General features: G+C 40.0%; 1 protein-coding gene across 6 annotated transcripts; it reads left to right on the top strand.

The window, feature by feature from the left end:
- Positions 1 to 6,513: 6,513 nt before the first annotated feature.
- LOC131229884 (uncharacterized) lies at positions 6,514 to 70,403 on the top strand. Of its 6 annotated transcripts, none has more exons than XM_058225941.1 (9): positions 6,515 to 6,853; positions 28,089 to 28,169; positions 31,445 to 31,516; positions 39,678 to 39,780; positions 40,016 to 40,637; positions 61,997 to 62,132; positions 62,444 to 62,611; positions 62,759 to 62,831; positions 69,929 to 70,068. In XM_058225941.1, the coding sequence occupies exons 2-8, from the start codon at positions 28,089 to 28,091 to the stop codon at positions 62,786 to 62,788; spliced, it is 1,212 nt and encodes a 403-aa protein (XP_058081924.1). In that variant the 5' UTR covers positions 6,515 to 6,853; the 3' UTR covers positions 62,789 to 62,831; positions 69,929 to 70,068. The 6 variants fall into 6 exon arrangements, with proteins under 6 accessions (XP_058081921.1, XP_058081920.1, XP_058081924.1 ...); XM_058225936.1 differs by having other exon boundaries at positions 6,516 to 6,837; positions 62,721 to 62,831; positions 69,929 to 70,403; XM_058225935.1 differs by having other exon boundaries at positions 6,516 to 6,853; positions 62,721 to 62,831; positions 69,929 to 70,403.
- The last annotated feature ends 51,493 nt before the right edge of the window (positions 70,404 to 121,896 follow it).

Below are 121,896 nucleotides of genomic sequence, written 5' to 3'. Positions count from 1 at the left end.
TAGGTCACATCCTCAACATTGCGCTCCCCAAGGGGCACTTTCAGCCCCAACCTCAGCAAATCCAAATAGGTCAGATTTTGAACCCCTCACTTTCCTAATAGGCCTCCCTGATCTAGTTTCGTTAACCTTGCAAGGGGCACCCTCGGTTCAAATACCAAGTTTCCTAATGCCTCACCAATTGGCACATGCCCAGAGGACCCCTCCCACACCTCAAAAGGGGGAAGAAAATTTCATTGCCAAAACCAATCAAGAGGTGGTAGCAGCTCAAGAGAAATCATCAAGCCCATCACAAATAGTTCTAGCCATAATCTCTCAGCCTCAAGAACCACTAATATACCTGGAAGGAAGAACGGTTCCAGCTTACAACTCAAGAGCAGTCCCATGACATTATCCTGAATGCGCAGAAGTAGGCAATAATGGGAGGTATTTCAAGAGAGATAACCAAAACCCAAAAGAAACCAGGGGAACTTTGTCGGGAACCACTCATAAAATCGATGCTGCTTATGACATAACAGCCCAACTCAAATCCATTCCCGCACAAATATCCATCTAGGAACTCTTATGTACGTCAATATCACATCGAGAAATCTTTGCGAAAATATTGAATGATGCACATATCTCCCCTGACGTACCTCCTAAAATGGTGGCAAGTATGATCGGACAACTCCTCGCACTATGGGCCGTCACTTTCTCCGATAAGGAGTTGCCACCCGAAGGTCGTAAACATGAGCGCTCATTCAAGCTGAACATGAAGAGGGTGATGATGCATATGAGACGGAAGCCTCAGTCAAGGGAGGTGAAGAGGTGCTGCTTACACCTCCGGGCATAGTGGAGTGTTTAGGGGCGCTCGAGGCTAGTATGGCCGAGATTAAGAAGGATCAACACTACTTGAAGCGCAAGATGTGAAATATGCACCACACGCTAAAGGTGGTGTTGTGCTGTGTGCAAAAGGAGGGAGCGCCCCCTCCCTCACCGGACTCGATCAAACAGTAGGGAGTTGTGATGGACATGGACTCGGGGCCGTCTATTTGATTGATAGTCACTCATATGTTTGCTTGAAGTAGTTAGACTTATTTCCTTTTTTTCTATCATGTAATAGTTAATGTATATATTAGTTAGGACATAGTATTCTCTTTTGTAAGCAACTTACAATTTCCCTGTTTGTTTACAAGTGATATGGTGACTCATGTATTGAATGTCTTATTGGCCATAATAAAAATGTTTTAGGGTTGCCTAAATTGCATGAGTGCCTTTTGTTCTTATGATGATGAATCGAGTTATACCGAGGAAGATAGTTGAACTTGTTACATGTTTCGAATGTATTTAACACAATATGGATTGAGTTTTGGTGAAAGTTCTTTTGGGATAAGGCTTCATATGGGTGCACCATATTGCCTATGCACAATATGAGTGCACAATATAGTGAAGTGAGTGAAATTGACTGCGAAATGATTACAATTCACCGCGAAGTGAGTGAAGTTGACCGTGAAGTGAGTGAAATTAATTGAGAAGTGATTGAAATTGACTGCGAAGTGAGTGAAGTTCGCTGCGAACTAAGTGAAAGTGACCGCGAACCGAGTGAAATTCACGCCGAAGTGACTGAAATTCACTGCGAAGTGAGTGAAATTGACTGTGAAGTGACTAAAATTCACTATGAAGTGAGTGAAAAATGATCGTGGAGTGATTAAAATTGACTGCGAAGTGATTGAAATTGATCGCAAAATGAGTGAAATTGACCGCGAAGTGACTGAAATTGATTGTAAAGTGAGTGAAATTGACCGCGAAGTGAGTGAAGTTGACAACGAAGTGAGCGAAGTTCACTGATAACTTGGTGAAATTCATCGCAAAGTGACTAAAATTCACCGTGAAGTGAGTGAAATTGACTATGAAGTGATTGAAATTCACCACGAAGTGAGTGAAAATGACCGCGAAGTGATTGAAATTGACTGTGAAGTGATTGAAATTGACTGCGAAATGACTGAAATTCACCGCGAAGTGATAGAAATTCACCACGAAGTAACTGAAATTGACCACAAACTGATTAAAATTAACCGCGAAGTGAGTGAAATTGATTGCGAAATGATTGCAATTCACCACGAAGTGAGTGAAGTTGACCATGAAGTGAGTGAAGTTCACCGATAACTTAGTGAAATTCATCGTGAACTGAGTGAAATTGACCGATAACTGTATAATAGACTCTTTTGTTGATGTTAACGAATCACTTTAGGTAAATGAATTGAGACTACTCAAAGAGAGGTTTGGACTTTATCGATAACTCATGCTAATTAACTGTGAACTCGTGCCAATTAAATATTAAGCCAATTGGGAATTGTGATGGATATGGAAGAGGCGTATAAACTATATGTGAGATGACCGATATCTGAGTGAACTGACCATATTCATTTCGATCATAATCAGGGTCAATATCCATTTTCATGATTATTCCTATTCTTTCAAAGTCCGAATTGTAGTAATAAATTTGTAATTTGCTATAATGTAACAAACGTCTTCGATTTATATTATTCACTATCACATTACAAAAAATGCCTTACAAATTACATTATTCCAGAGGTATTGGAAATTGTAACTCTTGCAATTATGCCCTGTTTGTTTACATCTTCAGCATTCTACCTTTTTTCGTTCCTCTCCACGGAAAAGAATTTATGCCTTTTTCAGTCTTCGACCTGACCTCCTCTATTGTGGGGGCTTAATTCTCACACAATACTCCTTGAATTCAAATGATGTTTCTCATTGGCTCTTGTTACGTATTAGGTGCATGGAATTGTCATACTTGATCTGGTAATTTCTCGTCGTGTACAACAGAGAGCAATAGGAATAATGAGGAAGATTATAATTTATACAGGCTGAAAGAACATGAAAACAATGGTGCCCTTTTACGTCAAACTCGCGACATGTACAGGAAAGCTCACTGAGCTTGACGGTATCATTGTAGTCTCCCACAACATAGTATTCATCGTTAGAAATTGCATGACAACGGACATCTCGCGCCTTTGGTATGAGATCCTTTAATTGTTTCTTGGCCCACAGTGTCAGTGGTCCTATAAATGATGATGCAGATTCTCGTCGCTTATAGAACATTTCTTAAATTTTAAGTTTGACCGTCTCTATCAACATAGTCATAGGGTATTCTCGTGCTTCCTTAAATAGAGCATTAACGCATTCAGCTATGTTTGTAGTGAACTTTAATCTTTTTCCTGTAAAGTGCGAAGATGCCCGCCTTTCGTACCCTATTTTTCTCAGCCATGCATGTAACAGGGGGTTGACAAGTTTAATATCATGCATTAAATTTTTTAATTTAGCCTTCCGACAAGTCTTTACAACTCGCAAATAGTAGATTTCTAACAACTTGTCTTTAAATATGTTTACCAAGTTTCAGTATATATGGTAGGCGCGGTAGTCATGGATTGCATTTTGGAAGACCTGGGAAACTTCTTTCATTAGACCTTTATGTCGGTTTGATATAATCACAAGACCAGGTAGATCCCCTAACGTACAGTTAAGGTGGGTAAGGAACCAGTTCCAACTGTTGCTGTTCTCTGATTCTCTGATACCAAAAATGACTATGAAAATATGATTGTCGACATCCAAGGCTGTAGCAACGAACAGAAAACCTCTGTACTCACTTTTTAGATGCATGCTGTTAATGGCCAAGACCCTTTGAAGAGATATTTGAAAACTTCTAACACACTATTTGAGCGCAACAAAACATCTCTCGAACCTGCTCATGTGTGGATTAACAAGCACGACAGTCATTGTCCCCGAGTTTGCCCTCCTCAGCTCATGCAAGTACATCTGGAGTTTATTATAAGAGTCTTCATAAGACCCCATTACGCGATCAATTGTAATCTCCTTAGCGCACCACGCCTTCTTATAACTAATAAGAATATTATACTTCTCTTGCATTGCAAAGATAATGTCCCTCGGCCTTAATTCTAGGTGTTGCTCGATGCGACTAACAACTAGTTCATTGGCTAGCTTACTGCTTGCTTGCCGATGATCACTCTTCATCCATGACATGCCACGTGTATGTATGGACGTGTAAGTCCTTATCCTGAATATCCTCATATCATTCACCATAGATGCGTGTACCCTCCATTCACACTTATCTTTGAAACACGCCACGGTGAATTTCTTGGGTGACAAGTACAAGACCCTCTATTGGAAGTTATTGCGAATTGCAAATTGACTCAAAACATACTGACATCGGCTCTTGTTCTTAAACATTTGGCCAATGGCTATATCAATCGCCTCATCCAATGGATATTAATACAGTGATAGGTCCGCATTGGTGAATGCAACATCCTTAAAAGGCACAATGGCCTAGCCAATGATGAAGTCTGATGTTCGAGCTTGCTCGGATAGTGGAATGTTGCTTCTCCGTACATATTTGGCGTTGGATGATGAAGGCAAATCTACTCTTGTATATGAAGGTGATGCTGTATATTCACTTAAGCTTGAAGTCACCTGCCTAGCTCACTTAATTGGTCATGAAGTTTAATGTCTGAGCCGGCTCGAGTTGTGGAGTGTTGCTTAGAGGAGCTTGTGAAGGTGATGCCATATTCCTTACCCAAACTTTCAATTGTTAGGGCATCATGTTCGACACCACTGTAAGCCATAGGGTCTTCGAGTATTGCCTTATTAACGTGTTGCATTGTCTCGATGATTAAAGGGATGTATTTATCTGGATGCTCCGACCGTGGTGCTAAGAACACTCTCACATCTTCGTCGTCTTCAATTTTAGTCAAAGGGATTGATTGGTTTGAGCAAGGGTACAATGCTTTCAACCTAATATCATAATCCTTTGGCGTACTCTTCACAATCCTGTAAATTTTGAATAGAAGCTCCTCATACATAGTCTCGATGCCCACAACAATAGTTTTCGACTTTCCACCCTTATAGGTGTATCAATTGTTTTCGCTTAGTAACTCCTCACCATATGAGCATAGGATGATTCTCGAAGCCATTTTTTGAAAACAAACACAATAACACATAAGATATTACTCATTTAATATTCATATGTATAAGGTGGAATTGACCGATTAGTTGGAAATTCACCAGTATACTAGGTCAAATATGACCGACTTATCGGTCAAAATTTCCAAGTTCTCAATCAATCAATTGCAGGGAGTTCATGAAGTTCACGGTCAATATGGCCGACTTATCAATGCATTTCGGTGACCACTAAATTGACCGATAACTTATTAAAAATGACCAATAACTGAGTGAAATTGACCGATAACATAATGAAAATGACTAAGAACTGAGTGAAATTGAGTTCTAAGCCATTGAATTTGACTGAGAACTTGATGAAATTAACCGGGAAATGCACTAGATTGACCGAGAACTTTATGGAAATTGACTGTGAACTTCTTGAAGTTAATGGATAATTGTGTGAAATTGACTGAGAAGTGCATGAAATTGACCGGGAACTTCGTGAAATTGACCGCGAAACTTCGTGAAATTGAAAGATAATTGCATGTAATTGACTGAGAAGTGCATGAAATTGATCGACAAATTCATTAAATTGACCAGGAACTTCGTGAAAATGACTGCGAAACTTCATGAAATTGATTGTGAACTTCTTGAAGTTGACGAATAACTACGTGAAATTGACTGAGAAGTGTATGAAATTGACCAACAAATTCATTAAATTGACTGTGAACTTCGTTAAATTGACTGGGAACTTCATGAAATTGACTGCGAAACTTCGTGCATTTGACTAAGAACTTCACGAATATGACCGAAAACTTCATGTAATTGACCAAGAACTTATCAAAATTGAACGAGAAATTCACGAAATTGACCACGAACGGAGTGAAATTGACCGAGAACTTCACGAAAATGAATGAGAAATTCATTAAATTGACCGAGAACATGGACAATTTGACTGAGAAATTCATGAGTTGCTTGAGTTCCGGTGAATTTGACCAAGTATTTCGCTGACTTCTCGGTTGGAATTGCCCGAGATCTAGGTAAACTCTTCAGATTTTAAACATCCTTACCTCCCATAGATGTCGTATTAGTGAAATTCGTGTGTTGAAGATGAAGAAGAAGAGTGCATTGCAGTGAAACACTATTTATGAAGAAAAGCCTTCAAGATTCCACGTTTACGGATGCATTAAGCTTGAGGAAATAAACGTAACCCTAAGTAGGATGGAAGATGGCAAATGTACAATGATAGTTTATGGAGATTCAATGAAGATTTATTGAAAAAAATGGGTGAAAAGAAGGAATATTTTGATACGGATGAGTTCTAGCATTTTTTTTGATGCGAGTGAAAGGAATGCATATTATAAAGCAGGGGCATTTTGGTCCGATAAAAATGCACCCGAACCTAACTGTAATAATTTGTTAAAGTACATTTGGATGGACAGATAAACGTCGGTGGCTTAAAAGTGAGGCATTAGGTCGGAAAAACCTCTTTTTGGTTTGTTGCGAGAAAGAAAAACGGATGGACGGCGTGGATATGCAACACATACATACATCAAGGTAGGCACAATTGTCAGGGCCGAACCGTGTTTGGGTGAGGCTGGGGCCGCACCCGCACCTAATCCGCTCCCGCACACAACGGCATAAAGTCGGACGGAGTAAATAAAACTCCAAGGAAAGCTTCTCCTTCGTTTTTACTCCCGATTTCTGTTCTCTATGTTAGGAGCAATTTCTCTACAGATTTTCTTGGAACTTTTGAATTGGGTCAACTCAGAAACCTTACATTCTTCACTATCTAATGGTTTTAGAAGCGTGGTTTTTTTAATGTTGGAGGCGATTTTATGGAGAAATGAAGGGTTGGAGAGGTTTTCCAGGTGATTGAGGCAGGTGTCTTCTTAGTCGTGTATGATTTTGTCTTTTGTTTTGTATTTGAATCTCGCTTTCCGTCTGTTAGTCGATGGTTAGAGCATTCGTAATAGAAGAAACTGATATTTTGGTGGCTTGCCTTTTTTTTTTTTTTTTGTTGTTGTTGTTGATCTATGTTTCTGGGTCTGGGTCTGTTATTGCACCGAGATTTGGGATGATGAGTATTCTCATGAACATGTTTACTGTCCTCTCTTTTTATTGAATTGCATGTTTTCATCGATGAATTTAGGACCCCCCTTCCCCCTTTTGGGTAAAATGTTTTCCTGTGCACAGTTCCTAGAATTGTTTATGGGCACAAAATGTGGACACATGAGAAAGCATTTTGATCAGAACCATTAATCTGTCGGAACATGCTTGACAGTATGGATCTTAACCATCCAACCAATATACTGGACAGTTGTAAAAAATATTGGTAATGGTTGGTTTATTTTCAGACAGCAACCCATCAGCAGGACCCACCCAATTGACAGTATGGATCAATCTTTCTTTTTTTTTTATTCGGACCTGCACTGCTCATGGCTGTAGATCAAAGAGCCCCTAACTGATTTCATCAATGAAATTTTGGAAAGAGGATATCTGGGAGGAACAACTATACCATACATGAGGCATGTGCATTTGATGATCCAAACAATTCATTCATTATGTCGTTTCTGCAATGGGCCAAATACAGAAAATCACAACTATTGGACAATCCCAGAAAAATACTGTAGTTAATGAAATTTGCACACAATCTAAACAGTTAGGATTGTCTGGTCACTGTAATTTTTGACGTATGACCCATTTATGGTAATCCTTTCCACGATGGACGAACTATTTGGATGATCATGCATATCGCAATGATATATAGGAAGTGGGAGGATGCAAATCCTAGGTGGACTGGATCTCCTCCCTTTTTAAAGCACCCCTATTTACAAAAGGAAGAACATTGGGTATTTGACATGTAGGAGTATGTGATTCTAAACCCATGCACAAAATACTCCATCTTTGATGCATCCAAGACCATAGACGATCACTCAAAGGATGCATCTAAGCTACACAAGCTGGCGAATCACAGATATGGACCATCCAACCATCTAGATTGGCTTGATTGAGCATTTGGATTAAACAGTCTGATAGCATATCTGGACACAAATCAATGATCTGATTGGACTTTGTGGTTCCAGAAGTTCATATGTTTTATGATTTAGTAGCTAAAATTAGAGTGGTGATGGCTTGCGGAATAAGTTCCCCTTCATATTTTCGTCACATATTCGGTGGCCGCTTTTCGTATAAAATGGTGTTAGAATGACAGGAAGTTGGTCCTAGTTGAAAGCCTATTGAGTTAGCTTTCAAACAAAATCAAGATCATGAAGTGTGATATCATTTGAGTGAGTTAGGACCAATTTACATGAAGCTTGTATGATTGTGATGGGATTCAAGGCTATTTTGATCAATTTAATGTTTTATTAAAATAGATTGTTAGGATTAGAAGTAACGGATGGTTGGGATTACGTAAGGGTTTCCCTTGCTTTAAGGAGTATGTGAATATGCGAAGACTCCTTTCAGAATATTTATAATGGTTATTTGAATAAAGGGCATGGGTGTTGAGATGGACGAAGGTAGCTGAAAATGAAGATGTTGTGATGAATGAGTGGCAATACAAGGACAGAATTAGAAATGAATGCATTCGAGGGAACTTGGGAATAATAAGATGAGGGAAAGTAGACTACGATGGTTTGGCATGTGCAATAGAGACCTATAAGCGTGAGTAGGTACAAATGAAGGCTCTAAAGGGGGCAAGGGGAAGGCCGAAAAGGACATGGGTGGAGTTAGTAAGAAAAGATTTGAGGACCCATGGTTTAGTTAAGGATATGGTCTGTGATAGAGTGGAATGATGGAACATGATTCGTGTAGATGGCCCCGGTTAGCTAGGTAAGGCTTAGATGATGAAGATGGTGACGGTGATGACATTTTAATGAAAGTTATTTTCCTTGGTTTTAAAGCACGAGTTGCATCCCTTTTGGCATGTATAGCCTACACACAAGAAGAGTGGGGGGGATCTTGTGATTACTACATAACAGCTAGTAGGCTGTTGGATATGAATCTAGAACTCTTTACTTCTAGATTTCGTTGCATTTGTGAATAAATTTTACAAGTTGATCTTCAAGAAAAAGTTGAGTATCCAAATTGAGATTCCTTCTTCAATTTGGTTCCATCAAATGAGTGGGACTCATTGCTCAATAATCCATATCATTGATCTGATGGCTCCAACCATGGGTGGACCTTGCCCCAAAAGTCATCGGGATTTGAAGAATTCTACCATCGAATGTTTGGTATTTGTCAAGTGTGAAGTCTATATCTTTGTCGTTAATTGCCTCCTTGCTGGCCACTAATGGAAGGGTGTTAGGATTGGCCTGTCAAGGATCTGTTGGGGCCCTATCTACAATGTGGCCACTAGATCAGCAGTCTGGATCACCAAATTGTTGGTCCACTTGCACAAATTCATGACCAGAGGATACTATGCGTAATCTTGGTGGAGGGATCATATCATTCCTCTTTGAGAGTTCATTAGTTACGCTGTTTTGACAAACAGAAGTATGGCATAATTGTAAAATGTAGCCACTTTGCATGTCAATCACTACAGATACAATTTCCCATATATCCACAATTCTATTTACATTTACATGAAACAGGATGAAGTTGATTAAATGCTTACAAAAATTGCAACCGACAATCATTTCTGCCCAATTCTACTGTTTGATCAATTTAACATCAGTACTCTAAATCTTGGAATCTTTAAGAAGGCAAGTTAAATCTTGAATGTTAGGGCTGGGGATATGTGAACAAAAGATGGGTGACTGTATAGAAAGAGTGGCAAGTGAAGTTCACAGGGAATATAAGTGCGAGAACAACGCATAAAAAAGCATTATAGTGGAGGAATGAGGCACATAAGGCAGTTAGCAAAAAGTGGTCAAGTTAGAGTGTGGATGAGTAGAATGTAAGAAAACCTCACCAAAAAAGAAAAAGAAAAAAGGGATAACAAAGAAGCAAAGGTAGTAATAAGACCAGGTATAGCATATATTGAGTTATATGATAGGTTACATACTAGAGAGGGAGAAAATGGTTCCCATAAACTAAGGGGAAAGTTACTAATGGAAAACCACATTATATGCATTAAGGGTGAGGGTTAGAGGGTCTTGGTGAAAGATGGTGAGATTAAGGAGAGATGGTGATTACCTTTAGTTTTTATATGAAGATGCATGCATGGGGTAGAACTAAGAGTAGCCATATTATAGATAATATAAACCTAATTTCTTGAGCATGCGATTATAGTACTTGTGGGCCATGGGCTTGTCGCCATCGGTGGGGATAGGGAGGGTATCAAGGTATTCCGTAACAGTATGGCCACCACCGTTACCTTTAAGATATGGGGTATAACTGCCGTTACGGCCCTGATCTTCTTCTTCTTTTTTTTTTTTTTCAATTGAAAAAAACAGGGAAAACTTGTAACAGGTCGTTACAGGGGCTGTAATGGTCTTTACAGGACAATTTTTTCTGTAACGACTGTTACGGCCTTTGTGACCCCATAACCTTTATGTAATGGCCTTTGCGACACACCATGGAGGGTATGCGTGTTACAATATTATCATAAAATTCGAATAAGAGAGTAAAGGTAATTTTAGAAAGGATTAGAAAAAAAAGGTGTGAGAGAAAGATGATTTGCTGATAGAAATGTAGAAGATATTGGGCATCATCAGATTAGTTTGGTCTAGAGTGGAGAAGTACCATGATATCTTTTTATAATGAAAAATGAGTTGCATAAAGCTGCACCAACTAGTAGTGGATCAAAGGTATGAGTTACACTCAATGTTTTAAATATTGACGATATCAGCCGATATATCTCATGATCTATCTTATAGTATCCCACCCGTGCGACACAAAACGCATAAGTAGTACCGATATATCCCACTTGTTTGATTTGGTGAGCGTTTTCAATTTCCTATCTCTTTGTTTTTTTTTTTTTTTGTTAAAATTCTGTTAAATCAATATCAAATGGTTAAAAATCCATTGGTTCTTCATGTTTTGCATGAAAAATCATGGTTCTTCATGTTTTTCTTTTTTTTTTTCTTCAAAATTTTCCTTCAACTAGCTGTCAATTAAGACTAATTTCGAAGTATTTAGGAGTATTTGATGAAATGATCATCACATACACTGATCTCAAAATTTGAGTGTAGGTGGTCTGATTTGGGAAAAAATGGGGAAAATTCAAAATTTCCCCAATTTCTCCCAAATTGCTTGCAATGTTGCACTCTAAACATGAAATCAAGCATGTATGAGGGCTGATCTGCTGATTTGTTAGTCCTTGATAATTTTTGGAAAATAAAAATAATTTTTTAATTAAAATATTACTAAAATATTTTTTGTTCGAAATTTCCCTTCGACTAGCTGTCAATTGAGACTAGTTTCGAAGTATTTAGGAGTGTTGGATGAAATGATCATCACATACACTCTATATGTTATGCATTCAATATGAATATATTTGCATTAGTTCAATCAGACAGTGCATAACTTAAGACCCTATTCAAAGGAAACCTATCATGTGCACTTCTTTTTTGAGATGTTATGATTTAAAAGTGTGTATTAAGGTCTTTTTTAATAATCCCTTGAGTTTCATTGAAAAGTTCAACCATTTTCCCAATGTTTCCCCATCTTTCCCAAAAAGTGCGATAAATTACCCGATACAAGCGATATATTCTGTGCGATAACTGATACATATCTAGAATCCAAGGATGCGATATCGATATTTCAAACACTAGTTTCACTGCAAAGCATTAGGAGAGGGTGGTGGAACGAAGTCTAAGACAAGAAACAAGGATATATCTATACTATATACAAGTAAATGTAGTTTATTTTTTCAGGACTTTCTGATGCCCAAAATACCCCTATTAAGTAATAATATTAACTTTATATACATCCCAGCATATTCCTTCTCAACCATGTGCCACTTCCCTTGCCAGCCACCCCATTACCCAAGCTTGTGGGCCCTACCATGTTTGTTATCTGAAATCCACTCCATCTATCAGGTTCTATCCCCGATTACTGGACCAAAGTCAAAAAAATCAGTGAGATCTACAAATCGGGTGGGCCACACACGTACATAGAATGTGCACCTCTCAGCCAGGTGCCACAAGCTTGTGGGCCCAACCATGTTTTATATTTGAAATCCACCATGTCCATCAGGTTCTATCCTCGATTCAAGGGCCTGAGGCAAAAAATCAAGGAGATCCACAAATCAAGTGGGCCAAACATGTATAGAGAATATGAACCTCTCAATTGGGTGCCACAAGCTTGTGGAGCCCACCATGTTTTATATCTACAATCCAGTCCATCCATCAGGTTCTATCCTCCATTGTAAGACCCAAGGCAAAAAATCAGCAAGATCCTCAATTTAGGTGGGCCACACATACACAGAATTCACTTCTTTCAGGGTTAATTTGACCATCTTTCCCATGCACTTGTTAAGGCTTTCGGGTATGAACTGTTGGTCAATTAGCCCTAACTGTTCATTACTTTCTATACACCTATGGCCAACATGATGATCATATGGACTTTTAGATAAAGCATAATTTGTTGGTTTCTCGTGATGAGAAGATCTGAGATGCAACATGTGTGATTCATGTCCAAGTGTGACGTGAGTTGAAATACGTCCACATGTAGAATCAAATATGATTGTGTATCAATCATATATTCTCACAAAATGATAGAGAAGACCATGCTTGTGTCCTCACATATCTTATTGTAATATGTCAAAAACGGAAACCCACCATTGTCATTGAAAACATGGAAACTTGTACCGTGTTTTGTATGTTTATAATATTGGGCACACTGTTTTATTTGTAAACACTCCGTCCATTAGGTGTGCTACTCAACTAGGCTCTAGGGGAAAAATCAGCCAGATCTATAGCTTAGGTGCGCCACACCCATTGTTCGGAGTATCTCTAATATTATTGATAATATCCTTGATATTATCTGCATCTCCAGCTTGGCGATACCAATAACACTAGTAGCATAAGAAATTCTAGGTATCGGCGATATATCACTAAGTGTCGTCAATGTATCGATATTGCCAATATTTTCGAATATGTAAATTTTAGGTGTTGCTTGTATCGCCAATAATTTTGACTGGGTAAATTCCAGGTGTCACTTGTATGTATCAACCATATTTTGATAATATTGCTAAGTGTTGCCAATGTATATGCATGCATGGATGGGTGGATGGATCCACCATTTTCCCCATGTTTCCCCTATGTTTCCCTGAGTTAGCTTTACATGCTTTTGCCTTTTAGGCCCTATTAAAGGGGAATTTATATTTGATCCCTAAAATATGCAAATATGCATTTTTTTTTTTGCCATTATTTGATTATTAAATATGCAAATATGTGTATTTTAGAATCTCCTGAAGTATCATTGAAAAATTCCACAAATTTCCCCATGTTTCTCTTATTGTAACATGTCAAAAACGGAAACCCACCATTGTCATTGAAAACATGGAAACCTGTACTGTATTTTGTATGTTTATATTATTGGGCACACTGTTGTATTTGTAAACACTCCGTCCATGAGGTGTGCTGCTCAACTTGGCCCAAGGGCAAAAATCAGCCAGATCTATAGCTTTGGTGGGCCACACCCATTGTTCGGAGTATCTCTAATATTATTGATAATATCCCTGATATTATCTGCATCTCCAACTTGGTGATACCAATAACACTAGTAGCGTAAGGAATTGTAGGTATCAGCGATATATTGCTAAGTGTCGTCAATGTATCGATATTGCCAATATTTTCGACTATGTAAATTTCAGGTGTTGCTTGTATCGCCAATGTATCGATATCGCCAATATTTTTGACTGGGTAAATTCCAGGTGTCACTTGTATCACCAATGTATCAACAATATTTTGATAATAGTGCTAAGTGTTGCCAATGTATATGCATGCATGTATGCATGGATGGTTGGATGGGTGTATGGATCCACCATTTCCCCATGTTTCCCCTATGTTTCCCTGAGTCAGTATCACATGCTTTTGCCTTTTAGTCCCCATTAAAGGGGAATTTATTATTTAATCCCTAAAATGAAATATGCATTTTTTTTTCGCCATTATTTGATTATTAAATATGCAAATATGTGTATTTTAGAATCTCCAGAAGTATCATTGAAAAATTCCACAAATTTCCCTATGTTTCTCTAATGTATTCCTGGGTCAACGTCATATGCTTTTTCACCCCCATTAAAGAGAAACTTATTATGTATGCATCTTTTTTGCAATTATTTTATTCATAAATATGCAAATATGTGTATTTTATTATCTCCTGAAGTTTCATTGAGAAATTCCACAATTTCCTTGTGTTTTTTGAATGTTTCCCTCGAATGTTTCCCTCAGTCAACGATGCATTTTCGGGTATTAGTGATAATATTAGTGATATTGATATATTTTTCCGTCTCCCCAACCAACTATACATGCAATGATACCAATCAATGTGTATAAAAAACGGTTGCATTTTGGTAGTAACGGCCGATTCATACCGATAACGGACAAGGCTGTTACGCGTTACGGGTCTGAAGCAAGATGGGAGAGAAAAATGGAGTCGTAATGGCTGTTACGACCCCCGTATCGGCCGTTACAGGGTATAACGACGGTTACGACCTCATGACAAAGAAGAAAACAAAAAGAAAAAAAGAAAAAAAAAACTTACCTCTTTTAATCTTCTTCTGCTTTTGCTGCTGTTGTAGCTGTCACTATTGGCTTGGTCGGTAGCTCTTCTTCTACTACTGTTGCGGCTGCTGGCTTGGTCGGCTGCTCTCTCTCTCTCACTCTCTCTCCCTCTCTCATTCTCCCTTTAAATGAGAATGGCTTTGTGGCCATTCCATAGCCATGTTTTTTTTTTTTCCTCCGCTGGTGTATGACGCAACAAGTGCACAACATCGTGGGGCCCACCTTGATATATGTGTTGTATACCACATCGTCCATCCGTTTTTTCATATCATTTTAGGGCATGATCCCTAAAATGAAGCAGATACAAATCTCAAGTGGACCAGACAGTAGTATTGAATGCCCACCATTAAAAACTTCATAGGGCCCATTGTAATGTTTATTTGCCATCCAACTTGTTGATAAGGTCACACAAATCTAGATGAAGGGAGAACACAAATATTAGCTTCATCTAAAATTTTTGTGGCCCCCAAGAAGTAGTTAATGGTGGGTGTTCAATCACCATTGTTTCCTGTGGTGTGGTCCACCTGAGATTTGGATCTACCTCATTTTTGGGACCATGCCCTAAAATGAGTTAGCAAAACAGATGGATGGCATGGATATACAACACATACATTGAGGTGGGCTCTATGTTTAAGGCCTCACCCCATCAACCTCGGTGATGTGTTGATGTGGCAAAGGTTTGTGGGCCCCATTGTGATGTATGTGTTATATCCACACCGTCCATCCATTTTTCTAGATTATTTTAGGGCATGAACCCAAAAAGGAGGCAAATCCAAAGCTCTAGCGGACCACACCACAGAAAACAATGGGAATTAAACACATACCATTGAAAACTTCTTGGGGGCCACAGAAGTTTCGGCTTAAGCTGGTATTTGTGTTTTCCTTTCATCTAGGTATGTGTGACCTTATGAACAGGTTGGGTGGCAAATAGACATCATGGTGGGCTTTGGGAAGGTTTCAACGGAGGGCATCATTGTCCCAGGGCATCATTGTCCTGGGTGTGGCTTCATCCACCGAGGTGGGTGGGATCCCTTACTGTGGGGCCCACCGTGATGTATGTGCCTTACATCCACACCATCCATCCATTTTGAATACTCATTTTAGGGCATGATCCCAAAAATGAAGCAGATCCAACTCTTAGGTGGACCATAATATAGGAAACAGTGGTGATCAACCATTAAAAACTTCTTGTGGGCCACAAAAGTTTTGGATTAAGCTGATATTTGTGAGGTCTCTTCATCTAAGTCTTCGTGACCTTATCAATAGGTTGGATGGCAAATAAACATTCCGGTGGCCCCCATGAAGCTTTTAATGGTGGGGATTCAATCACGGCTGTTTCTTGTGGTATGGTCCACCTAAAGTTTGGATTTGCTTTATTTTTGGGATCATGCCTTAAAATGAACTTTCAAAATGGATGGATGGCGTGGATGTAAAGAACATACATCAAAGTGGGCCCCATAGTTAGGGATCGACCCAAACCGCACCCCATTGTCCCCCATTGCTTTCCATGGTGTGGTCCACTTGAGCTTGGGATTTGCCTCATTTTTGGCTCATGCCTTAAAATTATTTGACAAAATGGATGGATGGTGTGGATATAACAAATACATCATGGTGGGACCCACAAAACTTTGCCACATCAACACACTATCGAGGTTGGTGGTGTACCTTGGTGGTGTTCTACACTATGCAATTTGAGTCCCACCTAATTCGGGCCTTGAAAAAATTGTACATGAGGCATGTTGATGGGGACATCACGCGCACTCACGCCGCCCCCCCTACGCACGTACGTACGTAGGAGGACCCCACCATCGATCTGGCTCGATGACGACGTCCAGGGAGGGCCTCCTAGCTAGAAGTCAAGTTTTGGTTCAGAAAAGTGGCCCGATAGTCAAGAAAAGCCCACCATGGGATCTCATGATCGTGGCCCACTCGTCAGATTGGTTTTATATTTTAGGTTTTGCTTATTGTTATTATTTAGAATATCGTGAACGCTTTAGATTTCCTCGTTTGGTTTTTATTTTAGTTTACTTCATCGCCAAGTAATAGGTGTCGCACATGGTGCGAGTTTTTGGGTATAGGGTTCTCCCTATAAATAGGCACCCCTTGTAGTTCTTTTCATTGATTGAAGTTAATAAAAAAATTCCTGCTTTATTTTTCTGCTCTCTTCGTGAGTTGTGGAAGAATTCAAAAGTGGGTGCGAAGCCCTCCCTTTTCGAAGGGCTAACTACCGTGGTGCGAAGCCACATCGATCCCAATTCACCCCCATCTTCCATCATCTTTTTTTCCATCTTCCCCCACTATCCATACTTCGAATTTGTCCTTTTGTTGCATCAGATTTCTTCATTGAAGCAGGTTTCCAGATTTCGGCCCGCAGGCGAGCTGAAACTTCGGCGGAGCACCACGCACAAACCGTACATCGGATCGAGCTGAGATTTGGAGGTTTTGGAGTCCATCCCTGGCCGACCAGGGCCAAAGTGGGCTTTTTCTGAATAATGGGCCCCACACACGTGCGGCCGGGATCACACGCACGTCCGTCTGGGCCATTGTTGCTGTCCACACGGGGATCATCTTTTGGCTCAGGTTTTTATCCTCTTTTATCCTCTCATAGCCGTTTTTTTTATGAATCCTAACCCTATATTACATGATCCCTAATTAATTTGCCCCTTTTTATCACCTTAGGGTTCCTTGAATTGAAATTAGAGAATCCCTTGGATTAGGGACTGATTTTTATGCATGAGTAGTTGATTTTATTTCCCTTTGACATTGTTTGGCTTATAATTTTATTGGTCCAGTCCTAGCCTGTGTCGGCTTGGACCCACATAGATTCCCCTTTAATTGAATGTTTGGATTTTCATATGGGATGTGGAATTTGTGTGATTGTTTCTGAATTGGTGTGATCTAAGCCTGCAATCTTGCATATCATATTTAATTTTCCATGTCCTGCATCAAATTTGGTATCAGAGCCTAGGGTTCTTGTAGGGGAATTCACCATATATTTACGGTTTAGTTTGAGTCCTTCATGCATTCAGTCCATCATATATAGTTGAATTTTAGTAACAATGTGTAGTCTCCTTCATATAGAGTCTCGTAGGGTCATTTAGTTTTTAGACACATAGTTGTCATAGAAGGTCTTTAGGTTGAGCAAGTCAGTGTATGCCCACACGTACGGGTAGCGGTTTCGGTTTGCACCCTACACTAAACATGGAACAATTGCAAGAGTCACTAAACAAGATATCTCAGACGTTGGAGTCTATGATTAAGCGCTTGGAAATGGACCAATGCTATGAACAGCTTGATGTACGCATTACCCGACTAAAGACCATCGCTAGGACAAACCCCACCATTGTGGTAGATGTCCAATCTCAAGCAGGTGGCCTGGAGGATATACCAATGAATGGAGTTGGTCAAGGAATCAATTATGGGTGTGCACCCGGACACTCACCCCATGAGAGACATAAATACCACTATTTTGAGGGGTACAACATGTGTGGCCTTGTGGCTGGAGAGAGTGCACCAACGGCTAGTGTAGAGTTACCCACTGAGGCCATTCCGGTAATGGATGAGTTACGTGATATCTTTCCTGATGATCTACCGGATGAGTCCCCTAGGAAGGATATAGAGCACACCAGAATATGGGACATCGTAATACCTACAACTGAGTTCACGTTGAATAAGTTCGTCAATAGGTCCACAGGTCTAAGTCCTTATGAAGTCGTTACTGATTATAAACTTAGGAAACTTATTGATCTTGTCCCTATGTTACTGTCCCATAGGCCGTCAGAGTCTGCAGAGTCTTTTGCGCATCACATTCATTCATGACATCAAGAAATCAAGAAGAAGATCATGACTAATAATGAACATTACACATTTTATACAGACCAGTATAAATGTTTCAAAGGATTCAATATTGGGGACTCTGTGATGGTCTGCATCAGGCCCGAGCGGTATCCTTTGAGGGCCGTTCGTAAGTTACACGCGTGTAGCGCTGGACCCATCAAAATTATAAAACGAAACGGTCTCAATGTGTATGAGATAGATCTTCCACCTTCCATGGGAATTAGTTTCACATCCGATGTGGAGGATTTAGTTACTTTTCAAAGGACCACTGATACTTTGTCTGGCCCTTTGCCCACCCATCCTAATTCCTCATATTTATCCCTTGAACTATGGCCCCTTTCCAACCCATTTTTCCAACCTCTACCTCCCATATCTACTTTTCCTAACCTTTCTTCCCAGCCTCTACCTCCCATACCTACCCTTCTCGACCCATTTTTCCAGCCTCTACGTCTCATACCTACCCGTCCCAACCCATTTTCCTGACCTCTACCTCCCATATCTACCCTTCCCAACCCATTTTTTCAGCCTCTACATCCCATACCTATCCGTCCCAACCCATGTTCCCAGCCTCTACCTCCCATACCTACCCATCCCGACCCATCCTCTCAGCCTCTACCTCCCATACCTATCCTTCCCGACTCATTTTCCCAGCCTCTATCTCACATACCTAACCTTCACACACCCAAAAAGGAAATAGAGGATATCCAAGACCATCAGATAGTTTCAACGTCGGACGGCGGGTTTCAGAAGTACGTGGTTAAATGGAAGTCACGCCCAGCTTCAGGCAGCACGTGGCTCACTGAGGAGGAGCTTCAGAGACTTGATCCTGACATCCTGAAGCGGTTCAGGAGTTTTATTTCTCCAGTGGCGAAATCTTTGCAGCCGAGGAGAATTGATGGGGACATCACGCGCACTCACGCCGCCCCCCCTACGCACGTACGTACGTAGGAGGACCCCACCATCGATCTGGCTCGATGACGACGTCCAGGGAGGGCCTCCTAGCTAGAAGTCAAGTTTTGGTTCAGAAAAGTGGCCCGATAGTCAAGAAAAGCCCACCATGGGATCTCATGATCGTGGCCCACTCGTCAGATTGGTTTTATATTTTAGGTTTTGCTTATTGTTATTATTTAGAACATCGTGAACGCTTTAGATTTCCTCGTTTGGTTTTTATTTTAGTTTAGTTCTTCGCGATGTAATAGGTGTCGGACATGGTGCGAGTGTTTGGGTATAAGGTTCTCCTTATAAATAGGCACGTTGTAGTTCTTTTCATTCATTCAAGCTTAATAAATAAAAAATTCGTGCTTTATTTTTCTGCTCTCTTCGTGAGTTGTGGAAGAATTCAAAAGTGGGTGCGAAGCCCTCCCTTTTCGAAGGGCTAACTACCGTGGTGCGAAGCCACATCGATCCCAATTCACCCCCATCTTCCATCATCTTTTTTTCCATCTTCCCCCACTATCCATACTTCGAATTTGTCCTTTTGTTGCATCAGATTTCTTCATTGAAGCAGGTTTCCAGATTTCGGCCCGCAGGCGAGCTGAAACTTCGGCGGAGCACCACGCACAAACCGTACATCGGATCGAGCTGAGATTTGGAGGTTTTGGAGTCCATCCCTGGCCGACCAGGGCCAAGGTGGGCTTTTTCTGAATAGTGGGCCCTACACACATGCGGCCGGGATCACACGCACGTCCGTCTGGGCCATTGTTGTTGTCCACACGGGGATCATCTTTTGGCTCAGGTTTTTATCCTCTTTTATCCTCTCATAGCCGTTTTTTTTATGAATCCTAACCCTATATTACATGATCCCTAATTAATTTGCCCCTTTTTATCACCTTAGGGTTCCTTGAATTGAAATTAGAGAATCCCTTGGATTATGGACTGATTTTTATGCATGAGTAGTTGATTTTATTTCCCTTTGACATTGTTTGGCTTATAATTTTATTGGTCCAGTCCTAGCCTGTGTCGGCTTGGACCCACATAGATTCCCCTTTAATTGAATGTTTGGATTTTCATATGGGATGTGGAATTTGTGTGATTGTTTCTGAATTGGTGTGATCTAAGCCTGCAATCTTGCATATCATATTTAATTTTCCATGTCCTGCATCACATGTATAATTCAAAATTAACCAATTAGATTATGGACCGTTGTTGCTAAATCACGATCCCAAAATCAAATTGTTTGAACAATTTTAACTGTTAATTTGTGGACACTTATTTTTTGAAACAAGGCCATTTGATATTTTCATTCTTCACCGTCCTATAAATGTCCACTGCTCCATTAGTGGGATAAGTGCTAATAGATTGGATGAATTTGAGGGTGATTTGGGGCATTGAGTGGTCTACAAATTGGCACCAAATCGGTGACGCTATACATCCAAATTTAATTTTAATTTTTTTCTTAAGATTTATTGGGAGAAGTGATATTAAATTGTTAGATATAGAAATTACATGATAGGAATAGGATACAAAACTACAAGTCTCTAGAGTCTATACATTAAAATGAAATGTATGTGAGTTGCAAGGTATGTAATACACAAATACTATAAATAATAATAAACCTGCAAATGTGATGTGTTTTGGTAGTAAATTCATTCTAATCATGGTAGTACATTCATTGTACATTAAAAAATGAATGCATATTTGGGACATTTACATGATTTTGGAGTTTATAGATATTTTCTATAATTTTTCAAGCAAAGGAAAAAAGTTCAAATGATAGGGGCCGTATCGGCCATTACACCCCCCTTGTATCAGCTGTTATGCCAATTCTTCGTATTAGTAACGGTGGCAACTGTTACGGTCACTGTTATTGATATGGAACACCTTGATTCCGATACTACGAACACTGGCCACACCACAGGTAATAATAGGGATGTGACACCGACCAAAGGTTTGTATGTGGGGTCTATATAAAAGCAAATATAGCTTATTTTTTCAGGATTTTTGCATGCCCAAAATATCCTTGTTATTTCCATCAAATGACAAAATTCCCTCATCCATACACACCACAAAGCACAAGGCCATTTCCTCTGGGAGTCCTTGTAGCTTTTTTTTTGGGACTTTTGCATGCACAACTACCCATGGTATTTCAATTAAATGGTGAAAATACCCTCCTCTATATGCACTCAACACAATGCATGAAGCCTTTTATATGCCAACCAAGAGGTGCATTATGTGCTCTTCACCATGATGATAGGATGCCCCAAAAATCAGGCCTATAAAATCATTAGGTGGGTCTAACTTTGAAAACAATGGAAAACCAGCCCAAAACATCCAAATTTGTGTGTTGGTCGACATGAAGGTTGGATCGGCCTGATTTTTAGGGCATTAAACTCTCATGGTGGGGCAACTATGAAGGATGGGCTGGATGATATAAACACACCTATGTGGGCCCAAAACCTCTTTAGACTTTCCTTTAGAATAAGCTTATTTTACAAGACTTGTAGAGGAACCAGCCTCAAAACCTCTTTAGACTTTCCTTTGAGGAAACCTTTGGTACTGCTGCAGAGTCTAATGAATCATATGCAGGCACTTATAAATTGCATACGTGGCTGTGTGGCGCACAAATAAGTCAAGACTCAAAAGTATCCAAATTACATTCTTATGCAAACTACTGGATTGGTGGGCATTTATTAGAAGGTTACAAATGAAAGATATCCAACAGCTCTATTTTCACAAATAATTTTCCACTAATGAAAGCTTAGGATTGTTCAAATAATCTAAATTTTGGAATTTAACTTAGTGACAGTGGGTTCCCAGTGTCAGTCGATTTAACTTTAATGCATGCTATGTGTTCAATTTTTGAGTGTGTGTATATCAGGTGTCTAGCAGTGCCTCATATATATTTTGTCTAATGTAAACTGAATCCGGCTTATAAAACACCCCTAACTTCGGTACAATTCCAAAATAAGATTTGATATAATACATTCCAATATATTGTGGAGGATGCATCACGACTACATCCCGTTCAATTGGGTCATGTTTGAATGATCCTAACTGTCCTAACCATAGATTGAACATATAAAAAGGAAACTCCAAAATAGAATATTTCAAGCCTTTGCTATTTTTTCTTAAACTTAACTTGAAGTGAACAGTTTGATTTTTTTGTGCTAGTTAGTCTTAATATGTTCAAAATAGATGCGATGCCAGCACCATGCCACATGTAAAGTTAGGTGTCTAAATGATGTGTAGTCAGCACTTGCATGCAAATCTCACAATTAGGAAATTCATTAAGAGGCCGGTTGCTCTACAAGTCTGTGTGGAATAAGCTTATTGGGTTGGGCGTTGAGCCATCGTGGTGTGTATGGCATCCAACTTGTCCACAAGGTTCATCCATCATCAAAGTTGGATGCCCCAAAAGCCAAGCAATCCAACCATCATGTGGGCCATGACATGAATTTGGAGATTTTTTGGTGTTTAATTGTTTTTTATACTCTCAAAAAAAGTTGTTGCTGTTGCTGGTTTTTTTTTTTTAAATGTTGCCCACCCACCTAATATTGGATAGGCCTGATTTTTAGAGCATCCCTCCATTGTGGCGGAGCTCACTTTGTGCATGGGTTGGATGAAATACACATGACATGGTGGGTTTGCACGAGGATAAAAGCCGGTGAATAGGCAAGTGAATAATAAGGTCAATAACTTTTATGCCCATGTGAATGACTTTTCAAATGGGAGTAAATAGGTTTTGGAGTAAGCTGATTCTATGAGGACTTGTAGAGGAACAGGCTTCAATGACTTCGATTGAGTAGAAGTGCAATTGTACACAATACCTTGTAATTTTGTACACCTTGAGGCTCTCACATTCCATACACTTGGTCATTTACCTATATCATGAAGATTGAGCCATGTCTTGAAGAGATTCAGATGAAGCTGCGAAAATCATAGCTAGTGACAAGTATTACAAATCTCTCATCATCGTTTATTTTGATGCGTTTTTTCTTGTGAATATGTTGATAGGTATTTAATTTTATAAGGTACTGATGTATCAAAAAGTGAATATCACTGTTGAATGTAGATGTTTGTTGTATTTTCTCCATAATGTGGTCCACCAGTGGACAACTAAGGTGTACTATGTGATTTTTTTTGTTAGTTATGGGTTGTGCCATGTGTATGGTATTTGGATCATGCACAGTGCACCCAATCAATGGTCTAGATCTTGCCATGTACCCTGTTAGTTTATCTGTATGACAAAACTATCCTTGAATGTCCATAATTCCTAAATACATGATGTAAATCGTCCATCTAAATAGCCCTACTATGCCCATTTAGTTTAAGATCATCTGATAGCTGCAATTTGTCTGATAACCTACCGGCATCTGGTCTATACTACTATACAAGAGATGATGTGTAATATGAAAAGGAGTAAAATTGTGTACATCAATAGTGGTAACAACAGTAGGCAAACTGACATCATATACAGGCATTTCATGCCAAGAAATGTCTCCATGTGTATGGTTGAGATCTCCATGAGGGCTGCCATTCAAGCATGCGATTGAGTTTTGCATCCAAAAATAGGCTTCACAAGTGCAAAATGTTGGTTCATCAATCATGCTTAATGTATAATTAAAGAGATAAGAGCAAGAGAATGGAGAGAGTGTGAATTAGGGTCACATGCCCCTACTCTCTCTCTTTCATATTAAATCAAAAAAGCAAATATTCCAAAACTACCCCTCACTTTATTACAATATGCTCTTTTAATATAAAGTGTACCTAATTAACTGAGTAAAGAGAAAGGGGGACTAAACTCAAGGCTAGGTAGGCCGTACCAGTGTAGGACCCCCTATTTCATTCTTCCAGGTAAGCCCCCACATCCATAGTCATTAACACTTAATATGCCCACATATCATTTTATATTATCTACAACTTTGATCTGTTCCCATGTGTAGGCATGTGCATTTTACTAGTATGTGTGTGTATGTGTGTCTACATATAAACTGATCTAGATCTGGCTTCATGTTAAAGAGATAAACAATAAAAGGTATTTTTCTACTTGGACAAATGATGGGAAAGTTTATAGAGAAGAGGAGGAAGTATCACTTGATTTTTTCTCACTTGGAGAAAGATATCATGGAATATATAGGTGGTTATGTGGTGGGTGATCAGTAAGAAAGAGCTGTTAAGAAGAAATATTGACATTATTGAAGATATATGGGGGTGCTGCTTCAAGAGTAAGAACGTAACGTGCAACAGGTCACATAGTGTTGATCAATGAGACTAGAGAGGGGGTTATTGCTAAACTAGACATTTTGGTGTAAGGCTTCAGAATCTAGATTCTAGAGGTTTACAAATTAGCAAAACCAAGACTAAATATATGAATGCAACTTTAGTAATAACAGTAATATGTTTGGGTGTTTTGTTAAAATTGAGCCCTAGAAGATTCCTTGTGTAATTTATTCGCGTTATCTAGGTTCTATCATTCTGAAATGATGGATCGAGGATGTTTCCAGTAGAAGTAGAGGTGGGTGGGTAAAGAGATTTAACTTGGGAGCACTCAGCAACACGAACAGAGGATGAACATTGAAGAGGACGATGTTGGGATGAATGTGTGGGTAGAGCTGGGCATATTTGACCCGATCTGATGGATCCGACCCGATCAGACCCAATCCGACCCATTCCGAACCGAACCGATGGCCTGGATTGGTGCGGATCGAGTAGGGTTATTCAGATCCGATAGTTTTTCGGATTGAGATCGGGTCGTGGTCAATCCGGACCAATCCAATCCGAAAACTCGATCCGAATGGATCCGGACTGAGAATTCCTACCGTTGAAACCTCCCAGGGTTCGACAGTGATGTTTATATTCCATCCATACCGTTAATAACGTTATTCCTACTGGGATGAATTGAAATCACAAATATTAGGACGATTGAAAACTTCCGTGGCCCCACGAATATTTTAACTGTAAACGTTCAATTATCACGTTTTCAGTCCACTTGAGCATTGGATACGGTTCATTTTTGGCATGATGTCCTAAAATGAACTCACAAAACTGATGGACGGGGAGGATTTCTCACAAACATCACAGTGGGTCCCGCTTGGCTTCCCAGTGCAGGCTTTCGCAGGAAATCCGTGTCCTACTCAAGCAATATGCCATTTCTTGCACGGCAAGTCATACACAGCTGGTGCGTAGATACGTGTCGACCATAGCCTAACCCTTTCTTAAAAAGGACACGCCCAAGAAGCTCGTTCGGTGGAGATTTCAATTCGAAGAATTATACCGTGCTCTGCAAGAGCATGGAAATTCATAAGCCTTCATACCCCAACACTCCATATGTACACGTATCACGACCATACCATAAGAGAAATACATACGTTGTGTCCTCGCCGTTGATGGCCTTACCCAAAAAACTAGTGCACGTACTTTCACAGCATCCGTTCTTGGTCACTAAATATACAGTTACGACTCAGCAAAGAAATGTCCTACAATAACATAATCCAATCAACACGTGTCATCTCCCGAAATACAGTGGGACAAATGCATTGGATGGTCATGATAGAAGTATATGCACGACAGGTGGTATGGGCGTGCATGCATGCACACGATATCGTCAGATTTTTGATATGGAATACAATGCTTCACAAGTACTTTAGCATTTAATATACCTACTCCAAGGAATGGGAGAGTATGGACACACCGGAATGTCAAATGCTGTACTGACGCAACCATTTCTTGGAGTGGGACCCATGGGTAGCTGATCCAGACCGTCGATATTACTAGTCAAACCAAGTATTTTTGGATAAATAGAAATCTTCAGGGCCGAAGGAATCTAGCCATGAAATGCTTGAGACGTTTTGTATTAAAGAATAGGAAAAACGAATGAATGGTTGGAAGCATCTGATATGGGAGAAAACAAAGTGGTCCCCAATCCACAGTACACTCGACAATACGGACGGTCTGGATGGAGAAAAGATGGGCCCCATTGCATCGGGATTCAGGAGGCTGTAGAGGGTTCTGTTGATGTCCTCATGGGAAAAGAAAAGGGATTCTCTGCATATTCTGCACTCGTTACTAGAGGCTCGTGCCAAGATGAGTGAAGACGGCACTTCGAGCTCCGAGTTGTACGAACGGCTCAAATGTGATCAAAATTACATGGGCCCCACAATGATGTATTTATTATATCCATACTGTTTATCCATTTTTCGTGATTATTTTAAAGCATTTGAAAAAAAAAATGAATTATATCTAAAGCTCAAATGGACCACACCGAAAATAGCAGCGAGGATAATAGTTTTCACCATTGATTTGAATCGTACCCAACCCAATCCGACTTGGTTTCCCTGACCGAGTCAGACTCGGTTTGGGTCAAGCCAATTGTGGATTGGATCGGTTCGAGTCAGGTGTCCCGGACTTGGTCCCGGATCGGATCGAGTTCGGGTCAGCCCGTGTAAATTTCGAATCGAATCGAGTTGGACTGAATCCAATCCGACTCGGTCTGATGCCCAGCTCTATGTGTGGGAAGTCTAGGAAGGATGGGAATAGAGAGTGAAGTTATTCAAAACAACCTCAGAGTTGCCTCAATTGGAGTTAAAATGATGGAGAGCTGATTGAGGATGGGTTAAGAGTGAGGTCATTCAAAGCAACCTAGGAAGGATGTGTCATGTTGTATTCACATGCTTAAAAGAAGTTCACCATGTCAGGCATGTAACTCCCATTTGTGTTACTGTGTGCTTCTGGTCTCTCATATACAATTGTGTACATGAACTTTCACACTACTTATTTCCTGCCGATGTGTCATTTAAGTATAAAATCCGAGCCAAAAACTAGGATGGTACATCAATCAAGCAGGCTACACCATTGAAATCAATGGTAGTTGATGGTTTGACACAATATATGTGTGGACTGCTAGATGATTGGATTTTTATTTTTATTTTTATTTTTATTTTTTTATTTTTTTTGTTCCAGATGATCCTAATGCTATTTTCATGGCTTGGATGTTCCACTACATAGGATTGTTGATGTGAGCCTAGGTTCTAGGGTTATGACAAGTGGCCCCTGGTTTTCTAATCCAAACCACTGGTCTGTTGCTTCCTTTTGTGGATAGGTCATGCCCCAAAAATCTCCTAAATAGGATGACCCTCGCCTCTCAGTTTGTGCGCTACAAAATAGATAGTTAACAAGACGGCATTCATCAGGTGAAAAAAGTTCCAAAACTACTGGCAAGGATCTTTAAGTCCCGGATTATTTGGCATGTGTGCCCATCCATGGTGGGTTGCAACTAACCACAAATATGGATACTTGTCGAAACTGGTGACCCACAAGCCTATTGAGTGTGTTTTAATTCCCCCCTTCACTCTCCTTTTTGCAGGAGACAGGCAATTTAGGCTACATTTCTTTGTTAAAAGATGACGAGGATGGAGGAAGTAACTATTTGGAAGAGGGAGGTGCTAGTACTTCTATTTTTATTAGGGATGTGGGTGGAATTTAGAAGTTTTAGATGGAGGTTAGAGTAAAAACCAAATAAGAAAAAAAAAAAAAGAAAGAAGAAAAATAAGTTCAAAAATTTGGTACATATCCCTTCGCATGACCTCCGTCAAAACTAGAAAATCTGGGTTTTGAACTTATTGAAAGCATCTCTGTTTTATTTTTCTCCCTTTACTTTGTTGAGTAGTCATGCTTACTTCTCTGCAGATGTCTAGTAGTTTTGGGTGTGGCATTGACTATTCTGTTGACATTGAAGAACTTTTGCATATGGCAACGACATGTTGGGAGGTATAACTTCATATCATCCTCATACTTACTTTCCTGTATCTAAATACATAGGGTCTTTTTGGACTAAGTTGCGAGTTTTCTGAAATTGTGTATTAACCGGGATATTTTCATAAGATGTTTGTTCCTTAAATGATACACACACACACACACACACACACACTCTCTTGGTAAGGTACATGGGAAGAGAAGGAGAGACTCAGGGGGGGGGGGGGGGGTGTTGAGTTGCCAAGCGACTGTCAAAATTTGCCTTGCAACCATCCATATCATGGATTCCATTGTGGATGGCTTATAACCAAGAAATGTTTGGGCTGAGAAACATGTGGCATGAGTCAATGTTCAAGTATCGGTATTGTTACATGCAACAATGGCCGGGGATATGAAAACATGTATCCCTAGCGCTGATACTCGGAAATATCATTGTTTGAGGGAAACATTGGAGAAACGTTGGGAAAAAAGGAAAAAAATTTCAATAAAATTTAAAAGAGATGTTAAAAGACACATGCTCACACATGTAGGAATCAAAATATTGTAAAAAAACAACTATACATAATAAGTTTCCATTTTATAGGGGCCTAACCATGTGTTGTCGATAAAAATAGTATAAATTACATATATAAAATTTATAGCCAATCAATAAATTGTCCAACACATAAATATAAAAAATTTCCACATTAATTAACAGTGAAGAACACATTTTCCAATATAAAAATGGAAAAATTAGGATTTTCCCAATTACTCCCATTTTTCACTTAAATGTTATTTTTTTCGACATAAATCCATGCCAATGTATGAGAATAATGCATAGACATGGATTTCCATGGTAATTCATGTTAAAAAAAAAAAAGCTTTTATGGATTTTTCGTCACCTTTAACTTCCTGCTCGTTTTTTTTTTGGTTTCGAGTAGAGATTTCTCTTTAAATCCAAACTTTTATTCAATAAAAACTAAGAGCGATCAAAATCACCTGAGAAACAAAAGTTAAAGAAATTTAAAAAAATGTTTTTTTTTTTTTTTTTTGGGTCAATTTGCACATTTACAGATGTTTCCCTGGTGTCGGGGATATTATTGCTAGTATCGGGGATATTATCGATTGTATCACCAATACCAGGGAGCTTTTATAGTACATTCTTCTCAATGAGTTGGTGATATTGATAATATCGCCAATTATCAATGATTTAATTAAAAATATTGGTGATATTTGGATTTTTTTTTAATACTTTAGCAGTTTCAATATCGATGGCCTAGCGATACTGATAACATTGATGATATTATTGATAATATCGTTGATATTTGGAACACTGCCATGAGTATAGAAAGTCATTAACAATGTTTAGAGTGTCGGTATTGTTACATGTATCGATGACCCGGGATACGAAAACATGTATCAATAGCCCCAGTATTATTACCGACACTTAGAAAAATATCGTTATCTGAGGGAAACATTGGCGGAAAGGTAGATTTTTTGACTGAAACTTCAGGAGATATTAAAAGACACATGTTTGAATATGCAAGAATCAAAATATTGTAAAAAAAAAAAAAAAAAAAAAAAAAAAAACTATTCATAATAAGTTTTGATTTTATGGGGGCCTAACCTTGTGTTATCGAAAAATTCAATACAAAATTGTAGCCAATCAATAGATTGACCAAGAGTCATCATTGGTCCACTATATAAAACTTTCAATTAATTAACAGTGAAGAACACATTTTTTTTTTTTGAAAGGTACTCTAATATAAAAATGGAGAAATTAGGATTTTCCCCAATTTCTCCAATTTTCACTTAAATTTTAATTTTATTGCCACAAATCTGTGTAAATGTATGAGAATCATGAATAGACATCGATTTCCATGCAATCCATGCTAATATTTGAAGAAACAAAATGAAGTTTTTATGGATTTTTCGTCACCTTTGAGTTCTGGCCTGTCTTCATTTCAAGTTGAGATTTCTTCCTAAATTCAAACTTTTATTCAATACAAACCAAGAGTAACCGAAATCACTTAAGGAACAAAATTCCAAAAAAAGAAAGAAAAATGGATATATTTTTTTTTTCGGTTTCTGGAGAATTACCCATTTTCTGTCATTTTAAACTCATTTACGGATGTTTCTTTGGTAATGGGGGTATTATCGCTGGTGTTGGAGATATTATTGTTGGCATCGCCGATACCAAGGAACTTTTATAAGAGATTTTTTCCCAAAGTTTTGTTGATATCGATAATATCATCACGTATCGCCAATAGTATCGAAAATATTGGCGATATTTTGAAATTTTTATATTCCCAACAATCTCGATGTTGCTGACATGGGGATACTGACAATACCGGTGATCTTGTCAATAATATCGTTGATATTTGGAATGCTCATACTTATCAGTGTACCAAATAACCCGCAATGACAAGGACAAAAGGTAGACAAAAAAAGACTGTGAAGATTCTTATTTCATTTTCTCTTCTTTTCTAAATGAAATTGCCTGTCCAGCAACATCCCCCCCCCCCCCTTGTTTTTTCCAGATTTCTTATCGAAAAGGATTTGAGTCTGGAAAAGTTGGACATTTGGTATCATAAAATTTGTTTCCCTTTTGCTTGGAACAAAATGAAAACAGCTATACTATCCTTTTTGTTTCTTTGTACCCAGCATGCTTATGTGCCCTTGGCTATCCAAGTAATTAGCTGCCTATAATTCTTTATGTCAAATTCTATCGACATTGAGGCATACTCCCATCTGGCACTTTTTACCTATAGGAACAGTGAACTTGCTAAGTTTGGCATACAATAAGTCAATAATGTAGATACCTGGATAGAGCTTTGCTAAGCCCACACACATGCAACAAAACTCATGTACATGTCACATCTATGCCAGAATGGCATGGTAGGTCTGAGATCCAATCCATCCATCAGTGCGGCACCAATATATTGATGCCCTAGCCCGAGAATTGGGTTGATCTACTGGTCAGGTTGGCCACAGTTCGAAAACAAATGCATGGCTCTGAAAAACAGCCAAGTTTAACCCATCCTCCTGTTTCCAATATTGACACCCACATGCTGATTGGACCAGATTTTATTTTTGGGAAAACATGTAGAAGGTCAGACCAACCTGATGGATGGAGTAGATCTTGCATATATGTACCATGCTGGCCCATATGTGGCTTGTGCATGAGCTTCATTGCACACGTGTGTGCTTAGCAAAGCTCCACTTGGATATGTGTAATTAATTAGTGATACGATACTGATATGGTTCTTTTGACATTTCTGCCTCTTTGCTCTCTCCATTTGTGACTCAAGCTGAGAAAAGAAAAGGACGTGCTGAGAGAATCAATGTCGCATGAGCAGTCCAAAAGTGCTGAACTGATCAGGGTATTGTTTTTTCTTCAGAATCTTTCTGTCTCTGGATTGTGGCTGCTAACAATAATTTTATAGCTTATTTCACGCATGTGGCTGTTGGAAATTCTCGAACTGTTTTGTCAGTTGTCCTAATATTCAGTTGTACATGGATACTACCTATCTGATTTGTTGTGCGCAACTCTCCTGCAGTGGTGTCCAATAAAGGGTGAAGTTGTTCTGTAATGGGTGGGGAGTTTTTGGAGCAGACGGTAGATGTGAAGCTGCAAATTTGTGTGTGTAACTGTGGGGATTTTGGAAACATATGGTATAAATAATGAAATTAAATCAAATTGCATTTTAAAGCTTGAAAATACTTATGGAGTGTAAATAAGATTAGTTTTGAAATCTTGTTAGAGTGGAGGTTAGACCGTAATTTGGAAACAAATGACATTTTTAAATTATTATCTGTTATTGGGAGTCAAGACCTGTAAGAGTTGTGATCATGAAATTTTCCTTAAATTGGAGTTCAGATTTTAACTTCAATTTAACCATATAGGAAACTGGTAAACACTCATCTCTTCTCTTAATAATAACATTGATAACCTGTGATAGCATGCTCAATAGGTGATCCAGAAATTGCAAGAATCAAGTGAATAGCATCTTTATACCAGTGATCTTCTATGAATGGAATACCTTCAGCTGGTCTGAAGAAATAGTGTTTGAAGGAAATTAGGCAAGAAGCAAAATTTAAGGATGCCATCCGCTACTCATCTGGTGAAACACTAGCAAACAGTGTCCCAAAAGGATTATTGATTCCTCTAGTAGGGAAGATATGTAAAGGGAGTTGACTATCTAAGGATCAATGGCCTCTGGCAAGCAACTCACCCTTTGTAGATTGTTGTTTCATGTGGCTAGAAAACATTTGAACTTAGCGGATTAGTTTTAAATTGTCATCATCATCTAAGCCTTATGCCAATTAATTGGGGCTGACTACATGAATCCTGTTCCACAATTCCACTCTACTCTGGGAATGACATATTGTTTGAATTCATGATGGAAGAAGTCATGGCCTGAGTTTGATGCCGGCTGCCAACCTGATGCAACCCTCCTTTATTCGGGCTGGGGACTGGCAATGAGATCACAAAACTTCCACAGGTGCAATGTAACAGACAATTACATAGGTTGATTACAATTAATCTCTATCTTATAGTCTAGTACATAGGTTGATTACAATCAACAAGTTAGTTATATAGTATGAATATACTTAATTTCCTCATTGAGCATTTCAAGTGGTCCATAGCTGAACTACATTATGAGCAACAATTGTTTTGGGTTCTTCAAGAACCTATTTGTCGCTTTGGGTGCTAAGGCTTTCTGTAGAGATTTTTCTTTTCTTTTCTTTCCCTTTCTTTCTTTTTAACTAGTGTTTTAGAGTTTCGACACCCAAGTTAGAAGTTGGTCTTTTGATCTTTAAGTTGGACTCAACTGAGTCAATGAGGAGCTTGCCTATTGTTAAAAATCTAATGTGTTTTAGAGTTTCGACACCCAAGTTAGAAGTTGGTCTTTTGATCTTTAAGTTGGACTCAACTGAGTTAATGAGGAGCTCGCCTATTGTTAAAAATCTAATGTGTTGGTTGTTGACTAGGCTGATTTTATAAAATTGGAGTACGGAGTTGGTATTTGGAGCTTGCCAAACTAAGTTGCCTCAGACAAGTTTTGGGCTCATAACAACCTACAAGGATATTATCAAACTTATAACTGCTCACTAATAATATATGTAGACATACTCTTAACCAAGGCTTTTATTTTTTACCTCCATTTTTACTCTTTATGCTAAAGGCACTTTATGTAATTTAGTAATCATCTTAATATTCAAGGGAATGGGTTGGTTGACCAATCCTAAGTAAGTTTTACTTTTCCCTAAGTTCTTTATTCTCCCTAACATGGTATTAGAGTGTAAGAGAGAAAAAAGCCTTAGAGAGAAAAAAATCAAACTAGGGCTGGACGTCCAACGCTCTTCTTATTTATGTTGAGTGATGTTTCAAATTGCATAAAATACCCTTGGAACCAAGGGCAAAATAGAAAAATAAAGAAACAAAAATAATAAGAGAAATAAGAGGAGTACAAAAGACTGCCCATGGTCTAGAGAGCGAAGGTCCACGTTTTAGTGAGAGAGAGTCTATGGTGCAGAAATATGCATGTCCACTCTTTCCCCTCAAGTAAGGCATAAATAGCAATCATGCCTAGCTTGCCAAGAATATGTCATCTAATTTCAACGATAAGAGCTTTAGTGAAGATACCCGTAAGTTGAGTAGTGAAGATACCTGTAAGTTGAAGAGATTTGAGTTTCTTAAGCTCCTCCTTATGTTTCTTAGTTGCCAAGTGTTAAGAGTATAGGATATGTATGTAGCTATACATGTACAATGGTACATACTATAGATAGCTATATGGATGGATACATGTATATCTATTAAGATCTCTACAAATCTCCCCTCTTTTGATATTCTTGTCATTTTCATCAGTGGAAGATGGAACAATATTTTCCACAACGTAGTTCCTTGTGATTAAATGGTATCAAGGTGGTGCCGATCCTACATGATTTCGCTACCATTGTTATGCCGTTGTTGATACCTTCCTCCGTTCGTCATTCTATTTGCATCTTCGTCATTGTGTTGTTAGCCCACTGCCATTGTTTTCAATTTTGTCATCCATCCCTATGCCCATTACAATATAACCATTCCATCTTCATGACCTACTCCAACCTGCAACCAATGTTCAAAATATCAGTATCACGTTACGTATCGCATCCTTGGGATACATATGCATATCGGTTATCGCATTGGATATCATTTGTATCAGGTAATTTATCACACTTTTTGGGGAACATGGGGAAACATTGGGAAAATGGTTGAATTTTTCAATGAAACTTTAAGGATTGTTAGAAAAGACCTTAATACACACTTTTAAATCATAACATCTCAAAAAAGAAGTACACATATTAGGTTTCCTTTGTATAGAGTCCTAAGCTATGCACTGTCTGATTGAACTAATGCAACTATATTCAAATTGAATGCATAGAATTTAGAGTGTATGTGATGATCATTTCATCAAGCACTCCAAAATACTTAGAAATTAGTCTCAATTGAAACCGGGTTGAATCGAAATTTTGAAAAAAATTTAATACTTTAATAAATTTTAATTAAAATATGATTTTTATTTTTTGAAAATTGACAAGGACTTAAAAAATCAGTAGATCAGCCCTCATCATGTTTGGAGTGCAACATTGCAAGCAATTTGGGGGAAATTAGTGAAATTTTGAATTTCCCCCCAAATTGGACCACCTACACTCAAAATTTGAAATTAGAATGTATGTGATGATCATTTCATCAAGTACTCCTAAATACTTTGAAGTTGGTCTCAATTGACAGTTGGTTGAAGGAAAATTTCAAAAATAAAAGTAATTGGGGAACATGAAGAACCAATGGATATTGAAATGAAAGCTCCAACTTCATGATTTTTCTTGAAAAATATGAAGAACCAATGGATTTATAACCATTTGACACTAATATAACATAATTTCAACAAAAAAAAAAAGGTATTGGAAATTGAAAATGCTCACTAGATCGAACATGTGGGATATATCATTATTACCTGTGTGTTTTGTATCGCATAGGTGGGATACAAGATATATCGTGGGATATATCGGTCGATATCGTCGATATTTAAAACATTGCCTATAGCCTGTAATCCTGTCCATCTTTAAAAAAAGAGAAAAAACCCAACACTGCCGCTCATCTTTCCCATAACAATTGGATTTCTTAGCCCTTATATTTTCAACACACCGCACCACAATTACCATCACCAGCTTTGGATCCAGTAGAACCGACTGTGCTGAGTCTGGACCACCATCTCCAGTGATCACCATCTCCAAATATGACGATTGCACCACAGCTAGAACCCTCTTAGATCCGCCACTACGGATTCGTTGCTAGCTATCTATGCTTGTCAACATCTCCAGCACCAGTGATCCATGCCCATCTTCTACAACGGCGTCTGATTGTCTCTGCCATCTAGCATCATCGTCTACATACCTTTCAAACTCTCCACAGATCCAAACCCATCTCTGTCACTGTTGACTATGACCATTAACACATCAACTCAGCATCTATAGCTACTACAACACCTGAGTCAGGCACCTGCAGCTGCACAGACAACCATCTATAGATAGCTTTATGTACGTGTATGTATACATCATACATGTATATCTTTTAAGATCATATCTCCCACTTCTTCTTTATATTCTTGTCATCATCAGGAAGATAGGACATTATTTTCCACAATGTAATCCCTTGTGATTATCACCAGGTAATTAGGGATCTTTTGGACTTTTAATTTTCAATACATGGATAGTTTAATCCTTTCTTCAAAAGGATGATTGAGGTCATGATTAAGATTGGTTACAATTTAGGTTACTTATGCTCCAAGTTATGTTTTATTTATTTATAAATAGTTGCTAAGAACTGTTGCAAGGAGTATTTTGATTATTGAATTTTTTACGTTTGGTTGGTTACAAGCTATATTCTCTCCCTCTCTTCTTAATATGAATATCTTTTTCTTTCTTTTAGTTCATCTAGATAGCTTAACATCTTCCAAGTGCTTCAAATTGGTAGAATAGTAGGTATTCTTCGCACCATATATTACAAGTTGTGATTTGTAGTAGTTTAGTTATAGATCATGATACTCATGACAACTTATATAACTTGATGTTGAAACTTCATGAGAAAGAGTTTGGTGCAGTATGGAATGTATTGGTAAAGGCCAAGATGACTTTGATGCTGGTGAGGGAGCTGACTTGGTGAAACTTTAAGTCTCCAATCCTCATTTATGATTTGTCAACAGGAGGTAGATTGGAGTTTCACAGAACCATTGATGACTTCGTTGATGAGGAAGAAATATTTACTCTTTTCCAATCCTGGAAGTTCTTTTAGAAAAAGAAACATGATTGCAAAATAGTTGATTCCATGACTAGACATCTTGCATAAGGGGAGGCATTTTGTGCAAGGATTGTGAAAGAAGCTTGGAAGGATCCTTGCCTAGTGTCATCAATGATCCACAAACATAAACTTGGTCTAACAGCTTATTTACACTGATTTTCTCAATAACTACAAAGGCCAAGTAGGCTCTGCAAGGTTTTCCAATGATGTAAAAATCAAAATGTAGTCATAGAGTATTTAACTTTGATCATTGATTTTGGTTGTGTTACTTCACTATAATTTTATAGCGTCTTCTTAATTTCCTTTGGGTTGAACTCACATTCCTATGGTCGTTCATTTACTCATAATCTGTGTTCCGAACCATAGGTGAGATTTTCATCTCATATGACTTCTTGATTTTGTGAATGTGATGCATGAAGGATGATTTAACCCAGTGTTTTAAATATTGACGATATCAGCCGGTATATCCACGATATATCTTGTATCCTACTTGTGCGATACGAAACGCATAGGTAAAGCCAATATATCCCACCTATTCAATCTGGTGAACATTTTCAATTTTCGATCCAGTTTTTTGTTGTAAATCATGTTAAATCAGTGTCAAATGGTTACAAATCTATGATTCTTCATGTTTTCCATGAAAAATAATGAATTTGGAGCTTCGATTTCGAGATTTAGGGAGATGGGCCAAGGTGCATAAAATTGCGAAAATAAAAAATTTTCAATTTCTCGCAAATTAGTTGCAATCTTTGTATCCAAACACAAAATCAAACATGTATGTAACTTGATCTAGTGATTCTTCTTTTGCTTTTGAATGTATTGCTTGTGTTTCCATATATGTCTTCTTATTATATGAAAAAACGTTAAATATACTTGCATATATTCTGTTGGACAAGGCATACATTAGGACTTCATACAAAGGAAACTCCCCCATTATGTGCACTTTTTTTTGTAATGTTTTGATTTCTAACTGTGTATTGATGTCTTTTTCAACAATCCCTGAAGTTTCATTGAAAAATTCCACCAAGTTCCCAATGTTCTCATGTTTCGCAACAACAACGATACATTATGCGATACAACCGATATCCCATGCGATAACTGATATGTATTTGTATCCCAAGGGTGCAATACATTACGCGGTAATGATATTTAAAACATTGATTTAACCTAAGATGATGTAAAAAAAAATTAAATAACAGATTAATTGAAGCAATGGAAACACAAAGTAAAGTGAATCTATCACAAAATTTTAAAAATTCAGTTATGTAACATTTTCAAGTAATACGGCAGTCTAGCAAATGTAGATCCAATAAAATATCAATTAATCAGGATCTATGGAAGGTAGAACTTCCGTCTAAGCATAGGTATTAATCATCATGCAAGGGAAGTACTTGACTTTTTTAGGATTGGTAGGCTTGGGTTGATTTCGAGGTCTAAGAGATTGGGGAAATAGTTTCAGGTTTTCAGAATTGGGGAAAATAATGTTTGGGGATCTGGGGGTTTTGGATATGAGAATTAGAGTTTAAGGATTTAGGGATTTAGGGTTAGAGTTTTGGGAAACTAGGGTTGGAATTTGGGGTTTGGGAATTAGGGTTTTAATAGGGAAAAAAAGGGTAAGAGGGAAGGGAAGGCTGTCCGTATGGACAGCCATACAAGTCTGTCTGTACAATTGTATAGACTGGCTGTACGGTTGTACGGTCAGGGGGAGTGGGTTAAGTGGAAGTTTAGGTCGGGTTAGGTTAAGGGTATAAATGAAGTTTAGGCCGCCTCAAAAATTTCTCCAAATTCACAATTAGGGCTGGACATCCCCTCTTGCTTTATTTTATAGCAAAATTTGGTTGAAATGACAATTTTATCCTTTAAGTAACAAAAGCAAAAATACCCATTATGTCCTAAAAAGTAAAAAGTCTAACCTACCCTCCCAAAAGTCCAATCACAAACTAAAATGTCCACATCATCAAGTAACATAAAAGAACTAATTGACAAAATGGTCCAACATAATCCAACCATTGGATGGCCCCATGATGGGACACAAGAAGATCCAATGAATGGACAATTATGTAGACCATGATCAACGGTGAGATAATCTCCAAATATGATTCATGCCATCCATGCTGTTCTAATGCTCACCGATGACCACTAGTGATCATCATTAGTCGCCTAGCCAAAGTGAAAGTGCCGATGTAGCCCGTCGAGGCCCATGTCTCTGATATGTACGAAGTGGTGGTGTGATGTCCGCATCATCCGTGCCCCATATAATGATTATCCAACCTTAGAGATGCTGGAACTAGGGCCAAAGCTCTCCTCCTCTTCTGGTATACTCTGACTAGTGCTCGGATGTCCTCATCAGGATGGTTATATGAGTCTCTATCTGAACAAATGGTCGGAGTTTTTCTATTACACAATATGAAAGGCTTACAAGTTTCCATATCTTCAAGAAACAAAACATGTTTCTTTTTGTCTCCTAAACACTCCTAGATGCTTGCCTTACCTATGTAGATTACTTCTGTTCTAATTGTAAAAGCTCTATCCTTGACATAGTTGTGTCGTACTTGTACTTGGGTAGCATCGGATATTTCAGTGATGTTGGATCATTGATTTCCAAATGGTTTATACAATTCATTCAGTAACTATCTGTAATTTACATATAATTGCAGACTTTTGACTCACCGTAAATGCTTCTACTACTCAATGTATTGATTTACGTGTAACAGTTACCCTTCTTCCTAGTTCACCATATGTTTGCTACCCCAAAGCAAGGTGCATGTTTCCCCAATGTGGATTGACTCTAATGTGGGGGAAGATTTTGCATTTTCTATTCTCTCCTTTCTAAACTCAACTGGATTTTTTAAAGCAGAGTTTAAAGACTCAGACTCAATTACAAAGTTGGCCTTTTAAGTTTCTAGTCTGAATTTGGAGCCAATGCAATCTTTTGTGATTTTACTAAAAATCAATGCAGTCAATAAACTACTTGTTACAAAATTGAAGTTTGGATTTGATACTTGGAGTGGGGCCAAACAAGTTCTCAGCCGAGCTGAGTGTTGATCAAGTTTTGAACTAGTGATAATTGGTTTTTGAGTGCTGAAATGTCTATTTATCAAATTATATTGTAAGTCTAACTGTTAATACTGGAAATATTTTAGTTTTCTTTTGTGCGGAATAGTCGAGGCATCTGACTTTCCAAGCTCTATTGTATGCAGAGATTAGACTCTGATGTGAAGGCACTAACAGATGCACGTTTGGAGGACAAGAAGTACATCAAGGAACTGGAAAGAGAGCTTAAAAATTGCTCTCAAGAAATAGGTAATGGCCCGACCTTTAATTTTAACCATTCATTTTTGCCATGTTTTGAAGAAACTTATCTATATGCATGTCACTTTTAATTTTCTATTTTCATTCCACAATTTTCCTTCTTCTTTTTCTTTTTCTTTTTCTTTTTCATTGCAACTCTCTTTGGCAAGTACTGTAACTGAACATTATCTTCTTGGGCTTAGTTCTATCTCTTTCCCAGTGCTTGGCTAAACAATCAATCTTGCAGAATACTTGCAGGATCAACTAAATCTTAGGAATGTAGAGGCAAATTGTTTGGGTGAGCATGTTCACAGCCTTGAGCTTAAGCTTGTGGAAGCTGGAAAGATACACGAGAATGTAAGTTGTTTGACAGAGGAACTAGGTAAATCAGACGCTCAATGTCTATTTCTTATGCGGTCACTAAAGCATAAAGAAGTTGAGTTGCAAAACTCAATTTCACGCATAGAGAAGCTTGAGGCAGAAGTTTCATCTATTGCATTGGAATCCCAATGTGAAATAGAAAGCATGAAGCTTGAGCAAATAGCGTTGGAGCAAAGGTACATCGAAGCTAAGAAATTCAGTGAGCAAGCTGCTCAAGAGAAAGCTAGCATGGGTGCATTGATTGATGAACTTCAAGCCCGGTTTAAGGATGCACAACATACGATTGATTGTTTGGAGAAGGAGAACAAAGAATTACATGAGAAGCTAGTGACATCTGACAGAAACAATAAAATTCTTCATAAATTCAAAGAGCATCTTGAGGAGTGGCAGAAGAACAGCAGCAAATCTGTATTCTACATCCCTGATATATCAGATCAGTCTTTCAATCTTGAGCTAGAGCACATGCTATCTCTATTGAAACAAATGTGGTAGGTTTCTATACGTTTGTCCTCTATGCAGTTTGAGTCCATTACCTCTTACATTCAATTATGTGTTTAATTATCTTCATACACTTTTCGTGCAACCTTGTCTTATTGATATCTTTGTACAATAGGACATGCCTTCATCATTTTCTTCATATATTAATTTGCTTGTCATGATGCTAAAATTTAGTTAGAAAATGAGCAACCTCTAGTAAAAAGATGGTTACTTGTAATTTGGTGTTAGTTGCATATGTAGGATTTGTTTGGGGAGCAGGAGCGGATGCAGGGATTAAAAAAAAAGTAAATAAATAAAATGTAGAAGTGGGAGTGGCTTAGAGTACACTGGAATATTATATAAAAAATAAAATAAAAATACATCTTTATATGTGAAAAATATAGAGAACTAGCCATTCAAGTCCTTTAAAAAAAGAAAGCCAATTATTTTGATAAAAATCTGTGGATGAGATTGTGGGAGGGGGGAGGAAGTCGTAAAAAAATTTTAGTGGCAAGGGGAGGAGTTCGAAGCAGCAGGACTTTGAACCAAGACTAATCGCTTGCATTGAAGATTCCTGTTGGTAAGTTCTAACCAAGTTATTCCTCACAGTAACAGTGGGCGTAACAGCCCAGCTGAAAACCGTAATCCAAAAAAATTTGGGAAGAATCCGAAATATTGATAGCATTCTAAATATGTATTCCTTTGTGGTTTTGAACATGTTTATGATGGTGTAGCAGTTCACTCTTTGGTAAGAATGTGGTCTTGGCTTGTTTGATGATGATTATATCAACTTGACAGGCCTAGATTGATTCCAAATTGGCTCAAAACTTATGCAAGCTATGAAACTTATACCACTAATGCACATCCTTATGTATTTAACATCATTCCCCCCTAGAAATTTTTAGAAAAAATTGGAACTAAATTCGGATGAATAGTGTCACGGATTTGGGGGTGCACTTGAATGCCTCCTAATCGGCTCGAAATTTATGCAATCTAATCTATGACATTCATCCCACTAATGCATATCCGTAGGCATTTGACATCATTTCCCCTAGGAAATTTGAAGAAAAAATTGAAAAAAAATTCGAACGAATGTCGTCGTCGATTTGGGGGACCATTCGATGCTTCAAAATCAGCCCCAAATTTATGCCATCCATGGAACTCATCCCACTAATGAAAATGGCCTGAGGCCCTGTTTGTTTTTTCAAAGCCAGTGTAAATACACTGTAAATAGGTAATTATTACGTTTTCACCGTGTTTGAAAATTCGTAGGAATTTGTGCCTTTGAAACCAGTTCAAAAGAGATGATTTTAATTTTTGAACTGTACAGTAATGTATCATATATCCATTCCGTACATCTGTTTTACTACAATATTTTGAAGGATGAGACAAGAATTGAAGCAAATCCAACACTCAAGTGGCCCACACCAAAAGAAACAGTGGCCCCACAAAGTTTTTAACGGTAAGTATTCGATTCCCTTTTTCGTATGGCGTGGTCCACTTGAGTTTTGGATATGCCTCAATTTTTTTTTTCTCATGCTATAAATTCAGCTAGCATAATGGATGAACGGTGTGGATAAGCGAAATGCATCACAGTGGGACCCACAGATATTTTGTAATGTTCTCGGTTTTCGTGTCAAAAAAGTAGGTAGTGAAATCAGGTACGGATGAAAATGCTGTAAATGCATGAGGAAATAATTATTACTCTTCTAAATGGCATTTACCAGTGCACTGGAAAATCAAACAAGCCCTGAAATTATGCTTCTTTTATCAGCCGACTATCAAATCGGTGGACATTTATTGGACTGAATAAAAAAATATCTAGTGGTCCTATTTCAACAAACAAGCGTCTCCAAATTAGAGGTTACGATCATTCAAGCAATTTGATTTTGGGATTGACTTAGCAACAGTGGTCCTACAATTTAACTGGTTTACTTCGAGTTAATATGCCATGTATGCAATTTTCTGGGTGCAAGTGTATCAAGCGCCATACGCCACCGGAGTATAAAAATCCCCCTTTTAAAACTAGGTTCACAAGGAGCCACATTGTTGGATTTTCTTTGAATAGAGATGTTGCAGCCTTGCAGGGGAGGAGGAGAAGAAAGAAGTGATCGGCTTCTCCCTTTGTGACAAAAATAGGTATCTAAATACTTTACTGGGAGGTAAATGGTCCTAGCGACACAAAGCCTAGCTCAAGTCATGTCGAAAGAAGAAATCCCAGTTTTTTTTTTTCCTTCCCCAGTTACTATGCGTAAAGGCCTAGTGCCATTATGCTAGGCCATAACAGACCATTGTAGTTCATTTTTTAAATGGGGCAGTTATGCCTCTGTAATGTGTAATGGGTCAAGCTATTACTGTTACGTAATGGATACAGGATACCTTGGTTCCAACTAAAACCTTTCATGCATAGATTCATAACCAAAAGTTCCTTTCCATTTTGAACTTTTGTTGCAAACTGTGATGTGCTATGATACTCGCTACTTGAAAATGGGTAATATATCTGTGATATATGTCTGTGATGTGTAGGGTGGCAAATGGGCTGGATTGGCACCTAGGTCCATCCTTCTTTGGATGGGGTTTAAGCCGAGCCTTGAGGTCCATGGATTTGATCCAAACCTGAGTTTTAGTCTAGATGAGTTTGCTGGACCTGGGTTTGTGTCTGCATAGCATGTAGCATATGCTATGTGGTGTAATATAGCCTCCATGCTAAATAGCATACAGAAATAGTGTATTTCCATGTTACGCATGCTCTGTGGGGGGTAGCATATGCTACACACTATATTGCATGTAACATATGTAGCGTACGCTACGGAATACTTTCGTTCTTGCCTTACAAAAAGGTATATTATGGATGAACTTTTATGTTAGTTCAGCACTAATTTTAGAATGGTGGTGACTCATCCTCCTCACATGTGGAAATGATGTAGCACTATCTAGACCATCCAAATTGTGGGACCTATTGTTGATGGAGAATACTCTACATGTACACCTATCAGATATTTTTAACCATCTATACAAGGGCCTCCACGTGTACGACTGAAGACTTGTGAGGCTATTGGAAAGTTTGGGCGTAGAGGGGAATGCTTTGCCGTTCAAATTGTGCAATAGCCCATACTTTTTGGCATTGTCTAAGCCTATTGGAAAGTTTGGGTAGTGTTTAAAGCCACCATCCATGCATGAGATGAGAATATGGATACTAAAGAGGAGGTTAGTAATATTAACAATTTAAATGAAAGCATACCTGGATTCTTGGAGAGTTTATGGGTGCTCAATTATGTCTGATGGATGAGCAGATGGAAAGAATAGAGGCATCATCAACTTCTTGATAAATATTCTGGCCGGAATGATATTTTAGAAGTCTATCGATACTTCAGATTTAATAAAAGATGGAAATTATTAAGTATCTTAATGATATTGTGGAAGAGATTAGGGAAGAAAATGTAGTTTAGGTTATCACAAATAACCATTCGAGCTATGTGAGTGCTGAGAGGAAGCTAATGGAGAAGAGAAGAATGATATATTGCACTCCATATGTTGCACGCTGCATAGACCTAATGTTGGAAGATATCGAAAAGATGAAGGTGTATTCTAATATGCTTGAAAAGGCAAGAACAATTACCAAGCTTATTTATGGGCATGGAATCGTCTTCGACATGATGAGAAGCTTCGCAAATAATAATGAGCTTTTAAGGCTAGCAGTGACATGCTTTTCAACTGCACATCTCATGAAGTATTTATAAGCTAAAGAAAGGTCTTCAAGCCATGTTTGCATTAGAACAATGGTGTTCATGTTCTTGGGTTAAAAGACCAAAAGGAGTTAAAAGTACCGGTCATCATAATGTTTGATCCAAAGTTTTGGCCGCAAGTTGCCTTATGCTTCAAGGGAACCATTCCTTTGGTAAGTGTTCTAAGAGAAGTAGATTCAGAGGAGAGGCCTGCAATGGGCTTCATTTATGAATTGATGGACCTGGCAATGGAGAAGATTTCATTGAATTACAACCCCTAAACCCTCAAATCCCTATCCCCAAAATCCTAAATCCTCAAATTGCTATATCGAAACCCTAAATTCCTAGTTTGCTAAATACTCTAAACTTATTCCCTACATTTCCTAACCCTTAAAACAACCCTAAACGTGCAAAACTCTTAGAACTCAACTGATTCCATGAATGTTCAGATTTAATACCTATGTTAAGGGAGAGTCCTATCTTCTACACGATCCTAATTATTTGATACTTTATAAGAATCATATTGTAGGACTGTTAGGTGTTTTGGACCTTCACATGTTACAAATATGAGTTTCTTTAATTTGTGGTAGTTTAGCGTTATCTTGTTTTTAGATTGCTCTAGTTAATCCACTATCTAGTTTCAACGCATCATATTAGGTTAGATCATCTTGTCCTGCATCAAATTTGGTATCAAAGCCGATAGGTTAGCATAGGTTGTCATATTCAGTAAATCTAGGGTTGTTAGCGCATCTAGTGCATATAGAGTCATATAGGGTCATCTAGGGTTGTCTAGGATCTTCTAGGGTTTGGTCGAGTCTTCACCTTAGGTTTTTCGTGCATGCCCACGCGATCTGGGTATGGTTTTGGTCTTCACCCTACTACCATGAACCTAGAACAGATTGTTGAGACACGCTATCAACAACTGTCTTACGGCCATTACGGCTCACAATAGGACCACTGCTACTCAATTGACCGCGACCAATGTGTGCGTCAATCAACTAGAAGCCTCCCTTCAAGTGAACCTCGACACTAGGGAAGATGTTCACTCTCAAGACGGGCGTCAAGTTGAAGGCGATGGACATGGGTGTGGCCAAGGTGTTGGCCGTGGTGGTGCGCACATGCAACCACATTGTGAGGAGTGTCATGACCGCCATGACCTAGATGCGCAGGCCATGAATAGCGTTAAAGTTGAGGCCCCTAGTTTTGATGGTCGCTTGGACCCCAAGGCATTCCTCGACTGAATGATAGATATGGACTACTACTTTGAGTGGTATGACATGTCTGATGCCCGCTGTGTGAGGTTTGCCAAGATGGAGCGGGGTGAGACTCTAAACTGTTTTGGACGAACGTGTAGCGATAGGTGGAAAGATCTGGAGAGGATCCAGTCTCTCTGTGTTGAGATGAAAGAGATATTAAGAGAGAAATATCTTCCCCTTTCCTATCAACAGAAGCTCCTGGATTAATGTCAATCCCTTAGGAGGACCCTCTAGTCACATTGTCCTGTTTTAGAATGGGCCTCCGCCCAGAGATCTAGCGTGACCTCATTCATCACAATGTCACAATGTGAGCACTCTAGAGCACGCCTATCAAGTGGTGCAAGAGTTGGAGCGGTATTTGAAACCGCCATTCGTGAGGTGGGTTGATCTAAGAGATTATAACATCGAGCCCACTCTGCTAGGAGCCAGACCAAACGTTGGAGCTCAACCTAATGGCCCTACTAGTTCAAGACCCACCTACAGAGACGAAAAGGGGAAAGGGTTGGCTGGTACTAGTGTGTGGGCTGATGAGTCCATGCAATGTTACAACTGCTGAGGATATGGGCATTTTACACATCAATGTCCTACAAAAGAGCAAAATAAGGCCCTCATCATTATTGAGTTGGATAAAGATGTGGTTGATCAAGGCGAGTACGAAGAAGAAGTTTATAAGCCCGATGTCACTAGTACTAGTAATGAAGAGGCTAAGCCTATTGAGACCGCACTCCTTGCATTTGTTAGGTGTCTTGGATCCTCTTTTTCCCATAGTCACCACAAAAAGGAGAAAAACACGAAGATGAGTGAGAATAGTGAAGAGTCACAAGACTCACAACCTAAGTCTCTCCATATTATCACTACGAAAGAATTTGATAGAGAGACTAAGGATGGAACAATAGAGTTGGTTCCTATGTCAGTATTCCATAGTCCATCAGAGTTCGCAAATGCATTTCCATGTCATATCCATGATTCGTTGGTTGAAATTAGAATCGGATTAGCATGGGCAATGAAACACACAAGATATTCGCTAACTCTCATCACAAATTTAGAGAGTTTCAGATAGGTGACTATGTGATGGTTCGTATGAGGCCTGAACGGTTTCCACAAGGGTCTGTTAAGAAACTACCAGCCCATAGTGCAAGACTTTATAAGATAATAAGTAAATTGGGACATAATGCGTATGTTGTGGATCTTCCACCTGACATGGGTTTTAGATCTATATTCAAAGTAGAAGATCTTTTATCTTTTGACGGTCCAATACCTTCACCTATTAGCCTTTATTCGGACCATCACCTTGATCCTGGTGATAGCTCTCTTGACTTGTCCCATGACCCTTGGCCTATACTTGTCTATTCTTCCCAACATCTAACATCTGTTGCCATACACACCTACCAAGAGAGACGATAGAGGATATCTGGTATGAGCGAGTGGTTTCCACATGACATGGAGGTTATCAGGAGTGCCTCGTCAAGTGGAAGGGCAGGCCATTTTCAGACAACATATGGATCACGGAGACAAAGCTTCAATGACGAGACCCGGATCTCCTCGAGCATCATCGACGCTTGATTTCACCAGAGGCGATATCTCCTTAGTCGAGGGGAATTGATGAGGACATCCGAGCACTTATTGCTAGATGATTATCTCATGGGGTCCATGAGGCCCAAGTCGCATTCTTAGCCATCGTTGAAGACCCCACACTGGGAAGATGCGTGTGAGTTTCTTGTATGGAGCGTTTGGACCATTGGATTGCATGGACACATCGATTGGCCCATTGGATCGCGCACGATGGACCTTTGGGCCACTCTTGATTGTGGACCACCCCATTAGCCACGAATAGAGCTATGCAGAAACCGGACGGATTCAACCCGAAGGCCAGGATCGGGTCGGATTGAGTTAGCCCAGTCAGATCCGACCGTAAATCGGATCGAGTTCGGATCAATGGTCAATCCGGACCGATCCAATCCGATTGGATCCGATCTGATCCGGACCGATCCGGATCGGTTCTCTCTCTCTCTCTATATATATATATATTTACTTTTTACTTTTTACCTACCTGCACCCAGCAACCCGAACCCTAAATCCCTAAATCCCTCTCTTTCTCTACCCGAACGAGCGCCGCACCCGCACCCATCTCGATCCGGCCATTCAGCAGCCCGGCCCACTCATCATCACCGTTCATCATCTCCATTGATCAGGTAGGTATCGTAGGTTTCATTTTTATTTATTATTATTGTTTTTTATTTTATCCTGTATTTTGGACTATTTTGAAGCAGTGGCCTACCCTGTCTCGCTGGTGGACTGCACTGGCTCGCTATGCGGTCGTGGCTCGTTAGCCAGCCATGGCTCGCTGGTGGTCCGCCCGCCCTATCTCGCTGTGCAATCCACTGGCTCGCTGGTGGTCCTGTCCGCCCACCCCTGCTCGCTGTGCGGTCCACTAGATTTTGGATCAATTTGATCTTTCTATTTTCCCTTCATCCAGTTCTTTTAGACATTATTAATAGGTTGGATTTCAAATATGAAAACCTCATGATGGGCCTATGGAATTTTTAATGGTGAGACTTGGATGAAGGGAAAATGAAGCAGATTCAGAGCTATAGCATGAGCCTGAAAATGAGGTAGATGCAGAGCTCAAGTGTACCACATCACAGAAAGCAATGAGGATTGAACGCCTAACGTTAAAACCTCGTTAGTGCCCACCATTACATTTAATTTCCATCCAACCTGTTCATATAGTCACACACATTTAGATGGTATGGAATTGTAGATTTACACTACTATGGTAGGCCAAATCAAACTCAGGACTGTTGTATATGTTTCATTTTTAACTGTTCAATGAATGTCTATCAATCTGATGGGATTACATGGTATGGAATTGTATTAGATGGTATGAAATTGTATTAGATGGGATTAAATGGTATGAAATTGTATTAGATGAGATTAAATGGCAAGATGTCGGTCACTTGTACATGTATATAACTAGACCAAGACACTAGACTTCATAGGACCAATTTAATCTGCATGTTAGGGATAAAATTGTTGCTTATTGCTTATTCCTTATTGGCTATTGTTTACTACTTAATATGTTTGTATAATTTGCAATTAGTAGTTAATTTGTTGGAATTACCATTTACATTGCTTTTTGGTATTACCATTTACATTGCTAATTGCAATTAGCAAATTATTGTGACTTGTGATTGTGATTTGTGGGTTAGATAATTAGTTGCCCATTTGAGGATTTCTATGTTGCCATACATAGATATAGTGTGTTTTTGGTGGCATAGAAATCGCTCAAATTGTCCCATTTTGGACAGTTTAAGGTTAGATGGATAGTATGTTTTTATATAACCTATTTAAATGTTCATACCTGATCTGCAGTCCATCTCCTTATTTCTCTCTGAATATGTTTCTTCCGTTTCATTTCTAATGCCAAATATCTTCACATTGCCTAGATATTTGGCATCGGAATGTAACGGAAGATCAAGTTATCTGGAGGGGCATGGGGAGATGCTGCCGGATTTTCGGTGTGGACGTTTAAATGGGAATCTGAAAGTATTACAATCTATCCAACCTTGGATGGGTAACTAATTTAAGATTTAATTGTGACTTGTGATTGTGAGTTAGATAATTAATTGTCCATTTGAGGATTCTATGTGGCCATACATAGATATATTGTGTTTTTGGTGGCATAGAAATCGCGCAAATTGCCCCATTTTGGACGGTTCAATGTTAGATGGATAGTATGCTTTCATATAATCTATTTAAATGTTCATACCTGATCTGTGGTCCATCTCCTCATTTCTTTCTAGATATGTTTCTTCCATTTCGTTTCCAATGACAAATATCTTCACATTACTTAGATATTTGGCATCAGAATGTAACAAAAGATCAACTTATCTGGAGAGGCATAGGGAGATGCTGTCGGATTTTCGGCGTGGACGTTTAAATGAGAATATGAAAGTATTACAATCTATCCAACCTTGGATGAGTAACTAATGTAGGATTTAGTATAACTCTTTTAGCATTAGATTGCTAATGCTAATATGATTTAGTATCTTTCAACTATTAGATGGAAAGTGAGGGTCTTTCCAATACCCTGGGTGGTCTGTCAATTACGTCGCCGGTGATCCTTGAAGATGAAGGATTAAGTTTAGTGCCTGAGGAGGTGCCCATTGATACTAGTACCTCACAGTCACATATTGGAGGAAAAACGAAAAAGACATCGGTAGTGTGGGGCGATTTTAAAGAAGTAACTCTGAAGAATGGCACTGTGAAGATACAATGCAAGTACTGCAAGACTCAGTATGCTAAGCAAGCAGATGGTTGGACTACAACTCTGTAGAAACATATTTCAAAGTATTATAAAAAAGTGAGAACTCTGGCATCAGGGCAACATACACTTGCATTTACCCGATCTGCAGTGGGTCCGTCGGAGGGTACATTGTCCATTTATAAGTATAACAAAGAGTTGGTGAATGAGTTGACGGCCAAATTAATTATTACCGATGAAAGACCATTTCAGATGGTAGAGAGTCCTGCTTTTGTCGAATTAGCTAGATGCTTTAACCCCAGATACGAGAAGGTTTCCCGTACAATAATAAAGAGAGTTTGCATGAAGATGTATGAAAATGAGAAGCTCAAGTTAAAAGGAGAGTTGGAATCGATTTCCCGAATTAGCTTGACATCAGATTTGTGGATGACATCCAATCAACGAAAGGGGTATATGTCACTAACTGCTCACTACGTTGATGTCGAATGGAGGCTCTGCAAGAGAATTATAAACTTTCGATTTCTTGCGCCTCCTCATAGTGGACTGATGATTTCAGACCGCATGTACAGATATCTTATGGAGTGGAGAATTGAGAAGAAAATCTCCTTAATAACTCTAGACAATGCCTCTGCAAATGATAGCATGATAACGAATTTGCGCAACCAGTTTAGGGTGTTGTGCCCACATCCTAAACTTGATTGTACAAGATGACCTTAAAACAATTGATCCAACGATCGAGAACATAAGAGTGTGAAGTACATACGGGGGTCACCTTCACGATTACATACATGGAATGAGATCGTGAAGTGGTTGAATTTGTCAACTCAGAGAATAATGAAGCTGGACGTCATGACACGTTGGAATTCAACTTTTGAAATGTTGGATTCAACGATAGCTTTCAGACATGCATGCTTTCACTATGCTGTGCGTGATGGTGCGTATATTTGGTTGCCTTCTGAAGATGATTGGTCGAGAGCTGAATTAGTTCGCAAGTTCCTTTTAGTTTTTTACAACTGTACGAAGAAATTTTCAGGAAGCAAATATCCAACAACAAATATGTTTTTGCCAGAACTTTGGAAGGTAAAAGATGTCTTGCACAAAAGCAGTAGTGGACTGAACTCTTTACAATTAATGACTATGGGTATGCAGGTAAAGTTTGATAAGTATTGGTCTGAGTGTAGTCTGGTAATGGATGTTATAGTTGTTCTTGATTCTCAATACAAGATGATGATAGTCGATTTCATATGTAGTAAACTGTATGGTGTGATGGGTGTCCCTGAGGCCGATAAGATTCGTGATACAGTCTATGATCTGTAAAACTTCAATGTGTGCGCCGCAAAAGACAGATCTCCTCACGTGGGTTCTAGTTCTGCTGTTAATGAACTGCAAGAAGAAACGATAGATGATTTCATGTCTTACGTGGCACAACAGAATGAGACTCAAATATAGACGCTTGTATCAGAACATGAAAACTATCTCAAGGAGCCACTTCTAGTTGTAAAATCCAAAGGCGATGAATTTGATATTTTGGACTGGTGGAAGACGAAATCTCGTGATTCACAATACCCTGTGCTCTTGTTAATGGCACGAAACATATTATCAATTCCAATTTCAACTGTGGCTTCAGAATCTGTTTTTAGTATGGAGAGTAGGGTCGTGAACAAGTATATAAGCTCACTTACACCTGAATCGGTTGACACGCTCATTTGTACACAGGATTGGTTGTGTCCGATATGGGGAAAAGGGAACTCTATTGATGAGGAGTTCGACGAAGAGGAGAGTGACAAGCAAGATGAGACAGTACATGTAGCTGCAGGATAAGACACTGCCTTCTATTTTTCTTGCATTTGCTTACGAGTTATATCAGGATATTTGTCATTATTTTTTGATGGCTTAAATTGTAATATTATGGGTGGATGGATATTTCTCTCTTTTCATTTGTACTATTTAATCAGTTAATGTTGCTTAAATCTCTTATTATATTGTTGGGTAATTGCGTTCATTCATCACTATAACCAGTGTTCGAAATATCGGTGTCGCGCAATGTATTGCACCCTTGGGATACAGATACATATCGGTTATCGCATGGGATATATCGTTTGTCTCGTGTAATTTATCGCACTTTTTGGGAAGCATGGGGAAACATTGGAAAATTGGTTGAATTTTTCAATGAAACTTCAGGAATTATTAAAAAAATACCTCAATACACACTTTTAAATTATAAAATCTCAAAATAGAAGTGCACATAATAGGTTTCCTTTGTATAGGGTCTTAAGCTATGCGTTGTCTGATTGAACTAAGACAACTAACTATATTCAGATATGATGCATAATGGACAACTAATATGCCATGAAAGAAAAGGATGAACACAGTGGATTTCTCACAAATATCATGGTGGGCCACACCACGAGCCTGATAGGACCATGAGGCAGATTCAAATCTCATGTGGAACACACCACAGGAAACAGTGATTCTTGAACGGGCACCATTAAAAACTTCTCAGGGCCGCACTGAGCGTGAACCTTAACTATGGGCCCACCATGAAGTATGGATTCTATCCATACCATCCATCCATTTTAAGAGATCATTTTAGAGCATGAACCAGAGAACGATGTGCGTGGAACCCTAATTGTGGCCCCACCCATTATGTATGTGTGTATCCACACCATCCATCCATTTGGAAAGACCATTTTAGGGCCCGAGCCAAAGAATGAGGCCGATCCAATACTCAAGTGGACCCTACCACAGAAAAAAGTGGGGACAATGACACCCACCATTGAGGCCGATCCAATACTCAAGTGGACCCTGCCACAGAAAACAGTGCTATTGTAGGGCCCACCATGATGATATGTTGTATATCCACTCCGTCTATTCAATTTTTCAACTCATTTTTGGATGTTGTCCCAAACATTAAGTACATCCAAATTTTAGGTGGACCACACCACATGAAACACTGATGATTAAACGTTCACCATTAAAAACATATGAAGGCCCACTTTAAGTAGATCCATCATGTTTATTTGTCATCCAACCTGTCAATAAGGTCAACCAGAAGTGAATGAAGGGAATATACAAAGATGACCTTAACCCAAAACTTTCTTGGCCTATAAAATGCTTTTAATGATTATTCACCACTTTTTATGCTGTGGTTCACCTGAGATTAGGATTTGCTGAAGTTTTGGCCTAACGTCCTTAAATGATATGAAAAATCGGATGGATGGCATGGATAAAACATATACATCAAGGTGGACCCCACAGCTTGTTTGTAAAGTAAGCCAACTAGTTGTTGTACCGCACATCAGCAGCCTCACTGGTGTATGTCTACGTGCGTATTAACTATGAAAAGAGGATTAAAGCTATGTGGGCCCCATCATGATGTATTTATTATATCTATACTGACCATCCATTTGACGAGATCATTTCGGGACATTTAACAAAAAATGAGTCATATCCAAAGGTCAAATGGACCACATCATAAATAGCAGCGGGACAGTGATTCCCACTGTTAAAACATTCGTAGGGCCCACCATAATGTTTCTTCTCCATCTAATCTATTCATAAGGCCACACAAACATGGATGCAGAGAAAAAACAAATATCAGATTGATCGAAAACTTCTGCGATCCCAGAAAGGTTTCAATGGTAGACGTTTAATCTCCCACTACTTTCCGCAGTGTGGTCCACTTGATCTTTGGTTCTATCTTATTTTTGGGCTCAGCCCTTGGAACGATCTCATGAAATGGACAAATGGTTTGGATATCACATTTACTTCATGGTAGGGCCCACAGAACTTGTCGACTCACTAGCCAGGTCACTGGTGTGCAGTACACCACCCGATCTGCTTCCATAAATGGCATCAGAAGCCATTTTCACGGCAAGAAAGGGTTCCGGTCCTTCCTGAACGCTAAATCTCAAATCCAAAATCCCTACGATTTTGGCAAAATTTTGGTCGAAATCTCCATTTCGCAGAAAATCTCTCCCCTGTTCGATGAAAAAATAGGAAAATCGGGGTTTTTTTTTTTCACACTTATGGCGCACCACTACCTCTCGATCGAGTGGCCCACCAGATTTAGCTTCCATTCACACTCACATCTTCTGCAGGTACCGAAATCCCCTCTCTTACATGGATTTCCCTCTTTTTGTTTGGATTTTTTTTTTCAATTTTTTGAGAATATTGCAAACCCGACATTCTCGGCCTCTTGTTGTTGGAATTCTCTCCTCAAATGGTTGTTGGCTCTGTAATGTGCAATAGTAATGCTAATATTGGGGATTTCGCAAAAAATCGTGCGATATTGTGTGGTATATCAAGCGATACAAAAAATTTCTATTTTGTTTTTTTTATTTTTTTTAATTTCGGGGACTTTTGATGGGTTTCGTCTCGTTGGCCAGCGATAACAGTAATATCGGCCGATATTATCGATATTGCGAACACTGACTATAATTTTTTTTTTTTTAAATTTTTTTAAATTTTAATTTTTTTAAAATTTTTTAATGTTGTCTTAACCTAACTAGATATACACCTGTAGATATGTCATCGGAAGATGATGCATCGGCAGATATTTGGGATTATGGAGTCCAAGTCTACTCCCAAGATAGTAAGATAAAGTTATAATGTAAATTGTGTGGAAAACAATTTGTAAACAAAACAAATCCAGCTTAAATTACATTTGGCTTGTCGGGGAGGAGACGCCGCACCATGTAGCAAAGCTCCTCAAGAAGTCCGAGATTTATTTGAAGCCATTCTCGACTTAAATACAAAGACTTCCTACACCCCTCACCCTACAACTACAACCAATACAACCAACGAAAGAATATATAAAAGTAGGCCTATTATAAATTAAGAAGGGTTAAGCAGAGGAACTGTCTCTAGTTCCAGGCCTTCTACAATTAGTAGAAAAGAAGAACAAGAGAGAATTTTAAAGAACAAGAAGAACGCGATTATAAAGAGGCCGTTAAAGAAAGCTTGAAAATGGCATCTAGATCGAGTACTAGACAACAACATCCACCTCCGAGACAACATGATGCTGAAGCAGGCACGAGTAAACCATCAAAGTTTCTTAAAAGTCTCGTAGCATTTTATAGGCGGTTGGGAATCCCATACAAATCAAATCATAAAAAACGCCTAAAAAAACTTGTTGCATCTATGAATGAGGACGATGGGAAGGCATCCCTATCATCTGATTCAGTAGAGGTGAACGACCATCTTTTGGACACATCCAGCTCGGAGTCGGCCCAAAGTTCTCCTGCAGTTGAAGCCATAAAAAAAGAATCGAAGGATGATTTTGGCAACGAAGGTGGAGGTGGAAGGGGTTACTGTTACGGTTAGGGATAAGGTTCATTTAGTTACATGCCACAAAGGCATTCATTATACATAGGTTATTGAATGTATGAAAGTTTTACATAATCTGTATGTCAGTATGTACATGTTAGGTTTATTTACTTTTGATTTTGGATAGGGTTTATTTACTTTGTTCGTTTTATGTCAGTATGTGCATATTAGTTTTACCTAATCTGTATGTCAGTATGTTTTACTTGAGATGGTTTTTTTTTTTTTAAATGAGAATTCTTTCTCGAGAAAGTCTATTTCTGAAACTATATAAGGTTTGGATTCCCTTTAGGGTTTGAGTATTATAAACCATGAATGAAAATAGTTTCCCATCTTTTGCTATGCGATTTAGTAATTCATCCTGCAATGGGATTGATGGTGTGAAGCCATTTGGGGAGTGATTCTCCTAGTTATCCTCTTGTTTTCTCTCTCAAGGTGCTTCGCTTCTCATCTCTCTTTCTTAATCTTCTTCTCTTTCTTCTCTCTTAGACCTAACCTACACCCAATTGAACCCAAGCTCTAGCTGTGAACAGTACCATGGGAACAATATCGCGTGAACAGTGTGCATACGGACAACCCCAATCTGTGGCCCCTTTGCTTCAAATCTTTGACTTTTTTCTTCCCTTTGATCCCATTTACAAATACCCTAAACATTAATCCCAAACCCTAACCCTAAGATTCCTGAATCCCAAAATCCCTATTCTTTCCAAACCCTAATTCCCAAATCTGAAGCTTAATCTGAATTTCCCCCAAATCCTATAACCCTAACCTAATTTCCCCAATTTCCCCTAGCCTATTAACCCCAAACCCTCAAATCCCTATCCCCAAGATCCTAAATCCTCAAATCTATATATCGAAACCCTAAATTCCTAGTTTGCTAGATACTCTAAGCGTATTCCCTATATTCCCTAACCCTTGAAACAGCCCTAAACATGCAAAATCCTTACCACTCAAGTGATTCCATGAATGTTCAGATTTAATACCTATGCTAAGAGGGAGTCCTATCTTCTTCATGATCCTAATTACTTGATACTTTATACGAATCACGTTGCGGGACTGGTAGGTGTTTTGAACCTTAACCTGTTACAAATATGAGTTTCTTCAACTTGTGGTAGTTTAGTGTTATTTTGTCTTTTGATTGCTCTAGTTAATCCGCTATCTAGTTTCAACACATCATATTAGGTTAGATCATCCCGTCCAACATCAGCAAGTATTAGGTACTGAAGTCTGCCATGCATTTGCATATAAAGAATTGGCATCGAAAGGAGAATTGGATCTCCAGCAGGTTGCTTCATATTAAACAAAGCTGGTGCGGAGATGGGCTTGTAGTCAAGCATAGAGAACCAATGAAGAATGTCTAGGGCATATCTTTGCTAAGTAACAAGAAGCCCATGAGAGGTCTGTGAAACCTTTTATACCCAAGAAGTGATGAGATTCCTATATCTTTCAGCGCAAAAACTTGCTGAAGAACATGGTGTACATGAGCAATTTCCTTTTGAACACTGCCAGTGAGCTCCATATCATCAACGTAGAGAATCAGAATCAACTAAGAGTTATGTTGAATAAAAAGATGAGAGATCAGTTGAACTGTGATGTAGCATTCATCAAAGAGCGGAATGCTAAAGCCACACAACCATGCACACAGGGCTTATTTAAGACCATAGAAGCCTCTATCTAATTGACATATGTTAGACAAGAAGGATCCTGATAAAATTCTGGTCAGCACATGTATACTTCCTCTTGAGGTTTACAATGTAGAAAAGCTTTAGTGACATTATGCAAGGGTAAGTATAAGCAATAGCGAAGATACTGTGAATGTTGGTGGGCTTCACAACAGGATTAAATGTACCCATGTAATCATGGTGGGTCATGTTCTTCTAAGAAGCCATGTGCTACTAATTGCACTCTATATTGTTGGATTCATCAAATCCGAATCATATTTGAGAGTGTGTATTAATGGGCATGTAACTGTCTTCTGACCAGCAGGAGGGGGACCAAGATCACGTGTATGAATATGCTAAAGTATTTGAACTCAATATCCATCTATCGAGTAAACACTGATACTGAGTTGCAATCTTATATGTAGATGGAATAGAAATGGCATGGAGGGAGGTAGGGAGGGAGGGAGGGAGGGAGAAATCAACAATGGGGTAACGAGTGCAGATGAAGTTTGAAAAGAATCTCCTTTGACTGGTGAAAAAGTTGGATCCTTTCTGAAGTGTAAGGAATTTCATAGAAATTCACGAGAACAAGCATCAAAAGAGTGGGAGTGGCTATTGAAGCAGCTATGAAATGTTGTGACATGCCTCATCAATGCATTGAAGGAAGCGGTTGGAGTGTCGGACTAGAGTTATCACATGATGATGTTCAGGACAATGGGAGTTCTTATCAAATGTAACATATCAAGCAATGATGGCATGTCCATGACCATGTCCTTTGACAGGATGATCATTCGAAACCCTTTGCAAATACTTCTATAGCCATTAAATACACAGGCAGTGCTCCTCGATGAAATTAGTTGGTATGGCATTGTGGATGAAATGTACAAAAGACAAACAAATCCTAAAGATCAAAGCATCATATAATCAATGTATATCACCATAAAACTGCTGATAAGGAGTGACTGCCCAGAATACATATACGAACATGATTTTTCTAAAGGGCAATGTCTCTATGGTTTTGCTCCACAACTCCATTTTTTGGTGTGGGGAAGATAAGTCTGAAATTCAATAGACACAAATTCATCATCACCATCTATTCAAAAAGTTTGAATAAGACAACTAACTTGTTTCTCAACAAGTGCCGCAAATGAAATAGAAATCTGAAAAGCATCAGATTTGACGCAAAGAAGATATATCCAAGCAATGCTACTGTAATCATCCTTAAAAGTAATATAATGTTTGCTGCTGGACAAAGAAGAATGGACTTGGGTCCTTCACGTAAAGGAATGCATTACTTTATTATTGAAGGCAAAAAGTGGTATAGTATGTTTTCCCGGTTGATATCCATGGCATAACAAAAATTTACGACCTTTCAAGAGTCCAAGACAGGCACTTATGCTGAGAAACAATTTTATTCAAGTACTAAGACTAATATATCCCAATCGATGATGCCAAACTGAAGCTGACACGTCCTTTGTAGCAGTCAAGATTTGAATCTTCTCCACGATTGGTGACTTCAGTGCATAGAGATTATTCCTCCATAATACATATCCTTACTAATTGGTTGTCCCATCTTCAGATTCTTCACAATGACACGACTTGGAGTAAATAGAAAAGGCACATTGAAGACACACTGGTCATTTGCGATACAGTATCAGGTTCCTTGTAACTTGTGGAACAAGAAAAATGCTAGATATGCGAAGGCTAACATGTGTGCTTCTGTGTTACACATCTGATATATTACAGATTAAGAAAGCATCACCCCCCTTCCAGCATGAGGTGATGTAAAATGTGAGACTTCCATGATTTCCGTTGTTGGAATATCCACCATGTGATTGCAATCAGTGTTCAAAGTATCAATATTGCTACAAGTTTCGTTGGCCGGGGATATGGAAACAATATCGATATCACTGGTAATATCAATGATAACCGGAAATGTGAAAATGGTAGAATTTTTGGTGAAAATTCTGGAGATGCTAAAATACACATATTTGCATATTTAGGATTTATTTAATTATTATTATTATTATTATTATTATTATTATTATTGTAAAAAGAATGTATACACAATAAATTTCCATTTAATGGGGGCTTAAAAGCATGTGTTGTCATAAGAAATAGTCTAACCATCCCATCCATCCCATTTAACCATCCAATCATCCATCCAAACATCCATCAATATTGCAGAATATCGACAACTCACGATATTTTGCCAATTAATCATCAACAATTGGAAAGGAAACAAAAGATTGTGGTCTTGATATTGCGCTTGTTGCGATAATGATAATATTGAGATATTATCTATATTAATAATGACAAATTGAAAACTACATACAACAATGTGCTCATAAAAAAATTGAAATAGATTTTTTTTCTTCAATAAACAAACTTTCTGTGATCTCTACGTTGGCGATATTATAGAAAAATTGTCGATAGGCTTGTGATACAAGCGTCACCTAGAATTTACACAGTAAAAAATATTGGCGATATCGATACATTGGCAATATAAGCGATGCCTAGAACTTACAAATCTGAAAATATTGTCCATATCGATGCGTTGGCGATACTTAGCAATACATTGCTTATGCATGTAATTTCTAATACAACCGGTGTTATCGGTATCGCCAAGCTGGAGATAACGATGATATCGAAGATATTTCGATAATATTGGAGATAATTCTAACAATGATTGCAATGACTAGTAGTGGAAGTGGTGGAAGATGGTATTGTACTGATTGTGAAAGTGTCCGTTTCCAGAACCACAAACCTATGAGCAGAACTTGCTGTGTATCGGGTGGAGAATTGTGACATGTCGAGTGAAATATTGCCTCATGCTGATGGAGAAGGGGTCATAGTTCATTTAATGCAGGGATAGAAATGGAGTATAAGGACATCTTCAATGATGCATGGTCATTCTCTTCTCCACAAAGAAAAGTAAATTTTTGGCTGAATCTGGAATTTGGTCGTTGAATTGCAAAAATGGGATGCTGAGAGACTCCAGCAAATATGGCCCGATAAATGTTGATCCTGCCCACACGTGTGTGGGATCCGAGCTTTACACCAGTTGGAGCACACTGATTAGATCTCTGACTTAAAAATAGGCCTCTTCACTCTTCAGGTGGGTCACATTGTAGAAAACAAATGATGGTCAAAACATTTTTTTTTTTTTTGTTACCATCTGTTCATTTCATTTACGATAACCAACCTGAGGAGTGGAATGTCCTGATTTAGAGGCCACAAGATTTAAAAAATATGGCATACATGATTGAAATTTCGGACCTTGCATGTGTGCTATGTTGCCACATGTGTTTGTGTGGATGGACAGGTCAGGCAGGGCTGCAAATGCATGTGGGCTTAGAAACCTTCCTTTGGTTAGATTATGTATTGAAGAACTTGTCACTTGTTAAGAAATGCATCTTATATGCAAGGTTTTGAAATTGGTTATATTTATAGCCATATTGTAATTGTATCGGTCCGTGACATACGCTAACCGGTCAGGCCAAAAAAAAAAAAAAAAACAAGAAGAAGAGGAAGCTGTATTTGCTTATATCGGCTGATATAGCCTTGTCGATCACATTACGTGGGCAGCATTTGTCTCATGTCTGATACAGTGATATGCTTATATAGCCCATGTTTTATTTGGTTTTTTTTTTTTTTTCACTTATCTCATTATTTCTCCTCCTCTCTTCAAAATATCACTTTAGGGAGCTTGGGGAGAGATTTTCAACAAAATAAAACAAGATCAAATCCAACAATTTGAGCAGGATTTAGTGAATTAAAGGAAGTTTGGGTTTACGGGAAGATCGGAAAAGAAGGCAAATGATCTTATTCATTTTTTTTTCTGCCTTCCTTTGTTGGATTCAAATGTTATAGGCCCTGATCTTATCTATCAAATCATGCTTAATTTGTGTTCGATTGGGCCTATGTTGTTAAATTTCACTAATCTAGCCATATGAGAATCTAGATAGCAATAGTCTACTATTCATCCTTTTTTTTTCTTTGTTTTTTCTTCCCTTCAAATTTCTTGAGGGAAATTGTTCATTTAAGATAGACATGTATTTGTGTCTCAGTGTAAGTTACTACATACTTGTAGACCTAGATGATAGATGGTTATATACTGAATTATTTAAATTTATATATATCACAAATCATGATGTTGACAGTTCAATACATGATATCATTCGTATCATGAATTTAAGAGTCAGAGATTAATTCATTCAGCTTTGAACAGGCTGCCCAGCAGACTGTTCTTACCAAAGAATGGCAAATTGCACTATTGAATACATGTCATAAAAAAAACAGAGATTCTGAGGTCTCTCATTTTCCATTTTCCAGAAGTTATTAATATTTTTCAGCCAGAAAAATTGGCTGATACGGGCCATATCATATCGGTCAGTGGGCTGGCTGATGCACCGACTGGTACTGGCATTTAATATCTTGATTATATGTTGGAGGCAGGAGAGAGGATATATTCTTAGTTGCGGTATCCTTCTAACTAGGTTCTGCTCCTGCTTCTAATCGTGCTTCGGACTAGCGCTTCTGCTCCCACTTCCTCGCCTCATATTCATATATCTAACAATATTTTTGAAACAGACACTTCCTCTCTGCCATATCTAACTCTATTGCCACTTCGCTTCACAGTTTATCCAACTATAGGATATACTTTGCAAGAATTTTTATGCTATATGGAGATATCAAATATGATTCATGAAATCTTATATTATGCTGGTTATCAAAATGTATACATTTTTATGTACGTGCATGTTTCTATGTATGAACGTATGCAGCTGTGAGTGGGTATGCATTCATCCATATATACAATCAAATTGTGCGCATAGACATGATTGCATCTGATGGGTGTTCTGTAATAGGGACTCAGTATATTCCTCAGGCGACATGATTTTTTATTTTGCATGGGTTATGAACATTTATTCTGCTTGTCACCTTGTTTACATGTGTGAGCCAAATTCATATCTGAGAAACAGTGCAAATACTTGCATGGACTTTCATCTAATTTTGACCTTGTTCTGTTCCTAAACAAAATGATACACTTCTTTATGAGGAACCACATACTGAACTTGACCCTTTTGAATTTCCATGTCACTATGTCCCTAGTAATATTGATTGCTATGTGTGAAGCACATGTGAAGAAGCATTGGACCCATTCCTTTCAAAACTGGCAGATGTAACGGCATGGGATGAAAATCTGAAAGATGAAATGGAGAAGATGATGCATCAGATCCTTGAATCCGAACTTCTAGTAAAGCAACTTAAGGTAATTGGCTATTGATGGAAATGACCATCCATGTAGTCCTTTATGTAATCATTCTTTCCTACTAAAAAATGTCTCAAAACATAGTTGAGTAGTCAGTAATCTTCAAAGACTACTCAACTAAGCCAGTGAGTGCTCGAAGGATAAGACAGAGCATAAGCTTGTTTTTATCATGAGAAGACAGTGTACTTGCTTAAATTTGAAATCTACTGAGGCTCGATGCTCATTGAGTCTGGGTTGAGTTTTGATTAGACTTTGCTTCTGACTCTTAGAAGTGTAACATGCATGCCTTAAAGCAATAAACTGTCTATTAGGAAGATTTGAGGGAAGAAAAGTCAAGAGCTAAGGAAGAAGCAGAGGACCTAACCCAGGAAATGGCTGAAATGAGATACCAAATCACAGAGATTCTTGAACAGGAATGTAAACGGCGAGCCTGCATCGAACAAGCTTCTCTGCAGAGAATTGCCGAGTTAGAAGCCCAGGTATTTATGATTTTACTTGCGTAAATTTTATGTTTGGCATCCTTGAATAGCTTCTTTATTTTAGATGTCTGAGTATGTCCTGTTCTTTTATTTCATTCTTGGGTACAAGTTACGGAAAGAACAACAGAAACTTTTTATTGCTCTCAGCCATTTACGCGAATCACAGAAATTAGCTGAAGCAAGATCCACAGAGGTCAATCATTTGAAAAATGCATTAGCGGTACGTTTCTCTCATTCTTCAATAATTGGTTTAATCATCAATCTGATTCTGATATTCACTTAAATGTACTCAGCTACAAATATTTGTGATGATGGTAGCATGATTTAAAGTTTTCATTAATTAATTTAAATTTGCTGATTGATCTCTCACGTTATTTGAGCTCATGCATTGGTCCCACAACAATGCCTCATTATTAGCGACAATTTGTACCACATTACTCTCCCCAATTTCTTCCACCATATCCATCAACCTAAATACGCAAGGGGTCATTTGGCACCATAGATTGGGGGGTGGTGGGGTGGTTGGGGGTTTGAGGGGATTTCAAATCCCTCGGTACGTTTGGCACCATAAAGTAACTGGGCGTTTCAAATCCAAGGTGAAAGCTTGGATTACATCGAAAATCCTTCCAAGAGTTGCATGTGTAACATGTGTGTCACTAGGCTATTAATCTATTGGGCACTATCAATTGCATCACTATAATTACTTTCATACAATGATTTGTGCCATCCAAACTTTGTCCATGTAAATCAATGGTTAAAAATCGTTGGTTAGTCACTCGGATGTGATCTTGTGCTTGTGGCCCATCTGAGACTTGGAATTTCATCATTTTCGGGCAAAGTATATATTTCAATGGGCTTATTACAAATTTACAACCATTGTGTCAAACATTACATATGTACACTAATTAGAGATATTAAAGTTGATTTACTAATTAAATTCAAACCCCTGTAAATATACTATGCATAACTACTTTTGGATTATAGGGGATTCTGAATCCATGGTGCCAAACACAATAGGAGGATTTCAAATCCAAGGGGTTTCAAATCCAGGGGGTTCCAAATCCACCCTGGATTTCAAATCCTTTGATTTCTTTTAAGTTTTTTCTCATCTCCTCCCTTGCGTTCTAAAGGACACTTGCATGCTCAGACACTTGACTCTTTTAATGGGAAAAGTGTTGTTTTAATTGGGTTATGCCCCTACTCACACTCTTGTTGTGTTGCAATACTTACACATAATTTACCATCTCCTTCCACCTATTCTTTCCCCATACTTCCACACTACATGTTCATTCTCTTTCCCAACCATTTTCGGTTTTCCGAACTCGAAGTCAAGTCATTCCCAACAAATACAACAAATCAACAATAGCAAACAAGTCCACACTCCACAACAAGTCGTCAATTGTCAAATCCAAGGACCAACCCAATAGATACAACAAATCAACAATGGCAAACGAGTCCACACTCCACAACAAGTACCAACCATCCACTGCAAAAATACCAAAATAAATAGAAAGGGTTACAAATTTTCATAATGATTAATGAAATAAGAAACTAAATAGATATTTAAAACAATCATTTTTAACTTTAATAAAAAGGGGCGGGGACATCTTGTCATCTTTTAAAAAAAAAAGTAAAAAAATTTAAAAACTAGAAAAATAGTTGTAGATCATATCTATGATCTATTATTCATATTATTTCCCTAAAATTATTTAGAAAACAAAATTCAGAAAATGCACAAAAATTAACCCAAAAGTAGAAAAAATGATGAAAAATAACAATTTAATCACCCAAAATTGTAGATCTATAGCTTTAAAACATTAATCATGCATTAAAAGGTTGCATTTAAAAGAATGATTTATTTTCCCTAAAAAGTCCAACATTTTTTTTTTTTTCTACCCCCCCAAAGTGGGTCCTCGACTTCGCTCCTAAACAGGCCCTAAGTAGCATTCTTCACCTATCAGATGAATCAATAGCTCTGATGAACACTGTACCCAGGTGGCAATAGACCATGAAATTCATCATGCTCAATCTGGTTGGGCCAAGTCCAACCATTACATATGATTGTGCATCCTCTACTCGCTCATATCATTTTAAATGATTGTACATAATCCCACAGTTCATTGTACATTTCATTTGAATACTTTTGAGTCCTAAATCTGTTGCTGCATTCACAAACACTTGAAAATAGAGGGAATCAACAACATGTGGAGGAATACTAACGTGTAAAAATAACTTCCCAACTGCCTTTTCAAGATTATCTAAAATCCGTTTTGACCATATTTGCTTCAATTTCTTTTACGTGCTACTCACCTTCCTATATATTGTCTCATCACCAAGAGGTGCCCATAGCTTCCTCTTATCCTCATCAAAATTGTCAATATTAAGCGGGTTGGGCCGAGAGGGTTGCGGCTCTTAGTGTCGCGACATACACACATTCAAAATAAAAAAAATAAAAAAAAATCCTTTGTTGCCACAACCACCGCCACTCCTCCGACTCGCATCACGAACCGAACAAGTTCTCCCAAACATCTGATGCTGTTACTCATCCTCTTGTTGAGTTTGTGAACTTTCTCTCCTTGCAATTCCCATCTCCCTATACAAGTCCTCCCCTGATTAATTATCCTCATCAACCTATTGCATAGGAACACCAAACACCTCTGCTATACATCCATCAAGCGTGGCCTTCTCCTTCAACCTCACTACCTTTTACCTTTGATTTCTTTTAAGTTTTTTCTCATCTCCTCCCTTGCGTTCTAAAGGACACTTGCACACTTTGACACTTGACTCTTTTAATGGGAAAAGTGTTGTTTTAATTGGGTTAGGCCCCTACTCACACTCTTGTTGCAATACTTATCATTTACCGTCTCCTTCCACCTATTCTTTCCCCATACTTCCACACTACATTTTCATTCTCTTTCCCAACCATTTTCGGTTTTCCGAACTCGAAGTCAAGTAAGTCATTCCCAACAAATACAACAAATCAACAATAGCAAACAAGTCCACACTCCACAACAAGTCGTCAATTGTCAAATCCAAGGACCAACCCAATAGATAAAACAAATCAATAATAGCAAACGAGTCCATACTCCACAACAAGTACCAACCATCCATTGCAAAAATACCAAAATAAATAGAAAGGGTTACAAATTTTCATAATGATTAATGAAATAAGAAACTAAATAGATATTTAAAACAATCATTTTTAACTTTAATAAAAAGGGACGGGGACACCTTCTCATCTTTTAAAAAAAAAAAGTAAAAAAATTTAAAAACAAGAAAAATAGTTGTAGATCATATCTATGATCTATCATTCATATTATTTTCCTAAAATTATTTAGAAAACAAAATTCAGAAAATGCACAAAAATTAACCCAAAAGTAGAAAAAATGATGAAAAATAACAATTTAATCACCCAAAATTGTAGATCTATAGCTTTAAAACATTAATCATGCATTAAAAGGTTGCATTTAAAAGAAGGATTTTTTTTTTTTTTTTTAAAATTTTATTTCATTTTCCCTAAAAAGTCCAACAGTTTTTATTTATTTATTTATTATTATTATTTTTTTAATTAAATTTAACCCCCCAAAGTGGGTCCTCGACTTCGATTTCAACAGAAAACCCGAAATCCATGATTAGATATGGTGTACATTTGATTTTTAAAAAAAATGCCCTCCCATGCATGAATCTTGGTTTGCATTTGAAAAAAGTTATAAAAAATGAAAAATCTAGAAAAATATATCAAAATTACCACAAAAAAACCCTAATATGTGATTAGATCTAGTCGGAAATGTCCAATCCACCCCCCCCCCCCCCCCCACCCCCCAATCACCGGTGTTGTCAAATTTATTATCATATCACAAATCGTACTAGTGGTTGAATCGTATTGAATTGCAAATCATATTGTAAATCACAAGATTTTTTTATTTTTTTTCCTTAAAAAATTGAAAAAATATGAAAAAATATAAGTAAATGAGATGTTTTTTTGAAACTCATCAATCTTCCTTTGCCATCAATGTGCACCAAGTAATACTATGTGTCAAAAAAAAAAAAGTAATAAAGGAATAAGATTCCTTTAACACTATATTAGAAGTCCACAAAAGCCGGAATTTATGTTCGTGTTACCTTTTCACAACGTAGAATCATGGTAGAAAAGTGGCCTTTAATACTGTAGACCAATGAAAAAAGATAATTTTGATTTCGAAATACCTTTCCATAATACATATAAGTCAGCATGATCGTAACCATCCATAATAATATTTCAAGCAAGTCATACATCAATTTTGTGTTTCAACTAGTTAAGAAGTAAGAAACCACAATGATTCTTGAAGAGAATATATATCATTTAATCTCTTACAAAGAACAAATAAAATAATTTACCTTTTCTAATCGATTCTTAAAGCCCCCACCAATTTAAAAACATAAAATGAAAGCCAAGTGAAGCTTAAAATAAAAGAGAAGTATAATTTGAATCGTAAATAGTAGGATTCATAGAAAAATGGATTCAAGGTTGGGATTCAAATCGTTTTGCTTAAGATTTGACTAAAAATCGTATATCGTAAATCGTAAATCTTAAATCATAGGATTTTGACAACACTGATCATCACATTTAAATAGATTTTTTTTTTTTTTTTTTTTTTAAAACATTTCTCGAAAATCTAGAAAAATCGAGAGAAATTACCAAAATGATATGTAATCAAATTTTAATAGATAAAAAAACATTTATAGAAAATCCAGAAAATTCGAGTGTAGATACCCAAAAAAACACCAAATCGATTGGCAAATCTAGTATAGTTTGATGGATCGAGGCATAAAATTATGATTCAAACATATTTCAAGAATAAACAAAAAGAAAATGATTTTTTTTTTTATACCTTTTTTCGAATTTTCAAAATTGGGTCCCAAAGCTTCGATTCTTCAAATGCCTCTCGAAATCGGTTGTTTTGATCCTCCAAATTGTTGCCAATCTTGCCTAGGGGTTCAATTTTTTCAAAATTGGGTCCCAAAGCTTCGATTCTTCCAACGCTCTTGAAATTGGTTGTTTCGACCCTCCAAATTGTTGCCACTCTTGCCAAAAATGCCTCCAAATTCACCTATTGAAGTGGTTTGAAGCAAAACAAAAGAGCGGAAGGAGTGAGAAATAATTGTGCGTGCATGGGGGGGGGGAGGGATATGGGTATGACCAAATTTTTGTAACGGGCCGATACAACCCCATATCGTGTATAGTATCAATCTAATACTGATACGGTGATCTATGGTGCAAAGCCTTGGGTCAATAGCTCATAAGATTCCATCTCATAGACACACAAACGAAACCCACCAGATTCTCTTACACAAACAAAACCAACAAGATTTTCTCTCACAGACACGACCCATGTGATCTACCCCCCCCCCCCCCAATTCTAGATATTGTGGTGAATGCTAGGAAACAGTAGGACATTTTATTTCTCTTTGTAACTCACTATTTTCATCACACAAATGAAACGGTTAGGATTGTCATATCAAGGACATTTTGGATGCGTGGTCTCTGAACAGTCAGACACAACAGACCAATGGTTGTAAGAACTGGGAACTCAAAAGTGTATCGTGTGAAGACTCAGTTCGATGACCCATAAGACTATCTCTGGTTAGGATTGTCATATCAAGGACATTTGTGGCGCACAGTTTGTCCATGGTTAGACACAATAGACGAATGGTCCATAAGAATTGGGAACTTGATGGAACTGTGTAAAGCCTTAGGTCGATAACACATAAGATTCTCTTTCACACACAAACAAATGAATTTTCTTACATAAACAAAACCAACAAGAACCTCTCACAGACACAACTCATAATGGCCTATTTGGATGCCTGTAAGTTCTTTAAGTTGTAAGTGACTTATAGGTAAGTCACTTACATGTTAAAGTCACTTACAGGTAATCCTATTTGGATGTAAGTTGCAAGTCACTTATAGGTAATCCTGTTTGGATGTAAGTTGCAAGTCACTTACAAGTAATCCTGTTTGGATGTAAGTTGCAAGTCACTTACAGGTAATCCTGTTTGGATGTAAGTTGCAAGTCACTTATAGGTAAGTTTTTGCGTTTGGGTAACCTATAAGTTACTTACAGGTAAGAAGTTGTATATTCACATCAAACCAAGTTTAGCGTAGGGAATCATTCCAAAATGTTATGATTACATTTTAAAAAAATTAAAAAAAATTAAAAAAATTGCACCAAATATACAATTTTGTTAAGCCCGTCTAAATACATATTTAAGCCAATTCTTAAACTAAAACAATTATCAAGTTAGCCATAAAAGTGAGCCCACAGATTTAAAATACCTATAATATAGAGCAATAGCTTAATATAAGAATTGGTAGGAAACTATGGGAAAATTTTAATTGGGCTCATTAAGAAATCTTTTTGTTGTAGCTGGATGATTGGGTTCTTTGCCGGATTTACAACAAGAAGAATGGCTATAAGAAAATAGTGCAACCTACTAAAGAAACATCCCACAAAGAGACTGGATTCTTTCGAGGTCATTGAAGACATTAGATCAGCTAGAACTCCAGAAGCAGATGTTGATAACAACTCATTTATAGAGTTGGATCGTATATGATTCAAATTGTTGGAAGCAACTCGGCTTTCTCACTCAATGCCAATCTCGAAAGCCTTAATAGAGCCTGATCTTTGTATAACTTCTGGGACCTCACACAAGATGGTTTAATAAAATAAAAATGGTCCATCTTAATGGGCAATAGTTAAGAGCAATGGTCCACCATGATGGACTGGACCATGGGACCCGCCTTGATGTGTGTTTCATCAGTTCATTATGAGGCATGGCCCGAAAAAAAAAATTCCAAATCTTAGATGAGCCACACTAGAAGAAACAATGGTAATTGAATGCCCACCAATAGAATTTCTTGTGGGCCGCAAAAGAGTTGGATGATTGTAACTCTGGCAACCGGAAAGAGGCGCACGACAATTGGAGAGAGAGCAGGTAGGCTGTTGGTGTATTTCTCCCCTTTTCCCTCTTTTCAAAAATCTGAACATTGGGCCTGTAAGTCACTTATTGGGAAGTGACTTCTCACGCCCAGCCCCTAAGTTTCTCCCTCCCTCAAAAAGGTTAAGAAAGAAGAAGGGCTGATTAATGATCTCTCACCATGCTAATTTAGTCCTTTCAAGAAATATCTTGCTGTTTGAGATATAAGCATGAGAAAAGATTTTTTAAAAAAGAAAAACTAAACTAAACTAAAAAGTATGCTGTGAGCACGATGCCTTTTGTTGCAAAATATTATCAGCTCTTCCTCTGCTGATTAGTTGTTGATAAATATCATTACAGGGATCAAGTCCAAGTGGAAACCCACCAATTTTTCCTCAGAGAGCTCAAGTGTGTAGTTGTGGGGATTGTGGTATTTCAAAGAACCAATTAGATTGCTTTGATCAGGTGCTGATAGAGGCCAAAGGTTCTGAAGATATTTGTGCTGATTTCAGTCTTCATCCACTGGCTATAACATGGTATTCAGAGGAATCTAATATAAGATTGGGAGAAGATTGAAACTCCAGTGATGGTGTTGAACTGATCCTCTAATTTTAATTAAAGTTACTCATTTTTTCAGCTAATCCTTTAGCCAATTTTAATGCACTACATAATGTGATTTTGGGTCCCATTTTATGAAAGATGTCTGTCATTTCTGAATAGTATACAGCATGCTTTCAGCACATGGGCGTGTGCACAGGCTGTAGGTTATGAATGCCTTGAAATAAACACAATCTACACTACCTAATGAATTGCATGGACCTCTGACACTTGTGACATATTGGCACATGTGCCAAAAATTGAGATATGGTCACGTACGCTTCAACATGGATACCTTTTGGGTGTAGAGATATTCTGTGGCCTGATATTTGGGGTGTACAAGAGAGACATACAACCAGCTTTACCAGTTACAATTTTGCAATTTTGCACATTGGGTGCCATATATGTTGGTATTGTAAGCTTTGGGTTTGGTGTCATGTTCAGTGATCCAATTTGTGGTGGTCGCCTTGAAAATCTTCAAAGAGCGGAAGATCATAAACTCTCAATCAAAGGCCCTCAAAATAACGGATGAGTAAAACTGTCTATTTCCTAAGGAAACGTTTTAAATGATAAAAAGATTTTGCAATATTAGAGGTTTTTTTTTTTTTTTTAATTTCTTTTTTCTTTTGGGGGTATCCACTATCCATGGAGAGGCCCATTATTATAAACGGTTTGGATGACCTTACATTCAATGGCTATGGTCCGACCTATCTGTAACAATAGTCTGATGTACTGTAGAATCCTCTTCATCGGATGCTTTTGTGTAAGAACGGAAATTTTAGTTGTTTACTTACCATATAAACGGCTTTTTTTCCCCAAAATATTTCATATGGGGGATCTCTGAGTTGAAAAATAAATTCAGTGGTTTAGATCATAATATTGATTATTAGGGGGCTTTTGGTAAGTTTCCTTAGAAATATACATTGGATCATACGGTGAGTTGGACTGCCGTCTATCCACGATGACACTGATAAGATGAATGGTCCAGATAATGGAATGTTAGTCCCATTTCCAATTTTTATGGTGCACAACGTATATCCCCACTATGTCGTGTGGCTCCGAAGAATTTTACCCATGCGATTGGTCTTACTGATGTCTTTAAATTTGATTGGTCTTACCGATCTCCTTAACTTTTTGGTTTTTTGGTGGTTGTTTATAGTTTTCTATGGTATGGCCCATTTAATGATAGTATTGGTATGTTTTCGTGGCCCGTTTGATGATAGTATAGGTATGTTTTTGGTAGAAACCCATCAGGGTATCACGTAATTCAGTAGTTGAATAGCAGCGACTCCCACAGTAGAAAACAAGGGACAACCGTTGAAAACTTTCGCCCACGTGATGGCTGGATCGTCCTGATTTTTTGGGTAATTCTGCTCGACAGTATGCCATACAAACACCCAGGTGGCGCATGCTCTCCACTTGTACAATCAGTTTTGTTCTACGACTGATGACTTTCTGACAAGGCCGCCTTGCATGGAAGCTTGGTATTTAAGGGAGAGTTTGGATCTTAAGTTGCATAAGATAAGCTACTTATTCTACAAGTAGCGTATCTTGGTTTCTACTTACTAAGAAAATAAGCATGCTCGGCAAACAACATACTTATCAGCTTCTCCTCTCTTTCATCTCTAATGCCTCTCCTCAGCAACATATGAAAAATAAAAAAGCTAAACAAATTAACTGAAGTGATTAAGTATTTTTAAGTAAAAAATTAGTTATAGCTAATCATGAACCAAACTTATCTTAAATAAGTCACTTATTTACTGACGTAAGTAGAAAAAGTAACTTATCCGGTGGTATCCAAACGGGCCCTTGGGGAATATTTATTTATTTTTTAAAATTTTCTTATTTTTGGGTTATTTTTCTTAGATAACCTTATAATTGTGATAAAAAGTTATCTGTCCAAGAATTATTTAGGTTTTTATTGAAGAGATGTTCCAATGCTCTCATATCACTGTAAGTTATATTGCTCCTCATTGGATAGGAACACCGCATTTAGCTAGTCTAATCAATTGATTTAAATTGTTCATTAGGTTAATAATGTACACTTCATGGGCTACCACACAGACTCCACACTGATCTGACAAATGTTAACCATATAATCAAACTTTTTTATAAATATGGACGGTCAGGATTATTTACACAAAAGTAGGTCCAATAAACAATTTGATGCATTGCTTTATTAATGACCGTCATAGAGTGCTTACAAGTCTATAGAATCACTTTTGTTAGGCAATTATAACCATCCCATCCATGTCTTTGAAAAGGATGGCTATAGAAAATAAGGCCAAATCAAGGATGGATTGGATCAGCCAATCAATGCCATTTTTGTACGGTGGCCTATGAAATGTGCTATGGACTTAATGGACAATTTAGATCAATCAATTTGAGTGTCCAAAGTTTAACCAATGCAACTAGGTGAACCATAACTTATAGTGATGGGAAAACATTCTCCTGGGAGCATCTCTCTTTATTAAAATGACTTTCGACCATAAGGTGAAAGTATTCTTAAATTCATATGTGCCAATATGAAACATATATATCAATGTGAGTAGCGCATTCTCTCGTAATCGGACGTGAGATCATTGTCTCCTGTTTTCTCCTTTCAACAACTCCACTTTTGTAGAGGATTAAGGTATAGTCAACTATCTTTTTATTTCGTACTCGAAGAAGATCTTGAAGATACTATAGGTATACTCTCCTCTATTAGTTCTATGGATGTTGATATTTCAATAAAGTTAATTATCAACCAATGTTATATATATATTTTTTAAAACATTAAAGAGCCTCGACTTTATGTAAAACTAAGCATGCTATACTGTATCTTGAATGGTCATTGGTGAATATCATGAATAAAATAGTCCCTTGATGGGTGGAGTGATTAATTGGCCAGTATTTATCCGAGTGGATTAGATTGAGCAGTCCATTCAATCTAGTTGCCTTGGTGAATGGCTCCCGTGTTGCTTTATCTAACATGCAATACTCATATAATGGTAGATCTATTTTAGATAAGTTACTAGGTATTCATTTATTGGCTAATCCAACTAATTTGTCTTTTTCTGTGTCCCAATCTAATATATCATTTTAGACTCAGATCTTATAGAAAATGAATCCTTTAACAATAAAGCATTCAAAGAAATAGTAGTATTAACTAAGGGTATTACAATAGGTTTGATTTATATAAACTATCCATAATAAAATTTGAGCATGAATAACTCCTTATCTAAACAAACTAATCTCATTAGTCATAAAAACTATACTATAATCATCTATAAAAAGGGAGTAAAACAACACTAAGTTCTTTCTCACGATAGGTGAGTATAACATGTCATGTAGGACGACGATTGTCCACCTCATACGAGAAAATGATAAGTCCACATGCCTTGGACTTCCTTAAATGTCTTATTCCTCATGTACACACATGATTCCCAGACTCACTAGATGGAATTTAGTGAATCTTTCTGGCTCCCTTGTCATATACCACATTACCCCTGCGGTCCAAAGATGAAATGCCCTAGAAATGAAGCATTGAATCTTTGTCTTGTCAGAGGTATGCTTCCCTTTTGCTTGGTATTTCCGTATTATAGTTTTAATTGATTCTGCTCATTCTTAGAGGTGAAGTTACGTTTTCTACTCCCTCGCCGCTTCGTCGCCTTACCCTTGGTAAAACTTAACGACAGCATAGTAGCCGAAGCTTTAGTAGCGTGCCTTCTCAATACCATCTCTAAATAGTGTGTTAGGTTTGCAAGAATCTTAAAACAATCATTATGTAAGAATATGTCCTTTATGGATTCCCATGAATTTGGTAAGGTCTTGAGAACAACTTAAATCTTGTATTAGTTGATGAACAAATGCTCTGCCTGCACCATGCTAGAGATCATTTGCTTAATTAAGTGGTCCTTCGTGGAGGCATTCGCAAGCATCCAATATGCATCCCGAGGACTCGCAACCTCGAAGCAGATATGCCTATGAACTTCTCTATAAGGGCATCCATCAATGCTTGGTAGTACCCATCTTCTTGAATGGTTCAATGGGATCATTGCACATAACGCTAAGAATGGAGTGCCTGGCCAATGTATCCTCCCATGTCCACTTTTTGTAAGTGGTCATAACACACACAATCTCATCGCTTGTGCCTTTAGTTGATTACTCCATTATGTCAGTCAAAACATGATGAATATGTTGCTCGAAGAGGAAGAATCTCATCTCGCGTTTGTGTGTAAAAGTTTGTGTCGTTTAATATTTCATATTTTCTAAGACCATCAATTATTAAGATCATAAATTATACATCGAAGTCATCTTCATGAAAAGTAAACTCTTCTTTGGTTAAATGATCACAAACTACAAATAATGGTCAATAATCGAAAGTTTCCAATCCAAAATCTATGTACAGTACAAGAATCAAGAATGATTTTAATAATCCATAACCATTATTGGTGATATCTAAATATTAACCATTATTGCTGACATGTGAATGTTTGACCCAATTCACACCATTTGATTATTAAAACAAGACTTGAAATCTTATTATCGAGTAATCTAATCACAAATCCACCGTTGATTTCTTTCGATGGTTAATTTTTCACGTGGGTCGATCATAGATCCAAAATGATGGATGCTTAATGATATCATCATGAGTCTATCCTTAGGATTGGTGAATATTATAGCTCACCCACATGCATGTGATGTGAAATGATGTCCTCTCATGGTTATTGTTGAGGTCAAAATCTGGACCACCCTCCACTCAATGCAGCGGACCTTCGACGAACCCTGGTCCTGTACAAAAGGGTAAACAAAGGAGACCCTGACTCTGCTGAGGGACCCTCCGATGCCTAAGTTAGGCTAGGGAATCTGGGTCTAAGTTGAATGTAGAGAGAAGGTACAAGATATTGCATACTTATAGCAATGGGGTCCCCTGGTATTTATACTTGTGGGTTGGACAATCCATGTCCGTTAATCTCAGCATGATTTACTCAATCAATGAGATATCGTGATCGTGGAGATATTATCTGCAATCTTTGGATCGTGCAACGTATCGTGTCTTAAAGGCGCGTATCCTGGGGCGGGATCTTTGGTCACGTCCGCATCTGGATTGATCTCCGGGCTCAGCACATGGGGTACCCTTACCAGAGCTCTGCCCCAACCTTGGCATATGGAGTTTCCTTACCTAGGCTAGGCCTTAATCTCGGCATACAGAGTATTCGCACTCTGACTCGGCCTCAGATCGTGCAGACATGAGACTGAGTACTAGCAGTCGGAGTCTGTCGATAGATCACTGAGGTCGGAGTTCGTTGAATGGAGCTAAGGACGAGGGTCAGAACTCGGCTTGGTCATCCTTCTTCGAATGAGGATGAAAGTTCAGGTCGGCCATTCAGGATTGCAGTTCTGAGTCGTAATTCATTAGTGGGGAGCTTGTCTCAACTATCCTACGGTCGTTACTTAGGGGTCGGCTCATACTTGATGTGGAATACTCCTCCCAAAGCCGGTTTGGGTAGCTCAGGCCAACCCCGATTATCCTTATTCGGATTTCCCCATAATAGAAGCCCCCTACTCTCTTAGTCCGAGTCTGGGCTTTAGAGAGTAAACACCTGGGGAAATGAAACGTTGTTCCCACGCCTCTGCTCATGATGACGCTCGAGGCGCAATTAATGCTATATATGCGCCTCAGATCCTGTGTGTTGTATGATAGCCACAACCTTTCAGCTTCTGTCCTTTCGGCGAATGACACGTGGTGACAATTGCAATTTGCAATTGGCGAAGTGAAGGAGACAGCGCCACGTGTATACGGAATAACGAGGATTCGTTTGCATCATTAATGACATTAAATGTTGAGAAGACTCTTACCTCGAAGTATGGGTTCGGACGTATGGCCCTCTTCCACGTGTCCCTTAGTGCTTGTGTCGAGTTCCCTTAGCTTCGGGAATGGTCGCTTGCAATGATGGCGCCAAGTAATGGGGCGGTTATACAAACCTGTCCCGTTCTCACTCTTCACACTTCTTATAACGCCCTGAATTTCGAGGGTCGAGCAAAGCTCCACTCCCGAGATCTAGCACATCACTTATGCAATGTGGATGATAATGTTCAGATTTCGCCCATATTAATGGGTTAAGCATGAGTGAGATTATACTAAAACAACATATCATACTCTGGATATAATTAAATTAAGCAAGTGGAAGACTAAAACATATATATTTAAATATGTGGGTGTTTTACCAAGTTCAGAGTATGACTATGTAATTAGGCTGAATATATACAAGTATTGTTTCAAAATATACAAAAAGGGAAAATGTATAGTGTTCAAATAAACCAAAATTCTATTGTTCTCTACGTATCAGCATAAGGTCTACATCAACCCACCTAATAATTGAAAGTAGGAGAACTTCTCCTCCTCATCCATCACTACCAAAAAAACGGGCAAAGGCTACGGATTAAGTCCGTAGCTAGTCCGTAACACGACCGTCGTCGTAGGTGCCATAACGATAGGTCTGGAACCTATGGCTACGGATTTAATCCGTAGCCTTTTCCCCTGTAGCAAAAAAATAAACAGCTATAGATATTATTTGTAGCTGAAAGTCCGTAGCAATAGGCCAAAATTTAAAAGGCTACACCTATCTGATTATTGGCTACGGATTTAATCCATAGCTATGTGTTAAATAGTTACAAATATAGTCCATAGCAATTATATCTATAGCAAAAACTTCAAACAGCTACGAATATTATTTGTAGCTGAAAGTCTGTAGCAATATGCCAAAATTAAAAAGGCTACACCTGTCTGACTATTGGCTACGGTCAGTATCCGTAGCTATTTTGTACATTGAAAAATTAAATCACCTGTTCATTCAATTACCACCTGTACAATCATTCATTCATTCAATTACAATCATTCATTCATTCAATTACAATTACAATCCTTTGTTCAATTAATTACAATTACAATCAATTACAGTTACAAATATAATAATGCTGAAAATACAAATCTTTGGCTTCATTAGAGAAATGTGCTCGACTTCACCGAATTTCAGCAGCTTCGTATATTCCATCATCCTACAAACAATCATGTCATTCATAAATTAGAATGCCCATTAGAGAAAAGAAAGACAGTGAAAGAAGTGCATCACGTATAACCACTTTTTTTTTTCTTAATGAATTAAAAAAAAAAAACTCAAAGAGGAATGAAATTGACACAAAAGAAATGGTCTCACCATATGATTATAGGTTTAGGTTTGGTTTAGGTTTAGGTTTAGGTTATAGGTTTAGGTTAAGGTTAGGCTATAGGTTAAAATTAAGTTTAGGTTATAGGTTAAGGTTTAGGTTATAGGTTTTGGTTTAGGTTTAGGTTAAGGTTTAGGTTATAGGTTATAGCTTTTGGGAACTTGATTACAGGTTAAGGTTTAGGTTTAGGAAATCGGGTTCGGGTTCGGGATCGGGTTTAGGTTTGGGCTTTCAAGTTTAGGTTTAGGTTAGGGAGTTGAGATTAGGATTAGGTGTAGGTTTGGGTATAGGGATAGGTCAAGGTTTAGGTTAGGTTATAGGTTATAAGTATAGGTTTAGGTTAGGTTATAGGTATAGGTTTAGGTTATAGGTTAAGGTTTAGGGATTTGAGTTTAGGCTATAGGTTTAGGATTAGGTCTAGGTTGAGGTTTAGGGAATTGAGTTTAGGTTTAGGTTTAGGTTGAGGTTTAGGAAATTGAGTTTAGGTTATAGGTTTAGGTTTAGGTTTAGGTTTAGGTAATAGGTTTTGGAATTTGGGAATAGTTTTAGGTTATAAGTATAGGTTTAGGTTAGGTTATAGGTCAAGGTTTTGGGATTTGAGTTTAGGTTATAGGTTTAGGATTAGGTCTAGGTTGAGGTTTAGGGAATTGAGTTTAGGTTATAGGTTTAGGTTTAGGTTTAGGTTGAGGTTTAGGGAATTGAGTTTAGATTATAGGTTTAGGTTTAGGTTTAGGTTTAGGTAATAGGTTTTGGGATTTGGGAATAGTTTTAGGTTATAAGTATAGGTTTAGGTTAGGTTATAGGTTAAGGTTTTGGGATTTGAGTTTAGGCTATAGGTTTAGGTTTAGGTCTAGGTCTAGGTTAAGGTTTAGGGATTTGAGTTTAGGCTATAGGTTTAGGTTTAGGTCTAGGTCTAGGTTAAGGTTTAGGGATTTGAGTTTAGGCTATAGGTTTAGGTTTAGGTCTAGGTTGAGGTTAGGTTATAGGTTTAGGTTTAGGTTTAGGTTTAGGTGTCGGTTTCGGTTTTGGGGATTTGAGAATGGGTTCGGGTTTAGGTTATAGGTTTTGGTTTTGGTTTAGGTTATAGGTCTTGGGATTTGATAATGGGTTCAGGTTTAGGTTATAGGTTTTGGATTTGAGAATGAGTTTAGGTAATAGGTTTTGGGATTTGGGAATAGTTTTAGGTTATAAGTATAAGTTTAGGTTAGGTTATAGGTCAAGGTTTAGGGATTTGAGTTTAGGCTATAAGTTTAGGATTAGGTCTAGGTTGAGGTTTAGGGAATTGAGTTTAGGTTATAGGTTTAGGTTTAGGTTTAAGTTGAGGTTTAGGGAATTGAGTTTAGGTTATAGGTTTAGGTTTAGGTTTAGGTTTAGGTAATAGGTTTTGAGATTTGAGAATAGTTTTAGGTTATAAGTATAGGTTTAGGTTAGGTTATAGGTCAAGGTTTAGGGATTTGAGTTTAGGCTATAGGTTTAGGATTAGGTCTAGGTTGAGGTTTAGGGATTTGAGTTTAGGTTTAGGTTGAGGTTTAGGGAATTGAGTTTAGGTTATAGGTTTAGGTTTAGGTTTATGTTTAGGTAATAGGTTTTGGGATTTGGGAATAGTTTTAGGTTATAAGTATAGGTTTAAGTTAGGTTATAGGTCAAGGTTTAGGGATTTGAGTTTAGGTTATAGGTTTAGGATTAGGTCTAGGTTGAGGTTTAGGGAATTGAGTTTAGGTTATAGGTTTAGTTTAGGTTTAGGTTGAGGTTTAGGGAATTGAGTTTAGGTTATAGGTTTAGGTTTAGGTTTAGGTTTAGGTAATAGGTTTTGGGATTTGGGAATAGTTTTAGGTTATAAGCATAGGTTTAAGTTAGGTTATAGGTCAAGGTTTAGGGATTTGAGTTTAGTCTATAGGTTTAAGATTAGGTCTAGGTTAAAGTTTAGGGAATTGAGTTTAGGTTATAGGTTTAGGTTTAGGTTTAGGTTTAGGTTGAGGTTTAGGGAATTGAGTTTAGGTTATAGGTTTAGGTTTAGGTTTAGGTTTAGGTAATAGGTTTTGGGATTTGGGAATAGTTTTAGGTTATAAGTATAGGTTTAGGTTAGGTTATAGGTTACGGTTTTGGGATTTGAGTTTAGGCTATAGGTTTAGGTTTAGGTCTAGGTCTAGGTCTAGGTTAAGGTTTAGGGATTTGAGTTTAGGTTATAGATTTAGGTTTAGGTCTAGGTCTAGGTTAAGGTTTAGGGATTTGAGTTTAGGCTATAGGTTTAGGTTTAGGTCTAGGTTGAGGTTAGGTTATAGGTTTAGGTTTAGGTTTAGGTTTAGGTGTCGGTTTCGGTTTTGGGGATTTGAGAATGGGTTCGGGTTTAGGTTATAGGTTTTGGTTTTGGTTTAGGTTATAGGTCTTGGGATTTGATAATGGGTTTAGGTTTAGGTTATAGGTTTTGGATTTGAGAATGGGTTTAGGTAATAGGTTTTGGGATTTGGGAATAATTTTAGGTTATAAGTATAGGTTTAGGTTAGGTTATAGGTCAAGGTTTAAGGATTTGAGTTTAGGCTATAGGTTTAGGATTAGGTCTAGGTTGAGGTTTAGGGAATTGAGTTTAGGTTATAGGTTTAGGTTTAGGTTTAGGTTGAGGTTTAGGGAATTGAGTTTAAGTTATAGGTTTAGGTTTAGGTTTAGGTTTAGGTAATAGGTTTTGAGATTTGGGAATAGTTTTAGGTTATAAGTATAGGTTTAGGTTAGGTTATAGGTCAAGGTTTAGGGATTTGAGTTTATGCTATAGGTTTAGGATTAGGTCTAGGTTGAGGTTTAGAGATTTGAGTTTAGGTTATAGGTTTAGGTTTAGGTTTAGGTTTAGGTTGAGGTTTAGGGAATTGAGTTTAGGTTATAGGTTTAGGTTTGGTTTAAGTAATAGGTTTTGGGATTTGGGAATAGTTTTAGGTTATAAGTATAGGTTTAAGTTAGGTTATAGGTCAAGGTTTAGGGATTTGAGTTTAGGCTATAGGTTTAGGATTAGGTCTAGGTTGAGGTTTAGGGAATTGAGTTTAGGTTATAGGTTTAGGTTTAGGTTTAGGTTGAGGTTTAGGGAATTGAGTTTAGGTTATAGGTTTAGGTTTAGGTAATAGGTTTTGGGATTTGGGAATAGTTGTAGGTTATAAGTATAGGTTTAAGTTAGGTTATAGGTCAAGGTTTAGGGATTTGAGTTTAGGCTATAGGTTTAGGATTAGGTCTAGGTTAAAGTTTAGGGAATTGAGTTTAGGTTATAGGTTTAGGTTTAGGTTTAGGTTGAGGTTTAGGGAATTGAGTTTAGGTTATAGGTTTAGGTTTAGGTTTAGGTTTAGGTAATAGGTTTTGGAATTTGGGAATAGTTTTAGGTTATAAGTATAGGTTTAGGTTAGGTTAGAGGTTAAGGTTTTGGGATTTGAGTTTAGGCTATAGGTTTAGGTTTTGGTCTAGGTCTAGGTTAAGGTTTAGGGTTTTGAGTTTAGGTTATAGGTTTAGGTTTAGGTCTAGGTCTAGGTTAAGGTTTAGGGATTTGAGTTTAGGCTATAGGTTTAGGTTTAGGTCTAGGTTGAGGTTAGGTTATAGGTTTAGGTTTAGGTTTAGGTGTCGGTTTCGGTTTTGGGGATTTGAGAATGGGTTCGGGTTTAGGTTATAGGTTTTGGTTTTGGTTTAGGTTATACGTCTTGAGATTTGATAATGGGTTCAGGTTTAGGTTATAGGTTTTGGATTTGAGAATGAGTTTACGTAATAGGTTTTGGGATTTGGGAATAATTTTAGGTTATAAGTATAGGTTTAGGTTAGGTTATAGGTCAAGGTTTAAGGATTTGAGTTTAGGCTATAGGTTTAGGATTAGGTCTATGTTGAGGTTTAGGGAATTGAGTTTAGGTTATAGGTTTAGGTTTAGGTTTAGGTTGAGGTTTAGGGAATTGAGTTTAGGTTATAGGTTTAGGTTTAGGTTTAGGTTTAGGTAATAGGTTTTGAGATTTGGAAATAGTTTTAGGTTATAAGTATAGGTTTAGGATTAGGTCTAGGTTTAGGTTTAGGGATTTGAGTTTAGGTTATAGGTTTAGGATTAGGTCTAGGTTGAGGTTTAGGGAATTGAGTTTAGGTTATAGGTTTAGGTTTAGGTTTAGGTTGAGGTTTAGGGAATTGAGTTTAGGTTATAGGTTTAGGTTTAGGTAATAGGTTTTGGGATTTGGGAATAGTTTTAGGTTATAAGTATAGGTTTAGGTTAGGTTATAGGTTAAGGTTTTGGGATTTGAGTTTAGGCTATAGGTTTAGGTTTAGGTCTAGGTCTAGGTTAAGGTTTAGGGATTTGAGTTTAGGCTATAGGTTTAGGTTTAGGTCTAGGTCCAGGTTAAGGTTTAGGGATTTGAGTTTTGGCTATAGGTTTAGGTTTAGGTCTAGGTTAAGGTTAGGTTATAGGTTTAGGTTTAGGTGTCGGTTTCAGTTTTGGGGATTGGAGAATGGGTTCGAGTTTAGGTTATAGGTTTTGGTTTTGGTTTAGGTTATAGGTCTTGAGATTTGATAATGGGTTCAGGTTTAGGTTATAGGTTTTGGATTTGAGAATGGGTTTAGGTAATAGGTTTTGGGATTTGGGAATAGTTTTAGGTTATAAGTATAGGTTTAGGTTAGGTTATAGGTCAAGGTTTAGGTATTTGAGTTTAGGCTATAGGTTTAGGATTAGGTCTAAGTTGAGGTTTAGGGAATTGAGTTTAGGTTATAGGTTAGTTAAGGTTTAAGTTTTAGGTTGAGGTTTAGGTAATAGGTTTAGGTTTAGGTATTAGGTTATAGGTAATAGGTTTTAGGTTTAGGTTTAGTTTTAGGTTTAGGGATTTGAGTTTAGGCTATAGGTTTAGGATTAGGTCTAGGTTTAGGTTTAGGGAATTGAGTTTAGGTTATAGGTTTAGGTTTAGGTTTAGGTTGAGGTTTAGGGAATTGAGTTTAGGTTATAGGTTTAGGTTTAGGTTTAGGTTTAGGTAATAGGTTTTGGGATTTGGGAATAGTTTTAGGTTATAAGTATAGGTTTAGGTTAGGTTATAGGTCAAGGTTTTGGGATTTGAGTTTAGGTTATAGGTTTAGGATTAGGTCTAGGTTGAGGTTTAGGGAATTGAGTTTAAGTTATAGGTTTAGGTTTAGGTTTAGGTTGAGGTTTAGGGAATTGAGTTTAGGTTATAGGTTTAGGTTTAGGTTTAGGTTTAGGTAATAGGTTTTGGGATTTGGGAATAGTTTTAGGTTATAAATATACGTTTAGGTTAGGTTATAGGTTAAGGTTTTGGGATTTGAGTTTAGGCTATAGGTTTAGGTTTAGGTCTAGGTCTAGGTTAAGGTTTAGGGATTTGAGTTTAGGCTATAGGTTTAGGTTTAGGTCTAGGTTGAGGTTAGGTTATAGGTTTAGGTTTAGGTGTCGGTTTCGGTTTTGGGGATTTGAGAATGGGTTCGGGTTTAGGTTATAGGTTTTGGTTTTGGTTTAGGTTATAGGTCTTGGAATTTGATAATGGGTTCAGGTTTAGGTTATAGGTTTTGGATTTGAGAATGGGTTTAGGTAATAGGTTTTGGGATTTGGGAATAGTTTTAGGTTATAAGTATAGGTTTAGGTTAGGTTATAGGTCAAGGTTTAGGGATTTGAGTTTAGGCTATAGGTTTAGGATTAGGTCTAGGTTGAGGTTTAGGGAATTGAGTTTAGGTTATAGGTTTAGGTTTAGGTTTAGGTTGAGGTTTAGGGAATTGAGTTTAGGTTTAGGTTTAGGTTTAGGTAATAGGTTTTGGGATTTGGGAATAGTTTTAGGTTATAAGTGTAGGTTTAGGTTATAGGTTTTGGTTTTAGGTTATAGGTTAAGGTTTTAGGTCATGGGTTTTGGTTTAGGTTATAGGTTATAGGTATAAGTTAAGGTTTAGGTTTTGGGATTTGATTAAGTTTAGGTTATAAGATATAGGTTTAGGGAATTGAGAATAGGTTAAGGTTTAGGTTTAGGATATCTGGTTTGGGTTCGGGATCGGATTTATGTTTGGGTTTTCAAGTTTAGATATAGGTTTAGGTTAGGGAGTTAAGATTAGGCTTAGGTATAGGTTTAAGTTTAGGGATTTGAGAATACATTTAGGTTATAGGTTTAGGTTTAGGTTTTAGGTTTTAGGTTTTAGGTTAAGGTTATATGTTTAGGTTGAGGTTTAGGTTTAAGTTAATGTTGAGGTTTAGGTTATAGGTTAAGGTTTTAGGTCATAGGTTTTGGTTTAGGTTAAGGTTATAAGTATAGGTTAAGGTTTAGGTTTAGGTTTACATTTAGGTTATAAGATATAGGTTTAGGGAATTGAGAATAGGTTAAGGTTTAGGTTTAGGTTTTGGGTTTAGGTTTAGGTTTTAGGTTTTAAGTTAAGGTTTAGGTTTAGGTTAAGGTTGAGGTTTAGGTTATAGGTTAAGGTTTTAGGTCATAGGTTTTGGTTTTGGTTAAGGGTATGGTCCCTGCAAATACAGATATAAACAGATATAAACACGGCCATCCGACACAAATGCCAGGCCCTTCCAATGCTGTCCATAAAAAGTGGACAGCTTCATCATGGTCATAATAGCGGTTCTCTCTTTCCAGGGAACCCCGCTCTTCCGAATAGCTCCGACGCACATCCGGGTCTGCTCCATTAATTTCGATCAAATACATAAACACGGCCTGTCCAAATGGCAAGGCCCCTCCAATGCTGTCCATAGGAAATGGACAGCTTCATCATAGTCATAATAGCGGTTCCCACCTTCCAAGGACCCCCGCTCATCCGGATAGCTCCGACGCACATCCGGGTTTGCTCCATTAATTTCGAGCAGCGGTTCATAAATACGGCCTGTCCAAATGGCCAGGCCACTCCAATCATGATTCGAAGAAGAGAACTCGAGAGTTTTCCTTACCTTCCATTGTATCCTTCCAAGGTATGGATGACCCCTGAAAGACACATACATCCTGAGAATCGATCGCTTCTCAAAACCGCAGACTGTTTTGTTTTGAAACTCGTTCATCTCACCTAAAAACCTGTCACATAATGAATAACTGTAACCACAATGATAACTATTGTGAATGCACTATAATGAAAAAATTATTATTATTATAGATAACTGTAATTACAACATAGATATCATGAACACGATATCACATAATGTATTGTTTGATGAACTACACATGTGCATTCTTGACAAGAGACGTACCAAATGCTTGAATCTGAAATATGCAACTCCAATCATCCCACATACAACATCCACCTGAAAGGAATAGAACCTTTAAATGTACACTGATTTTAAAAAAGGAATAGAACCTTTAAATTTGCTGGATTAGAAGAGGAGTCTTGATAAATTTTAAACTCCTCCATCCTACAACTACTTGGAACTGGGTCTTCTATAGATGCCCACTTCTTCTAAAACCATGTTTATGATTCTCACCTGCAAATCCTTGTGCAATCTAACTAGCAATTCTGGAATGCTGCATTCAGCGAAAAATAAAAGCTTCACAAAGCTATAATGGAATCCCCAATTGGCCAAGTGGGTCAACAAATCCTAAAGAAGCATGCACCACAAACTGTAATCACACTGCAAAAATCAAATTTCAAAAGTAACCTTTGCATGTGCCTTGTAGCCAACCAGTGATTTGGTGACCTTTCATGGAACAAGTGGCCAACCAGTAATAGGAACTGTTGATATGGTGGAGTCAAGCTAAAGGTCAAGATCATGTTAGAAAATTCTGACCATCCAGTTTGAGTATCACCAGGGGAATGTAGTTGTTGGGCCAGGGCATGTGTGGCCCAACTGATGAGCTGACTGGCCTGATTTTTGGGCCAGGGCATGTTAGTGATGGGACCCACCTGATGGAAGTGCAGATAACATCCGATGTTAGCATTCGTCCTTGAATTATAATGTTTTGATCCTCTCTTTTTTCTCTGACAAATAGCTGCTATTGTTGAGGACTGTTGGAATTCTTATTCCAGTTTATATAATGGCAAGAGCACTGACTATAATTCAACGCAGGCTCCAACAACAGGTAGCTCCCCTTTTCCAAACCTATAAGCGGGATCCAGGCTGTTCACCAGGTAGATCCCAGCAAATTAACCACAAACCAAAAATCAGGTCAGGCCCAGCACCAGGTATGCCACATTATATATGGAAAAAATGATGATATTTGAAACTCATCAATGGCTACACGTGGACCATCTGATGATCATGCTGCAGCACATAACACTGATAGGCCCCACCAATGAATAGCTTAGAGCTTGCATGGGGCAAGAGCACAACTTAAATTTGGGTTATGGTCATCCCTTTACTGCACATATATGGGTTATGGTCATGTGTCAATTGAGACCATCCATCCAGTAAGACCCATCTTAAATCATGTTCACTCTAATTTTTTTATTTTGTTAGGTAATCCTAGCCCAAATTTATTCTCCTCTAACCAAATGGGGGCCATTGACCTTTTTTTTATTTTTTTGGGGGGGGGGGGGGGGGGGGGGGTGTGGTGGTGGAACCAGTATAGGATTACAGAGACCTTTCCATAGTACACATGATAGGGGTGACAAGCCAATTCAGTATTTTCATTTAATTGCCCTTGTTGATGATGAAATAAGATTAAAAATATAAATCATCTAATTTCTACAGTTAATATATTGGAAATGAATATCTTACAATCATATCCCATATAAAAAAATAATAATAATAAAGAACAGATTTTTATAGATAATCAATGCATAGAAAGCTAGAAACAATAGTTGATTTCTACTTTCTAGAGAAGTTTGCAACAAAAGATGAAATCAGGCGGGAATTTCACGGGATCAGAAATAACACTTTATTTGGATAATAAGTGACATGGAATATACACCAAGTGTTCTAGATTAGTCATGTTTTTTATTAGGACTGTCATTCCATACAAGTTGCCCTAAAATTCAGCAGGAGTGCACCCATGAAACTCAGCCCACCACAAAGATTTATTGAGACAACAAAGCAAGCAAAAATGGAGTCCATTTAGCAATCCCCAAATTCAGGTTTCAGCTATTATGATGCATATAAATGTCTCACTATCACATGCTCAGAATTTTTATTAACAAATAGGAGAAGTGTCCTTTTACATTTACATGCATACACAGGTAATGGAGGTTAAATCTAGGAGCTTGATCCAGAATCAATATTCAGTCCAAAGCATTGCAGGATCTTAATAGATTTTTCCAACCTTTAGAATGGACAGATTATATTCTTTTTTTAAGCTTAAAATCTGATCAGTCCACATATAGATTTCCAACTAAAAATAAACAAACAACTAAAATATAATTTTCTCAAGATTTGCTAATTTAACTTCACTTGCAGCAAACTTTAATAAAAGGGAAATCATGAAGTGGTGCCCTAGAGCCACTGATGATATACAACCTTTTCATGATGTTAACAAACATCCTACTGGAATGGAGAGTTAGAATTTCAATCATTTGATGATCATCCTAACTCACACTGTCACACATGTATGAATGAGTTGCATTTTTTTTAAAATATGATCGAGATGCAGCGGAAAACACACGGCGTCATAACAGAAATGCAAAATCAAATGTAATAGACATACTCCCATGGCACATTGCCGACAAGCATTCGATCTCCTTCATTGTCTTCATAAATAAGAACATAGTTGGGAGTTACTACCTTGCCTACTTCATAAATAAGAACAAAGAATTTCAGAATTAAACCATCAGATCTGATGAAATCAACATCAAATCGAATTAAAAAAGGAAAAAAAAATCCTCAACCATAAAAATGCTATAAAAAACCATAAATCAACAGATTTCCAGCAAAAAAGGGGGATTGGGTCATTTTGAGGTGAGATCAAAGCTACAGATATATCCAAATTGCATTTGAATTCTTACAACTAAAATTAAACTATAGCAAATCTGAGCTTCTTATGACAAAATCAACTAACTAAACCAACCACTATAGTAAAAATCCATCTATCAGCCATCATATAGTGCTATCAACAATTTCTGCTTAGGCAACTGTCTTCAAGGAATGAATCTGGACTGTCCATAGTTGCAAACTTACAACCTATGGGACACCATGAGAGAATCACACCAGTCAGATGATCCTATCCACCTGAAAGCTAGCCATCTTCTATCTAAGTTGTAAGCCATATATGGAGGGTTAGGATCATCTGTTGAAAGTGATTCGTTAGAATCATAAGCAATCCATTATCCATGATGAGAACAAAAAAAAAAAAAAAAACCCCTAATTAGGGATTTTCAATTTCGAGTTCCTCACCTCCAAACACGGTAAATGATGATCAACCATACAAAATCCCAATCCGGGATAGAGCTCCTCCAGAAATAAGGAATTACAAAATCAGAAATACCAATTACGGATTGAAAGTTCAAAAAGCCCCAATTAGGGATTTGGAATTTCAAAAATCCCCAATTAGAGATTTTTAATTTCGAAGCCCTATTAGAAAAAGAAAAAGAAGACAGAGAAGAGGAAGAGGAGAATACCACTGCCGCTGCCGAGAGAGAGAGCTGCTGGTCGTGAGGTCGCGAGCGAGAAGGAGATGGCGAGAGCGAGAAAGGACGAGGATTGCGTGATGACCCTGCCACCACCGACTGGATGTGGATTGCGTGGTAGGGTGGAGAGATCAGAGAGAGGAAGAGAGAGACAGAGGGAGAGGAGGGAGAGGGTGCGAGAGAGAGAGAGAGAGAGAGAGAGAGAGAGAGAGAGAGAGAGGGTGCGAGGAGGCAGAGACAGAGGAGAGGGTGCGCGCGAGAGAGACAGAAAGAGAGTTTTGGGTTTGGGTTTTGGGAAGATGGGTGCGCGCGGCCAAGAGACAGGGAGAGAGGGTGAGGGAGAGCGGGAGATCGAGAGAGGGTAAGGGAAAGAGAGAGAGAGAGAGAGAGAGAGAGAGAGAGAGAGAGAGAGAGAGAGAGAGAGAGAGAGAGATGGAGAGCGTCTCTGCGCGCGGGAGAAAATGGCAGATGGGGATGGGTTTTTTATTTTGGCGGGGGTTTGGATTATGGAGGGGTAGGTGACGGACGGCTCCTTGGGGACGTTGTGTTTTAGGACTGTGGGGCCCACTGTGATGTATTTCATATATCCACTCCGTCAATTAATTTTAAATTATTATTTTAAGTGCTTATACAAAAAATGAGTTAGATCGAATATTTAAGGAGACCACACAATATATTAACAATAGAAATTTAATTTTAATTATTTCTTATAGTGTGGTCCACTTAGACATTTAATCTAAATAATTTTTGGGCTCATGCACTAAAATTATATATCAGAATTGTTGGATGGCTTAGGTCCAACACATATATTTCAATGGATCCCATGGATCCCCTTAAGCACCATCTATGTTTAATATGGTTTAGGTGAGGAGGTATGCTTTAGCTACAGATTACTTAGGCTTTAGCTACGGATTAAATCTGTAGCTATATTACTACGGATTTAATCCGTAGCTAAAAGCTGTCAATGTCCATAGCCTTTGCTTGATTTTTTGGTAGTGCATGTAGTCTTGCTCCATAACATAGACTACCTCAGTACTTACATCTAAACCATAGTCTGGTTGGTGTTTTAAAACACAATCCCAGGTGAGAATGAGTAGCTAATTCAGTGGAACTATAAAGAACAGGTTAATATGTTATCAAGTCAATCAAGCAGTAATAATAAAGCAATACAACAACCACTTCCTAACTACTCTTGTTAATGTAGAAATAGAGTGCAGTAATGATGCATGCCCTCGCACGAAGCTTCCTCAAAAGCGACTCCGTCAACCATTCAAGCATGGCAAACTCCCTAAACATGCAACTTCCTCGGCAAAGCATATGCAATGCGGTGCATGGTCGAGTTAGCCAAGTACTTAATTAAGTTTGTTCATACAACAGATTTAGGAAGCTAAGGTATCTCCCTTTATATCATTTACCCAAACCGAAAGATCCATCTAGGGTCGTCAATCACAGTTAACCACATACGATAAGCAAGTTGTAGGGCATCACCCTTAATGAAAAGCAGTGGATAGGCAAATTCAAGAGTTTATACTCGCGGTCACTATGGGGAGGCTCGTCACCTCAGCGCAGGCCGACAGCTCGAATATAGTTTCCCATACCACCGTATTTGGCTCACGAGTTTGGGTTGCTCATTGGTCACTACGGGGTGGCTCGTCACCCCAGTGTAGGCCGATAGCTCCACCACGGTGTCCCGTACACCATACCCGGCTCATGAGTCTTAGCGGATCATGGTACCATGGTTGAAGCGAGTCTGTACATTGGTAAGTGATACCTTAGATTCAAGCAGTGATGTCCATACATGGTAAACACACAATAGGCCCACGGTTTATTAGATAAGTTCGATTGGTACGGGCGCACACCGAATTAATCGACATGGAGTGCGTAAGCATTCCCTGTGGCCTAACCACTGTCAACAATCGTCGTACGACCCAGATTCGCCGAACGTATCAAATGTGGCGAGACTAACTCGGCCACTCAACGGGAATCATTACCGATTGCCTGGACTACATTGCAATCCCAATCTTACTCAGATGTAGCACGTAAATACATGTGAAAATCATATAAGCATTTGAAAAACAATTCAAATTAATATCTCATTTAAGCATTTCATCAAGCATATTGAACATGTTACCAAACATTGCATTTCTTTCATAAATTTGCGTAGTCAAAATTAAGATTTCATGAAGAAAAATATATATATAGATAAGGCAATTGAGAATCCTATCTCAATACCCTTATTAAATACAATTCATCAACAATTTCCCATTCAAAAATTTTATCAAACACTTAGACTACACATAACTAATTATATAGACTAGATTAGTTACGACATGAACTATAACAATTCATTACACAAAGAGATTGTGATACACATGACAAACATGAATCCTAGATTTATAGTCATGACAAGCACAAATCACAATTTCATATTCATTCAAACATTTCAACAAACACATGGAATGCATCATATATTCAACATAGTTCACACATGTATAATTTGTCGAAAACGTCGTAACTAAGATCATATGGCAGCAATCAAGTCAGACATAAATCATTGCTGACATTGAAAGCCTTAAAAACCATAACCTAAACGTTTATAGTCCGCACCTTTCATTGGAATACTCGATTCGGACGTGGTTCAAACACTACATTCCCGAAAACGGAACATCGGGCACCTAAACAATGAAATAGGTTAGCTATTTCATCAATTACTCTATTTGGATCTCTAAATCAAGATTAGGGTTAGGATTTCTTACCCAAATCGTAGTTGAGATGGATCGTGTAGCGAGACATGAGAGGTGATTCAGCACGTGGAGTAGCGGGAAAGAATCACAACAACGATCTCCCTATTTCTCTCTTCTCTCCTTACTCTTTTCTCTTCTTTTCTCTCTTCTCTCCTAGGGTTAGAGAAATTCGCATGGAATAGAAATGGGGTGGTTTAAGGGTTTTATATAGGCCCAAAATTGATGCAAATGGCCCCAGGGCCATGGTATACTTGGTTTATATCCAAAGGGCGACTATTTTTGACAAACAGGGCCCATAGGAAGGTCCACAACTCACATACGTCGCAAGGTAAGTTTCCTGACAATGGATCTATGCCATGATGTGAATTTTAGTGCGGTCGGATTAGCTGATCGACCGTGGAGGACCCGTGTCAGATCAATGGTCGTACTTACTCGATCGGGGTCATAAGTATACGGATATGTGCAAGAAAATTTTCTTTTTCCATGGGTGAAATTTGGTCAGAAATAGACAGTCCAAAATCCTCAATTTTGTGCATGAGCGAATGACCCAATTCACTTAAGTTCCAATACATTTTCTAAATATATTCGCGTTTCTCACACACTTCACTCAGGGCTCAAATTATGTGTTTCTGGATACTATCTGGTCTCGATTCCTATGATGGTTGTCAAACCCAATAGGACGGATATGATCCTATAGTTTTGCGGTCATCGGACCTTCAACGTGCAGTCTAGGTCCGATACGGAGTTTCGATGTACTCCCGAGAGCGATAGGCTCTTAGGATTTCTCCTAAGTTTTTCAAGGGACGTTGAGTCAATGGTATTAATGATTTTGGGTCTTTTCATTTATAGAAATGGTGGTTTGAGTTAAATCCACCAATTATTTAGTTTAGTACTTAATTAAATTCCATCCTAATTATGATAGAATAAAGTCTTAAGATAGTTCTATGTCTTTTTTGGTACTTTTAGTTAGTATATTATTTTAATTATTTTTTCAATAGTTCATCATCAAGTTTACTTTATCTCCACCAAATTTCATTAAATTTAGTATTCTAGAAAAATTCTAAATTTTTTGGAAGTAGCAGCTGTCTGAACTAATAATTTTTAAATAGTTGTCACATCAACCTAGATTTAACTATATTAAAATTTTTATTTTATTTTTCACTTATTTTTATATGAAACTAGACTTATCAATCTTCAATCTGGCTTTTGAATTACTTAAATCAGAGTTATATTGAGGGAGATATGACTTTTTGAAGTCGGTCGAAAAATACAAAAAATTGCAGTGAGGGTCCATGAAAATTTGGTGCACCGGCGGAGCGCCGCTGAGTGGGTGGTGGCACCGCGCCCCTCTGGTGGTCCTGGTGGTGTTTCCACCACTCAATTCTTGAAATGAGTGTATCTTGCAAACCAAAATGAGTTATTCTATGTGTAATATATGATTTTGTGGTAAGAGAAGCTAACTTATCCAAATAACCTGGTTATTTTGTGATATTCCATCAAGTTATTGGTCTAAAGTCTCTTTTATTTGTATTTTTACTATTTATAGTAAATTTTAGTTTAATTATTATTATTCATCATTTAAACTTTAGCATTTGTGTCTAATATGAATGTACTTAGAAAATTTTAAAGAATAAGGTGGTGAAAGGTGAGATTTTTGAAGGAGATGGGTTGGAAAGGGGATTTGAGACTTTGGGATTGAGTTTTGAGAAGTCGATAAGGTATTATGATAGACCCATTGCCCAAGGACGTCTAACTCCAAGTTAGCAAAAACCCGGGACGTTACACTTCTCGCGCACGCACTCGTCATTTTCCCTATTCTTTCCTTCCAAATCGTCCTCTGTTGGAAATTGTATTCTGCAGAAAATCATCCTTCGTCGAAAATCATCCTTCACCAGAAATCACCCTCTACCGAAAAAAAGGATTTTCATCGTCGGATAAAGGATTTTCGACCATCGGAGAAGGGATTCAGCTCAGAGGAAGCAGTCGGAGTTGGAAAAGTTTCTGCCAGAGGAGATCGCCTGCAGGGCTGTAAGTCTTCCAACACTTTAACGCCTTTTTCCTTCATGTCGAGAAATTCTGAAGAAATGGAAGAGTTCCAAGGAGCTAGTTCAAAGTCCGAACCAGAGACTACCGCCTCGGGACCCAGAGAGTCTGAAGGCCCTCTTGAGGCCATACCCCTTGGCACTTCGGCCCCAGGCCAGAGAACCTCGAGTCAGAGGGCCAAAACTAGAGGCAAGAAACTGAAGAGCGCTCTCAGATATCCCGCGAGGCAGTTGAAGGCGAGCCCCATGGGAGGCAGGTCAAAACCGCTAGTCCCTGGGGGCTCAATTCTGGTCGAGTCCCAGATGGCCCAACTCTGCGAAGACTATCAAATTCCTGACTCGGTTCACATCCGAACCCCAGCCCCCACAGACCAAGCGGGATCACCAGCTGAGAGGGAGATTGCTATCTTCATCTGTGCCCTCCAATGTGAGCTCCAATTCCCCATCCATCCTTTCTTGCGCGAGCTGATAGCGTAGCTGAGAATTGCGCCGGGGCAGCTGGTTCCGAACTCCTAGAGGATCCTCGCCTCCACTTTTATCCTTTGACATTGGGCGGGGAACTAGAGACTGACGCCAGATGGGTTCCTATTTTTATACATGGCCAAATTCGATAGTTCGGATAAGGCCTGGTGGTACTTCTCGGCTAGGCCCCCATGCGTCCCAGGTCTGGTAACCAAACTTCCTTCTTCTAATAAAGATTGGAAACGGAAGTGGTTCTGGGCCTCGGGGGAGTGGGAGGTCCCTACCTCTGAATTGCGTGGACTGCAGGTTTGAGTCCCTACCAAATTTGCCAACCCAGGTCAGACACTTCTTTTAGTTGCGCTACATGTTTGATCCATCCTTTTATGTTTTAACTCATACTTTGCTTTTATTTGTAGCTTAGCCAAGGGGGCCCTCGACCTCTCTGTTCTTTAAAAGTGACAGGTCGACCGAGTTCAAGTGCTTCTTGAGGACCAGCGTGCCTGGTTTGACCTCGTCAGCCAGGAGAATTTGGTGTCGTCCAACTTTTGTAGAATTCAGCCCACTCTCTTCACTCTAGGTCAGTGGGGCAAGGACCTTTCGGTGATTGGTTTGTTGACATTTAGTCGTTCAGTAGTTCTTACTTGAGCTAATTCCCTATTCTGAGCAGGAATGGAGGCAGGCGGTTCAAAGAGGAGGAGGCTACAGCGCCCTCCGATGGACGTCGTCCTTGCCTTCGAGCTGAGGACGAAAGTGACGCCGAAGAAGAGGAAGACTCCTGAGGCTAAGGATTTTCCGACTGTAACCAGGACCTCAGCCAAAACCGTACCCCTCACGGTCCCAGCTGAAGTTGTGCTTACCGTAGTCCCCTTTGAGGTCGTTCCTACCATTGCTCCGACCCCTGCTCCTGAGGCACGAGCTTCTGAGGCCCCTGCCAGAATCAAGTATATCACCATCTCGTCGCCTTCTGCAGAGGAGCGAGCCCCCAAGGCTCCGCCTTCAGGGGTTGCAGGTCCTCCTGGGGCAGGGAGAGAGGTAGTAGGGGAGACTCCTAGTACGACTGCCCCTGCACGATCTGTAGTCCCCCACGTTGCCACTGAGGCCGAGTTCTTAGCCGGTCGAACCGACACCCTTGTCGGATATGCCACCACGCCTGAGGTTGCTGCTCAAGCTTTCGTGACCAGTAGGGTCGGAGGGACTTCTGAGCCTGCTCTAGAGATTCTTCCTTCCGGTTATCACATGGCTCTGCTGAACCCTTGAGCAGCTAAACATGTACCAGAGGTGAAGATAGCCGACACGCTTTCTTGCCGTCACGTTAATTTCATGAATGATTATGCAGTAGTCTGTTATCAGTCGCTGCCAATGATGGTGGAGGTGAAGGAGAGGTTAAAGGAGATGGAACGGCTCAAAGCAGAGAAGGACAAGTTTGTGGTCGAGAAGGCAAAACAAGAAGCAGAGCGGGCCAAGTTTGCGGTGGAGAAGGTAGAGCAAGAGGCACGAAGGGCTGAGCTCGAGAAAAAGTTGGAGGCTTCAGCTACGGAGTGAGAGGAGCTGAGAAAGGCTGCTGCAGAGGGTCGAGCAAGGGAGCTTGCACTTCAGGGTAAGGTCAACCAGCTCTAAGCTCGCTTGGACATTGCCGACCCCGAAGTCAGGTGTCTGCGTCAAGCTAAAAAGGACATGAAGTTCAGGATTACGGAAGTAGAGTCGTGGTTAGAGGATGTGAAGGGGAGACTCGAGATGGAGCAACAGATGGCTGCGAACCAGCTAGCCCAACAGCGGATTGTCCTTAAGGCTGCGGCATCTGCAAACCGAGCGACACTATGGGAAGAGCCTGAGGCTCGAGTGGCCTTGCAGGCTGTCGCGACCGTGTCCGAATATAAAGATTCAGCCGAGAGGGCCAAGGAGCTGGACAAATTGTATTACTTCGGCTATGATATCGGCTTCGATGCTTGCCTGGTTGAGGTCCAAAAGATTCATCCGACCCTCGACTTTGACGCTCTCGCGGCAAACAATGCTAAGAATGCTGAACCGGTCGCGGCTGATGAGCCTGAGAGTGCTAACTCGGTTGTGGAAGATGAGCCTGAGAATGCCCCTCCTGTCGCCGAAGTCGGTCTTGACGCTCAGCCCCCTAGCTCGGTAGCTGGTTCCTCTACTTGGAGGGAATGAGACTTGTATTATTTTTTTACAATGTGGATGGATAATTTTTTATGATAACTTTTTGATGAATGATGATTATTAGGAAATGGCTTGTTCGCATGTGTTGATTATCTTGATGATTCTGTGATGTTAATATTTAAGGACCAACCCCTTAAGGGGTCAACCCTCCCACGAATGGCGCGCTCCTTAGTCGTTTTACGTAGATTTGTCATTGTGTGATGAGTCGACCCCTTTTTAGGGAATTGGGTCATCTCCGGGCTTTTTCCCTGCATATGAGGGGATCCCTATGTAGATTTTCATGGATTTAACGTCCCGACCCCTTCTCAAAGGGATCGGTTCGTTAAGTTATCCTCTGCTTGTGAGACGTAACTCCTTCCATTCGTAGATAATCTGAGATAAATTGCGTAAGTAGACGATGTAGGAAAGAAGGAACTTTTATTAAAGGCTTTAACAAGCTCGTAGCTCTGAGCAGTACATTTATTGAGGGCCTTCAACAGCCAATAAGTCTTCACAGATAGTAGATCTTCAGATGCTTGGCGTTCTAGGGGTGGGGGAGTTGTCGCCCTTCGAGGTTCTCCAAGTGATAGGAGCCTGGCTGGGTCGACCTGACCACACGATAAGGCCCTTCCCAGTTGGGCCCGAGTGTCTCAACCCCTGGCTCTGCCGTATTTTGGAAGACGCGACGGAGGACCAAGTCCCCTGGTTGGAACTGCCTTATCTTGACCCTTGAGTTGTAGAATCGTACCACTTGATGATGCCTAACAGCAACTCGAAGTCGGGCGATATCTCTATCTTCCTCAAGCAAGTTGAGGCTTACTGCGATCTGCTCTGCGTTCTGATCTTCCTGGTAGTTTCTGACCTGAGTCGTTGGGAGGCCGATCTCAACTGGAACGATCGCCTCCGAGCCATAAGATATTGAAAAGGGGGTTTCCCCAGTAGACGACTGAGATGTAGTCCTATAAGCCCAAAGGACAAATGGGAGCTCTTCTGGCCAGTTACCTTTCGCTTTCTCCAACTTCGTCTTAAGATGGTGTTTGATGACTTTGTTCACAGCCTCCACCTGTTCGTTGGTCTGCGGGATGCCGAGGCGAGGAATAAGTGTTCGATATGCCGAGCCCCCTGCACTTGCCTCTGAACTTATCATTGTCGAACTGCATGTCGTTATTAGAAACAATGGTGCACGGGATTCCTAATCGACAGATGACATTCTTTCAGACGAAGTCAATCACTTTCTGTTCTGTGATCTTGGCCACGGGCTCGGCCTCGGCCCATTTAGTGAAGTAATCGACTGCGATAATAGCAAACTTCACCTGTCCTTTCCTTGTGGGCAAAGATCCAATGATGTCGATCCCCCACTGAGCGAACCGCCATGGTCCAGTCATGGGGGTCATTTCTTTTGTGGGCCGCCTTGGTATTGTCACGAATCTCTGACATTTTTCGCACATTCAAACATAATCTTTCGAGTCCTCTCGAATGGTCGGCCAGAAGTATCCTTGACGGAGTATCTTTAAAGCTAAGGTTCGGCCACCGGAGTGATTGACGCAGATGCCTTCATGGATCTCTCGTATCACATAATCCGCTTCCTTGGGTCAGAGACATCTAAGGTAGGGCTGTGAGTGCCCCTGCTTGTATAAGACCCTGTCCAAGATAATATATCGGGCAACTCTGATCTTCAGGCATCGGGCCTCTAATTTATCTTTGGGGACCTCACCAGATATAAGGTAGTTGTAGATCGAGTCCATCCAACTTGGGGTAGTCTCCACTAGGTTGACTACTTCCTGATCTGTTCGGTCGATACTCGGCCTTTCCATGAAGTTCACAAGAATGATCCGAGGAATCTTTCCTTCTCTGGCTAAAGCTAACCTTATGAGGGCGTCAACCCACGAATTCTCTGCCCTCAGAATTTGATTAATGGTGCAACTCCAGAACTTTTCTACCAATTTCCTAGCCTCAGCCAGATAGGCCACCATTCTGGTTTCCTTGGCTTTATACTTGGTGGAGATATGGTTCACCATAAGTTGGGAATCACATTGCACTTCAAGGGACTGAACCCCCAGATTGGCTGCAGTTTGAGTCCTGCCAACAGAGCCTCATACTCCGCTTCGTTATTGGAGGCTTTGAAACCGAGCCTGATGACATACTGTACAGTTGTAGAATCAGGCGCAACTAGGATAATTCCTGCCCCGGCGCGCTTGGCGTTGGAAGACCTGAAACGCCCTGAAAATCGAGTGTCAAGTAAAAGTCTAACTCCCGAGTTCCAATGCATCACTTATGCAACATATTTAATGATGATTAAATGTTGTCTGTATTAGTGCATAAAACATGAATAAGATTAAGCCAGAGCAGCAAAACATAATCCAGGGACAGTTGTAATACACAAGCGGAAGACTTACTCAAATACGCATAGCGTTATAACACAGTATAGGTTCCCAAAGTATGTATGCATTTCTAGGTCAATAATTACATGTATTATTTCCAAATACAAAATGTCAAAAATGTGATAGTCCACTACAAGTATAACCCTGAAGTCCCGTCGATCCGAATGGCCTAAGCGAAACCACCGGAGAATTGCATATATGAGAACTCATCCTGATCGTCATAGTAATCGAGCTCTACCTCCTGAGTCACATCATCATCTACAACTAAGACAGGGTCTGGTTGGTGTTTAAAACACCGTCCCAGAACATGGGAGTGAGTGATCAACTCAGTGGGATCATAGAGCAAAGGTTAACATGTTATCAATTCAGTCAAGCAGTAATGATAAAGCAGACATATCAAACATTCCTAGATACTTTTATTAATGCAAGGATGAAATGTAAGCATGATGCATGCCCTCGCCTACACTCCCTCATGCGACACCATCTTATGGTCGCGGCATGCTTTCTTCCCTCTGTGCTCTTCAACCCGGGGCACATGTAGTGCGATGGAATGAGCGTGATTACCGAGTTATTATTATTCCCTTTCGTACAGCAGGATTAGGAAGCTAAGGCACCTCCTTTATATCAATTTCCAAACAATGATCCATTCTATGGTCATTAATCCTAGTAAATCTCATACGATGTTACGGTTCTAGGTCACTGCAAAGGGCTCGTCACCTTATCAGTGCAAGCCTAGTGTACTCTTGTTGCTACGTAAGGGCTCGTCGCCTCTACGTAGTCTTAGTGTATGCTCGAGGTCACTACAAAGAGCTCGTCACCTTATCAGTGTAGGCCGACAACTCGAATACATTGTCCCATATCACCGTATTCGGCTCACGAGTCTGGATTGCTCACTGGTCACTACAGGGAGGCTCGTCACCCCAGCGTATGATGACAGCCTGACCACGGTATCTCATACCAACATGCCCGGCTCATGAGTCTTAGCGGATCGAGGTACCAAGGTTTAAAAGGATTTTTACTGGTGAGTTTCGTACCTTAGATTTAAGTAGTAGCGTCCATACATGGTGAACATACATCGGGTCAATCGGGTTACTTGGCGAGCTCGATTAGCACGAGCGCACGTTGAGTTGATCGACATGAAGTGCACAAGCACTCCGTGTGGCCTAACCACTGCCGACATCCTAAGTACAGCTTGGATTCATCGATCACATCCTATGTGGCGGAGCAACCTCATCCACCTATTTAAAGCCTGTTACTAATTGCCTGGACTATTCCGTAGTCCCAAACACATTCAATTATAACAGATAATCATACAAGCTAATCAGAACAGTAATGGATCAACAATTCCAATCATACAAGCATATGAGCATTTGATGGATTTTAACTTAAACATGAATTCAAACATATGCAGTCCCTAAGTAAAACAGACAAAGAATGTAAGTTACATGGAGGAAATCATACACATCGTTAAGATAGTTGAGAATCTCTTCTCAACGCCCATATAACGTATAATTTATTACACACTTGTTCATTCAGACATTTCTACAAACACTTAGACTACACATTCCAACATACATGACGTATGTTGGTGATAGCACGTCTTAGGAAAAATCCTTTCGCCAAGGAGTTGTTACACATACAACTAGCACAAACACACGAAATGAATCATAGCAAACACACGTTCAAATTTCGTACGTATACGATACTTTCTACATATACATGAAATACACTAAACTCAATATAGTTCACATATAAATTGCACCCACATCAATAATAAACCATTAACTGACACTGAAAGCCTTGAAAACCATAACCTATATGTTTATAGTCTGCACCTTTCGCCGGTAGACCCGTAACGAACTCTGTTTTAAAGCTAAGCCTTTGTCTACGGCTGATTGACAACCTATAGCATAAATTAGGTTAGCTATTCCATAACTTACACTATCTGAAACCCTAAAATAGATTAGGTTTAGGTTTTTTTACCTAAGAACGGGATTGGTATCCCCCGTATAGCAACACAGGAGTGGTGGCTAAGCACGTGGAGCGTCAGGGAAAGATCCCAACATCTATCTCTCGCTCTCTCTCTCTCTCTCTCTCTCTCTTCCTCACTTTCTTCTTCTCTTTTTTCTCTTCTTTCCCTTAGGGTTTGCAAAATTCGTATGGCATTTGAGAGGGAGTGTTTAAGGTCCTTATATAGGCCCAGGTGTGATGGGAATGGCCCTAGGGCTAAGGTATACTTAGGTTATATCCAAATACGGACCGTTCCGGTCCAACGGAGCACTTCTAGTGGCCCTTTTTTCACGTGTTGTCGGACTTAAGCTCCTTGACCATGGATCTAGGTCAGGTTGAGTTTTCGTTCCGATTGAATTTACAGATCAGCCGTGGTGGACCAGTTTTAGTTCAATAGTCACAGTCATTCGATCAGGGTTACAAGTACACCTACATGTGTGGGACATTTCTCCTAATCCGAGGGTGTATTTGGGTCAGATTCTGACGGTCTGAATCCTTATATTTGGCCCGCAAGCGTCACGACTCAGATTACTTAAATTCAGATTTTATTTCTAAATATTTTCACGTTTCTCACACTCTTCGCTCCGGGCTCAAGTTGTGCAGTTTTAGACACAATTAAGACTTCATTTCCAAGGGAGTTGTCAAGTCCAGTAATGCGGTCATAACTGTATAGTTTCGGGGTAATCGGACTTTCGACGTGCGGTTCAGGTCCGATACGGAGTTTCGGTGTACTCCCGAGAGCAACTGGGTGTTGAGATGGATTTTAGATTTCAGGGTAATATAGCGTCAATGATTCTGCATGTTTTGGGTCTTGCAAATCATATTTAAAGTGATTAGTGCTAATTTCATAAGCACTTTAGTTTAGCACTTGCTAACATTAACCTAATTTTCTAAAGGTTTTGATCCTGGGTAATTTCTGCCAGAGGGGTACTCAGTCTTTGTACAAATTTTTCTAAGACGTTACAATTTACCCCCCTTAAAAAAAATTGTCCTCGAAATTAGTACCTTTTCGTACTCCTCGAGAATCTGAGGGTAGTTCTTTCGAACCTCGGCTTCTATCTCCCAAGTAGCCTCTTCTTCCGTGTGATGCATCCACAACACTTTCACAAGTGGAATGACCTTACTGCGCAACACCTGCTCCTTCCTGTTTAGGATACGCGTCGGTCGTAGTATATATGTAGCGTCCTCGCTCAACTGTATCTTCTCCCAACTGATAATGTGGGAAGGATCGGGAACGTATTTCTTCAACATAGAAACATGAAATATGTTATGCACACCTGTAAGTGGTGTAGGCAACGCAAGGCGGTACGCTACCGCCCCCACTCGATCAAGTATCTGCAATGGGCCAATGAATCGAGGCGTAAGCTTCCCTTCTTGCCAAACCGAAGGACTCCCTTCATAGGAAAAACTCTGAGGAACATATGGTCTCCGACCTCGAACTCTAGCGGTCGCCGCCTCGTATCGGCGTAGCTCTTCTGTCTGCTCTGCGCTGTCAGAAGTCGGCGCCTGATGATGTCTACTTTCTCTGAAGTCGCCTGTACTAACTCTAGGCCAATCAAGCTTTTCTCGCTAACCTCTGCCCAGCAATGCGGCGCTCTGCACGGGCGCCCATACATTGCCTTGTAAGGAGCCATGCCAATACTCGCCTGAAAGTTGTTATTATAGGCGAACTCTGCATAGGGAAGACAGTCATCCCAACTGTCCTTGAAATCCAGTACACAGGCCTGCAACATATCTTCTAGAATCTGATTCACCCGCTCTGTCTGCCCGTTCATCTGTAGATGGAACGCAGTACTGAACTTCAACTTTACACCCATCGCTTCCTGGATGCGAGTCCAGAAAATGGATGTAAATCGCGTGTCTCGGTCCGACACGATCTTCAAAGGAACTCCATGCAGACGTACAATCTCTTTGATGTATAACCTGGCCAACTCGTCTGTAGAGTTCGAAACTCTGATTGGGAGGAAATGAGCCGATTTCGTTAACTGGTCCACGATCACCTAAATGGAATCATAACCCTTCCTCGTCTTCGGTAGGCCTGATATGAAATCCATAGAGATGAAGTCCCAATTCCATTCTGTTATGAGCATGGGCTGAAGTAGTCTAGGAGGTCGGCAATGCTCTGCCTTGACCTGCTGGCACGTGAGACAACAGGACACGTAATCTGCTATGTGAGCCTTCATATTGTCCCACCAGTACGACCTCTTCATATCACAATACATCTTTATATTGCCTAGATGCATCGCCGTCCTTGAATTGTGAGCAGCCTCAAGAACTTCTTTCCTCAAGTTAGGGAGGTTCGGGATACATAAGCGGCCACCATAATGTAAGCCTCCATCCGTTCTAACTCTCCATTCGGTGTCCTCATCGCTGCTAGCCTGTTCTCTCATCTTCGCCAATAGCTCATCGTCTGTCTGAGTCGCGATGATCCTATCATCGATGAGGGGTTGTACTCGAATATGTGCGATGCCCTCATACGGCTCCTCCACCGTGAGTTTCTACTCAAAGTCTCGCACGAACTCTACCATGTCCCACTCTACTATCATCAATGGAGCCGCAAATGCCAATGCCTTCTTGCGGCTCAGTGCATCTGCCACAAGGTTAGCCTTGTCAGGATGGTAAGAGACTTCGAACTTGAAGTACTTCAGTGTCTTCATCCATCGTTGCTGCCTCATATTCAGGTCTCGCTGAGAGAATATGTATCTGAGGCTCTTGTGATCACAAAAGAGCTCGAACTCCTCTCCGTAGAGGTAATGTCTCCAGAGCTTCAGTGCAAAGATGACGGCTGCCAACTCTTGGTCATGTGTAGGGTAGTTCTCCTCGTGTTTCCTCAACTATCTCGAGGCATATGCAATCACCCTGTCCTTTTGCATAAGGACGCAACCTAAACCAACACGAGATGCATTGGTATATATGGCATACTTGACCCCTTGCTCTGGCAATACTAGCACAGGGGCAGACGTCAACCTGTCCTTCAGCTCCTGAAAAGCTGCTTCTTCTTTTTCATTTCAGGTGAACTTCAAATCTTTTTGTGTCAACTGAGACAAAGGTTTGGCTATCTTCGAGAAATCTCGAATGAATCGTCAATAGTAACCTGCCTGACCAAGAAAACTCCTCACCTCGATAACCGAACCGGGCTGCTCCCAGTCCTGAACTGCGGCTACCTTAGCAAGGTCCACAACTATCCCTTCCTTGGACACCACATGTCCTAGGAACTTGACTTCTTCCTTCTAGAAGTCGCATTTCTTGTACTGGAGGAACAACTGGTTCTTCCTCAGAGTATCCAAGACTGCTTGCAGGTGTTCCTCATGTTCTTCCCAACTCTTGGAGTATATCAGAATGTCATCAATAAACACAATGACGAATCGATAAAGGAACGGCTAAAATACTCTATTCATCAAGTCCATGAACACAGCCAGAGCGTTCGTAAGACCGAACGACATTACAAAAAATTCATAGTGCCCAAAACAAGTCCTGAAAGCTGTCTTCTGTACGTCTTCATCCCTAACGCGCAACTGGTGATACCCTGACTACAGATCGACCTTCGAAAAATACTGCGCTCTTTTCAACTGATCGAACAGATCATCTATCCTGGGCAAAGGATACTTGTTATTTACCGTCACTTGGTTCAATCTGCGATAATCAATACACAATTGCAGTGAACCGTCCTTCTTCTTCACAAACAACACGGGTGCTCCCCAAGGAGACACACTCGGCTGTATGAAGCCAGCATCTAAAAGATCGTCGATCTGTTTCCTCAGTTCCTCCATCTCACATGGAGTCATGCGATAAGTCGGAAGAGATATTGGTGTAGCATTGGGCACAAGGTCGAAGTGAAGTCGATCTCGCGCCGAGGAGGTAGTCCAGGTATCTTACTGAACACGTCCTCAAACTCTCGAACCACTAGTGTGTCTTCAAGTACCGGGCTGTCAACATTCTTTAGTAAGGAAGCATAACAAAGGACTCGAAAAGGGTAACTGACCTGCATGGGGAACGTAAAGGGCTTACCCTCAGGTCCATACGCTGTCACTAGATGGGTCTCGCAGTCAATCTCGGCCGCCGCTTCAGTTAACCAATCCATACCAAGGATGACGTTGAAATGGTATAGTGTGGTGACAGTCAAGTCAATGCATATTGTCCTGCTCCCTAGATCTATCAAACAACCCGCACATATTTTGGTGGCATCTGTAAAAGTCCTTAGTGCTGCGATAACTCGCACCCCAACCATCGGAGTCGTATTCAGCCCTAAGTGCTGGACTGCAGAACATGATATCACGGATATAGTGGATCCCGTATCCACCAACAGAAATATAGGGGTACCTTCAACATGGGCGGTGAGCTCGAAAGCCAAAGGTACGGTATCTGTAGTGTCAGGCGCTTCCGCTGTAAATGCGTGAACGCATGCCTGCTGAGATCTATTGGGCTGAGGCACCATAGGTCGCTGAGGTGGCCTAAATCGAGGTGCAGGGGGCCTGAAGGAAGGATGTGCAGGTGCTGTTCGTAGGGGTAGAGCCGATAGAGCTTGAGGGCGAGGGCGGTCGATTCTCTGTGGCGGCGAAAACCCACTATCTCTCATGCGTGCAAAACAACTCTCCTCAGCATGACTTGGTCTCCCACAATACGTACATGTCACACCAGGTTGCCTCATCGGAACTAGTGGCGCCATGATCCTGGGAGGAGAGTCGGTACGGGATCTCTTGCTGAGGAATGGCCTGCTCGACATATCTGGTCATGGCCTAGGGATCATAAGCCCATGAGAACGTGACAATCGATCCCCATCCTGTTCCACCCGCATAGACATGTGTACTAACTCAGTATAGGAGGTATGTTAGCACAGCACATCTTCGAGCGAATATCAGGTCGCAGGCCCTTAGAAAAACGCCGCATCCACATCTGCGCGTCAGCAAGTACTGTAGGGACGTACCTGCCCAACTCTGTAAATTGGTACTCGTACTCTATCACTGACATGCCTCCCTGTTTGAGGCGCAAGAAATCATTCTCCTTCTCGTGCCGGTACGTCTGGGGATAATACTTCTCATGGAAGCGTAACTCAAAAGTTACCTACGTTCATACATAGTCAATTGCAACGGTCCGCAGGACACTATCCCACCACAAGCTGGCCTCCTTTTCAAACATAAAGGTGGCCAACTCGACCTGCTTTGGCTCTATACAGTGTAGCATCCTTAGCATCTTGGAGATGCGGTCTAGCCAATATTAGGCCTCCTCGGGTTTGTGAGAACCCGCAAAGGTAGGAGGCCGTAAGTGCTGGATTTGCTCGAGGAGGCCACTCATATCCAAGTTCCCTATAGGGTATATAACAGGTGCAGGTGAAGGCATAGCCTCATCCTGAGTGGAAGGCCTTACAGTCCCAGCAGGGCGTACAGATGGTGAAGGTGGAGTTGCACTTCCACCCTGAGCTAGGGCCCCTGCAATAGTGGCCAAGAGCTGCTGATGCTGCTGGTGCATCATCATCATCAACTGCTCCAACCTATCCGTAGGTGGGGCTGACTGAGGCTCATGCTGCATCGAAGAAGATGTACGGTTTTGATCACGAATCGGTGGTGTGTAAGGTGGCGGCCTAACCGTAGGACTAGTAGAAGGCTAGGCTCAGGCATAGTCTCACAAACCAGGCCCAAACCAGGGTCCGTACGACCATCACTTTGGGGAGGTGCCTGGTCTATTGAATCAATAAGTGTGAGGCGTGCCGTGCTCCGCATGACCTTAGGTGGCATTCCCTATATGAAATAGGGTGTAACTTACGTAAGATGTAGCATAGCAACACACAATCCTTTAAGCATTCCACACAACTTCATAGCAAAAGAGACCGCATGCATTTCATTTACCAAAATTTATCACAGCACATGGAATACAGTGTTACATGAATCATGACAGAAGATGCATACAAACACAAACATCCTAACACAGCAATAAAACAAGCTACGGGGCAACGACTTGGATGACTAGGCATCCAAGTCTGGCGATGGAGGAGGGGCACCCTTATCCTGTAGGCAGCATAGGATGGACCTCAAAGTGCGAGTCACTTTCTTAAACTTGTGTTTCATGAGGCCCCGAAGATCCATTATATCCTGTCGTAGGACAGCTTGACCTTCCTCAAGTTGAGCTAAGCGAGCTCGAACGGTGCCAAGCTCCGGTGCCGTAGGAGGGGAGCTCTCATCTGTATCCTGGGCCTCCTCTTCTTCCTCGCTCTGCTCTTCTTTTATTTTAGCTCCCCTTTCTTCCTCACTCTTTTCCTCTTCGCTCTCTGTCTCATCCTCACTCTCATTAAGTCGGGCTTATCGTTGCCGTGGCCCGATTCCCTTCTGATTGAGAGTTGCTTCATTGATGTAATGGATCGGTACCGGCTTTTCTGCCCCAAGTCTGTAGCCAAACTCATGTGCAATCTTGCATATGAGTCGGCTGAATGGGAGCGAATCCGACCTCCTATTAGAGTGTGCGGTGAGAACTATCTGTCGCAGAACATACGTAGGCACACATAACTTCTCTCCCTGCCCCACTTGATACAGGAAATCTATCATCAGGCGCGTGCACTCGCTGCGGTTGCTCCACCTGGGGTAGACATTGAACGTGAAGATGTGGTGAAGTAGATGTAAGTCGCCGGTCATATTGGTCGCTAGAAGGCTATTGTTGGGTTGCCACTGAACCAGTTGGCCACAAAGGGGCGATCTCTTTCACCTGCACTCCTCAGATTCTTCTTACTTGCATGTACCTCGCCAAGAGGCACATTCATAAGCCGAGATACTAAACCAACATCAATTGTGGCTTCTCGATCTCTTCCACAAGGGATCTTAAACTACAAGGGCTCTAGCGTAGGCTCTTGAATGTGGGCATAGAAAGCTCGGACAGTGCCCACATTTGCGAGATACTCGCCCTCAAATAGCGGACCCCACCTGGCCTTTTCCAGGTGCTCGAGCAAGAGGTATTCTCCAAATAGCCTTGCATCCACATGAGCTTCAAAAAGGACTCTATGACCCTCATAAACTCCATGCAACAGCTCCGCCAACAGAGTCCTTCCGATGGGAGCCTGGGGATTAAGATCCCGTTTAGTCTGAAACTCCCGAGTGACGCTCGTACTCGTGGCAGCACCTCTCGGTCTCTTCGAACAAGTAGGGAGATTAGGCCCAGCTTTTTCCACAGGAGCTCTTTTCTTTCCCATGAGAAAAAGAAGGGCGGAAAGAGAGAAAATAGTTGTCACAAGCTCAAAAAGAGTCATTGAAAGGGAAGGAAAAGTGGGAATAAGATGGGTTATGGGTTCACAAGATCGTTGAAGCACACAATGGTATTTGTGTGTTCCAAAAAGAGAAAGAATGAAGAAAGTTGAAGGAATGAGGAGGATTAGAAGAGGGATTGTTGAGTTTTGGAATCTTGAGCTACAAAAAGGGGATGTGTAGGCTCAAATGAAAGGGGATAAAGAGGGAAAACGATAGAATATGATAGGTTAGTGAGTTTACACGAATTTGAGACTCAAATGAAGGGTTTAAGAGCTCAAATGAGAGAATGAAAAGGGTTGGCAGCTGTGGTAGAGGTTTTTGAAGGGGTGGTGCAAGGGTTGCACGAAAATGAGAAAACGAGCGTTTAGAGGAGGGGTTTAAATGGAAAATCTAGGATTTTTGGAGAAAAGGAGAGCTTCGGGTGGTGGTTTGTGAAGGAGAGGTAGCATAGGAGGGGTTTTAATCGACCCCCCATCCGTTCGTGGGCCACACAGCACCCAGGACCCATCGGCCTGAGCCGACTCACCCAGCCAGGCCCGTTTGGTGGTGAGGCCTCACCGATCTCTGGACCAACCGGCGAGGGCTTGTCCTTTGGGTGAGGTCCTCCTGCCCCCTGGGTCCCAAAAAGGTGTGGGTCCCACCCTGGGTCCCCCTGGAAGGGTTTCGTTTTGACTCGTTTCGGGTCATTTCGAATAGATTCTGATGTATATTCACGTTTACCGATTTTAAACAGCTGGAACGAAATAAAGCATGGTCTAAACTCATCAATTGATGGTCTAGGGGTGATTCAGGATCGACTCATGCGATCACGGATGGGTACAGACCTGAGCAAAGTGATCGATTTCGGTGAACTTTGCCAATTGGCGAAATCAGGGAAACCTAAGCTTGTTTCTACATTTCTCTCGCACCCAACTATGTTGAAAAGTGTCAGCGTACATCGTGTGACCCTAACCCAGGTCCGGTTTAATCCAAATCATGCTTTGATACCAACTTGTAGCGCCTTGAAAATCGGGTGTCGAGTAAAAGTCTAACTCCCGAGTTGTAACGCATCACTTATGCAACATATTTAATGATGATTAAATGTTATCTGTATTAGTGCATAAAACATGAATAAGATTAAGCTAGAGCAGCAAAACATAATCCTGGGACAGTTGTAATACGCAAGCGGAAGACTTACTCAAATACGTATAGCGTTATAACATAGTATAGGTCTCCAAAGTATGCATGCATTGCCAGGTCAATAATTACATGTATTGTTTCCAAATACAAAACGTTAAAAATATGATAGTCCACTACAAGTATAACCCTGAAGCCCCGTCGATCCGAATGGCCTAAGTGAAACCACCAGAGAATTGCATATATGAGAACTCATCCTAATCGTCATAGTAATCGGGCTCTGCCTCCTGAGTTGCATCATCATCTGCAACTAAGACAAGGTCTGGTTGGTGTTTAAAATACCGTCCCAAAACATGGGAGTGAGTGATCAACTCAGTGGGATCATAGAGCAAAGGTTAACATGTTATAAATTCAGTCAAGCAGTAATGATAAAGCAGACATATCAGACATTCCTAGATACTCTTATTAATGCAAGGATGAAATATAAGCATGATGCATGCCCTCGCCCACACTCCCTCATGTGACACCATCTTACGGTTGCGGCATGCTTTCTTCCCTCTGTGCTCTTCAACCCGGGGCACATGTAGTGCGATGGAATGAGCATGATTACCAAGTTATTATTAGTCCCTTTTATACAGCAGGATTGGAAAGCTAAGGTACCTCCCTTATATCAATTCCCAAACAATGATCCATTCTAGGGTCATCAATCCCAGTAAATCTCATATGATGTTACGGTTCTAGGTCGCTGCAAAGGGCTCGTCACCTTATCAGTGCAGGCCTAGTGTACTCTTGTTGCGACGTAAGGGCTCGTCGCCTCTACGTAGTCTTAGTGTACGCTCGAGGTCATTACAAAGGGCTCGTCACCTTATCAATGTAGGCCGACAGCTCGAATACAGTGTCCCATACCACCGTATTCAGCTCATGAGTCTGGATTGCTCACTGGTCACTATGGGGAGGCTCGTCACCCCAGCGTAGGCCGACAGCTCGACCACGGTGTCCCATACCACCATGCCCGACTCATGAGTCTTAACGGATCGAGGTACTAAGGTTTAAAAGGGTTTTCACTAGTGAGTTTGGTACCTTAGATTCAAGCAGTAGTGTCCATACATGGTGAACATACATCGGGTCAATCGGGTTACTTGACGAACTCGATTTGTACGAGCGCACGTTGAGTTGATCGACATGAAGTGCGCAAGCACTCTATGTGGCCTAACCACTGCCGACATCCCAAGTACGGCTCGGATTCATCGATCACGTCCTATGAGGCGGAGCAACCTCAGCCACCTATTCAAAGCCTATTACCGATTGCCTAGACTATTTCGTAGTCCCAAACACATTCAATTATAACAGATAATCATACAAGCTAATCAGAAGAGTAATGGATCAACAATTCTAATCATATAAGCATATGAGCATTTGATGGATTTCAACTTAAACATGAATTCACACATATGCAGTCCCTAAGTAAAACAGACAAAGAATGTAAGTTACATGGAGGAAATCATATAAATCATTAAGATAGTTGAGAATCTCTTCTCAACATCCATATAACGTATAATTTATTACGCACTTATTCATTCAGACATTTCTACAAACACTTAGACTATACATTCCAACATACATGACGTATGTTGGTGCTAGCACGTCTTAGGCAACTCCTTTCGCCAAGGAGTTGTTACACATACAACTAGCACAAACACATGACAATGAATCATGGCAAACACACGTTCAAATTTCGTACGTATACGATACTTTCTACATATACATGGAATACACTAAACTCAATATAGTTCATATATATCAGAAACGCGATACAAACATCGCATTTGGCATGTGAAATTGCACCCACATTAATAATAAACCATTAACTGACATTGAAAGCCTTGGAAACCATAACCTATACGTTTATAGTCCGCACCTTTCGCCGGTAGACCCGTAACAAACTCAGTTTTGAAGCTAAGTCTTTGTCTATGGCAGATTGACAACCTGTAACATAAATTATGTTAGCTATTCCATAACTTACACTATCTGAAACCCTAAAACAGATTAGGGTTAGGTTTTCTTACCTAAGAACGGGATTGGTATCACCCGTATAGGGACATAGGAGTGGTGGCTAAGCATGTAGAGCGTTAGGGAAAGATCCCAACATCTGTCTCTCTCACTCTCTCTCTCTCTCTTACTCACTTTCTTCTTCTCTTTTCTCTCTTCTTTCCCTTAGGGTTTGCAAAATTCGTATGGCATATGCGAGGGAGTGTTTAAGGTCCTTATATAGGCCCAGGTTTAATGGGAATAGCCCTAGGGCTAAGGTATACTTAGGTTATATCCAAATACAGACCGTTCCGGTCCAATGGAGCACTTCTGGTGGCCCCTTTTCCACGTGCGGTCGGACTTAAGCTCCCTGACCATGGATCTAGGTCAGACTGAGTTTTCGTTTCGATCGGATTTACAGATCAGCCGTGTTAGACCAGTTTCAGTTCAACGGTCACGATCATTCGATCAGGGTCACAAGTACACCTACATGTGTGGGACATTTCTCCTGATCTAAGGGTGTATTTGGGTCATATTCTGATGGTCTGAATCCTTATATTTGGCACGCAAGTGTCACGACTCAGATTACTTAAATTCAGATTTTATTTCTAAATATTTTCACGTTTCTCACACTCTTCGCTCCGGGCTCAAGTTGTGCAGTTTTAGACACAATTAAGACTTGTTTTCCAAGGGGATTGTCAAGTCCAGTAATGCGGTCATAACTGTATAGTTTCGGGATAATCGGACTTTCGACGTGCGGTCCAGGTCCGATACGGAGTTTCGGTGTGCTCCCGAGAGTAACTTGGTTTTGAGATGGATTTTAGATTTCAGGGTAATATAGCGTCAATGATTCTGCACGTTTTGGGTCTTGCAGATCATATTTAAAGTGATTAGTGCTAATTTCACAAGCACTCTAGTTTAGCACTTGCTAACATTAACCTAATTTTCTAAAGGTTTTGATCCTGGGTAATTTCTGCCAGAGGGGGTACTCGGTCTTTGTATGGATTTTTCCAAGACGTTATAATCTACCCCCATTAAAAAAAATTTCATCTTCGAAATTAGTACCTTTTCGTACTCCTCGAGAATCTGAGGGTAGTTCTTTCGAACCTCGGCTTCTGTCTCCCAAGTAGCCTCTTCTTCCGTGTGATGCGTCCACAACACTTTCACAACTGGAATGACCTTGCTTATCAACACCTGCTCTTTCCTGTCTAGGATACACGTCAGTCGTAGTATATATGTAGCGTCCTCGCTCAATTGTACCTACTCCCAACTGATAATGTAGGAAGGATCGGGAACGTATTTCTTCAGCATAGAAACATGAAATACGTTATGCACACCTGCAAGTGGTGTGGGCAACGCAAGGCGGTACGCCACCGCCCTCACTCGATCAAGTATCTGGAATGGGCCAATGAATCGAGGCGTAAGCTTTCCCTTCTTGTCAAACCGAAGGACTCCCTTCATAGGGGAAACTCTGAGGAACACACGGTCTCCGACCTTGAACACTAGCGATCACCGCCTCGTATCGGCGTAGCTCTTCTGTCTGCTCTGCGCTATCAGAAGTTGGTGCCTAATGATGTCGACTTTCTCTGAAGTCACCTGTACTAACTCTGGGCCAATCAAGCTTTTCTCGCCAACCTCTGTCCAGCAATGCGGCGCTCTGCACGGGCGCCCATACAGTGCCTCGTAAGGAGCCATGCCAATACTCGCCTGGAAGCTGTTATTATAGGCGAACTCTGCATAGGGAAGACAGTCATCCCAACTGTCCTTGAAATCTAGTACACAGGCCCGCAACATATCTTCCAGAGTCTGATTCACCCGTTCTGTCTGCCTGTCCATCTGTGGATTGAACGCGGTACTGAACTTCAACTTTACACCCATCGCTTCCTGGATGCGAGTCCAGAAAATGGATGTAAATCGCGTGTCTCGGTCCGACACGATCTCCAAAGGAACTCTATTTTGACGTACAATCTCTTTGATGTACAACCTGTACAACCTGGCCAACTCGTCTGCAGAGTTCGAAACTCTGATAGGGAGGAAATGAGCCGATTTCGTCAACCGGTCCACGATCACCCAAATAGAATCATAACCCTTCCTCATCTTCGGTACGCCTGATATGAAATTCATAGAAATGAAGTCTCACTTCCATTCAGTTATGTGCATGAGCTGAAGTAGTCCAGGAGGTCGGCGATCTGCCTTGACCTGCTGGCACGTGAGACAACAGGACACGTAATCTGCTATGTGAGCCTTCATATTGTCCCACCAGTATGACCTCTTCATGTCACGATACATCTTTGTACTATCTAGATGCATCGCCATCCTTGAATTGTGAGCAGCCTCAAGAACTTCTTTCCTCAAGTCATGGAGGTTCGGGACGCATAGTCAGCCACGGTAACGTAAGCCTCCATTCGTTCCAACTCTCCATTCAGCATCCTCATCGCTGCTAGTCTGTTCTCTCATCTTCGCCAATAGTTCATCATCTGTCTGAGCCGCGATGATCCTGTCATCAATGAGGGGTTGTACTCGAATATGTGCGATGCCCTCATACAGCTCCTCCACTGTGAGTTTCTGCTCAAAGTCTCACATGAACTCTACCATGTCCCACTTTGCTATCATCAATGGAGTCACAAATGCCAATGCCTTCTTGTAGCTTAGTGCGTCTGCCACAAGGTTGGCTTTGCCAGGATGGTAAGAGACTTCGAACTTGAAGTCCTTCAGTGTCTCCATCCCTCGTCGCTAACTCATATTCAGGTCTCGCTGAGAGAATATGTATTTGAGGCTCTTGTGATCCCAAAAGAGCTCGAACTCCTCTCTGTAGAGGTAATGTCTCCAGAGTTTCAGTGCAAAGATGACGACTGCCAACTCTAGGTCGTGTGTAGGGTAGTTCTCCTCATGTTTCCTCAACTGTCTCGAGGCATATGCAATCACCCTGTCCTTTTGTATAAAGACACAACCCAAACCAACATGAGATGCTGCTTGCCTCTTACTTCCCTGATGAGTGCAGAACTGACGGCCGAGGCAGAGACCGCTCGGTACAAGAGCAGAGGCTCGCCCTCTTCTGGTTTCGACGGCAAGGGAGGCGAACCCAGGTATTGCTTCAGCTGTTGGAACGCTTGCTCGCATTCAGAGGTCCACTCGGCTTTCTTGTGACCTTTTAGTTACTGGAAAAAGGGGAGACATTTGTCTGTTGCTCTAGAGATAAACTGACCGAGCGCCGCTACTCGGCCAGTTAGACACTGGATCTCCTTCGATGTCCGAGAGAGCTCATATCGAGCAGCGCTTTTATCTTCTCGGTATTCGCCTTGATGCCTCTCTAGCTGACTTGAAACCCAAGGAACTTACCTGAACCTACTCCAAAGACACACTTGGCTCTGTTCAGCTCCATACGTACTCCCAAAGGATAAAAAATGTCACTTCGAGATCCGCAAGGTGGTCAGATGCTTTAAATCTTTTGAGGAGCATGTCATCGACGTAAACTTTCATCGTTCGACCAATTTTCTTGGCAAACATCTGGTTCACCAATCTCTGGTATGTCGCCCTAGCGTTCTTCAGACCAAAAGGCATGACCCGGTAACAGTAGAGTCCTTTGTTGGTGACGAATGTAGTCTTCTGCCTGTCTGGGGGGGTGCATCGGGATCTGATTGTACCTGGAAAATGCATCTAGAAAGGAGAGTCATTCATGTCCAGCCGTACTGTCCACCAGCTGGTCGATCCAAGGTAATGGGAAGCTATCCTTAGGACAGGCCTTATTCAGGTCTGAATAATCGACACAGACCTGTCGCTTCTCGCTAGATTTTTTCACCAGGATCACATTGGCAATCTAGTCTGGATAATATATTTCTTCAATGAAGCCTACGCTGAGGAGCTTAGAGACTTCGTTGGCTATGGCTGTGTACCTCTCGGCATCGAAGGCTCTTCTCTTCTGTTTCACTGGTTTGTAATCTGGATCCACGTTTAGTCTGTGGACCATGACATCGGGAGAGATGCCCAGCATATCCTTGTGTGACCATGCGAAGATGTCCCTATGCTGTTGTAGGAAAGTCAACTTCTGAGATCTCTACTCAGAATTTAGCGAAGACCCGAGCTGAACAGTTTTACTTGGGTTGGCTTTCTCAAGCAGGACGATCTCTAAGTCCTCAGGCGGATCTTCCATGGTATTGAGGACGTTGATGGTGAGGGCTTGCTTCACTGACCCTTTTCTCACAGCTATCACATAACATCTCCGAGCTTCACGCTGGTCCCCTCAGAGGTATCCAAGATAGTACGTGGACACAACCACCCTCATTGCGTTAAGGGAAGGTCGGCCCAGAATGACATTGTGCACTGATGGTACATTGACAACAAAAAAGTCTACGAGAAGTGTGACTTGATGCTGTCCTTCTCCTGTCATTACGAGAAGAGCGATGGCTCCCTCGGAGATCACTCTATCTCTGGCAAAGCCATGCAGAGGGGTTTTCACGGGTCTAAGGTATGACCTTTCGATCCCCATTTTCTCGAAAGCTTCAGAATAGATAATGTTGGTCGAACTCCCTATGTCGACTAGAATGTCGTAAACTTTGTGGTTGGCTATGGTCATAGTTACCACGAGGGCATCGTCGTACGGATGCTAGATTCCACGCGTGTCCCCCTCTATGAAGGTCAGACTACAAGGACTGACTCAAAGTTCTTTCCTTGGCCTCTCGGTCAGGTGGACATAGTGCTCAGGGTCGAAACTCTGAGAGTGGGCTTTGCGAGCCCTATTTGAGTCACCTCCATCGAACGAGCCACCGTAGATAGTGCAGATCTCGGCAGGCTCTTCCGCAGTCTTTCTCGGCCGTTCTTCTTTCCGAGCTGACTTCTCTTCCTTGGTGTATCATTGTAGATGACCCCTACGGATAAGGGTCTCGATCTCATCCTTGAGATCTACACAGTCACCGGTATTGTGGTCGTGGTCACGATGAAAACGAAAGTACTTGTGCTTGTCTCAGTTCTCTGAGTCGGTCTTCATGCAAACTGGCCAATTTAGGAGTTTCTGGCCCCTGATGTCCAACAGGATCTGCTCAGGAGATGTATTGAGGGGAGTGTAGGAACAGAATTTGCTCTCAGGCTTCCTGTTTAGTCGGTGGTCACGAGTAGTGTGATTATCTGGCCTCTTGCTAGATGACTGAGGTTCTTTGTTCCTCGGTTGCTTCTCCTTGGACGACTGCTCGGCAACTTGTATATTCCTATGGGAGTTGGAGAATTCTTCAGCATTGGTATATTTCTAAGCCCTGCTAATGAGTTCGGCCAAGGTGGTCGATGGATTCTTCCCGATCGAGAAAGTGAACTTCCCTTCTTTGAGTCCGCTGAACATGGCCGAGAGTGCTATTTTGTCATCATAATCTTCCACTAACAGCGCCACCTCGTTAAAGCGGGGAATGTAGTCTTTCAGTGGCTCTTTGTCTCCCTGCTTGAGGGTAAATAGATGGGTAGTCAGCTTTCGACTCTTCTTATTAGAGATGAACTATGTAAGGAACAATCTGCTGAGCTCTGCGAAGGAGCTAATCGATTTGGGTTTAAGTTGTCGATACTAACTCCGAGCAGATCCGGAGAGGGTTATCGAGAATGCTCGGCACATCATCATATCTGTAGCCAACTAGATCTGTATTCATGAACGGTATGACTCTACATGCTCTGAAGGGTCTCCAGATTTAGAGAATTGGATGACAGGAGGCATCCTGAACCTTGACAGCATCACCTCACCCATGATTTCCAAGGTGAAGGGAGGTTCTGTCTCTTTCATCATCATCTGGACTATAGTTAGGACGGATGCAGATTGTTGATTCTTTTGAAACGCCTTAAACTGGTCACGAAGTTCCTTAAACTATGCTTCCCAAGGATTCTGATTCTCAACAACTATCTCTTGGGTGGCCCCCGCCACCTCGGGTGCTTTGCCCTGTCTACTCTTCTCTAGCCGATGGTAAAGGTCGGTGGGGGCTAGAGCTGAAGTGGCTAATACATAGGACTGTTCGGCATCCCGAGCAGGTTTCAAGATTCGGGCGGATCGTTCCTGGGACACTACATTATGTGCAAGATCGGGAGCTCGTGCAGACCGCACTTGGGAACCTCCGACCTGGGAACTGACTTGTTACGGTCGTCCCTTATGCGTTGGGGTGGCTTCCACCAAGTTAAGCGGTAGCTATTTATTCTGTTATGCCTTTATTTGGATGATTTCATCCTTCAGCATCTGGACTTCATTTTGCAGTGCCTTGTATTTCCCTCCTTGGCTTCGAGTCCATTAGGACCACCCTATCAGAGCCGACTCGGTGTACATCAGCGAAGAAGACTGATGCTGTCCACTAGGTTCGGGTACCATCGCTGTCACATTTTTCTTTCCTCTCACCATTTCTGGTAAAAACCTTCTAGCTTTTTATTTACGTTTCCCACAGACAGCGCCAAAAAATGTTGAGGTCAAAATCCAAACCACCCTTCACTCAATGTAGCGGACCTTCGACGAACCCTAGTCATACACAAAAGGGTAAACAAAAGAGACCCTGGCTCAGTCGGGGGACCCTCCAATGCCTAAGTTAGGCTAGGGAATCTGGGTCTAAGTTGAATGTAGAGAGGGCGCGAGATCTTACGTACTTGTAGCAATGGGGTCCCTTAATATTTATACCTGTAGGTTGGACGATCCACGTCCGTTAATCTCTGCATGATTCACTCAATCAGTGAGATATCGTGATCGTGGAGATATTATCTGCAGTCTTTGGATCATGTCTTAAAGGCACATATCCTTGGGCAGGATCTTCGGTCACGTTTGCATCTGGATTGATCTTCAGGCTCGGCACACGGGGTACCCTTACCAAAGCTCTGCCCTAACCTTGGCGTATGGAGTTTCCTTACATAGGCTAGGCCTCACCCTAGGGGCTCAGCCTTAGTCTCGTCATACGGAGTATTCGCACTTTGACCCGGCCTCAGATCGTGCAGACATGAGACCGAGTACTAGCAGTCAGAGTTTGTTGATAGATCACTAAGGTCGGAGTTCACTGAATGGAGCTGAGGACGAGGGTTAGAGCTCAGCTCGGTCATCCTTCTTCGAATGAGGACAAAGGTTCAGGTCGGCCATTCAGGATTGCAGTTCTGAGTCCTAATTCATTAGTGGGGAGCTTGTCTCAACTATCCTATGGTCGTTACTTAGGGGTCGGCTCATACTTGATGTGGAATCCTCCTCCCGAAGCCGGTTCGCGTAGCTCAAGCCGACCCCGATTATCCTTATTCAGATTTCCCCATAACAGTTATCATGATGGCCCCACATGAGCAAAGTGTTAATTTTGGGGGCATAACTTTGTATGGTTCACTAGGTCGACTCACAAATGACCATAATGTCTCATATAGAAAGGTGCAAAAGCTTGTTGTGTTCACACTCTCTGGGTGGGGTGTCGTGTGCACACTGCATGGTGTAGCATGAGTGCTCCTTTGATATATTGAGTTAGATATAGTGTGGGCTCATAATAGCTCATTTGGAAGACTTGGAGTCACCATTAGCCGATATAGACCTAGAATCTATGGTCGGTTAAACCCATCTTAAGAGTAGGCGTGAGCCTTATCTTCAAACCGAGGATATGTGGCAAGTCTAGTTAGATAATGTTGTTACTTGAGAGGGAAGCACGACTGTCTTGCATCTTGTCTTGCTTGCTCTTGTTTTCACTCATGTGCATTCTTTATGGCTCGCATTTTCATCAACGTCCATATTTAGCGTCACATATTATCGCATCCCACTAGGTTATGAAGTGGTACTTTGGGGAGCGCTTTCATTAGCATATTTGAGGGGAGCATGCCATTCCTATCACTAAACCCTTGAGATTTGGAGTGAGATGTGTCACGCCCCAAATTTGGGGACAGATCACTTCCGTAATGCCCCGAATCCGGCACTCGACTTCCATACACCAAGTCCCGAGTTCGACGCACCATAAGGAAGATTTTTGACTAATTTTTTTTAATAATAATACCTGAGCATGATGATCCGTAATCACAATACTAAGCAACAGTCTCCATTATAAATCATGATGGTTATAAGTACAATGCTTTTCCAAAAGGTACACAACGTCAATATTGCCAAATTACAAAATAAATACAATGCATCGAGAAAGCTATGTCCTCCAAGTTACTCCTGCCTTGAAAAAAATGGGAAATAGGAAGCTTAAACAAAAAGCCTAGTGAGTACACTTGTGTGTGCGTAGTGTACAAGCATACAGTAACAATCAAAATATCAGAGTACACGAACTGAAATATAGTGATATCTAATGCTACATAAAACCAAGTGGATAGGATGCAATGCAAGTGATGATATACAAAGGCATGCTGGGTATATGTAGGTATGCAGGTCCTCCTCTAAAAATCCACATCACAATATAGTTATCATCATTGGGAATCACCGGGGCTTGGTATCCAGAGCAAGTCCGAAACTTGTTGAATAGAAGCCTTGTATACCCGCCTTGTCAGTGGGGGGCCTATAGCCATGCCAATACCCACCCGGCACGCCGGTAGCGGACCCATTTCAGGGGCTGGTCAAACCCAACTACATTCGCTCCAACTCTTCAGTTAGGCATGGCCGAACCTTTTCTCACCCGACCGCATCCACAGGAGTCATTCCTACTATGGTCTTCGGCACCAGGTGACCCATGGCATCCGCCCAGTCTTGACGATGAGGCTCGAGGGTACCACTCGAGGTTTAGGGAGTTTAACCCAGGGGTCTGGGACCCAGTATAAAGAAACCCAAATTTTCGGTGTACATGTATACTGACCACGATGCCGCTGTGGTGGTCTCATCAGTACAACCACGATGTTGCTGTGGTGTTCCATCCGTCACACAAGGATGCTATGATATACACAAGAACACTAGGCAATATATTTGCACACGAGCAATACTATGCATTTACGTCATGTATGCACCCAAGGTAGCTCTAAGGCTAATCAGGCTCCTCTCCCATCTACATCCAACCTCGATCCACAGTCATCTTAGACCGGATATATGTGTAACATCTGCACAAAATGCACCATCATCATCCTGTGATCTTAATATGCACATGCATCCATGCATGATCACACTACACACAATGTGCACCATCACTCCATGATGTATGTATATGTATGCGTGTACATAAATCCAACATGTGTAAACGCTGGGCTAGCTGAAAACTACCACAATGTCAAATAAGTAAAACAATAGTCTGGTGTTCACTCCCTACACATGGTCAAGAAGGTTATACAAGTGTTTATACCTTCCGCATCACGAGCATGTATAGATCCACTCCATTTTATAGCTAGTTATCAAGCCATCACTTAACACACAACAAGAATCGCATATGGTCTATCAAAATGGTCGCGTTACTGACACATTCATTGGCATATAAGGATTAAGTGGTCCATCTCAATGCGTTCATAACGGGTTTATGTACAGGTATCATGCCACCAATCAACACTTAGCACACTTTTAGTAATTTGTTCATGAGGTGGCCCCACTTAGTCCTTAGGCTCACATAGGCATAGGTGTACACATGTATTATCATAGTATCCAACCTCCTCCATATATCATCATCATATACACCTGACATGTCCCACCATCACAAGCATAGATAATCGCAACCAACACATGAATAATTTTTGTTTGTTATCACAAGCGATTACTTATTAGAATGGATCGATTAATGGGTTGCGATAACCTACTTGCATGGCTTGTTGGGTGGTCTATTTGGCTTCCACAATTAGCCAATTTAAGGGATTCATCATTATCACTTCAAAAGTTACAATATTTGTAACGTCTCGAAAAAATCCGTACAAGGACTCGAGTACCACCTCAGGGAGAAATCACCCAGGACCAAAACCTTTAGAAATTAGGTTAATGTTAGCAAGTGCTAAACTAGAGTGCTTTTAAAATTAGCACTAATCACTTTAAATATGATCTGCAAGACCCAAACTGTACAGTATCATTGACGCTACATTACCCTGAAATCTAGAATCCGTCCTTAAACCCAGTTGCTCTCGAGAGCACCTTGAAACTTCCTATCGGACCTGAACCGCATGTCGAAAGTCTGATAACCACAAAACTATATAGTTATGACCACATTACTGGACTTGACAACTCTCTTGGAAATCAAGTCTTAACTGTGTCTAGAAATGCTCAACTTGAGCCTGGAACAAAGTGTGTGAGAAACGTGAAAATGTTTAGAAATAAAATCTGAATTTAAGTAATCTGAGTCGTATCACTTACGGGCCAAATATAAGGATTCAGACTATCAGAATCTGACCCAAATACACCCTCAGATCAGGAGAAATGTCCCACACATGTCGGTGTACTTGTGACCCTGATCGAGTGCCCGTGACCATTGAACTGAAACTGGTCTGCCACGGTTGATCTGTAAACCCGATCGGAACGAAAACTCAGCTTGATCTAGATCCATGGTCAAAGAACTTAAGTCCAACCGCACATGGAAAAGGGGCCACCAGAAGTGCTCCGTTGGACCGGAACAGTCCGTATTTGGATATCACCTAAGTATACCTTGGCCCTGGGGCCATTCCATCAAACTTGGGCCTATATAAGGACCTTAAACCCTCTCCCTCTCACCCCATACGAATTTGATAAAACCCTAGGAGAGAGAGAAGAGAAAAGAGAAGGGAAAAGAGAGAAAGTGAGAGTGTGAGTTGGAGATTCTTCCTAGGATTCGATCCCGCTACTCCACACACTCAACTGCCTTTCCTATATCGCAAAGGCTTAGCTTTAAAACTGAGTTCGTTACGAGTCTACCGGTGAAAGGTACGAAATATAAATGTATAGGTTATGGTTTTCAAGGCTTTCAATGTCGGTTAATGGTTATTTACTGATGTGGGTGAAATTTCACATGCCAAATGCGATGTTTGTATCGCGTTTCTGATATATATGAACTATATTGAGTTTAGTGTATTCCATGTATATGTAGAAAGTATCATATACGTATGGAATTTGAACATGTGTTTGCCATGATTAATTGTCCTATGTTTATGCTAGTTGTATGTGTAACAACTCCTTGGCGAAAGGATTTACCCTAAGACGTGCTATCACCAACATACGTCATGTATGTTGGAATGTGTAGTCTAAGTGATTGTAGAAATGTCTGAATGAACAAGTGTGTAATATATTGTACTTTATATGGGCGTTGAGAAATGATTCTCAACTATCTTAACGATGTGTATGATTTCCTTCATGTCACTTACATTCTTTGTCTGTTTTTACTTAGGCACTGCATATGTGTGAATTCATGTTTAAGTTGAAATCCATCAAATGCTCACATGCTTGTATGATTGGAATTGTTGATCCATTACTATTCTGATTAGCTTGTATGATTATCTGTTATAATTGAATGTGGTTGGGACTACAGAATAATCCAGGCAATCAGTAACAGGCTTTGAATAAGTGGCTGAGGTTGTCTCGCCACATACGACGTGATCGATGAATCCGAGCCATACTTGGGATGTTGGCAGTGGTTAGGCCACACGGAGTGCTTACGCACTTCATGTCGATCAACTCAATGTGCGCTCGTACTAGTCGAGCTCGTCAAGTAACCCGATTGACCCGATGTATGTTCACCATGTATGGACGCTATTGCTTGAATCTAAGGTACCAAACTTACCAGTGAAAACCCCTTTTAACCTTAGTACCTCGATCCGCTAAGACTCATGAGCCAGGCATGGTGGTATGGGACACCGTGGTCGAGCTGTCGGCCTACGCTGGGGTGACGAGCCTCCCCGTAGTGTCCAGTGAGCAATACAGTCTCGTGAGTCAAATACGGTGGTATGAGACACTGTATTCGAGTTGTCGGCCTACACTGATAAGGTGACGAGCCCTTTGTAGTGACCTCGGCATACGCTAAGACTGCGTAGAGGCGGCGA

Source organism: Magnolia sinica, chromosome 16, assembly GCF_029962835.1.
Source record: "Magnolia sinica isolate HGM2019 chromosome 16, MsV1, whole genome shotgun sequence".
In the NCBI taxonomy this organism is placed as follows: Eukaryota; Viridiplantae; Streptophyta; class Magnoliopsida; order Magnoliales; family Magnoliaceae; genus Magnolia; species Magnolia sinica.
Note: the sequence above shows the minus strand (reverse complement) of the source record. Positions and strands in the feature narration are given on the sequence as shown.

Excerpts from the sequence above, each read along its gene's own strand:
- LOC131229884 (XM_058225936.1), top strand. The coding sequence starts at position 28,089 with ATGTCTAGTAGTTTTGGGTGTGGCATTGACTATTCTGTTGACATTGAA. Across the intron at positions 40,638-61,996 it reads TCTCTATTGAAACAAATGTG|CACATGTGAAGAAGCATTGG; the intron begins GTAGGTTTCTAT and ends CTATGTGTGAAG. Across the intron at positions 62,832-69,928 it reads ATTTGAAAAATGCATTAGCG|GGATCAAGTCCAAGTGGAAA; the intron begins GTACGTTTCTCT and ends ATATCATTACAG.